Source organism: Meleagris gallopavo, chromosome 1 (assembly GCF_905368555.1).
Source record: "Meleagris gallopavo chromosome 1, MGAL_WU_HG_1.1, whole genome shotgun sequence".
In the NCBI taxonomy this organism is placed as follows: domain Eukaryota; kingdom Metazoa; phylum Chordata; class Aves; order Galliformes; family Phasianidae; genus Meleagris; species Meleagris gallopavo.
The window spans coordinates 67,424,106-67,553,053 of NC_139404.1; the positions used below are offsets into that span (position 1 = coordinate 67,424,106).

Consider the following 128,948-nt stretch of genomic DNA (forward strand, 5'->3'; position numbering starts at 1 on the left):
TTCTATTGCCTTCCAGGACAACTGTCTTGGAGATGTGAAGAGAGTGCAGGATTTGGAGTAGAAAAAAAGAAATGGAAGAGAAGAAAGATACCAGTCCCCACAGCATACATTCCTATAGGACATCTTTATTTGAAAGATAATAGCAAAGTCTGTCTTTTTTTATGAAGTAGAGGATGGCTGTGTCTATTCTGCGAGCAAGATAAAATCCTCCAAAAAGAAAACCACTTAACTTTTCTCTGTCTTTCTTTGCCCATTCCCACCAGTGTGCTGGAAGGCCTCAAACCCCAGGGAGAGGCTCCCATATAGCCTGGCATGCCTAGGTGCCTTGTTCCTAATTCCCAGCAGAACTGAGAGTAGCTGCTACTGTTTGATGGCTAAAAAAGGGCTTTCCTAAAATATCAAGTCCTTAGACCCCCAGGACCTCAGTGACTTGGCAAGTAATGTCTTATTTCCTTATCTCCTCCTTAAGAGGAGACACTTTCATGGAAGGTTTACACTGGCCTTATGTATAATGTGCTTTATACCCATTCTTTCAATTTGTTTACCTTGAGGAGGGCTGGTGTGAGCCTGAGCGGAACAACCCACCTGCACTAAAAGGAATCACCCTTCCAAAAAGCCATGCAAGCACACAACATCCCAGCATGCCAAAGACCATGGCATTGCTCAAAGGATGCAGACACCCAGACCCAAAGCAGAGTATCCAAATATAACTCTACCTGCTTTTAGTCCTCACTAATTAGAGCTTTGCACATCTACATTCATTTTATTTGAGACTCTGATTACTGTGCAATTACTGATTAACACATAAAACATACAGTTGAAATGGGTGATTGTTTCTCCATTGCTGTTATTGTAGTAACTTGCAAGCTGGCCTGTTTCCTGGTGAGATATAGTGTGAAGCCACAAAGTTCATGCACTACAGACATGAGATCTTCCTTCACGAAGGAACCAAAGCACCCTATGGAATAGAGGATGTTTTTGAACCTTATGTTCCTTATACGCCAAAGGATTATTTTCTCATTCTACATGGACAACCCTCTAAAATAGAAGGAATAGAAATAAATGTTTAAAGATACCAGCTGATATTATTACCAAAAACAAACAGAAGAAAATGGGTGTATTCAGCTGGCTTAAATACAACCAAGTGCTCCCTGTCTGACTCAGGGTGTTCTCGTGCTACGCTCCCCTTAAGGCTTTCTTATTTGCTCTCCAGAGACAGTGAACCCATTCCAGGCACAGACAGGTGGAATCTAAGTTGTCTGGAAATGTCTGTAGGGGATTAAAAAACATAATTTAAAAGAAAGAGAAATAAATGTTCTCTTTGCTCATTGATATTCCCTGCTCCTTGAAGACCTGATCTAGAGCAATTGAAACTGTTGGATTTAATGAAACAATCTTTTCCTGCAATTTTCATAAGGAATTTTTCTTGATCTGTTCTTTTTCATTTTGGGATCAGACCTTGGCAAAAGCATGAACAACTATCATATGACAGATGATGTATTTTCATTTTAGTGATAACTGAAACTCTCGTCAGCAGGGTTTTCACCCACAAAGCTACTCCCGAGAAAGGATCCTTTCTCCTTTTCTGTGCAATGAAGCAGGCTTTATAAATGCACCACTATTTCAAAAAGTATCCTGTGGTAGGAGAGAAAATATCTTCCTTCTCTGCCTTCACTCTTATCTAATTCAGCTTGAGGGAAACAAAGCCTGATGTATCTCCTGCTAGCAAAAAGGACTGCATGTTCTTGTGGGCCTACATACAAGCATACTGAGGGTAGCACAACATTTCCCAAGCAGTTCAGCTAGCTTTGCATCAAGCTCATCAAAGATAAACATATGCTGTCTGTGCAATGGGAATAAATGAGCATCTGGATTTTAAACCCCTGCCAGCCCATCCAGTGAAACTCAATGAGGCAGCTGCTGTCAGCTTCTTGCCTATGCCAAGCTAATAACACTATGGAGCAGGTGAGGAAATCAAGCTGTAGGTATGCGCTTCTTTTGAGTGGCATTAGAAGTTGGCAGGGAAGAACACCCTGATGCAAATGTGTGAGCTGAGACAGAATTAAACTGGTTCCATAACAAATCAGAGAGCTGCAGACTTGACAGAATCCTGCTTGAGAGGTACCGCCATTGGCATCCTGGTATTCAAGTGAATTATTAAAGCAACATTGCCACGTGAGTACATTGTGAAGGAGAATAATTCTTTAGAAGATGGCTTTGTATGGAAAATGGTTCTTCTGGACATTCAACAACAGAAATGCTTCATTCTAAGAAAAGCCCCGAGGCAGGAGAATGGCCAGGGTCCCAGTGTCTTATTTGAGGAAATTGTGGCACAGGAGGAGATCAGCTGTCTTTAGAAGATAAGTGCCAAGAAAACAGTTCCATGCTGAGCAAAGCAGCTGGGTAACTCATTAGCTGGTTCTCTTCCCTTCCAAATATGTACTGAGATAAATGCTCTGACTATGTCCTCCATCTCTGCACTGCTGCAGCACTCCTTCTTGGACAAAGATAGATGATGAAAAGTCCTGCTCACTTGCTGATGCGAACTGGCCATAAAAGATTCCCTGCTAACTTCAGCTAGAAGAGAAACATGGAATTCCAGCTGATGGTCGCCATGCTGGTGTGGCATCCTTTCTTACCATTCTGCTCAGTTTCCAAGGCATCTAGCAGTCCTTACCTTCCCATTTACACTATCCTGGGAAGAACTGTTACAGGCTACTAATTTTCTGTTATGTTCCATGGCAAAGAGAAATGCTTTTCATTAGCTTCCAATTTCTGTTGTAGAGAAGCGTAACATACATGCCCTCATTGATTGGGAAGAGATTTAAGACCCTCAAGCAAAATATCCATATGAAGTTCAAAAAACTTGGATTGTTAGTCCCATGTTTCTCATCCAAAATAGAGTAATTCCAAACATATTTATTTTATTTCTGTGCTTACTCTAGTAAGGACTAATGCCACATGCAGGAATTGTAGTGCTGATGTGAATTTGACCTGGCTAAAACTGCATGTAAGGGCCTCCATCACTAGCCTGCTTTCTGCCCCTTTTCTCCCTGTCCCAACCCTAGACTCTGTTGATAAAACTGGATTTGGAGAACTCTGTTCTCTCCCGGGTTAGCCCTAAGGTCTTTGACCAGCAGCATGAAGCACTGCCTTGGCGGAAGGTGTTTTGAATGGGTAATGCTAGAATTTTAATCTCAGCTGTTGTAACTCAGAAAATGTTTTGATTTGATCTACAACCTTAATAAAAGCTGCTTCCTATGTAGCTGAGCTGTGCAGAAGTGGCTGCTGTTACAGTAGGCTGTCTAATAAAACCTCCACAGTATTACAAGAGACCCTGAGCCTTCAGATGCACTCTCCAGCATTTGTTATCTTATTTGATATGTTAATGGCTGGTTATTCCCATTAGCTGTTCTCTGGAGTTGTACAAGCTGTTTTTCTGTACTTAAGCTGTGCAGCCTGCTGTGTAAAAGTAATTAGCAAGGGGCCAATGGATTAACTGGAGTCAGATGTCAGCTGTGCCTCTATTCTCTAGCACTAGCCTGAAGGAATGATGCTCCTGTTGGGCAGTTAGCTGTGTAACAGCGGGGGCCTCTGTCTGAGACAGAGGTGCAAGGATGTGCAGGCTGGAAAGCAGAGGCTACCTTTGCAAACCTGCTCAGGGAAAGACAACACAAAGGAGGAAGATGTGAAGCAGAGCCATAGAGATCAAGATGTTAGTTAAATGAGAATATGCCTAGTGGGAGACAGGACTCTGCAAACATGCTGCTTTTCAGAACAGGGCTGGTCTTTGAGCACCATTACCTGGTTGCATTCATCTTCCCCCTTGCTGTGACAGATCCCTGCATTGTGTTAAATAGAAACTGTCCACAGTGTTAAGGAATTCAATGCAAGTGTGATCCGTCACTCTGCACTAGAACCAATAAAAGATCAAACGAGAGAACTGTGGAAAGCTACACAAGCAATTACAGAGGAGCAGCACTTGTCTCATGAGGCCTGACATTCAAGCACACAGACATTCTTTTATATGTGTGAGGTAATGCTGTCCTCAAGGGCAAAATCACTCTAAATGATGTGACTGTGAGGAAGATAGTACTTCACCTTATTCTTAACACATCTGAGAACAGAAAGCCTTTTATTTTGTTCCTTTGGTTACAGAGAGTAGAAGCTGGAAGTTGAGAGCATGAGCCACACCTACGTCTGGTGCTAAAAAGAGATTGTCTTTACAGCTGGAACAAAGAGCTCACAGACACCAGCTCTCAAGGCGTTAAATCCTTGTGTACAATGCAGAAAGCATCTGTGTTTCACAGAATATTACAAAAGACAGGGCTGGAACAAACCTGGAAAGAGGCCACGTGAAGTATTTGCTGCCCAACATGATAGAACTGCTGACAGATGAAGTGGGGCTGCTAATAGCATGCATGTATCAAACCCAAATTAAGGAAAAAAACCAACACGGTGAAAAAGCAAAATGTGAATTTTCAGATAAGAGGAATTCTTTACGTGAAGGAAAGCATAAAGGAAGCATTGGAACATCCAAACCCAGTGGCTCAGCTCATCTTTTAAGTTCCTAGCATCTTAAAAAGAGCTCTTGATAATGAGGAAGGAAAGCAAGTGCACAGTGTTAGAGGGACTCAGTCACTTCTAGGTCCTTTTGAAAAGCCCACTTTGTTTCAACCCTATTTTGTTTGTATTTAAACTGAACTTGCTGAACTGAAACATGCCAAGAAAGCTATGAGCACTTGCCAAGTTCACAGTGAGGGACAGAGGCAAGAGAGGGACATCACTATTGATGAGCACTTGCACATCTGTGGTAGCCTTTGATGCTAGCCTAAGAAGCCAGTCAGCTCAGTACAAAGCTGAAGATCCATGGTGGTGGTAAGAACATAGTGAGCCACTTACCCACTGCCCCTGGCATCCCTATTGCCCCCTGCGTGGTCTAGCTGCCAAGTAACATGCTCCCAAAGCCACTGCTATTGCCCACAGCTCTTGCAGTAGGGTCCTAATGAGGTTACAGTAACATACTGTTCTGATGAGTTCACAAGCATAGCCCTTTTAACTGCTAAAAGTGTTTCTAACATGTCCTGGCTCTAAAACTAGTTCTAAAGCACATAATTGGAATTGCAGAGGTGTGGATGTGACCCCCTCTGCTCTGTACCTATATGAGGCTAAATCAAGACTCAATGACTTGTACCCATGGTTTATGGCGGTTAGTGTCTACCACAACTCTGCCTAAACAAGCTATGCAGACCTGCAATATGGATGTCTACCAGCCAACAAATGCTTCATTATCCTTACATAGCCTGTAACCCACTGTAACGGCCATGAGGTTCTTTAGGAACCACCTAAAGACACAAGACTTGTTAAAGTAGTACTGTTTAAAAATCTACTGTAAAAAAAACAAACTAGCAAATTTGGTCTGGGCGTGCCTAGGATAAAGAAGCTGGAAAGATGAACCTGACTCTCGTTCTGCAGCTGCAATACAAGGGCATTCTCATCAGCTGCAGAATAGTCAGAGAGAAGGCAAGTGAAATTACTATGATAAACTATGATAATAGCCATGAGGAGGGATAAACCCTAATCCTCCTGGGACAGAAACAGCATCGGGTATTAAAGCAGAGGTTGACAGTAATGATTAGGGAAAAATGCTAAGCAACCTAGCTGCACACTGACAATAACACAACACTCTGGGCAGTCACCAGCTCCAAGGCCTGGTAGCAAGCCAGCACTCGTGGGCAGCCAGAGGAGTACCATTACACTCACATTCCTACAAACCCAGGCCAGCAGCCCCAGCCTATGAGGAATAATAGTGATCCGGATGGGAGAAAAGCAATATTATGTGCTTGTTCCCATGAAACCGCCCACAGCCAGACGCAGGACTCGGTGGTGCGTCCTCAGAGGCTGTTTCATATGGGTAACTGGAAGATGTCAGCCCCAAGAAGCTGCAACAGCATTTTAGGCCAACCAAGTGTTAAATTGATGGCGTGTAGTGACGCGGATTGAGTTGGCTTCAGAACAGCTTGTCTGGGAGCAAGCCACACACTGCAGCAAGCCACGCACTGCTGTCAGCTGTGCCACAGAGCGTGGCAGCTGGGCCAGGCCTGCCAGCTGCTGGCCATATGGCCAGTGCAGTGCCTGCCGTTAGTCTGCATCCCCTCTGTGAGCTGACAATGGCAGCGTGGGGCCATGGGAACTCTGTAGGTTTTGCCTCATTTCACCGAGTGAAAGGGAAATCCCGTCTGCACGTCCCATGTATGCTTGCCTTTGTGCTAAGCAGGGAAATCGTGCACTGTGCCACTGACCTGCCTGTCAGGGAGTTACCAGGCACAGGGCTGGTGGGGCAGCAGGACCTGCTAGCCACACTGAAGCCTTCTGGCCATGTAGTCTAAGTCACCCAGCCACAGCAACATGCAGCCCCAGCTCTTGCCTTCCAGACACAATCTTCTCTGAAGGCTTAGGGAGCTATTGGCAATAACAATAACAGTAAACTTAAAATGGATTTAGCACTACGATTCAGGGGGATTTGAACTAGACACCAAGGCTGCAGAAAAGGAAGACCTTTTTACTCCAGGTAGCAGGCAGTAGGTGCAATTGCCCTTGTTGGTTTTTACAAATTGCAAATCTTGATCTTCTTTCAGTGCTAAGCTACAGAAACAGTGGATGCAGCACTTCAAATTCCGGATGCTGTAATAAAATGTGGAAATTGCATGCAAATTATTTACCGGCACCACAGTTTGATAATGAAAGCAGTAATTTTCAAATTACCTTTGCTCAGTATTTGCTGTCTTTTACAAGTGCTGAAATGCTTCCTGTTCTTAAGCAGAGAGGATTTCTTACACTTGTTCTATGCTGATAAACTGAAATAATTTGCAAATGATTACAGAGGCTAAATGAATTGAAGGCAGATTTTCAAGGGCACAAGTAGTAGCGAGCCATTGGTTCTTTATAAATAACAGGACATTCAACTAATGATTTGTCCAAGATTGCATGGGAAGCCTCATGTAAAAAATGCATTAAATTCATGGCTGCTAGTTCCCAGCTAGAGGGGAAAAAAACAAAAAGCCACTAAAGCAGCTTTTTTCTCCTGGTGTTTAGTTGCTCCTTGTGCACAAAGCTTGGCCGTAACTCTGCATCTGAAGAGCTTCCCTGTCCCAGAACCGAGAGCTGCAATGATAATCTGTACCTGATAAGCTGTACCCTGAGATATCAGCTCTGCATTAATTTGCCTAGGTCTAATTGTTGGCAAGGACACCTGGTTAAGCCAGGACATCAGATATGTACTGGAAGTAGCTGGAAGATCAGAAACATGATCCCGCAAGCCAGTATCTTGGCATACTGTATATCGAACCAAGCAATATTGTAAAGTTGATTATGAGCAGGAAATTTTCCTTTCCCAGGAAATCAATTCTCCATTAACAAATTAGCAAGAGCAACGCTAGGATAAAATAGGTCCAAGTGCTTCAGAATAGACACAGCTGGCAAGATGTCCTAGGTCTCAAAACTTCTTAGCGATGCTCAAAGAGAACAATTTCACTGAAGATTTCCTCCACCAAAATGAGCTGACTCCCATGGGGGGGCGGCACTGGAATATAATTATTGCATGGTGGTAGTGATCTCTTATCCGTGGTTTTCTGATATCCGTACACAGAGACAAAGGCAGACATGAATTACTTAACCAATGATGCACACAGCGTATATTTTTATTTCAGAGCCATCTACAAACAAAAGTACATTCCTAAGCTTAGTATGTATAAGCTTAAAAATAAAAACTGCAATAAAAAATTTAAAACAACAACAACAATAAAAAAAGCAAACTCAAAACAATGAATCACTTCCTTGATAGGGTTTTAGTTAATAACATACACAGTCATACCGACTGATGCTGTTGTGAGTATGCTGACACATCTTCAGTGTTGTTTAGTCACTGATTAAAAGAGAAATGTCTGTGAGATACTCATTCGCATTAGCAACTTACCATGTTGTCTTGTTTTTGTGTTTTTATTAGTTGAGGATGTTGTGTACTACAGGGCAAGAGAGCAGGCAGCAATCAGATATTAGCTGTGCTCCATACTGTGCAATATATCCAGCACAGATAAGCAGACCAAAAAAATCCCAGCGTGAAATATGAACCTGCTCTGCATGCTTCCTGAGGTTCCCTTTGAACATAATATGACTACAAGTCACTGGCCTTTTACACATAACTTAGGATTGTAAACTTTGTTGTTGTCACATGAGAATGAGATTTACCTCACGTGACTTTCCTGTCTGAAACACAGGTGTCTGGGCTGCTGCTGCCTGCCTTTCAGGTTGGTGGGGAGATTGAGACATTGCCCAACCACATTAAACTTTTAAGAATGGTCAAAGAGTGAATGCATAGTGAAGAAGAAGAGCAAGCAAAGTCCTCCCATACCTTTGTAGTCATCTAGGCTGGCAAGAACTACATGCATCTGAAAGAAGGAGAAACATCTCTGGAGAGACTTCTCAGTGGTGCTGGAAAACATTTGGCATTTACAGACCTATTTGAAGTATGAGGGCCAGATGCTCAGCTCATTTATGTGCACATCCACTTGCAAGGGCCATGGAGCCTTGCAGGTTCTCAGTTTTTTTAGGGATTAAGTAGTCAGCAGAGGCAGTGTGTCATCATAAAAACTAAGTTGGCATAGCTTTCTGGTAGCACCTTTATTCTACTGTTGCCATCCTTATTCTCACTGCAAAGCCAAATTTTCTCCATATTGTATCTATGGCATAAAATATATTAGTCTGCAGCATGCACAAGCTGCTGCTCTCTCAGACAAAACCTCACCTGGCATTTATTTGGCAATTGCATGTAGCTGTTGAAAACTGCCTGTTCTTCCTATGATGTGAAAGCACTGATGCTTTCAGTAACACAAACCAGCTGGGTATAGCAAAGTCCAAAGCTACTTATGCATTTCAGATTCACTATCATCTCCTGTTTCTGGAGCCAGTGCAGTTCACAGGAGGTTTATTACTCAGCCAGACTACCCTTTGCAGTATTACGATGCAGGCTTTTGCACACAAAGCAGAATAGATGTTTGTATTTTGCAATCTGCATTTATTTGACAAACTCACAGTGAGGGATTCTGTTCTACTCTAACCACAGATTGTCTTATTTACAGACAGGATAAAATTAATAATCAGCCTAGTGAGACAATCAGGCAAACACCATTAATTATCAAGTGGATAAGCAAAACAGATTTGTATTTGCAGAGCTGAACAGCTGACCTTTCCACCACAGCAAGCCCTCCCTTTTTCCTGTCTTTCTTCAACTAATGCTCAGACTGGGAGGTCCAAGCAGCCCAAAGATGCCAGGGCTGCCATCATCCAGCTGGTCACATTTTCAGACATCTCATAGGCAGGAGACCCTGTCTGGTAGCCTGACACATTCCGCAGGAATCTACCAGTGTCAGTGAGTTTCCTATGGAGCCCAGGCTGTCTTTGGGGGAGGCCTGCCTGCTGGACATATTTCCACAGCCTGCTGCATGCTTGGGCACCCTTTCCTGACCTGCTTCTCTGTAGCTTGCCTTTGATAACCGAGATGTCTGTCCCCAAGAGAAGCCAAGCCCATGGCACCACAAACCATTTGCTTCTCACCAAGCACATGTCAGCAGCTGCTCTAGTTGTCTCTTGGACATTCTAATCACCTGCTCTTCCTGGTATTTCTTGTGACTTTCATCACCTCTTGATCACCTGAGGAGTCACACAGTGTTCAATGTATAGTTTTCACCAGCAGAGTGTTTTTTCATTGCTGTCAGAAGAATTCGAGACATCTTCAAAGAACAGCATGGCGCTGTTCCCAACTGACTCCTTTTTGCTTTGAAGTCTTCCCTTTCTCTTGAGGCTGAAGAAGTCTTACCTGTATTCAGCTCTTCTCACAGACATCATGTATATCCACAATGACCCATATAAGCAAACTGACTCATGTACTGGGGCTGAAAAGCATGCTGGTTATACAAAAATCACCCATGAGTAGTGTGTCAGCAGTAAACTACAAAGGTTGGGGGAAGAATGTGGAGAAAACCTAAACATGAAAGAAAAGTGGAGAGATACTTGTATCTTTTAGGCGTGAACTGCATATGCTGAGCTTCCATCTTAGGTAGGGTTGCTTCTTCTGGTCCCTGGAACACAGAGACTGTCAAAAGCTGAGGCTTTCACGATGGGATACAGCTTCCAGGTGTTCATCACCAATCAGTGCATCTCGTCATGCTTACAACCAGATTTACAGCTGATCAGTGCTTGAATGTTGAGATCATCAGGATACTTGCAGGTGTAGAGTACTTGGTCACCCTGAAATATCTGCCAAGAAGAACTGAGTACATGGAAGCTACTTGTGTTGGTGATCAATAGCACTCTATAAACCAGAGTAAAGCAAAGAAAAGCATCTGCTGGGAATTCATACCCTTGCAGAACAGATATTAATTAGTTTGTCAAAGCTCCTGGAATCAGAACTGGAACTAGCCTGTCCATGAAACACCTGCTATAAAATGCCTTCTCAGCTATGAATGAACCTTAAACAGAATTACCCAACAGGAGCAAAGCTTCCTCAAGGCTTCTTGCAGGGACCAAGGCTACTTGCTTCTGCACTGGTAAATTTCTGAGACACCTGCACTTACCTGTTACAGTAAAGAAATACAGGAGTGGTCAAGCTACACATTAGCTCCAAGGCATCTGCAAGACAAAACTGGCTCTGGCTTGCTCATATCTGATTCCGGAAAAACAATTCTGAATCACCCACAGGATGATGAAAGATGTGTTTTACCTGCCTTTAATAAATATTTGATCACCAAAAATCTGCCGAGTATGGAAGGGCAGGCTCTGCTGCTCTCTCCATCCCTGATAGCTCCTCACTCCACTGCCTTCTTATATGGGGTGTAAATGGGAGCAACTACAGCAAGGAAAACCAGGAGAGGCTCAAGATAAAACACACACAAGCCTGGCACTCAGAGACTTTAACAGCCCCACCGCAAATGGGGAAACTTGCACTTTTAAAATATCTTACGCAACTCTCTGAAGTTTTAGCTGAAATATGATGTGGTTTCCCCTTGGTTCTGGGCTTTTTCCTTTTCCTTCACAAGGCAATGGCTCACTGGGATTAGGCACAAATTCAAAGAGTGAGTTCATGCAGAAAGAGAAGAACAAAGAGAATCATCTGCTTCTAGCTCTCCATGGACTCTGGGGATTAACACTGGGCATTAACCTTTCGACTGGCTTAGGGAGTTTCTTGCTCAACTCACTGCTTTCTCTGAATCTCATTTTCCAACATCATACTCTGTAAGGGCACCCAGATAGGGCGCCTCTGTGTCTCACTTGAATCCAATTACACTAGACAGCGTGATAGCAAAGGGTTGCATACTGCAATGCTAAAACCATTTTATGGATTGCCATCCCACAGGCTTTGTAAGGCAGACAAGAAAACTTGATCAATCCCACATTCATGGCTTCATCCTTTGTAACACCTGAAACAGAATGATGAACAGAGAGTCTGTGAGTATGAACAGGCAGTGTAAATGCCTTCTTCAGCTTACACACTGTAGTCACCACAGGATTGTTGTTGTAAATCTTCAGTCATGCTGCTTCCACCCCTCAGCACTGATAAAGCAGGAAGCATGGGGAGCTGATGGCTTATTACCATGGCCTCTGCACTTCATGAAGCAATTCCTGTGGTTCAGCCAGTGCCATCTTCCTGCTGTAAAATTCCACTCTGATACACTGAGAGCTTTGGTACGTGATGAGTGGCAGCTAAAAATAAATCAGTAAATACATACCCACTCCACTTCTTCCAGCTTTGGGCTCCTACCTCAAGACTACTCGAGAAGGAAAGAAGATAGAAGGCTGTTCCTTCCTCACATCTCTCCTGGCATAAAAGCAGATGGGAAATAGCTTGACTTTACGTTACAAATACTAGGACTTTCATTTCCTCACTGGAGATTTCTTCTGAGACAAATTCCACTGCTTTTTGCAGGGGATTTTAAGTCTTCTTGGGATGAGGCTAAGGGAAATTTGATTGTGGTTGCTAAATACTCAAAGGATAAAGAATGTGAGAAGTGTAACCTATAGCGAAGAACAAGGCTAAATGAAGAATTGTGGGAAAATATTAATTAAAGCAAAATGTAGGATGAATGCAGGGTGCTTTTTAAGAAGAATAACAAAAAGTAGAAATATCACTGTAAAGAGAAACAACCAGAACTACTGGCTGGCTACCCAGTCTTTAAAATTACATAAAGCAGTAAAACTGTGGACCAAAATCCTCTATTAGTGAGGTAATATTCAAAAAGATTGCAAAAAAAAAAAAGTCAAGCGATAGTAGAAAATTGAGAAATGGAGAGTATGCATGAGACCACAGGTATGTTGCTACTGCCTCAGTCCTATAATCTCCCACCTCTGTAACCTTGGTACTAAAGCCCTCTTCTGTCACAGAATTTTACAGTGTCTACCTTAACACAGAATGTTTACACAAGGCGGAGATTGGGAAATCATTTAAAATCCCTCCAAGTAAACACAGACCACATTATAAAATACAGTTGCTCAATCTTGAAAAGAGCTCAACTCAGTTAAACGACAGCATTTAGCATTTATACAGTTCTATTCCTTCCAAACGCTTTGTGAGTATTATCTAACTGAGGGCACGTTCCCAACTCCTTTGCTCTTTATTACAAGCTGGAGGATCCTGGCTATGCAATGAGCATTGCCTGTGGTCCTTACCCACTTCCTCAGAACTTCTTTTGCAGTACCGTTGAGGCCAGAAACATTTCCAGCCTGTTCTTTCTCCTTTTAAAGCTAGTGACAAGGTAAAATGATGATTTATTGGTGCTATGTTTCTGCAGCACGTAATTTTTGCAGTAATAAATCTCTGTCCAGAGAGATGATGTAATAATCCGAGCTTTCTACAAGCAATTTCTAAATTCAAGCAATTTAACATTTCTTTGTGATTCCTAGAACAGTTTGTATTCCCCAGTTGAATAGGGAGATGCATAGAATATTTTTCCTTTACCATGAATCAATTTCAGCAAAAAGGTTAGATATGTTTTAATTGCAGTATCCTGACTGGGATGGTAACGTTCCCTTTAGTTGGTATGGCTGGTCATAAAAAGAGAGTTGCAATTTTTTAACCCTTCCCATCTGCAAATTTTGAGGTAGCTTTGTAGCTCATACAAAGCATCCAAGTGAAGAAAGACATAAATCAAAGAGACAGATCTGAATCCTACCCTTCCAAAGGACTTTGAGGCAAGCATTATTTGAGCAATACTGTGGTTTTGTTGCAGAAACTTTTGTGGCAAAGGCTTATTCCTCCAAATATACATGCACACACACACACACACTACACACTGCGCAATTTGCTTCTCTCTGTGCACCTCTGTGATTGATTCCTGTAGTTCATGAAAATTTTCCAAGATGTAATTGGTTTACAGTTCTTTGATATAAAGCTTTAATTTGAATGCACTAATTCTGAAAAGTAGTGTCTGTATTTTAAGAAAAAGTGGCATGAAGCATTTTTCCTGTGGCTACCTAGGAATAAACTCTTCACACCATTATGTCCAATTTACTGCAATCACTGCTTTGCAGCTCTGCCTTTCCAAAAACTAACAACTGTCCTTTTTAGGTTTCACTCTTTTTTATTAAAAGCATACAGATTAATGTAGAGTAGCTTCTTCTTTCTCAGTGCTCATCATTGAGTAATCTCAAAGAAAGAGATGCTCGAACAGAAAAACACGGAGCCAAAAACCCTGGAAGTTCAGGGTCAGATAATAACTGGATGCTGTCCCTGCATTTTGTGACTCACACCTCTGTAGCATCGAGAAGCAAACTCAATAGCTTACCTCTGCCTCATATTGCCAAGACAGCAGGCAAGATAGCTAAGTTATTCTGTCTTCACATAAATGCCTTGCTGCAAGAAGCAAAGTAAAGTAATGCAGGTGAATCATCTTGGAAAAGTACCTGTTTGGCAGGGCCAAGCACTTCCCCATTAGGAAGAAGTGGGTGTAGGGAGAAAAGTACATATTGCTCTTCAACCCTCTCCCCCTCTTCCCCTGCCTATTTCCAGCTGGCGCAGCTGAGGAAATTGGACCAACACGTTGCTGATAGTAAGGCATCAATAAAACACTCTGTGATGAATTACTATAAGAAGTTCATAGTTCAATAAAATGATCCCTAGTTCCCTGTGCAAATTAGATTTACTGGAATCTTTCATTTCTTGCTTGCTGATTTCTGTAAAATTATATGAAGTGATGGGATTATCTAAGAAGCAGAGTTCTCCTTTTGTTTCCCCTGAAATACGTGTAGGATGCTTCCCTCCAAGGACCAGGATGCTGCTTTCTTGACCTAACAACACTGGCAGCTGCCAAATTTTGGTTAAAAGCCTCCCTGGCAAGACCAGATATTTAAATCTCTGTGCCCATTCTTAAAGACCACTGAAAATATTATATGGTCCTTGGAAGATGCCTTCTGCAAATGTAACCAGAAAGATATATACAACATTTTTAATGCCAAATTTATCCTTCTTTTGGATAAACAGGGGAGGGCTTCTGGGAGCTTCAACAGAGAGAACTATTTTTTTCTCTTATTAACTCACTAGGAGATCATGCACATGGCAAAAAGTGAATGAGTACCAGTGGCTGTGTGTTGATTAACCATCAGCATCAGAGCTTACACCATCCAACCTGGAAAGCCAGCTGTGTGCTCCATCCTCCACCAGCCCAGAGCCAGCCCTCACTGCACCTCCAGTAGCCCTGCAGGCAGCAGCAGGCAGCATCCACCATGAGTTAGGCACTGCAGGAACAAGCCCAGAGGTAGGTACACTACAGGGAAACCCATTCACTTGGAGGAAAATAGCTTACTCTAGCAATCTGCAACAAGGAGGCTGTCTTTTAGAAGACCTTCTGAGGACACGTGCAAATTTCCTTAGTGCTGATCACGCTTCTTCCCAACATCAGGTACATTTTAGGTGGCTCCTATTGTGAGGGTGTTCACAGAATTGGCATCCAGTACAATGCAAATTCCCTGCTCTTAGCCTCCTCCACCTAACATTTATCCTCAACTTTAAGCTTCTCAGGAAAGGGAAAATCTGGAAGGGTTTTCATCTGCAGTTCTATGAATAATGGTTAATTCAAGATAGTACCTACATTGTGTCATCTTCAAGCAGACGGAAGTGGGAGAGGGAACGACTAATGAAAAAGTGATCAGTAATATTTGTTACTGAGTTTCCTTCCTCATTCTGTCAGTTGTTGTTGCAGGAGGCCCGCTGCTCCATGACCTGCTTCCTCTACTTTCCTTCTAAAACTAGCTAAATCTACAGATTTCTTCTGCTTGTTCCCAGAAAACCCATTCCTAAGAGGAGTCATTCTTCTCTAGCAGATCTTTCCCTTCAGACAACAGCAGTGACACTGAGTGTTCAAGTCATCAGTTCCACAGTAATAACAGAAATTCTTAGATGCAGCCCTCATGTATTACGGTTTGATTTATACGTAAGTATTGAGCTAAATGGTTATAACAAGGTGAATATCTTCTCTACCTAATCAGTCTCTTTAGCACCTTACATACAGAGACAAAGCTTTTCAAATGATTCAACACATTGTTAATGTTTTGTCCTACATTTAGGACACAAAACGAAAAAGAAATTCTCTTAACTTTGATTAAACATTACCCTGTTGATCAGCATAGGCTTGCATGACCAGATTTGCTTTAAGCTTTCATTACACAGCCTTTTAGAAAGTAAAAATCACCAACAACTTATTGCGTTTCTAATTTCCTTTAATTTCAACTGTCTTAGTCCAACAAGACCTGCAACTTGTCCTGCTCTTTCCATCGCTTTTTATAGAAGTTCTAATAGTGACTTTCTTTATAACATAGTTCCTTCCCTGGTTTTTAATTAAAATATCATCATTAGAATACACAGAGGACAAGAGACATGAAAGGCATAGAGAGCGTCCTTCCCTTTCTAAATAATAACTTTGAAGAATAGAGACCATGGTGATAAAATACATAAAAAAGAAAGAAAATAGAATGTGTGAGTGGTATGGAGGCTGCCTTCAGCCTCATCACTAAAGCCCTAAGTTCACGTGTGCACAGAAGTCATGGGCTCTGCATCACACAAAGTGTGTGAGTGGACAAGAATAGGAAGAAGGGGTAACCACTGGTTGTAAGAATAACAGTACAGAGTAACCTGGACTGAACTCCAGCTGTAAGCTGTAAATTGGTAAGCATTTCCACATTCCTTCACTAGAGATGACTTGGATGGTGCCTGATTCTTTTAAAGCATTAACTGAAAAAGACTTTTTTTTTTTTTTTCCAGAAATGAGAAGTGTTTCTGAATGCTTTTTAAGAAAGCTTAAGAAATTGCGCTGAGTGCCAGTTTCAGATAATATACCTCTCGAGCTCTTGTAAATTGGTTTCACATTTCAGAAACTCTCTCTCTAATTACATCCTTTCCTCAAAACCAAAGGTGTCACGTTTGGAAAGCTGTGATGAAAATTTCACAAACACATGGGTGTAGCAGCTTACAATACACCTGAGTGAGATCCTTCCGTTGCTTTTATTTCTGATTGTCTCACTGATGTTACTGCATACCTGGGAAGATCATTATTACAGGAAAGAGCAAGAGAAATTTGTCAGCTGTTCCATGCCAATGTACCCATGCAGCCACCCACTTCCTGGGAATCCAGCATGCTTGCAGCTGATGGGTTTTATGATCAGCATGCTAATCTTGTAGATCTCAGACTGTTTGCTCCTTCTTCCCTGCGCTTGTGTCTGTCTGCTTCACAGAGTATATCCATTGCCAGAGTGGACATGCAGCTACAAAGTGGGTATGTAATAGGAAATTTATCAGCATTTTGTAATGAAATGGCACATTTAACTACCTGCTCTGGCTTTAATATGGCACTGAATGGTGTTTTAGAGACGAAGGGAGGATGTTAGGACAGTTTAAAACAAAATCAGAAAATTCCACCTGTAAACAGGTCAAAATCACTGGAGAAGATGAAGTGATGTTATACCACTGGGCTATACCACTGGGCTATACCAATGGGCTTTTCAAGAATTATTGCTTGAATCTCTTCTTGTTGAGAGAGCTCTGAAGTTTTCTTTTGCAGTTCTGTTCAGTTCAGACTAGTTTGTTGGCAGCATAATAGCACAGTGTCATAAACTCTGCCTTCTTGGATTTAGTTTTGCTGCATCATTATATTCTTCAAAATTCAGCTAGTGAAATGTGACTTTTATTGGAAACAGAAGTAGATTTTTATCTTTCTTTCATCTAATCAGAAATAATACAGAAATCTTGCACTAGACTGCAATTACTTGTAAGTAATGATAGTTTGTTCTTTGACAAGATTGGCTCTATTCATGTATCCAGTAAAATAAGAACTTCATGCTTAAAATACAGCATGTAAACTTGAAATCAGATGAAGAATGGATATTTAAAAAAGAGAGAGAGGGAGATGAACAAAGCACAAGTAGAGTGATTAGTTTGGCTAAAACTGCTGGCGCGGCTCAGTCTAACAAGCCAGGAGAGTAGTAGAATAAAAACTGCTTGAAATAGATTTTTTTCTTGAGTGAAGGGGAAGTAAAGATTTTCTAGAGGACTGTAAAGACTTCTTTTGACATCTATTTTGGTAAAAAAGGTAGGGCCTCCCAGAGAGCAGAGAGAGAAGCTGTGCACTCTGATTAGAATCTCTTGTGATGAAACTCGTGCTACAACGAATGTGAAGAGTCACAGTTTTGGGTTTCAGTCTTACCAAACCACTGTACAGCTCTGTGAACAGAACACAAATCACAGAAACACACTCTCTGCACTGAGGATGAATTTCACAGATATGCCACTCACCCAGCAATACAGCCCATGCCCCACTGGCACCTCTACCTGAGCACACACTGCCCTGGCTCCCATGAATTGGCACTGAAATAGAGCAGCCCAAGTTGCTATGAGGACATCCTGAGGTCCTAACGGTACTTTGGCAATTTACTGATCTCCATTATGTTCTGAATCATGGGACGTTACATCCAAAATCAGGCTGAAAAGTTGACTGATTACCCTGTAACCTCCAATCCGAACTGCAGACCCTCACCCACCATCATACAAGGTTTTCCCCCCCTCTCCACCATGAAACCATCCCTTCACCTTCCTCTCTCCCTCCCCAGTTAATGCTGAGAGCCAGGAAATGGTCTCTGCATTTCCACATAAAGACATAAAATAAGTGTTTCTAAATCTTAGCAACCTCGTATGTTTTTCTCTAGCAGGTAAGACTGGGAAGACCTCAATGAGTGAAAGAAGCTGGGGGAGGTTGAATCTCCTATCAGTTTTGAAAGAGTAAAAGATGTATGTTCACTTCTAAGCAAGAGTAGGAAATGGGACAGGGAACAGAACATGATGAGGAAACATCTCCACATCTGCTTGCACAGCTATCCAGAACTGGTGGCAGTGGGCTTTAGCTCGGGCTTGCGGTGGCAGAAGATTGAGTAGGTCAGGTTCAGACAAAGAAGCCTCAAAAAAACCCCAAAAAAGCCAGACACAAAACAAGCACCTTTGAGTGTATATCTTTATTTCTGTTCAATTCTCCATAGCAGACAATTAGAATGTCAAGTGGGAAAGGCCACTAACAAAAACATCTCACAAGTTTGTCTTCAACCAGGAAATATAACTCAATGAACCATCCAGTTCCCAAAGCTGTAGAAATCAGAGTCTTGGCTAATGTTGTGAGTGAAGTGCTCTGACTTTATTTGTTAGCTGATATGAACTGCTGAAATATGCGGAAAGTCATTCATAAGCTAGATAGCTACATGAAAAACTTCAGGGACTTAGAGATAGCAAAGAGGGAGTAATGCATGTGCAGCTGGCTATTCCTGACCTGTGGCTACACTAACAAGAACAATAACATGAAAAATGGCAGAAATGAGAAAGTACATGAGTAATTGAAGAGGGGTTCTGACAAAATGGAAATTATGACTTCCATAGAAATTAGCAATGCAGCCATATCATAAGCACTAGAAATGGTACCATGATAACAACAGCATGACAATAACATGAAGGCTGAAGGGACTGCAGTTAACCAGCATGGGCTGCTTATCTGGGAGGGATGGAGTGGAAGGGAAGGATCTGGGAGGGCAAAAGGGGAATATAAAGTAAAACAAACAATGTAACTAGGATTGGAGGCATCTGCAACAGTCCTGCACTTGATCTCTGCCATTTAGAGGAGGAAAACAAACATCTGGTTCATTCTTATTCATGTCTGAATTTCTTCCGTGGTGTAGGGACCATTTCTCTAGGTTCTCTGAACAATTTGGTTGGTGTTTGCTTTTCTTGCGCCTATCCTTTCTGCATATACTGCCATAATGTGTTCCTAGCATATAATACTTACGGTGCAGAAATAAAGGCTTCAATCCTGATTTTGAGTTTTGAGTAGCTCTGGGGTCATGTCACAGCCACTATATGAAAAAAAAAAGGAAGGATCCTCATTAAAGATTTGGATTTCTTAGTTATTTCAGCTGATGAAAAACTTCCAGCTAGTGAAATAACCCTAATGTATGCAGTCTTCCTGGAAACAGCCCTGGAACTATTGTTTTTACTAAGAAATACTAATGTCCCAGAGAGACAAGAGATATTAGTTAAAATCATAAGAAATCCAAGTGCATTTTCATCCATGCTTACTCTTTTTGTATGCACTCCCTATTACCAGGCTGCTTGCTTTATTGGACCCTCAGAAATCTAGGGTAGTTATTTGACCTTTGGTCATCTTTCTAAACCTATTCTTTTTGTCAGTAATCCTTCCAAGTGCACCATTTTTTTTTTCAAGACTTTTGAGTGAATTCAGGTAGTCAAGTTGTGGGCATGCATGACTAATTAGAGCGGAAGGAGAAAAATAAGTACACTGATTAACATTCTGCTCTTTTTGGAGAGACTAGGAAATTACTTTGGCAGCTCCAGATTTACTGACACCCTGCTGGCAGTTTATTGCCCATGTTTTCTGAATTGCAATCATTTTTGAAAAACATGGCTAATCCTTGACTGTGCACTGGGGAGGTGAGAACAGAGTTCTGGAGATCCAACGTTTGATGCTTCCTTAAAACGCTTTTCTTCATTCGGCCCCCCATGGTCTTTCTCCTTAGCAGACTCAAGCACTGCAGGCTTAATTACTCTCTCCTTTATCATTGCAGCAGCCTCTGTACAGAGCTCTGAACTCCTGAGGACTCCAGAAAAATTCCATTAGTTGTGAAGACAGTCACAGAGATAGAACTTTAGATGGTCTGGTCCTGCTGAACGTGCCTGGGCTGCTCTACCTCTCCCTGACACCGTAGTTGTTCAGAGAAAAGGCAAAGAAAGCTCTGTAATAAGTGCACGGAAACCATGAGATCTTTTGTTGGTTTATAGTAAGACTATAAGCATATATTTTTTCTTTAGTGTTCTGCCTTGTCTTTATCAGGCCCAGTAGTTTTCTTCATGCTGTGACAATTAATTGGATTGTTTTCACTTAAAGATCTAAGCCCACAAGATAACTGGAATTGAATTGAATTGTTTTCTTTTCTCTGCTCTCTCTCATAGGCAATTTAAGCAAGTGTGAGCCTGCATTAAGTTTTTAACTATTTTGTTTGCTTTTTTCTTCTCTCCTGCAGATGAAGACTGTGCTTAGATCATTTCATTTCAGCATGGGTGTGTGGTATATAAAAAGTGAAAAGGTTAGTTACATAATTTAAGTTCTCAATTGCTTTGACAGAAAAAGGACAATGAGGGAAAATCTCACAAAAAAAAGTAGTAAAAAAGGAAAGGAAATGGCAATATGCTTATATATTTTGTACTACAAAAGTAGTGTAAAAGGATATCTAATCAAATCTATGTGCTGAGAAGCTAAATTGGGAAGACAGCAGCATCGTTAGCAAGATCTGCCAGCAACACAGGTGGGACACCAAGAAAACTATCGTATTCCTTCACGGGGTGATTGTCTCAATTTCTTATGGGCTTTACCTACCCATGCAATGGTTGATCAATTTCTCTACTCAGCAAATTTTGAAAATTATTACTGCAGTGCTCACAGCAGTTAGCAGTTAGTTTGGGAACCCTCAACTTCAGTGCTGGCTGAGAGGCAACTTCACTCAAGAGAGGACCAGATTGCTGTCACAAACTTGGAGAAAAATTCCTGTGTTATCAAACAGGAAGGAATACAGGGAAAATCTACTAATAATATGCAGTCAAAATCAGGTACTGCCAAATGACTTATGGAACAAGGAGGGCATCTCAGAGTGTGTATTTAGGATGGAGTTTTCAGGCTTTCAGTTATTCCATGTAGGGTATTGGGGAAGGAGGCAGAGGAAGTTAAATAATTAAAGCACTTGATCAAACCTCAAGATTTCATCACCATTCTCTCCTTCTTCTTTTTCTGACTCACAGTTTTGCTACTGTTTGGGAGGGAAGAGATGACTTCAGATTTTTGATGCAGATTTTTGCAATGACATGAAGTGTGATGTTTCAAGTTACAGTGAAAGGAATATGGCTTGTTCAATTCCAGCCACGTTAGTCTCCATGCCGTCTGTGCCTGTTTTGTTGTCCTTGATTCTCCTACGACAGCTACACTATGCTCTGGTGACAGCCATCTTACAAGCAAGAATCTCCCCTCTGTAGGCTGCTCCAGAATCCTGCACTGAGATAGCTCCTGCAAGTCTAGAGGCTTCACCATCAGGCCCTAAAATAGACATACTAGGGTTGAAAAGCAGGGAACAGAATGTTACAGCAAGTTGCATCATTTCATTTACATCTTGTTCCAGTTTTTTCTCAACTTATTTTAAGAGCTTTACGTCAGACACAAAAACTGATCTAGACAGCTATATAGCAAAAACAAGCAGAAAACAAAGGGTAAGTAAGGAAACAGACCATAAGGTAAACTTGCAGTACACAAGTGGTCTTCCATGTACCAGGATAATGAGAAAAGATTCTATGTAGAGTCTTATCAAAGCAGAAAAAGCATATGCTCATTCCCAGAACAATGTAAGAAAAGATCAAGTATATAACTAAAAATAAAGTATCTGAAGAATAGGGGTATTTTTGTTAAACATATTATTTTATATTCAAGGGTCAGATACAAAAAACTGTCAACTTCACTTTTCTCTACTATTTAAAGAAAGGACAATGCTGACCATGCTAAGTGAGGAAGAACATTGAGCTTCTTTAATAATTAAGAATTGTAATTATTCGTTAGTAACTTTTTTTGTGCCAGACTTAAGTATTTGTTTATGGAAAAAGATCGTGTATTAAATATGTCTGTAGCAAATCCACAAGGCTTTTCTGCAGAGACAATCTAGAAAAAAAAACATTTTAAGAGATGACGTTGTTTAAATGAACTCGGCCATAAATATTTTAATTGCTTACAAAGCCAATCAAGTCTGTCACATATTTAACTCTTGAATGGGATATTTGGTACCTCTGTGCTAGAAGATATCACATACCAAGTCAAAGCCAAGCCAGAAGTCTATGCTAAAAAAAATACTAATACTTGCATAGCACATCATTCATATAAGCAACATGGAAAATTGGCAAAATACTGTTTTTGAAAGAACAGTCGTAATTCATTCAGACATTCAGGATACAAACTGACAGTCTGTAAGGGGACTTTCTTGATTTTGTTCAGCTCAATGAATTGTTTTGTTCCTTAGACTACACATGTGGAAACAAAAATAGTTTCTCAGTGACATAGCTGTTATTAATGTAAAGAAAATTATCTGGGCTTTCAGGGAAGTAGAAATTAGAATTTTCTAAGAAAGTGAGTGGAGACAGCAACAGCCTGTAGTTGGTTGTATTGAACAGAGCTGGATTGTCGCAAATGCCTCTGAAAAGTATTTCACTAAAAACATAACATGTCTGTTATGAGTTTTAACAGACATAGCGAAGAGTGCATTCTGCCTTCAAATTAAGATGGAAGGCAAGAAATTTTTGCCTGTGTATAAGTTCACCCGCACCACAAATAGTGAAATGCTGGTCTCTTCACTTTCCCGTAACATACCAGATAAGGAAATGTTTCAGAGAAGATAGAATCATAGAGTCACCAAGGTTGGAAAAGACCTTAAAGACCATCCAGTCCAATTATCCACCTAACACCAATATTTTCCCCAATATTTCTTAAACCACATCCCTTAGTACCACATCTAAACACTTCCTGAACACTTCCAGGGACAGTGACTCCACCACCTCCTTGGGCAGCCCATTCCTAACCAGTGTCTGACCGCTGTTTCAGAGAAGAAATTTTTCTTAATATCCAACCTGAACCTCCCCTAGCGCAACTTGAGACCTTTTCCTCTAGTCCTATCACTAGTTACAAGGGAGAAGAGGCTGACACCCACCTTGCCATAACTTCAGGTAGTTGAAGAGAGGGTTAAGGTCTCCCCTGAGCCTCCTCTTCTCCAGATTAAACAATTATTAAAAACTATCAAAAGTAGCTAAAAAAAGTATTACGGACACCAGAAAGTCAGTCTGAATGTTTCTGCATGATCTGCATTATGTTTACCTAGTAAAGCATTGTTTCTTGATCAGTCGCAAAATCTTTAGCATTGTTTTGCTTCTTTTGAAGAAATACAGACAAAATAGTAAGAAAGCAAGAAAGAAAAATCATAATTGATTCCTAAATGTTGCATTGATTGGCTATTTGCAAACTAAATGTAAATTAAATGTGTTTCTGATGCTGAGAAGGATTTTTCATAGTGAAGAACTTTCCTTCCGAGAGACACTGCAGCATGACTGATATAACAACTGGTTTTTGTTACACCAATTGATTGCAGAAGACAGCAATTTATGTCAAATCTCAAACAAAAGTCCATTCACAGATATGATATCCCTCTTTTGAATTACAATAATGAGAGCATTATACTGTTTTGTTACGGATCTTTCCTAGATTTTTTTTTTTTTTTTTTTTTTTTTTTTTTTTTTTTGTGGGCTGAGGAGCTGGAGGGGTTAAGGCTTCAGAGATTCGGTGGAATTTGACAAGCAGCATTTAAGCTTTTGTATTTGCCTTTAATTGCTGCACACCGGGGTGTATCTTCATCCTGCAGCCAGAATCAGCTGAGCAGAGGGCACAGAATCTCACACTGCTTGTTGTGGCATGCAGGACTTAGAAATCACGCAGCATGCAGAAGCACACAGTTAGAAGAAAGATTTTGTTTCAAAATGCCTACTAAATCCACTGCCTGGCAACTTTTAGAGATATTCTTCCACACAGTGAATAGGTTCTTATACCTCTAAATGAAGAGCTAACTTCACAAATATACACATACATAAATTATTGAGCAAGCACTGTTAGGTTGCATCACAGTTTTGGTGAAAACTTTCTGTATTTCTGTTATCTCTGCCCCATTCGTTTGGGGAAGAAATGCACAGTCATTTGCACAGTGGTTCTGCCATGGTTCACCTCATGATGAGTATTTGGTTGTTGCTTTCTTTAAGTGTGCAGACCATCAAGGGCTTTGGGTTTGCCTAACTGTATTCATGTTAGGTACCCCTTGACTTCAGCCACAACGGAGGTGATTCCACTGCAAGTGAAAGAAACTTCCATGTGGATAGCTACGTAAAAAAAATAATTAGAAAGTTAAAATAAACCTTGTCTGCTTTGCAATGGAAAATCCACTAACAAAAATATTTTCACAGGTAGGTAAAAATAGAAACGTGAAATACTTTGTTTTTCCATCAGTCTATTAAGTAACAAGGAGTGCTATTGTTACAATGCTGCTTCTTATTTTAATTGCTCTGCTACTTAGGAAAACACACAATGCTGACTTATGAGGAAAGTTATAAAGGAATAACAAGGAAAACTAATTTTGTAAATAGACATCTATCACTTGGCTAAAATAACTGACCAGTTTTTACATGCCAGTAATTTCAATGGTTCTAGGAACCATTTCTTTTCCTTTCCTCTCCTGAAAATATTTAAACAAACGGAAGCTCACCCCACTTTGCCCCTCACACACCCATACGCAGGACCAGCAAAACTCAGTAATTTTCCACTGGCAAAACAGTCCCTCAGTGTCTGCCATCTGCTGTGCTGGCAGGACCCACAGGAGGAGCAGCAGCATCGAGTCAGGAACTGTAACGTCACCCTGTGAATATTCATTCCACTTTCATTTCACAGCTGCTCCTTATTGTCTCCGGGACTGACCTTGTATCAGTCCGTCCCTCCCCCCCACCGCTCCCCTTCAACTGCTTTTGAAGAAGGGAGTAGGCAGTAATGAGATACTGACATCAAAACTCCCAAACACCAAAATTTCCACTTGAAATTGATCCTCATTCTTCCTGGCATGGTGGTAGTTCTGCTGCCTCCTTTTACTGCTCTTATTTACAAAGATTTGTAAAGACTTTTGCTCTGGGAAGAGTGTTTTAGACAAGTACAGCTTTCCTAGGCCTGTAACTAGTTTGTTTTCAGTTCCCTTATACTAATAGATAGCGTTTTTTCCACTCTTGCTAATTCTTTTTCTGGGCCAAATGTCTACGCTTTCAACCCTGTGACATGGCAAACAGGAGCGCATATAATTTCACTGCCATGATCTCCATACATGGAAGTGGAGACTGGTTATCACAACAGGCAGTCCTTCCAGAAAGCACTCCTGCATCACATCCAAATTAAAATGTGATAATTTTAGGCTTCCGTTATTTCAAACCCACCACATCAAATGCTTTTGGAAACTGAGCTCAGGTAGGGCCCGTGGTGAGTTTCCTGGCTCAGCCTGAAGGCAAAGGGAATGTGCAGATCCACTCACAGGACCATGTTCCTGAGGTGTCTGGTCAAGCAGCCTGCTTTAGCGCACAGAGCTAAGGTCCTGCTGCCTCTATTTAAAGACTAATGAGATGAAATAAATTAACTGTGGCTGCCAAATAAGTCTACTTCACGTGCAGCCGTTCTCAAATGTTGACACTGGGACATGACTAGCATCCACACACTGTGAGAGAAGCTGTGTTTTGACCGACATTCTTCTTAGCTGAGCTGAGATTTGCCTTCCACACAGCTGTTTTTATAAGCCATCTGCAGCATAGGGTAATAGTTCTATCCTCACGAGTGCTGCTGCTTCTCCCTTCTACTACTTGCTAGGAATAAACCCAAAGCAAGGCTTCATTAAGTTCCAGCTGTGGTGACATCCCCTGTCCTCACTCCTTGGCGGTAAGATAGAAGCAAACAGAATGGGCCAGTTTGCATACTGCAATCTCCAGCCAATTCTGCGGTCCTCCATGCTAGAGCACTGCCCCACAAGGTGACCAGCGCCCTACTAACGCTCCCATCTCCTCACGCTCACCCTCGGGAGACCTTGCCCCGCCTCACGGGAGTGCAGCCCGAAGCAAGGAGCCGAGGGCAGGAACCGGGCCGCCGCGCCCTGCTGGCACGACGGATCATTGATAGGAGCGGGCTGAGGGCGCAAGCCCGCCGGTCGCCCCGTCGCGGCGCACCTGCCCGCGGCAGTGCGGGGGCCCCGGGGCCGCGGCCAATCGCGGCTCGGTTCGGCGGCGCCGGGCTCTCGCGAGAGCCGCCGAGTAAACATCCATCCCTCCGCCGAGGCCCTCCCGCTGCCCTCCTACTCTTGCCATTAGCGCGGAGGAGGGGGCCGTGCCCGCACAGCGCCGGCGGCGGGCGGCGAGCGAGGAGTCGGCGGGCGAGCGAGCGGCGCGCGGAGGTGAGTGCGGCGGGCAGCACCGCGACTCAGGACTCCCCTCCGCTCGGCCCTCGGGAGCCGCCTCTCCGCGGAGCGGAGGGAGGTGAGACCGTGTCAGCGACGGCTGGAAATCTCCCGCTTCCTCCCCCCGCCGCGAGGCAGCCATCGCCGTAACGCCGTAGGGAGGACGGCTCCGCCGGCGGAGGAGGCGGAGGTGGCTCCGTGCCGTCTGCCGCCCTCGGAACCGGCGGCGTGGGGCCGGGCCGCGGGGGCTGCGGGCGTACCGGCGGCAGGCAGACGCTTTGGGGCGGGGGGGTGCCTTGCCCTCTTTAGCAACGGGCGGATAAAGAAAGGGACGCGTTTGTCTCTGCAATACGCTTACCGAGCAGTAATAACAAGCCCCTAGTAGTTTTGCTCTCTCCGTGAATGAATCCACAAGCCGGTTCCGTAACCTCCACCTGAGCTGTAGGAGTTTTGAATGGGGCCTGTGATTGGATATTTCGGCTCGTCCGACGCCTGCTCTGCCGTGACTTAGGTAAAAGTTAAGTGCGGAGAAGCGTGAGATGTCCCCTGCTGCTCGCTTCTGGTTTGTTTGCTTGTTTTTATCGGTGTTTTGGGTTAGGATAACAGAGCTCACGCGCTGCTAACAGGGTGCCCCGCTGCTGCTCTGTGCCCGATTTCCTGTTGCAAAATCTAGAGCAGATAAAAGAGCCTTGGTACAGCCCCTGGGTGAGCATCAGTGCTGGAGGCTGGCTTGGAAGAAAGGTAGAACGCATTTCTCCTCAGATAACTGTTGGGGTATAACTCGTGTTGTTTGGCTCTGAGTTGCTGTAGGACAGTGAAGCTTGCTCCGAGGACCACTGGTGTTGGCCTGCACCATACACACTCATTCGGTGTTTGATGAGTTTTCTGAAGTTGCTCAAAGTAGAGAGCTCTTGCCATCACTGTCCCTAATGTAATTGATGTAATCGAATGTTGGATAACTTTATTTTACTTTTCTTTTTCATCATTTGAACTGCCTTCTGTGGCTCAGGGTCTCTCCTGAGTTCTTTAGTGACCACAAGGAGCTTAGTCACTGTTTGAGAAGTGCTGTCTTTGCCTACTGTCCCTGAGGAAGCTGTGGGTTCGTAGTGTTTTTAAACCTCTTCTTCCCCCTCTAAACTCAGTTTTCACTCTATCCCCGTTTATTCTAATAAAAATCCTCTGCCACCAACAGTTTGGAGCAGGGCGTTAGCTGAAATGTAGTCAATTGATAAACTTTGATATTTATATTGTCAGAAGAGCTGCAGGGTAGGCATGTAAATTACAGTGGAAGGAATTGCTTCTCTGAATACGGTATTCATCAGCACAAAGACTAAGCTAATGTTACATGACAAATGATTTGCTCTTAGTCCCCCAGAAAGAGGCTTTATGTGTCTTAGATAATGACTGTGGACATAAATCAAGCATAGTATTGTCCACATAATCATGTAATCTTCTGTTGTTCCCAGCTCATTTCAACATATAGCTGCACTTAGGGCAGACAGGCCAGCATTAGTGATTACACTGCCATAGCATGAACGTGTGGCTTTGGAAAGTAATTGAGTCTTAATTCCTTGGGTAGGTTGATACAGGATTTTTCTAAGTCCAGTGTTGAAATAACAGTCACAAACACTTCTTTTTGTTGTATAAACTGTAAGAGTAACTAAATCTCACCCTGTGGGTGTGAATTCAGGGAGGAGTTATTTTGTGCATAGTGTGAATCAGTTATGGTGAAGTATATGCAAGGTGAGGGATCCTTTCTGGAAGAATAAACAGGTAGTCCTTCTCAAATGCATGAGAGTAGGCTGGATTGTTTGATTGGTACAAAAAGTTCTGCAGCTCTGCAGTCTGACACTACAGAGGAACTTTTGGCAGTGCTGCTGCTCCTGCGTCTGCATGTGGAAACAACAGAACAGGTTTTGTTTTTTTTTTTATTTGACTACAGTGAAACCAAAACAGGGACTGATAGGACAAATTTATTGGGAAGAATTTACTTTCCTTGTCACAAGTAATTTGATCAGCACAAAGATCATTGAGATAGGCAATTCTCATAGTAAGTACTGTTTTTACTTGTGAATTGGGGTCATTTTGTGAAGCTTGCATTAACATTTCACCTAATACTTTGTGTACAGGTTAAAAAAAAAAGTAAAACACCAAATTGGGGAAATATTAATCTATGCATCAGTTATCTGGTTTTCTGATTTCTTTGTGATTTTGTTGCTTAATTTTTGCATTCTGGCTTGTGTGGTAAATTTATAACTTAGTTTCTGATGTATATGGCTGATATACCTACAAACAAACTTTCAATTTTTTAGGTGAAATGCAGTTTAGTGTAAATTGTAACCGAGTAGAGTATGATTGCAAAAGCAAATACCTAGAACTTCAGTGTAATAATTAGGAGATTGCTTATGTTAGATTGTGGTTGTCGGAGGGTTAGTTGTCTTCTATATTTTTACTAGTAAAAGAGAACAGTGGTTGATGTAAAATGGTAGCCAATGGGATTTCATAACAGCAAAAATCATACAATCATAGAATGGCCTGGGTTGAAAAGGACCACAATGATCATCTAGTTTCCACTCCCCTGCTATGTGCAGGGTTGTCAACCAGCAGACCAGGCTGCCCAGAGCCACATCCAGCCTGGCCTTGAATGCCTCCAGGGATGGGGCATCCACAGCCTCCTTGGGCAACCTGTTCCACTGTGTCAGCACCCTCTGTGTGAAAAGCTTCCTCCTAATATCTAACCTAAACCTCCCCTGTATCTTGTTCTATCACTACCCACCCTCATAAAATCTCCTGAGGAAGTAAAACCAAAGACAACTATTCACCTTTCAGTACCAAAGAACAGGCAATATTAAGTAATAGTTTGGTACAAACAGGTTGAGCTGTAGTATGAGCAAGTACCCTAAAACTTAACTGTGAAGGAAGGCATGAGGAACCACCAAAAGAAAGATGGCTTGGCACAAGTGGGGATCTGAGTGTGCTTAGATGTGCTCTTCTGGGTATGCCAGGTTTGGGTCCTGTCTCCCTGTCCCCAGTGCAACAGATGAGCAACATATGTTTGTGCTGGGAATGCCAGTGAGAACAGGGATGTCCTCATCCTGCCTGACTGCTGTCTTTTGAAACTCTCAAGTCTGCTCCATAAGAAAAGGGTTCATCATCGCCAAGGTAGATTGCTTCTGCCATGTATGCAAGCTTAGAGTTTGCTGGCACTACTGATAATCAGTCCACGCTCTTAGTGGGGATTACTGGATAAAGAAGACATTCCCAAAGATCATTCTTTTCTACTTTTTTTTTTTTTCTATTAATCCTGGGAACAGAGCTGAATCTAATGTTGTGAGAGGCTTGACACACCTGCTCTGTGATGACAAAACAGCTATAGCTTCTCCTGGTGGAAAGCCTTGTTGTGTTCTGAGCACACTAGTAAAGGATGAACTTGCTCATAGCTGAACAGGTAGTTAAATTCCAAAAGATATTTTGTTGTCTACGGGAGAGATTTTTTTTTTTTTCCTACCAGCTAGCCAGCATGCAGATTACCTTGCCCCAGAAGCACTTCACTATTGTTTGGAGCTGAATTTATGATGAACCACCTAGGTTTCCATGTATCACAACTGAGGGAACAGGAGAAGCTGACAGGACACAGACATGGCCTTGTATCTCCACTTAAGTTCCCAGTGAAGAGCTATCCCCGGCTAACTGACTAGATCTAAACCAAAATGTGAGGGAGGCGGGAGCTGCCCTCAGGTGTGGCTGTTTCCTTCTTCAAATAGGAACTGAAAAAAATCTTTCCTTTTGGAAATCCACGTTTGCCAAATTAGCCAGGTAAAAATAGTAGTTCAATAGCATCAGGTTTCTTCTGTGTTGCTTTCTATGATGGGGGGAAAAAAAAGTTCAGCATTTCTCAAAATTTGTTTTATTATTATTTTATTTAACAAGGGATGGTTGCATAATGTGGTTCCTGCCCTTCCCTCTCACTGATGCCTTACAGGGGAGGTGACTGGAACACCAGCCAAATATCAGCCTGATGATGAAAGACGAAAGGATTGTTCCACTTAAAATGACACTAATTTTTAGCATGCTGAGTCCTATGTGGAGGGGTCAGTTTACATTAGTAACTCCACAGATAAAAGCATTGTACTGTATTGTTTTAAGGCAGCTCTTGTTTCTTGAAGTTAAAGATAAGGAGATTCTTCTGTTTTGTGGTATTTAGCATCTGGCAGAGCAGGAAAGGAGAACAAATTCAGTCACAAGGTACAAATTTAATGGGAGTGCCTGTTTTTACAAAGTACATCAATTGAATCCAGAGAACAAAGTCAGTGTTTAACAATGATTAAAATTATGATTTCACAAGTCCTAACATCTGGAACCATAAGGGAATTTTGTTCCGCTTTGGAGCTTCTCTGTGGGATGCTAGGCAGTCTTACAGCAATGAAAGATATGGCTGTTGCAAACGCAGCAGCCAGTTGTTGAAGGGCATTCCTATTTAGTGGAGTACTCAGCACTTGGTTAACAGTAGCAAACACAGTTAATAAGAATTAGTTTCTAAGTAAAACGTCCTTATGGTGAGGCTTGTAATGAGGTATCTCTTGGAAGGCATAACAGCAAATTCTGACATCCAGAATTAGCTGAAAGAAAGGAGTTTTATCACTGCTAGTGGGATTAATGTGCATCTTTGTGGCTGGATTTCATTGGATTTGTTTGTGCTTGGTTAGTCCAGTGCAACCATGAAGTATACTGGGTCAGCAGGCTGATATTCTTCATGACTAACTTGCCATATTTCACTTCTGTAAATTGAAAGCTTTGCTGTGCTAACGATAAATTTTCTTGCTGAATTTTGCCATCTGCTTATGGTTTAAAATAATTTATTTCCTTCATTTATTGAAGCTACAGCATGGATCTTGGTTTCTGCAAACCTTGTAGGAAAGACGTGAAGGTTTTTATTCTTTAAATACAGGATAGGAAATATTCAAATTTATGGAAGGAAGTAAAAGTTGAATATATTATAAATACAGCTTCTGGTAAAGTCTTACAGTTCAGTTCTGCCCCAGTCTTAACAGGCTCAGTTAATCATTGCATCACATTATACTAGTGATAGAGATGCAAGGTTTATTGTAACAATTCTTCATGCGTTCAACTCTCAGGTACGTCATGAGAAGGAATATAGATGACCATTTTATACTGAAATGCTTTAGGTGGGTTCTCTTCTGGTTCATTTCTCTATGGAGACTCTTACCCTATCTTGGCCTGTTCATCTTCTCATTTAACGGGGAAGGGGAGTTCATATAAAATATATATTATATGAGCATCTTGGCTCATTTGTTTGCTGGATTTGGTGACTTCACTGCTTGGTTGTAGAAGCAGCAATTAAAAACTTTAAAGTAATTATTATTAATTTTACATTATTAAAGATAATTATTATAAGAACACTTGGAATTACGTCCCATAAATTGTTTATGCTTTGAATTATTCCTGATAGAAACTGAGTCTGAAGTCAGAGGAAAAACATAAAGATGAACAAAAAATCTATGGAGTGGATAAGTGGGTACTATTTCTTTGAAGTACTTGAAAAGCACAGAGTGCAGAATATGTCTGTTACATCAAACAGATGTAGTGATGAGACAACAGGGAAATGTTCATGGACTAAATAAAAATGTGTACATAGTGTAAAACATGAGTATGATTGACCTTTAGTATCTGTTTAGAAGAGATATGTGTGAAACTGAAGTCAACTGAAGGTCCCCATGGTATTCTTCAGATGAATCTGACGGCTACGGCTGTTGCTGTGGTTGAGCTGTGCAAGCTGTGGTGCGGTTACACAGCAACAGAAGTTGAGGCTGTGGTTCTCAAGTTCAGTGAGCAACAGTCTGGTGGGAGCCCACAATATACTCTGAGGCCATTGTGTGTCTTTGATTGAAGGAAAAAAAAAAAAACCAACAACAAAACCCCGATTTCGTGTCCCACTGACCATCCACATGCTGCTGATGGTAAATGCGGACTGCAGTTTAGAAATATCAGTAATGATATAGGAGGGGGAATGACTGTTTACATGGGTGGATAGCGGTAGGACAGTGGGGGAATGGTTTTAAACTGAGATGAGCGGTTTAGCTTAGATATTACGAGGAAGTTTTTCACAGAGAAAAACACAGTGACACAGTGGAACAGGTTGCCCAGAGAGGTCATGGATGCCCCATCCCTGGAGGCATTCAAGGCCAGGCTGGATGTGGCTCTGGGCAGCCTGGTCTGGTGGTTGGCGACCCTGCACATAGCAGGGGGTGGAAACTAGATGATCTTTGAGGTCCTTTTCAACACAGGCCACTCTGCGATTCTATGATGAACAGTGGTAATTATCTGCTAGATAGTCTGAACTTGAGAGGTTCTGCATTGTCTTTTGTCCTTATACTCCTGTAGAACGTGTACTTTAATGTAAGTTCTTAAGGGCAAATGGTGGCATTTTAGTTAGAAATAGTTTATCTCAAACAAATAAAAGGGTAACTTGATTGAGGGGAGAGAGAAGGATATGGAAACACAACATCAGCCAGTTTGGATTAGAAGATGAAGAGAAATTAGTGAAGAAGATTCCTTCCTTCTTCTTTTAAGCCTTCTCTTTCTTTCTTTTCTTTTTTTCATGAGCCAATTATAAAGTTGGAGAGAGAAGAAAAAAGAAGTGTAATGCTTTAGATGTTCAGGCTTTGCTGGCAAGCCTTCACAGGTGCTGGAAATTCTCTTTTTGCTTCTTTCCAGTGTTGTAGCATGCACTATTTCTTGACAAGCTCTTTCTCAGTAGTTAGCAGTCCATCCCTTTCCACAGGAAGGAACACAGTGAAGTCACTGTGAGTCCCAGGTGCTCAAAAGTTTGAAGCCGTGTAAGTAAGCTAGTGTTACAGAAGAATGAAGCTGTGGGATTAAAATTTGGCTTTCAGCTGTGTTGGCATGGAGGTAATGTGAAAAGAAAGGAGCTGTCCAGGTGAGGATTTTAATGTGTTTCCCGGCTAATCAGTATGAGCATGTAAATCTGTGTTTCCAGAGGGCTGATTAGTACACCTGGGATGTAATTTACATGCAAGTGAGCTTACATCAAAGATGCCTGCAGTGATAATTCCTCTTTATCTTCCAAGACTCTACTGCTCTGGGCTGTGTCACAATGAGGAGTGGAAATGAGTACTGTACTGATATATTCAATCCCCCTGACGGTGCTGCAAGTCTCAGACTGGACATCCAGGTTGACTGAATGTCGTACTGCTCTACTTGCAATTCCCTCAATCAATATCAGCAGTGCAGATAATACTGTAGGATGACTTGATGAAACTTTGCACTTAATTTTTCAGAAGGTATCTGGGTACAGCCTGCGCATTCTGTGCTAGCGCAGAGCTGCTTGCTCCAAGTCTATGCTGAAAGCATCATCTGTTGTTCACTCATGACTCCACAGAGTTTTAGGCTCCACTTGGGTACCATTGAGCCTTATTTAATAACATGGGGCACCATATTAATGTTAATTCTTTACTTTTGCTCGCTGACATCTATGATTATATGTCAACAAGGGGGGAAATAGGGGAGAAAAACAACAAATTAATTTCTGTGTTTGGGAAAAACAGATGATACAGACCAGAGATGAGAGAATATACCATGTCTTGACATATCATGACCTACACCATGGACTTCAACTGCTGCTGGCAGCTCATTCTGCCAGCAGTAAGGCTGCTTTCCTGAATACCTTTTCATAGTGGTTCCTTGGAGCCTGGCAAAGTAACTGTTGCCTTGACTTTCACTCTCTGTTAGGAAGCAAGACTCTGAACATGGTGAAGATATAGTGAAGAAATATACTTGCACGTTATCTGTTTAAATAAGAAGAATAAGAGACTGCTTTGTGAAGTATTTTGTAAAATATTTGCAATTAAAACAGCTTTAAGAAAAAAATAACAACTAAGTAGATGCACATCCATTTTAATGCATATTGTAGATGATTGTATTTGAAAGCATTGGAAGAATAAAGTCAAAAAACAAAAAAGTAATCATAAGGTGATTGGAGTGGAAATGGTTATATTCTGATAAAGATAAGTAATTTTAGCTAACCTCCTCCCGCCCTTTTTATCAGACCAAAATGGAGAAAGATAGTTTAATGTTTTACCATCCCATCTCAGTCTCAGATTTTGACCCCCCCAAATGTGGGCTGAGCTTGTGTGGAGGAGTCAAGGCTGCAAGAGAAGAACTTGTACAACAGTTTCCATTAGACTATTATCTCTTTTTTAAAAATAACTGAAACCTGTTAGTGTTCTCTATTTATTTTTAATGTAGAAGCACATTTTTGAGGGTAGTTTTACTTGACAGTGTCCTTTATATTTCCATTTGACTGTAATTTCCTCAGTCTGAGAAACACAACTAAATGTCTTTTCTTGGTCGTTCTGCCAAAATGCTTTAAAGTAGTTGTGTCATCTTGAATGATCAGTGACTCCATATGTACCAAGAGTGTAAACTTACCTAAGGCTATATGAGAGCAGCAATGAATGTGCACTGTGTGCAGCTGAAGATTGTAGTTGCTTGATGAGATTTTCTTCTGTCCTTTTGGAATGTAAGTGCTTCCTTTCCCTCTCTTGGCTGCCAAGGCAAGGCTGCATTTTACTGCAAAGACAGTGAGGTCCACCCATCCCCCTTTTCGTTGAATTGTCAAGTAAATTTTCTCCAGATATTGCAAATAAACCACAGTAAGACCAGTGCAGAGTAAATCTCACATTTGTCTTAGCTGGAATGCCCGACTTCTGTCTGGAACATCTGAATATGTGCTTAGGGTGCAGCTTCCTTCTATTCAAGGGTGGTGATCATCTAGTCAACAAAGCACTGGATTTACAAGATTAAGTCACTTACAGGCGTAGACTACTGTCGTATATGGACATCCAGGGAGCAAAATAGGGGGTATTTTGCTTGTGGTGTGGCAAGTGCTGCACCTGCTCATGCTTTTTCCTCTTTTCTTTGCCTAGATCAGGAACGTAGCTTGTGCTTGACAAAGAGTGCAGGACTTCTAACAGAATTAAAAATTGGCTATCTTTGCTTCTCACAAGGACTGCACTAAATGCATGCTAATGACTTTCCAGATTAGTGGTGTCTAAATCAATGTTTGCTAGTCACAAATGCATCAATTAACACAAATTTCTTTGCAACTCTTGGCTTTCTGTGATATCTTAATGCTGCTTCTAAGCAGCAGCCCTCTCATATTGATGTCAGGCAAAAACCATTTCCCATATTGGATATGGTGGTGCAATTCTCATCTATTTCAAGAGAGAAGACTGACAAAGGATAATCCAGCCTCTGTTCTAGGTATTGGGGGTGTTTTTTGAAGTGCCAGGCAGAGAAAGAATACAGGAATGTACCAAGGTCTCTTTGTAAGTCCTTTTTTCAACACTGAAAGAGCCTGTGCTCTTTGAGGTTCTGGCCACGTTTGACCCTGCATGCTTCACAGGCATCATTCAGTTGGTTCAGCAGCTGTTTATGAAGCACCAAAATTTAGAAGGCTTTCATCTTTTCTGAGTGAAATACATTCTTTTTGTTCAGCTGGCATTCCTAAATTTGTGAAGCAGCACCAGTTCCCTAATATTAACTATTTTTATGTTCAATTGTGTCATTTAAATGTAACAGAGTTCAGATTAGTTAATACCACTGAATAGGTGTTGGTTTTTTGGTTTCTCTCTCTTTTTTTTTTTTCTTCTCAAAACAGCTGCTCTGAATTCCAGAAAGGTTAATTTGCTGAAATTCTGATTGTTTCTAGGGGGTTTTATTATGCAAAATTAAGTTTGTGATTTAAGCATTTGATCCTATACTATTTGTATCCTCTTAAAATGACTCTTTTTAGAAATTTAAGATGCTGTTATTTTTCTTTTAGTGTTCTAAGTTTCAGATACTTGCTTTGTGCCTCTTTTTTGGCAAGAGACTAGGCCGAAATTTGTGATGATACATATCCTTGGAATGGAGCGGTTTGCTCAAAGAGAGTCTATATTTGTATGCTAAACTTCCTTAAGGAAAAAATACTCAACTGGTAAGCTGTTCCTGGCTCTGGAAAGCAGACATGCAGATAGCATGTGAGACTGTTGACTGGCCTTCCTTTTGCTTAGCTGTGGCATGTTGAAAGTCAGCAGGTCTTGTTTTTTTCTACTGAGAAAGTGTGGGATTACGTGTATGAGGGCTGCTCTGAAAATAATGCCTCCTATTTTATGACGTTGACCTGTGATAGCAGAGGTGGCTGTTGGTGGTATGGCAGTAGAGGCTGCACCTCCCTGCCAATATCTCACTGCATTTTGTTGCTGTGTGACAGCAGAGGGGCAGTCTGACAAAATGGCGTCTGTCGTGGAAGAGCGTATGAAACAAAAGTGAGCCATTGAACTCCTCCATGCAGAAAAAAATGGCACCCACTGACACTTGTTAGTGCTTGCTGAACACTTACGGGGACCAAACAGTGGATGTGCGCCCAGTGAGGCGGTGTGTGCTGCATTTCACTCAGTGATGTGAAAAACAAGCCATGTTCTGTATGGCCATGCACAGCTGTCACACCATAAAATTAGGACATCTCAATCAGCTCATCCATGTAAATCGGCTAATGGTGATAACTATGATGAAAAACAGCGTTTTGTGCCTCAGAATCTAGTCTATCAGACAGTGTTGTAGTGCTCTTTGTATCTGTTGTTGTTTCTGGGAAAATAAATAGGAGGCATTACTTTTAGAGCGAACTATGTATTTTTTTTTACATAATCTCAACTAAGCTATGTATTTCTATAAAAGGCACTGGGATACTTCCACAAAAGATGCTTGGTAAAAACAACCCATGTTTTGAAGAAACATGCTATTTTGAGGGAGGATAATTCATTTTTTCCCACCTTATTCAGTCCTTGGCCTTTCAAATGGTATCAACAAAGGAAGTGACTATTGCAGATGCTTTTGTGGTTCCTAATTTATTGAGGGCTGGATGGAGATCCATTTACTCATTTCACGTAAGCCACCAAAGAGCTGCTTCCAGTTAGTGCTTGGACCAGGCTATTGAGCTGAAAGACGCCATCTCCAACTGCCAGCCACGTTTCACAAGAAACATAACAAACGCACATTACAAATATTTCAACAAATTCAGCCTTTGTTCTTTTGGTACTTACTTGGCAAAGGATGTCTCCAAAGAGATATTTTTAGCGAACGCTATAAAGAGAGCATCAAATCTTTCTTTCTTTCTTTGTGGAAGATATTTTTGCTGTCTGTGAGATGCCCAGAGTTAAAGGATGTAGAAATGACAAGATGCTCAAACCTCGCTCGTATTCTGATTCTCTGAAGGTTTTTGGGATCTGGATGTATCAATGTTAGAGACAGTTTCCCAGTTCTCCTCTGCTGGGCAAGGATGCCACCAAATTTGTTGACTTTATTTGGCGCTTAAAACATATTTAACTGAAAGTGAAATCCATGCCATAGGACTGCTGTTTGGTTTCGAGAAGTGCTTCTTAAAGAAGCATGCTATTGACTTGGCCAACAGTTATGGATTTTTGAGAAGATCAGGAGAAGCAAATTGCTAAATCTGAAGATGAATTCCAGGTACGCTCATCGTGCTGAGGGCTGGAATTGTATCAGCTGCCAGACAGGATTCATCTGTCCTTATTTGAATGTTTAGAAGCTGCATATCCAAGGCAGTTAGTCATCAGAACCTTCTTCTGTAGTCAACAGGGGTGAGAAAGCCCTTTCAGAAGGGGCTTCCTCTGAGCTGCCTTAGGAGGAGATGTTTGCTTCTACCTCACAAGGGTGACTTCATAGCACTGTACCACTGCAGCAGAAGAAAGGCTGGCTTGTTTTTCAGAAGAAGATGGCAGCAAGCAAGGCCCCTGTGACCCTGCAGTTGTGCAGGCCCGGTTGCCTGTAGCTGCTCCTGACTGCTGTGTCAGTATGAGTGGTTCATATGAAATTTCAGTAATAAAATCTACTGGCCTCAGCTTGGTAAAATGCGGATACATGCAAAAACTTGTGAATTCACAGGCTTCTATTTTTGCCAGCAGTGTAGTTGGAGTGTGTGTGTGTGTGTGTGTGTGTGTATAATTTTTTTTTTCCAGAAAAGCATGAGAATATACTTCCTCAATCAGAGGTGCAGAAGTGCCAGGGCACAGTGTAAGCATAAGCAGGCAGGCCTCTGAGGAGCCCAGGGCTCAGGTCATCTGAGCTTTGTTCTTGGCTTTTTTTTTTTCCCCCCATTTCCTTGTGTAGTTCTAGTTTTTCCCGTAGTTCATTATGCCATTTAGTGTTTGTTTAAAAACAGTTCCATAAAACATTTTTCTTAAGTGCACAAATAGTCTTTTACAAGCACATACCTGTGTGAAGGCTTGCCAGAGAAACCTCTCGCCTTTCCCCAGTGCTGACCTGATCTGACTGTAACACTAAACGGAAGACAAGAGTCAGGACTGATGCAATGATTTCATTTCTCAGCTCATCCTTTAGGTTATATAAGGTGCACTTTGTACTTTAGATTCTGCTGTGGACTTGGTTGTGGTATTTTTTTCTTTTTGTTTTTTTCTTTAAGTCTAAAGATTATCTTGTAGTGATGTTTGCTTCTTCGCTCAGAGCACTGAAAAATTTGTGGTATTTGTAGATGATCTTAGTGGTCTTTCCAACCTTAATGATCCTGGAAAATTGATGATTGTGTAGGTGTGAAAAGCAGAAGGAATTGTAGGCAGTAATACTTGTGCATACATCAGACAAGAGAATAATTGAGATGAGTGTTGAGGAATACTGAAGTTAGCTGTATTTTTTTTACTCTGATTTTTGTCTCCTCATTTTTAAAATCAGATTGATATTGCCCTGATATTTTGTAAGCTACATGTGAGGAGTGCTTTGTAAGCCTAAAGCTTATCTTGGATATATTAGCACTATTATTAATACCACTATAAATGGTTGGAGTAGGAAGGAATCTGTTCCTCAGTCTGCTGTAGGCACTATTACAAGGCAGGATTCTCTGGATAAGTTTGTCCTTGCTCTTACATCTCAAAGTCCTCCCAGGATTAAGCCTGGTTTCAATTACTTTCCTTCATAATCAGTGGTGATGCTTCTGATGACTTGCTTTACAAGATGACGTGCTTTTATTTCTTAGTTTTGCAAAGTACCTCAGGAGTTTGGTAGAAAATTATATGAAGGAGTGAAACATAATTTGCTTGAAAGCTGGGAGGCAGCTACATCACGCTGGGAACAGAATAAAGCTTGCAGCTCTAATTCATTGGAAGATTCATTCTGGTATTATTAGAAGGAGAAATTTCTTGAGGGAAAGGAAAGCAGCTTCAGGGTTGATAATAACCCCGAGAGATCTTTGCAGCTTCAGGCAAGCATGGAAGGACCCCTTCCCTTCTGGAGACTGCCAGCCCTGCACTTGCCTTGTGCAATCAGGATTTGCTGAAATTTCTATAGTTTACTTTATTATCTATTTATTTCATAAGATTTTACTCAAGGAAATTAAAAAACAACAACAGAGTAGCCTCCAGATCCTATTTCCATCCCAGTGTTATCATCTTAGACCTGGGGACAGTAATGAAATTTTTATTATTTATATATGCCCTAGGTAAGCTCAGTATCAACTGAGGAATGATCTTTGGAATAGAAAGTGCTAGGTTTTGCACAGACCTTTTCAGAGTGCCAGGGGTAATTCTAAAGAAAGGAATTTTATTTGATTTTATATTTTTTTACATAGCTGCAGGTGAAATGTGTCTTAAGACTCAATTGAAGCATTAATTAATCATCTGAGGAATCACAAATTTAAGTGATTTTGGTTTTGTACCAATGCTACATTACTACACTCTTTTTTTTAATGCCTTTTATATTTTCAGATGAAGTGAAGAGAATATAGCAAAGCATCTACTTCCTAGTTATTCATGAAATCAAGAGGCCCTCTGCCTTCCCCTGTGTGAAATCAACGTGACAAACCACATCCCTTATATTATGTTTTCCTGGTGCTTTACCAGGAAACTGGTAGGACTTCCCAAATATTGTGCGTTTGTCTTTCTTTAAAAGACAGTTGCAAATAACATTAATCATGTGAACAGCAGAGTGTGTAAACATGGACTGGGGACTCATTCAAATGAACACTTTCTGTTGGATTCACAACTACAACATTAAGTCAAGGGTGAGTGTAGCCCAGCTTGGAAATGCAGTCATGAAATTTGGAACTTATGGTGTGCTAGTATTGTCCTCTCTCAATTTCCTTTTCCCATGTATTTTCTGAAATCAGAATGAGACTTGTGCCTTGTCCTTGGAGCACTGAAGAACATCTGCCTTGCTTATTTTGCCATACGCCCTCCCAACCATGTTACACAGATCACTGCCCCTTCTACAGGCTGCAGAAGTTAGCTCTTTCTCCTGTCTGACGAGGTGGACAGCTCAGAGAAGTGTAATGATAAGGAAGGGGCATCAAATGTTTGAGGCCAGCTGAAATGAGTCCTTTAATAAATAGGTTTTCAATACTCCTTCAGCTTCTTTCCTTCCAAGAGCCCTGGTTCTTTGTGTGTATGAACTCATTAAACCTCCTGATGTGATCTGCAAGGTATCTGAGTAGTATATCTGCTCTCTTGTAGGATAACTGAGATACACTGTAGGTAGACTTCTTGCTTTTATTTTACTGCAGGATTTGTTTTTACTTTTGAGAAACGAAACAGAATCTAGATCATTTGTTATTTAATGCAGTTTCCAGTGCTATAACCATACAACCATTCTTCCTCCATACATATATAATCTACAAATGGAAGCAGAACTCTCAAATACTTAAACACTTGCATTACTGCTTACTGCCAGGATTTTAAGGTGTTTTTATTTTGTGGAAAGATTTGACCAGCTTAAGTCATTGCTGGGGCTGTGTTAGGAATGCCACAGCTGGTAACTCTGGTTGTAGAGCTGCTGAGTACAGCAGGATGAGTGAGAAATTAGAGAGGATCTCAAGGTGGGTATTCCCTTGTTTTACTGTGAATCAGGCATTGGGCCTTGCTCTTTGTGTTCTTTGGGTGGTCAGAAAATCATTCAAATTAAAACACAACGCATGTCTCTGTCTACTGCATGGCATAGACCTGTGATCCATGTTAATACTGCTATATAAACTTGCCTGTCCACACAGGCGTTTGACACGCCACCAGAACCAAGTGGCACCCAGGAGGAGCACCCGGTATGGCTTTTGGTGCAAGCTAAAGCAGCACATACTGCAAATCTTTCCTGATCTTTGTGAAAATAGGTAGGGTTATTTGTTAAGAGTGCAGCCTCTGAGACATCACCTAGGGAATAGGTGTTCAGTTGTTCATCATGATATGCCTCACCATAACCATTTTTGTCATACTCAAATGATTGTGTTATGTACTGATGCAGCTTGAATTAAAGGGGATATGAGAGTTTTTCAGTGCAGAGCTGACCCCTCCATCAGCCCTCTTCACAATGGAGCCAGCAAAAGCTAGCACGAGAAGAATGTGTCTCATTGGTGAGAGTTAATATTTGTTTACCAGTTGTCAGAGTTAGGGTATGACATAGAACTCACAGCTCATCTGATGTGCCTGGCCATTGGGGAAAAAGAATAATCCTGCCCTCCCATCAAAGCAAGTGTACCCAAGCCTTGCTTGAATGGGTTCCAAATCTTGTTGCCTGCCAAAGAGGCAGGGCCATTCCTCCTTGATCCGTGTGCTCCATCACTCCCCTTTTACTAAATTTTTCTGTTATATATTTGGAATTTTGTGGATTTGCAGCTCCCTGGTTTTAGGAAGGGGCGGTCTCCTTTTTCCAGAACATGGAGATGACTAGTACCTTAGCTTTGTCAGACAGCTGCATTTGTCTGACTCACCTTTTGGCTGCGTCACTGCAGACTGCTGCAGTGTCAGGAAAATAGTAGGAGTGCATGGCCAGGAGGGGAAGCATCAATAAAGAAGTAGAGAGAGAGACAAGGCAGGGCCCTCTTTCCTTTTCTCTCCAAGAAGCAATTCAGATACCTGCATTGACACTTCTGGAAACGGAACTTGGCAGTGATTTCTGTCCTTTCTGTGCAAGTGCCTCGTGCCCAGAACTTATTCCGCTAAGAAATATTCATGTTAAATATTTCAAAAGTAGAAATGATCTCATTCTTCCCACAGCTTATTTGGGTTTTCTGTCTTGGTTACTATTTATGGGAAATAGTTGGTTGTATCCAACTTGTCAAGCAATTGACATCACTGCCTGAAAGATGTCTGTATTTGTCTCTCCATTCATCTCCATTTTTACATTGGTTGGTACTGAATTGGTATTTGCATTTAGGCTTCCTGCAGGTAAGTCCACTTGTCCTCACCTCTGCTTGTAGGATGAAGTCATTATGACAGTTATTTGCCTTATAGGGCAATAGAGACTTGAATGTTGAAAAGCAACACTGAGAGCTGTTCTGCAGGAACTCAGGTGTTGGTTTTTTTCTGCCTTCCTGTAAAGCCTGCACCTTTGCATCTTAAGCAAGCTATGTTGCATGAAGTGTTCCTTACTGGTAAGTCTTGCTCCTTTTCTCAGCTGTTGAGAGCATTCTTAGCTCTCAGCACATGTTGCAAGACCTTTCTGAAGGTGTTATTGATAGGAAAGGCTTGCTCCTAGAAAGTTTGTTGTTTTCCTCTCTTATTCTTGTCATAATCAATTTAATCTTGAAAACATGAAATTGTGTTCTCTAAGCTTTTAAGTTTTTAAATCTCTCAATTTGTCTATTTTAACTTTATCATAGATACGCCAAAGCCTCCGTATCTTTTATAATCTTAGGCAAATAAGCCTATTTTTGACCCTTTTCCTTTTTACTTTTTCTTGCAGCTGGATATGGCCAGAGCTTGTCCTCACAGCCTGCTTTTACTTCTCTTATCCTTTAACTAAGAAACAGGATAATTGAATCAAATCTCTGAGATTAAATTAATGGAAAATACCACCCATTTTGAATGAGCTTTTCCAGTCCATGACAGTAGAATGACCTTTCACAGAACCTAATGCTTATCACAAACCTCATAGTCTTTCACCTAGCTACAAATCCTCTTTTCATTTTTTTTTTTTTTTCTTTATTCCTATCCCTTATCTTCCTGGAAGGGTGTATTTGTGTGTGTAGGAGATAGGAGGGGTTATGTATCTGTACACATCTGTAACAAAGCACTCCTGGATACACCTCAGCCCTAGAGGAGATGAGCAGCTGCGGCATTAAGCAATGGGCTGCGGGAAGGAGGCAAGAAGGATGGAGGTAAGGAGGCAGTTGGGAAGTCTGAACTGAAGTACCTGTTCAGTGCCACGTGTGATGAGTGGACTCCAATGGAGTAGCAAATAGAGAGGCCTTTCAGGTAGCAGTCTAGGTTGCTTAATGAGTTGGACACAGGAAGACTGTTCACATCTTCTTCTATATTCTGGGCCTCATCGTGATCATCTGCTTTATGTGCCAACAGCTTTCTCCTTCTCCAAAAACCACAGTTAGAGAAATTAACTGTTGTAGTGGGATTCAAATGGGCAAACATCTGCTCTCCAGCATTGCATGTACTAACAAGATTCGTTACCTGCTTTTGTGGCTTTGAAGGCCAGAGGGATCTGTTGTGCTCATTAACCCTGGCTGCAGGCATTGTGCAGGCCATCACCGGTCATTGATGTTCTGCATCTCATTTAGCAGCCAGCTCCTTTGCTGGCTTAGGCTGATCACGTCTAATTACTATATTTAATTTGATTGATGTGATTCAAAAAGAGCCTTGCAAAAGTCAGGGTTTTGAACATACACCAAACGAAAAAAATAAACTCAGTGCTCTTTATCTTGCCTATATCTTGTCAGTATAAAAATCCCTCCAAGTTCTCAAAGGTGAAGTCCCTCTGCTTCTCTCTCCCAAGGCTCCTTAGAAAATGGAAAGTCTTTTCCCTGAAATTAAAGTTGGTTTTCTTGTATCAAAGCTAAAAATGTATTATAATTTCAAGAAAACTTTATGCAGTTGTCTCATTAGAAACTCCTCCTCTTCTTTGCTATGAAAGAACCAGACTTAGAGATGTTGTCTGTGATTAGATCATACTTTTGTTATTTGGAAAAAACAGAACTAACAAAGGAGGAAACAAAGTTTTTGTTCAGTGACCTCTGAAATGTTGATCTTGCTCTGTCCACAGTTATTTAATGATCTGAAACATTGCAGCAAAATGTTGCGCTTCAGCTTCTATGTGCCAGTTGATTTAGCAGGTCTTAAAACAGTGTTTTCTTGAATCCACCTGGGTAGAAGTGCCAACTAAAAGCTGAGAAAATGCTTAGGTGCATGTGAATGCGTTTACTTCAGGAGGTAGAAGCATCTAAAACCAGGAAGCTCCTTTAAGAGGACAATGATTTGGATGGCCGTGAAACTTAGGGAAGGTCAAAAGAAAGGAAAGATGGAAGTAAGCTAAAGCAAACTTTGAAATGTAATTTCATTGCACAGCATTGTTAGAGCATTGTTAGCTTTTCAGCAAGCTACTCTTTCCTCTTTTTGCCAGTAAAGTGAAATACATCACTTTAAGTAGACCCCTGGGCTGTGTGGGGCTGCCAGTTGAGTTTGCCCATCACATGTTATGCTTTGAGCCCTCCAGGTGTGATGAAACTGGCCTCCATTTGGAGCACTGTCTGGAAGACATCACAGCATGTGGGTAGAATCTCAGAATGATTTGGGTTGGAAGGGACCTTTAAAACCCAGTCAATTCCAACTCCGTGCTGTGGTTGGGATGCAGAGCCCCATCCAACCTGACCTTGAGCCATGGATGGGGCATCCACAGCTTCTCTGGGCAGCCTGTGCCAGGGCTCTGAGTATACAACTTCCTCCTAATAACTGATCTGAATTTCTCCTCTTTTAGTTTATAACCATTCCCCCATGTCGTATCACTGTCAGACTGTGTAAAAAGTCATTCTCCATCTTGTTTATGAACTCCTGTCTGCTCTCTCTGTTCTCAGTACCAGCACTGCCCTCCAGACTTCTTGACTGAGCTAGCATACAGCTTCCTTATTTTCCCCCCTCTCTCTACATGAGATTAATGGGATCTGTGTGTTTGTCTATCTTATGGCCACCCACATAATAATTTTAATGGGTTTTGAAACCCAAGTGATTGCGTTGTCTGAAAAAGCCTTTCTGCAAATAAAATGGAATGGATTATTTGAAAGAGCTGAGCTCATGATTTTATTTTATTTTATTTTATTTTATTTTTATTTCCCTGTAAGTTGTTCAGTGCTAAGTGAATGTTCTAAGCGCAGGATGTCTCCAAATTGTGCTGCTAACTGCAGGACAATTTGGAGCAATTGATAAAGTAAACGTGTCCTTAAAAGTTGAGTAACGTGCAGCTGAAATGGAAGTGATTTGTTATCAGCAATCTTAAACTTTAATAGCAGTTCTCCTACTGTTAGTGAAAGTAGAAGTTAGAAGTGGCTGTTTTAAGTGTGCATATATATTTATGTTTATGCATAGCTTATGTAGACAGTCAGCTACAGGTGTCGTATATGTACCTATCTATTCACATCCATGCACAGTTTTACCCGCCCTGTATTGTTTCCTGTCAGGGAAAGGCATTTCCACTTGCTGGCTGCGCTGCTTGCTGGAAGCAGAGTGGGGCTGAATCTCGGCCTGGTGCTCTGGGAGCCTGCTGCTGCCCTCCTTGAATGGCAGGAAATCCTGGAGTGCAGAACAACTCCAATATTCAGTTTTTATTCCTTATTAGGAAATATTTCCTTATTATTACTGCGGGTGTGTTGTGACGATTTACAATTAATTTCTGTGAGCCAAATAGAAGAGACGAGGCCCAGTTGCTGAACTCTTGCTCCCTTTGTTCTCTTTGTGACCAACGCAAGCAGAGCTGGCCTCCCTAGAACACCTTAAAGGAAGAGATTTTTGCCCAGTGTAGTTGCTCTATGTCGCTTCCCGTGCTGGCACAAGGTATTGAGTGGCAGTGAAACAAGCAGATGACTGGGTGGAAAGCAGGACAGCTTCTTTCAGAACCAGCATCAGCTCGTGCCAGCTTGGAGTATACATACAACTATGGCTTTTGCTGATGTTGATTTGAAGGTCTTTTTGCCTCCCCAAAGCCCCTCCTTTACACTTTGGGGCCATCCCAGACCTTCCCCTGGACTTTCTCAGTGCCATCGCTCTCAAAGGGCAGTGCCTGCTGCAAGACGGCCCAGTGCTGTGCATCAGTGTGAACATCTCCTCACAGCTTTCTCACGGCCATGAGGTCAGGCCTGGGCAGCCTTTTCTCCTTTCGGTGTGGGAGCTGGAGCCAGGCCAGGCTCCTGCTTTTAGCTCTGTCCATAACGGGTGGCCCGTATGGGCCTTCCAGGGGAAAGCAAGAATGACTTAAAATGGCTAAAACATTCCAACATCTCTTGCTTTTAAATAGCAGAGCCTGTGTCAACAGGGCTAATTTTACTCTGTTTCTTGGTGCTGCTTTAAATAGAACAACTGTAGTTCATTCTCTAACTTTAAAGGAGCAAAACTTATGAGAACATAACTCACGTTGGGGAATGAATAACAAATGAAAGGCAACAAAGTATGTAAGTGAGATAAATGAGACACTAGCATGTTAGTGACAGCTTGTTGCAGCTTTGAATTTTATTTCCCTTCTCATAGGGAGACTAAAAGCGGGTATCAGAAAGATCTGGTTTGGGCAATAACGCAGAAGAAGAAAAATCTAGGTGTGAAGGATCTGTTTTGTTGTGTTTGGTAGGGAATGTTTCTTCCTTCAGGTAGTATATTAAATAAAATAGTAATTTGTGAATGGTGATACTACTGAAAACATGAATTATTTAGAAACGTAGTATTTATTTTTCTTTCTGAAACATATCACAGAGCAGTGTGTGACAAACACTCTGGTCTGATGACTGTGAGCTTCAGCAATGGCAGTAGTGGAGCTAGCATCATCTGGGTACCAGAATGGGAACATGACATTAAAACATACCAAGTTAAAGTTCATTTCTGTCAATAAAAAAATAAACAAAAGTCTTTGGACAAGGCTCTGTTTTGTACATGCAAATCTGTGTTTAGTAAATAAGTAAGTTTAGTTAATAAGTATTAAGAGAGTTGAAAAACACTGGCCCATAACTAATATAGGTGAGGATGATCAGGTTTTTCTTGTTTTCTTGCTATCCGAGAATGCAAGATTCTGCAGTTTTGTGTGTTCCTGGAGGTTTCTCAAAAGCCTTGAGAGTGGATTTGAAATGGGTTACAGAAAAAGAAAGCAGAGAACCTCTTTGGGAAGTGACTCAGTCTAAACAACTGGATGGTGAAAGCATGCACAACACAAGTGCCAAATTTGTGCTAGCAGAAATGGCAGCGCAGAAGATTATTTGCCTTTGAGGCTGGTAGCCTAGTATGACCACATTCTTCTTCTGTTTCATCTTTGGAGCTGCCAGCTGTTCCACAGCACCTCCATTTGTGCTGCATGTTCACATATCAGCTCACCGTGTGCCCGCTGTGTGCTTCATACTGCCCACAGAGCCTAGGCAACTCTGCTCCAGCTGCTGCTCCTTCCCTCTTGCTGCTGTGTCACACCACCCCATTCTGACGAGCCTTTGGTTGCTTATTCTATTTATCTGTCCCTGCCCACTGCTTTTTGGTGTGAATCATGCAGTTATTTGTGTGTGGTGGGTTGTTTTTCTTATACACATGTGTGTATATATATATATCCTGCCTCTCTTTTTAATGGAATCCAAACAATTTGGAGGCAGCAGGGCTCGTGCTAAGACATCCAGCCTTGCTGTATCTACGTCCTTTCCCAGACGGCACTTTATTCTTTAGATGCAATCCTGGTCACCACTGCTTTTCGTGCCCGGTTTTACTGGTTGCCTTGCTGTGTTATCTGTCCGGAGCCACACAGCATTACTAAGCGTACTCTGCCTTCTCACCCAGAAGAGCTCCAGTGCTACGTGCAGGGTTGATCTCTGGCATTTCTAAAGGTAACCAATGTATTGGGCTGTATGCATTTACTTTGGAACAGGTCTGACACCAAGAGTGGATCTCTCCTTTCTCTTTTAGTTTCTGATTCTTGAAAATGCCATTTGTCTGCTTTGTTTCAAGAGGAAGTTGAATGATGAAACACATTTTGCTAAGAAGACTAGGTCTTTTGAAGAGCAGAAATATATTTCAGCATCTTCCTTACCAGAGGCTTTCACTAAAGAGCCAAAATTACATTGTAAATGGAAACTTTCATAGACTTTGCAGTTTTACTCCTTTTACTGCAGTAGGGAACTGCCTCCATAGTTGCTAGGGTTTAGGCATGTGCTCGAGTATATAAATGAAAACAACTACTGGCCTTATCATGGAGTGACATAGCCATTTTCAGAGGAAGGACTGATGTTCACTGTCTGCTTATGTATACATAGCTTTGTGTTTAAAATTGGTGTCAGAGATCCAGAAGCATGAAGAAGGCACCATAGTTCTGTCATGTGGAGGAAAGCGTGCTTTTGTCTCTGAAAGAATTTTGTTTTTTGCTCCTTAACTTAAATATGCATTTAGTAATGAGCCCAGGGTAAGCTTACTCTAGGACTTGCATGGTTTCATGAAATATTTGGCAGTTTTCTCTGCCTGTAGCATGCTATCACGTATTCTTTGCTAAAGATGTGTATGTGGAAGGTCAGAAAAGTGTCAGAAGGATCTGAAATAGTGGATTTTAGTCTTGTTGGAGGCAGGGGGGCATTTCTTGTTGAGACGTTTGCCTATTCACCATCACTACAGTTCCAGTATTTGGTGATGTAAAAGTGATAAGCTTTTGCTGTCCACTCCACATTCCTGTCCTTCTGCTACATTTTTTGCAGGATGGGAAGTATGGCATGGGATAATAAAGTACATCTTGACATTTTGTAACACATCTGGATAAGTAAAAATAGGCTCTGAAATTACCAAGGGTGATAATGCATGTGCTTCCTTCCTGGCAGGTGATACCTTTATGCCTTCCCTCACCTCTGCATGCCCCAGGCCGGCTGAGAAAGCTAGAGGCTATGTGCAAGAAACTTGGACTTCGTGTTCTTGTCCTTCCTGATTAGAAGGTGACCCCAGTGAAGGGCCAAGTGTTTCTTTTTGGGGAGACTAGCTCTCCAGGTGCCTCAGTTTCTCCTGTTTTTTTTCTTTTCTGAGTTATTAAGTGGGAGTAGTTGCTTCCATTGTTTTGCTTTGATTAACCAGAACCTTAATCTACAAGTCTAATATGAAACCACTAATGATGGGCTGTGGGAGCTGCCAAGAAGTAACCTGGTGGGATCATGTGTTTTGAACCACCAGTCGTGCAGCAAGAGCTAGGCATAGAATTTTCAACAGTGGAGGCACTGCCAGAAGAATCCATTCAGGCTTTGATATAGAGCTGCCACGATAGATGGGAGGTATCTCATCTGGGAGCAATGAGCTTGGATTCTGGGCCAAACAGTACAGACGGTTCCTCTACTTTTGGCAGCTCAGGAGCCTTGTCCCAGGGACTATGCACTGTCTCCCACCCATGATGGTGGCTTTTTTTGACATCTCTCTCATCCAGAGCCTGTGGTGTGTCATTTTTTTCCAAAGTAACAGGCCCTTTGGAAAGAGAAGTCTTCAGCCAGAAGAGCTTCAGCCAAATGCTGAGTGGTTAGTGTGACCTTCTTGTGGTGGAGGGAGTTTACTGTGATGCTGGTGATGCAGCAGGAGGAGAATGCTGCCATTATGCAGATAGCATGAACTTGGTTTAATTAGTCTTTTTTTTTTTTTTTTTGAGAGTATTTCCAAGAACTATGGGTGGCACCTTTTCAAAATGTTCCCATTAATCTGGTGAGATCAGTAAAAGGTTCCATTTTGAAACTACTTCTTTCTGCCTCTATCCCCTCAGGTATCCTATGTTTAATAAAGCCCATATTTAGGGATTTTACTTGATTACTTTGTTTTGGGGTTTGTTAAGTGAAAGTAAGAGAGGTAGGAGGAAAAAGGATGAACAGATTTTCTCTGCTGCGCTGACACTGGATTTTGCGGACTACCTTGGGTCTCCCACCATCTCTGCACTCCTTTCCATTTAGTTTGGGGAATCTGGAGAGCTCAAGTGCTTTCTGCTTTTACAAAGCTTTTTTTTCCCATAGTGCTGGAGCAAACTGGTGGCCACTTTGGTACAGGCACCAACCGTAAAATGAGCAATAGTCTACTAGGTTCTTTCTCATGTAGCCCTTCTGCTCCGGTGGGCATGTAGCGTGATGTGACACTGAACTCAATATGAGGTCCTGATCTGTTAAATAGCTTTCTTTGAGTTAAGTTACTGGTTGGGCTCTCTTCTACGTTTTCCTTCTCTAGGACCACAGTCGAGTTCAGCCCTGCTATATATAGCATGGTGTGCTAGTGCCAGAAGTGTTATCTCCTTTTTACAGGCTAAATAAAATCAAGTGACTTAGGTTTGCTATGTGGTAACGTCTGCATTTGTGAGTATAGGAGCATGGGGAAAACAAATTAACAGGAAACGAAATTGCAGTGTTATTTTATCCTGCCAGGAATAGAAGCCACGCAAGTGGTAAATAGCCTGTTGCCTGCTGGTGATAGGTCCTGCTTTACCTTAAGGAAAGGTTAATCTGTTCCAAGCTTGGGTTGATGCTACACTAACCCGGATGCTCTAAAGCAATCAGGAGGTGAGATTTTGCTCTATCAGATTGCTTTTTGAGCACACACAGATGCCAGTGTGTGTTCAGCAGTTGTTGTGTTTGATTGGATGTTATCAACCTGCTGCTGGTTCTGCTCTCAAATACCTGCTTTCTATTTATCTTTCCCCACCTGTCAAGGAAGAAGGAAAGAAGGCTGCTACCCAGTTCTCTAACTTTTGGATTAGTGTCCAGTATGGGGTATGTGCTCATGTGGAAAATATAACCCCTGAATTTTTAGTAAAGATTACTGACAGCTGACAGCTTTCGTCTTTCTGTAGTAGAAAACTGCAGGGGACAAAAGAACGATTAAAAAAAAAAAAAAAGAAAGAAAGATCTGCATTGCCATAAACAGTTGTAATGCTCTTAAAACCTCTTTGTGTGTTTTTGTAGAGATACATTCTCATTCTCCAAACTCTGAAGTCTCTCACACTCGAATACCCGGCTAAAATAATGTCCAGCTAATGTTATAAAAAGCCTTTATGTGTAACACAACAGCTGCATGTCTGACAACAAATATCTTACTGTCACATCAAATTCAATTAAAAATCCACAAGTTTAAATGCTGGCTTCACAGTAGCTGTCAAATCCAAAACAAAACAGAAAAAGCAAGGCAGAATTAAACTGTTCCTGTGTGATGGAAAGATGCAAATCTGTTTCTTGTACGAAACTAAAATTCGAATTCTTTCACCTTAAGAGGTATTAAGCTCTTCCTGAAGATCATAAACCTAATTTAGGATTTATCTTCCTCAAATATCCTCTGATAAAATAGAAGGGTTACATAAACAACTAAAAGGAAGAGCATTTACTTCTTTGCAGTTTTCCATTAAAAAACAAACAAATAAACAGAAAAAGCCTCCCTATCTTGATCAAACCAACTCTGGGCTGAGATAATTGTGACTGCCCTTGCAGTGGGACAGCAACTGTCCTTGTGTGCATCAGCCCAAAGCCAGGTGAGGCACCAATCCTTCCAGGACAAACTGCGTTGTTTTTAACCTAGGTCACGTGCAGGGGGCTTGCGACTGCCCTACAATGCTTTGTCCCTTATTGCAAGGGTTGTTCTGGCACAATTTAGCTCCTCAGATTTCGGATGGAAAGGCTGGTGTCTTCAAGAGCTTTACATTTTCTTTTTTCCTCTGTCTTACTACTTTTTAAAGGCTTAGGAGCCAGGTGCCCTAACCAAGAAGTACTTATCTCCAGAGGTTATTTATTTGCGGCTGTGTTTCAAGTCTACTCTTCCAAGATTTCACCCAGAGTTGGAGAGCCCATACATGGGAATTCTGTAAAGCATGGAACCTCCAGGAACCCCCTGATGGGGTTATCAGCACAGGAGTTAAGCTGAAGTGCTTGCTACTTAAGTGCACTGCTGGTGGGGAAAGGATTCTGTTCTCCATGGCTGGCTGTTGCTTCGAAGATAGACCAAGAAACATAAGTTTTCCATTTAAAATATAGTGACTCCTTGCACCATGTCCAAAGAATGGCATGAAGCTGGTGAGGGATCTGGAGCACAAGTCTTATGAGGAATGGCTGAGGGAACTTTAGTCTGCAGAATTGGGGGCTCAGGGGAAACCTTGTTGCTCTTTACAACTCCCAGAAAGGAGGCTGTGGTGAGGTGGGGTTTGGCCTCTTCTCATAGGTAACAACAATGGGATGAGAGGTAATGGTCTTAATTTGTGCCAGGGGAGGTTCAGGTTGGATATTTGGAAGAATTTTTTCTCTGAAAGAGTGCTGATGCATTGGAACAGGCTGCCCAGGGAGCTGGTGGAGTCACTGTCCCTGGAGGTGTTCAAGAAATGTGTAGATGTGGCTCTGAGGATGCAATTTTGTGAGCTGCTAAGATATTTTAAGATATAAATTGGTTATTTTATATTCTTCGCTTCACCTCCCCTGTGGATAGGGTTAGGGGTTTTCTTCATTTACTTTTTCATTTTATCTTGTTGCCTTTTCCTCCCCTGGGCTGCGCTCAAGCCTACTGGACAAACATCTTCCTAATTTGTAGCTGGATGAGCTGCCCAGAGCCTGCACGGCTCTTTGCTATGATTCACCCTTTGTTTTGCCAACACGTTATTTGTTTTAGAGAGTGGGTAGTGAGTCTTGCTAGCTGAAAATACTTTTACAATGCTTTTTTATTTTTTTTTTTTAAATGTGTTTTCTTACATATAAAGAAAAGTGCTTTTCCTTGAAATCTATAGCACCTAAGAATTTGGAGATGGATGGTGGAAAAGAGGTGTGCGTGTATATGTTTTTCCAAGTGCGTAATGATTTGCCGTGCTCTTGTTTCAGTGTGTGTTACCATGGCGATGACTGCAGGGACCACAACATCCTTTCCCATGAGCAACCACACCCGCGAGAGAGTGACGGTGGCCAAGCTCACACTGGAGAACTTCTATAGCAACCTCATTATCCAGCATGAAGAGAGGGAAACCAGGTACCCACTCTGCTTTCACTGTTCCCCGGCACTACTTGGCTGGATGTTGGTGGTGGGGCACCTTCAGCTCCGTGAACAGAGCAGGTCTCAGGACTTTTTCATGGGTAGTAGCAAGGAGATGATCACCTGTGAACATCTCCTGCCACTGCACCAAGCAGTCCCCAAATGACTGAGAACCTCCACTCTTCAAATTCTCATATGATTTGCCACCACCTCTAATTATTACTACTTTGTAGAAACCAATAGGCACATGGTCTCACTTTGCAGCTCATGTGAGGTTTCCACTTGCGCGTGTGGTTTTGGCAGCCATTGATTCCTTCATGTGTGCCACAGGGAATAAACCCTACAGAGGCAGATGCTGCAGAGCTGCTGGTGCATAGTTACTTGTTTCCGTGCAGTGGCTTGTGGTGTCTAGTCATGCTCCGCGGCACTGAGCCCCTGCCAAGACTTGTGAAGTCTGCAGAAAGGAGCATGTGGGAAGTAGGGAAGAAAGAAATGGATGGGAAGTAAGAGTTTTAGGGATAACGTAATACCTACCCCTACGTTTCTCCTGTGTGGCACTGACTGATGCTCTGTGCAAGGGAGCACGTTAGTCATCCCTGCTTTAGCTCCTCTTACTGCTGCACAGTTCTGCCTCCACTGTGGTGAAGTGCTGCTTGAATTAAGTGTCAAAGCACTAAACACTTGATTATAATGAATGTTGTGTTTCAAATTGTCGTCACCATGTGAAATTATCGTTCTCTTGCTAATATGTTTTTAATTGAGGGGCTTTCAGTTAAGCAGCAGGGTTTCCCTCTTCATCACATTTACTCATTATCCCATGCAATTGGGTTGCCTCTAGTTAGGCAGATAGACTGTCTGCGGAGGGCCTTTAATTTAAGGGATCCTGCTGCACTTCCTGAAATGCAGATAAGCAGGAGCAGCCTGGCACCCAGCGTTGAAACTTGCACGTGCTACCAGTGGGTTACCAACTTCATGAAACCGCATCTTGAAGGCTATACAGAGGCATCTTGGGATGAGCAAAGAGAGCTCCTGGAGACATGCTGGCTCCCTTGCCACGTGCGCTGCCACCCCCATCTGTGGGGTGCCCCGGGCTTTGCTGTACACTTGGTACCACCCAGCATGGCCACGCACCATCTGCGGGAGCCCAGGAACAGTGAGCCCTAGTCCAGGCAGGGTGCTGGGAGGAGAGGAATTCTGCAAGCACATAAGTATGGGCTTAAATTTGCTTATACGTTTTCAACATATTTACAAGTGAGTAAATGTGTGGAGTTGGCAATAAGTTTTCATTATTTCCATTTGAATCAAATGCTTCTGTGTCTCAACTAAGTAAAGCAGTCTGTAGTGCTATGGTATGGGGTGTTTTTTTTTTAAATTAAAAATAAATAAATGTCTTGTTTCTCCCCTGTGCAGGCAGAAGAAGCTAGAAGTAGCTATGGATGAAGAAGGCCTAGCAGACGAGGAGGTAATACTACTTGAGTAACCTTTGAAGAGATTGCTTTGCTTTTTGTTCACGTTTCTGAAAGTTGGTGTTTGAGTTTATGGAAACATTAGCTGACGTCACATTAAGTTTATATTGTGAGAGCTGCTTTTGTAAATAACAAAGGAAGCTGTGCATATGCTTGAATACGAGGCTTTGAATGGCTAAGGTGTTCTTCATGCTGCTTTAATCATTATGAAATATATGACCACAGCAAGGTTATAACATGTTTTTCAAAGTTTAAAATTGTGAGACACGTAATTTGGCGTACAGATAAGGAAAGGATGAGATGCAGTTGGAAGAACTGGGTTGAAAGCAAAATGCTGAACCGTTTTTTTTTTCCTTGATTTAAACAATAAAGCAGGTGCTTCCTTGTTATGTTTGAATATGGGCATGTCTGCGTACTTTTCTGAGGTTGATCATTTCATTTCTGCCTGTACTGCATCCGGAATAGATACTGGAATAAATAGTGACAGCATCTTAGTCATTTCTGGTCATTTCTGAAGTTTGGGGGGTTGATGTAACCTCTGGAAAGAGAGGAAGGCTAATGTGGATATCTGATGCCATCTTGTGGTTTCTAGTGACACTGTCATTATACAAAATCTGTCAGGCTTGGTTTTTGAGTCACGTTAACAGCCTCTGAGATCTTGGCATCTTTGGGAGCATAGGCTGGCATTCATCTTTTCTCAAGGTAAAACCTTTTGTTTTTATAGGACAAAATATATGGCAGGACTGAGGTAGATCATTCTTTCAAATGCAAGTATTTCTCTGCCATAAAATAAATAGATTTTGTTATAGGATAGTGTAAGTTGGATTTCTGCTGCCTGCCTAGGTTTCTTGTTGTGTGTCATCACTGTGTCTGCTGAGGTGCAGGTTTTAGCTTTTACTGATGTTTTATGCTGCTCAAAAACAGTCCGTGCCTTAGCTGGTGACTTTGGCATTTGAACTGATGGACTTTGAACCAGTATGATTTTTTTTTTCATTGATTTTTATCACTGCTTCTCTATATCCAAACAACATCCAAAAATAAAACAAGATCTAGACCTGAGGCCTCTCTATGAAGTACTGTGTTTGTGGATCACACTTGAAGAAATTAAGAAAGTTTTTCCCTTTCACATTTTCCCTGTACCCATAATGAGAGAGAGTGCCTCACAGGAAGAGTGAACATATATCTTGACTTTCTGTAAGATGATTTGAATTCTCATTGTATGTATTTTCTCAGAAAAAACTGCGCAGGTCACAGCATGCTCGCAAAGAAACAGAGTTTCTGCGACTGAAGAGAACAAGACTCGGCTTGGATGACTTTGAATCTTTGAAAGTAATAGGAAGAGGAGCATTTGGGGAGGTTTGTGACTCTCTCCCTTGAACAGGATATTAAAATTGAATTGAAAAGGGTTTTAGTTTCTCACAGCTTCATGTTAGCCCCAGGTGATGGTGCTCGTGCAGCCCCCCTGAAATGGAGGATTTGCTGTAGCACAGCTCCACTCCATAAAAATCCTGCATTATGTGATGGTTGTTCCTGTTCTTGAACTGTATCATACACAAATCTCACAGCTACGCAGACTCCCGTGTGCCTGTTAACAACAATTGCTTCAACTATCTGTTCATCATTTGCGTTGGCTTTGTATATGATGTAGAAATACTCCTTTATCCATATGTTTTTCAATATTTAACAGAAGAACCTTTCCATGCCCCCCAGTTTAGAACCTTCTATATTTCATCTGGGGGTAGATGAAACTGATTGGGTTGTTTTTCTCATTAAAGGTACGTCTTGTTCAGAAGAAGGATACAGGTCATATTTATGCAATGAAGATACTAAGAAAAGCAGATATGCTGGAGAAAGAACAGGTTTGTGTTGTATAAGTCCCCTAGATTTCAAAGTTACGTGGCCTAGAAAATTTCCAGAGTTGTTTTGGTTGTATTTTCCTATTCTATAGCTCCCATAATCAAACTGCAGTCCAAGGCATTTATGGAGTTGCTATGTCAGTATAAAGTAGTAGCTAAGAAATAAGGTCATGTAACGGCATTTTGAAAATGTTTTATTTACAACTGCTTGGAACAGTGATCAAGATGGTATTTTTTTTTCTTCTAGTCTTTTCGTTTATCAATGCATGCCCTGTAGCACTTAATCTGTAAAATTACATTTCAAAGAAAATACTTCTTGAAAAGCCAAAGTGAAAACAGAATGCACAATGTTTTCTTTTGGTGGTCAGATACCAGCAGGTGTCGTGTTGTTCATTATTTGGCTTTGTTTTTCTTTTGTTTTGCTTTTTAGTTGGATTTTTGTTTGTTTTATTTGCTTTTGCTTTCTAATCAGGAATTTATTGTGAATTCCCCGATAGGACACAGCAAGCTCTTTAGCACCACAAAGAAAACAAATCAAGTGTAGATGTCTCAAGCAAAAGTGTAGCTGGAGAAAGCTGTGCTTATTTAGCCTTGAGAAGAGAAGGCTTCAGGAAGACCTCACTGTGACCTTTAGTACCTCAAATGAGCCTATGTGAAAGCTGGAAAGGGATTATATTCATCAGGGAATATAGTGACAGCGCAAGAGAGAATGAGGAGGAAATTCTTTATTCAGAGGGTGGTGTGAGGCAGGGACACAGGCTGCCCAGAGAAGCTGTGGGTGCCCAATCTCTGGAGGAGTTCAAGGACTGGTTGGATAGGGCCCTGAGCTGCTGGGTGGCAGCCCTGCCCACCGCAGAGGAGTTCGAATCATATGATCTTTATGGTCCCTTCAACCTAAGCCATTCTGTGATTCTTCCTTACCTGTCCAAACCCCACGATGAGTTCCTACTCCATATTCCCCTGTACTGGTGTTAGAACCTCTACTTCTTTTTTATCCTAATACAGGGGTTTTGTCTTGCAACCCTGAGCTCTAAATGTAGGAAACGAAAGCAGTATCATGTGCCCCAGAGGCAGGATGTGTGCGCCCCACAGGCTGAAGCCTTGCCCCCATTTCATAACCTGATGTGGCAAAGAGGCTCAGCTCACCACTGCATTTAGGCTGGAGCTGCAAGCTCCTCTGGGGAGTATTTATCTGCTCTAACTTCCATTGCCAGGTTTATTCAACGGGACGTATCACAGGATGCAAATACAAGAAAGTTACAACTTTCAAGAGTGGTGGCACTTGGACATTTTTCTGGCTGCTTTTTAAGCAAGTTTTTAATTGTACAGCTTGTAGCTACATTTGGAAATGGAAGGATGCCGGGTGGAAATATATATATGTGTGTGTGTGTGTGTGTATATATATATATTTATTTTTTTTTAATGATACTAAGAGAATAGATATGGCTAGATAAATTGGATTTGAGTATCTACTACTGAGAGGGAACCCACTGCCCTGTGAAAAAGATGCATCAGAAAGATGTTCAAACTGAGAAAGAGATGCAGAAGACTTTGATGCTTATTGGAAATATTTCTTGAACTGGAATAGTGGCACGTAGTACTTATTTTCTTTCCAGAAGTTGTTTCCTGTTATGTGAAATATAAAAAATTTTTCACTTATGTCAATAAATATTTTTCCATATATATGTTTTTCATTTTTCTCTGCCGTGAGGGAACACGGCATTCGCCCTTCTGTGGTCTTCATTACCATTAATTTCCAGGGAACTTATGGGGCAGCAGCTCTCAGCGTGTTTGTCCAATGCCCAGCTGGGACTGAAATATCCGAAGTGTGGTCAGTCATTCCCGAAGTCACTTGCGCAGGATCTGCCACAGCAGCAGTGGTGGCTGTATCAGTGCTGGGCCAGCTTTGTATATGTCACTTGAAGGAATGGTTCCATCTTCTCTTCCATTTTTCCCCCAGCTAAAAGAGCCCAAGCCCTTTAGTAGTGGCCATTCAGCTCTCACTGCTACTTATGGTCATCTCTATGGACCGAGACTCATCACAGCCCTTTTCCCCTTGGCTGAGGAACTTGCCGTACAGTTGGAGTAAGCTTCACCATGCACACAGATAGGAGCAGTCTCTGGGTACCATTAGAAAAGCAGTTCAAACACAATTAGTAATGTGTGGGTTTGGGAGCTGCATAATAGTTCTCTTCATGTCAGATGTTTCTCTCACAGTGATGAAGAAAGGAAGGTTTTACAAGAAGTAAAATGGAATAGCAGTTTTCTACCAGCTTTTACATTTCTGCCCAACAAACAGAATGCTTAACAAGCCATGTGTTGTGTTTCTAGAGCTTACTTCTGAGAAGTTATGGAAAGCTGATATTTTGCGAGGACTTCCTAGAATGTAGCAAAAAACTGTGAAAAATAGGAGTAGAAAAAGTATTAAAAAATAACTGATTTTTTTAAAAGATAATGAAAATGTATAGTAGTGGACTTGATGATCCCTGAGGTCCCTTCCAACCCAAGCCATTCTATGATTCTATGACTAGGAATATATATAGTATGGCATTTGGTGTTTAAGTATTTAAATTATTCTTTTATTAAACTTTGTTTGTTTTTTAATTCCAGGTGGCCCATATCCGAGCAGAAAGAGATATATTGGTTGAAGCAGACGGAGCATGGGTAGTGAAAATGTTTTACAGTTTTCAGGATAAAAGGAACCTTTACTTGATCATGGAATTTTTACCTGGAGGTAAGCTATGTGTTGTGTTGAAAAGTGATATAAAGACTTCCTTATCTTTTGTTGTGACCTTTCTAAAAATACAGAAGCAAGCATGCTGTCACTTGTGATGATGTTCTAAACAGGGTCCCATTAGTGTAACCCTTGCTGATTTGTAGGGGAAGGGAAAGAGTTACGAGATGTCAGATAGGCTTGGATTGAATAATAATTCTAGTCATACGTTCTGCTTTTTACTGGCAAAGCTAGAAACAGTAAAAAGTAGCTCTTGTTCAAACAATTTTTGTGTTATACGTATATTATGCATTAAAATTTGCTGTATCTTTCAAGGCTATCCATAAAAATTCTTATGTAGGATTTGCAACAATTCTACATCCAGTTTACTGAAAAAGTATGTTGAGTTTGTAGGTCCTTGCATTAACAGTTTTATAATTAGTAGCTATGAGGTTAAATTTAGAATCTAGTGGGTTTCATGTAGAATTAGCCTCATTCATACGCTGTTTTCTATCCTTTGATTAGGTGACATGATGACCTTGTTAATGAAGAAGGACACCTTATCAGAAGAGGAGACACAGTTTTACATTTCTGAAACTGTGTTGGCCATAGATGCTATTCACCAGCTGGGATTCATCCACAGAGATATTAAACCAGATAACCTTTTGCTGGATGCCAAGGCATGTAACGTGCATGTAAACTGCCTCTGCTTTAAACATCTCAGTCTGCAGATAATGCCACGTGCAGTAGTGCTAATCACTGGGTGCCAGTAGTGCCATACCTGATTTAAGCTAGCCACAGTAATGGCAGAATACGGCCACTGTGTTTTTCCTCTTCTTGAATTCTAATATACCTAAGCAAAACAAAACTATCCTTGTGTTGGTCGTTTGATTGACTGATTGATTGTTTTTGTATTTGGAAAGCCTCTTAGAGGTGAGAAGATCCACCTAGGGTGTTCAGATGCTCTTATTCATGTACATAAAAAACTGATGTATTTAGTTGCTTCAAGAAGAACGAAAGCATAAAACATTCAGACAGCACTAAATAATCAGTTCAGTTCCTGCAGTTGTCTCATTTCTTTTATTATCCACTCATAAGCAGGACCAGTCTGTCTGCTTGACTGACTGTAGTGAGCCTTTAAATGGTTCCACTAAGCATTGTGCATGGGCCTGGAGACTATCTAGAGTTGATCTCTGGCAACCTGCTTAAAACCAGATTGCCATCAAAATAAAAAAGAATTTTATCCTGGAGGCTTTCCCAGTCTCAGTAGAACTTGGTTCAAAACAAAGCCAGGCAAAGTAGCTGTCCTTGGCTGTTGCAGATGGTATCATTCTCGGGAACGATACCCTTTTTAGAGAAAACACTCTCCCAGTACATCAAGATTCAGTCACTGTTTCACTGTTTGTCCTGGATTAAATTTGTACTGTATAAGTCCATTGTTCACATTGCCTAAGAAGAAGGCAAGTGCAGTTATGAAAACAGCTTGCTCTTTTTTTGCTCTTTTTTTTTTTTTTTTTTTTTGAGAATTACCTTTCTAAATTATTTTTTTAATCATCTTTGGTGTTTTTTAGGGTCATGTAAAACTCTCTGATTTTGGGCTATGCACGGGTTTAAAAAAAGCTCACAGAACTGAGTTCTACAGGAACCTTACTCATAACCCACCAAGTGACTTCTGTAAGTATAAGATGTCCCAGATAAACATTTAAATGATTTTGAGCTGCAGCTATACCACATCATCTTCTATTTCGGCTGTGTTAAGTGTGATTAGTCATGCTCATAGCATGGAGTTGGAAGTCTGGAAATGCATGTTTCTCAGGATATGGAAGCATTTCATAGAAAAGAAATTACACTTTCTGCAGTGCTAATATGTTTTTGTACATTTGTGTATGAATGCATATGGGCATAGTGTGATGTATCTATATTGTAATGCAACCTGAATTTCTCAGATTGGACATGGGTTTCATGTGCTGGCTTACTGAGGTCAGCAGCAGTCATGTCAAACCTTAGAAGAGTGAAGTTGTTCATCCGTTTGCCATGACAACAATCATAAAATTCTTTGGCAGTACTTCTTGGATTCTCTCTTGTTGTCTACAAAATGTTGTTTACAAAACATTGCCAGTTTCTGTTACCATACCTTAATGCATTCTACCAGCTGCAGCAATAAGGGTGGCTGATCTCAGATCAATCTGTAAAATTCTTAGCAAATGCTAACGTAGAATGTCTGTTCGTGTGTCCTTTTCACGCGATTCTCAGCTGCGAATTGGGTGGTAGTTATTTGTGGTTCTTTTCCTGCCTCCAGTGACAATGAAGTTTTAATTCTAGAAAAAAGCATTCTAAAGATAGAAAATATTCTGTTTTCAAATAAGAACTGCTATTGGTCTTTTACTTTACAAATGCATTTAATATCTAATATCTATTTTCTGAACTAGCATTTCAGAATATGAACTCAAAGAGAAAAGCAGAAACATGGAAGAAAAACAGGCGACAGCTGGTAAGTTCATAAAAATCATGAAAATTTTTTTTCTTTTAAACTATTTATAGAAAACAATAAATAAAAAAACAAGCATTAACTCTACTGTTTTATGTTTTTTAAATCTGGAAAACCTTCATCTCTTATAGATGTAGCTCTCTTCAAGCTCTCAAAATTCTGTTTAAATCAAGGTGCTCTAATGGTTCAGGTTGTAGACCAGCAAGGAATAGGATGAGCACCAGCTGGATTGGTTCATCTGCTTGTTTTTAGAGCTGTGACTGTTTCAGGAAACGTAACGGAAAAGCACTGGAGAGTGGTGCACTGGAGTGGTGCCACCTGTATTTACAGTACAGGATGGCTGATAATAAAGGGCATTCCAGCATTAACTAAATCAGCCTGAAGGAACCATGGGATTTTCAGAGTTTCAGCCATTCTTGTGATTTTTATAGAACAGCAGTTTGCAAAAGTCTCAAAAACCTCCATTTTCAAGTTTTGGAACTCTTATTTTTCTTCATATTCAGAAGGATGACTTCCATTTACTTCCAAGGTTCAACATTCACTCTGCATCTGTGCTTACCCATGTAGAATAATGCTCTTGGGACTTTAGATATCTTGAACTCTCAAATTCAGCACACACATAGTAAGATACTATCTGTGAATCCCCAGAAAGAGATTTTTGCAAAGTGTAAAAATATAGTATTCATTTATTTAAGAGCTTATTCTATTTTCCAGGCATATTCTACTGTTGGGACCCCAGATTACATTGCACCAGAAGTATTTATGCAGACTGGGTACAACAAACTATGTGACTGGTGGTCTTTGGGAGTGATTATGTATGAAATGCTAATAGGTAAGTTAAAGAGCACAACTTAACAATCATTCAGAGGGTTCAGAGGTGACCGGGTCCATCAGTTCACCCAGTCTGATCTCCCAGCGTAGTGCAGGTGTATGCAGTTATAAACCTGTTTGTTTTGTTTTGTTTTGTTTTGTTTTTAAAATGTCCCGTTTTTGCAGGGTATCCGCCTTTCTGTTCAGAAACACCACAAGAAACTTACAGGAAAGTTATGAACTGGAAAGAAACTTTGGTATTTCCTCCAGAGGTGCCCATTTCAGAGAAAGCAAAGGATTTAATTCTAAGGTCAGTATCAAGAGCTCACTTCTGACCACTCACCCACATCCAATCATCTTCCATTAGGTTAACTTGCCCTGTATGAAGAAGCTGTAGGTTGGAGGGAAAGTTGGTTTCTTCTCTGTCACTTTTCTTGATGGATTTTTTTCAGTGTTTTCCCTTTTGCCATTTGGGTAACATGAAGGAATAAGGTATAACAATCTTGATTTGCACCACTGTATCAGGAGAAACAGAGCACGCTGGGGAAAAAAAATCAGTGATTATCAAACAATATTTTTGTCTTCTCAGGGACTAAGAAAAACAGCCACTCACCAACACTTAATGCACTGAAAGAAATTTCTGAATGTTGCTTTCCAAAAAGCTAGTTTTTCATCCATGCAGCTTGTGTTGAATTTTTGGGAGAGGTTTTGATGTCATTAAGGTCAGGCAGAAATGTTCTAGACCTGGCAGATTTGGAGGGGCAGATGCTTTTATGGCCTTGATTTATTTTATTTTTTCAAAGAAAATATTACAAGCTTACACAGTTATATTACTGGCAAAAAGAGGAATGCACTTTTATAGGTAGAGCCAAGAACTGGAATTTGTTATTAGTCCAAAACAGTGCTCCAGTTGCACGTAACTAACATAATAAATACAGCCAATAGTTATTCTTAATCCAGTTAGTGATACTAACACAGTTCAAATTATTTAATTATTGCTAATCCTTATTTATAACTTTATATATAACAATTTTATTATGTTTTTTGTATCAGTTTCTCTGTTGTTTTTGCTTAACCTCTCCTTCATGCTGTCAGCATCCTGAGTTCTATGCTATGAAGAGCAGAGTATTACTGCTGGGGATTTCTCCCTTCTTCTCTGGCTGTATTCAGGACAGTTTGAGATATTTTAGGAAGCCTATTTGTTAGCAGATTGGCTTCTGGATTTAGTTATGCCAAGACTATTCACGTTTTGGCTTTTTTTTCCTGTATGTGGAAGGGGCTAATGAAGTGTAAAATCACACAATTTCAAGAAGCTACACAAAGCTGAATTTAAAAACATCTTCAGTTACTGGGCAACTTACTGCAACAAGGTCAAAACAGTAAGTGAGGCACCAGAGACCTCAGTGTTCAATACAGCTTGGATGCATTAGACAGAGGTTATTTGAGCTTAAAGTAAGTTTTAAACAAAGTGAAATTCCTGTGTTGATAGAGATAAAACCAAACCAAGTAAGATCTGACAAAGCCTGAGACCTAGTCTGGCTGTTACTGCAAAGTTTGTCCTAGGGGCAATGGGTTGCTTTTACGTTAACCAGGAGATGCAACAGTTTTAAGCAGTTTGCTAAGACTCCTTGATATCATGACACTTTTATTTTCTTTTGCATCTGTCAGCATATATTGTAATGTTGTCTTTCTTTTTTTCCACCTTTTCAGGTTTTGTACTGATTCAGAAAACAGAATTGGTAGTAATGGAGTGGAGGAAATTAAAAGTCATCCGTTTTTTGAAGGAGTGGACTGGGGACATATCAGGTACACATGTGTGTATATATATATATATATATATATATATATATATATATATATATACACACCTTTTATAGAAAACATAGAAGTCATGACAGCAAGAATTTCATGTACTAAGATGGCAAATTCTCTTTCATTTTGAAATGCACCTACTGACAATCAAGGTTTTCAGGCTGTGCTGGCATTTGTAGATCTCATCAGATTTTTACTGTTGTGAGGAGCTTCAGAAATGCCCAGATTTCCTGGAATGGCTCTTACAGTAATGCTGTGTTTTTGTACATGACAATCCATACAGTAAGAACGTGGTTGTCCAGCTCTTTTCGTTTCCTCTGGTGTGGAAAGCTTCATTTATCTTTTCAGTGTGGGAGACATTAATAAGCAGCAAAAGCAGTGACGTATTTGTTCATGTCACGTTTGGCAATCTGGCAAAAAAAAGTTTCCTCATTCCACCCAGAAGTGGATTTAATGGTAATTGTAATAATTACAGCTAGAATAAGTTTACACTTATAAATTAATAACTCTCCCACAGTGCCGTTTTCCAGTTTTAATGTTTTTGTGGGATAGATCATCTCAGTAGCTTTAAAAGCTACCTTAAAAGTTCTGAGTGTCAAGCTAATAAAGCAGCAGCGTGCCAGTCAACTCATTTTGGATGAGAGATGCTGGCATCAGAAGTAAGAGCTACAGCTGAAAGGTATTTGGATGAGTTCCACGGAATTGTAAAGCAATGTGTCTAATGGCTTCAAATGCAAGTAAAATCCTGCTCAGCTGGGTAGGCTGGATCCATGCAATGAAGGTAACCAGAGTGGTTCTTGGTGACATCAAAGATCACACCGATAGCTGTATGGCAGATGAGGGTGGAATGCTGTTTCAGCCGATGGAAAAGTGTGTTTTCCTCAGATTTGCCAAGAGGATGCTGATGCTACGAAACCAGTAAACCTTCTTGTGATGTCAGAAAATAGGCATCTTTCAAGGACTCAATGGAACCTTTGCTTTTTAAATTGAAAGGATGTTGCAACTGTAAAAATCTAAATTAAACAAAGCTGGAACTTCACATATTTTTCCTAACATTCGCTATTCTGCCATTTGTTTGCTTACAGGGAAAGACCAGCTGCAATTCCAATAGAAATCAAAAGTATTGATGATACATCCAACTTTGATGAATTTCCTGAATCTGATATTTTACAGCCAGGTGAGGCTACCATTGTAAATTCCAGACTTCTGTCTACAGGATGCCAGAATACTCCTTGGGTTCATTTGTTCTTGTTAATGTTCATTTTTCTGATACCCTAACCAAGTTAATATACAGGCTTGATTTAGAGATTTTCTTTCAAAAATAGGTGTTGACCTATGATGTGTCATAGCTTCTACTGCCTTAAAACTTAGGGGAAAAAAAAGAGATTTTAACAAGTTTATTAGTAAATGGTTTGCATATCTAGTGAGCACTGAAAACTGTACAGTTTTCAACCATGTGATATAAACAAAGTCTGACCAAGAGCAGATGAGTGCAGATTTTTTTTACTTCAACTTATTTTTTCTTAATTTTATGCCAAACATAAAAACGAACGTATTTTTGGGCAAAAAAATTCAGACAGATGATTACTTAACATAATGATTTATAAGCCTGAATGGCTCTACAGATCATTTAGGTATTTTTTAAATTGTTAATTTCTATTGTGGAGTAGTAGAAAATTGTTATATATGAAAGGCCTGATTGGCTGACATGCCTAATTCTCTAGTTCCCACTTTTTCAATTAATTATTAATAGGTTAAAGATAGATATCTAAGAATGGTTGATTTCTGTCAAATAGGTGCAGATGTGCTAACATCCGTAAGAATTATGGAAGGCTATTTTTTTCTGAGATGGCTTTTATTTAATGGCATAGAAATTTGTCTTTTCAATGCAAAAACAGTTGATCTCCAGTTCCTGTTAGCTATTGAAATCCATATTTAGGTAATGTGAAGTATATTTGTATTGGTTTTGGCATCTCAGGCACATCGTGTTACTGAAAATGTTACTGTAGATCCAGATACCCAAATGCTCACTTGAGTATCAGCGTTTTTGGCACCCATGCTGAACATGCTGTGGTAGAACTCTAAGAGCAGCAATCTGAGTGCTAAATATAGGAGCCCACTGCAGTGAATGCCAGTGATCAGCACACCAGCTGTGTGGGCTGCTCACAGATAGAACGTGACCAGATCCCCTGCTGGCTGAACCTTGCGGGAGCTGTAAGCAAGGCAGACATCCTAAAATAGGAACATGTGCTCGATGTGCATTGTTCTTTTGGGAGAACTTGGATAGAATTTTTTCTTATGTTTCCAGGGGGGATAACACTATGTGTATACTTGCATTCGGTCTGCACAGGGAAGCCTGTTGATGAGGCCTTCTTGCTTCACCTGCAAGAACTGCTGTGCTTGCAGGCTCTCTTTCTCGTTACAACTTTCCAGTATTTAAAGGGAGATTTTAAACAGGAGGGAAATCAACTTTTTACACAGATAGATAGTGATAGGGCAAGGGGAAATGGTTTTCAACTAAAGGAGAGGAGATTTAGATTAGATGTCAGGAAGATTTTCACTGAGAGTGAGGTGAGGTGCTGGAGCAGTTGCCTGGAGAGGTTGTGGATGCTTATCACTGGAGGTTTTCAAGACCAAGTTGGATGGATGGGGCCCTGGGCAGCCTGGTCTAGTGGGTGGCAAGACTGTGGCAGGAGGTTTGGAGCTTGATAATCCTTGAGGTCCCTTCCAACCCAAGCCATTCTATGATTCTATGACTTTTTGGAAGCAACACTTCTTAATTTTGTTTTGTTTTTATTTTTGTATCTGAATTCTAGTGCCAAACACAACGGAACCTGACTACAAATCCAAAGACTGGGTTTTCCTCAATTATACCTACAAGAGGTTTGAAGGGCTCACTCAGCGTGGCTCGATCCCTACCTACATGAAAGCTGGGAAGTTGTGAAACTAAACACAAACCCACAAAAAACAAAAATTACAAACCTCAGGTAGCTGCATCACCAGACCTGCTTGGCATTAGTTATCAATATATTGACTCTGGTGCGCATCAGTTTCACAAGGAAATTCTACAGGATTAGGATTTCTAAGACTACTACTACAGGAATTAGTTGGCAGTGCCAGCTGGCTTTTTTTTTTTTTTTTTTAATATTTGAATATTTTTGTTAACTTTATTATACAAAGGTACTGGAATAAAAGGAACCATACATCCCTTTGTAACTGCACTGCCTATGTGTGTATAACAATTAATTATGCCTCTGTACCGTGGCTTTGTTTGTACTGTAACCCATTTAATCCACCCAGGAGTAAAACATATCATTTTATGCAGCATTGTCGTTACACTGCTCACCTGGTGGGTTTTAGGTATGCAGTATAAAAAACCATTGCCCACGTTTTCAAAATTCTCTGAGCAGTGGCTCTAAGGGTATTCCAGCTGTGGTCTGCAGTTGTCTCATGAGTGTGGCATATTTGAAATAGCAGTGTCCTGTGGGGCCTACTGGTACACTCTCTGGTGTCAGTCCTCCTCCCTGCTGGAGGGTTTCATGATCAGATCATCCTTGTTCTGTGGGATGTGGGCAGGGAGAGAGTCCTTTGATCTGCTTTAAATGATAGTTGGTGGGCCCTGTTATTGAAGATGATGTTAACTGTTTATGATGATTGTACATGTTGGCAAATGCAGAAGAGAAAAAGGAACAATAATAAAGACTCTTAACAGAGGAACTTTTTTCAGACATCAAGGCAGCCATTTCCAGGAGTGTGTTCTTGCCTCATTTTTGAGACAGGTCATCTTTTTGCTGCTGAGAATTTAAACATCCCCTTCTGTCTGAGAAAAACTTATCCTGTGATGAAATTGCTGTTTTTTTCTTTTTCATCTCCATAAGGAGTCCAAGGCAGAAGGGATATTGTTGTACCCTTCTCTTTCTGGAATACCTGTAGCAGCCTCTGCCAAGCCCGAGGAAGTGGAGTGCCCCGTTGGACTCTCTGTCCTGTAGGCTCTGTCGTCTTCTCGTGTCTCTCCCTAATGTGAACCATGAGGTTACAAGGGATCAGCTGGGTTTGAAGCCCAGTTACCTGAAAACACAACCAACCATGACTGAATCAGGTGGAGCATATACTACCATTACTCTCAGTCTGCAAACTGGTGATAAAACTGACAGCAGAGATGAGTCAAGGAAATGGAAGCAGAGCCTCTTGTGTACTGGCTGAGATTTTGCTCATCAACTTAGACATCATTCAGAGCCAAACAGCATTCCTTTAACAGCTTGCTGGTATCTAGTTGCTGGCAAATTTTACATCTCTGCCTATGCTAGCATATTAGCTGTAGTGCTTTGAATCTGTCTCAATACAGTAGAGATCTTTGATGTCATTTTCTGGTTACAGAAGGCTTACAGTGATGAACAATTGACCAGTGATTGAACAAGCAGAGTCACTATTGCTGCATTCTTCCCCTGGATGCAATGAAAAGCACTCTGGAGGCCTCGCAACACCCATCAGAATGAAGCACAGGATGTTTTGGCATGTGGCAGGGAGGACTCCAACAGACTGACTTTCACAGCAAAATGGAAGTGACTATTTATAAAGCTATCACAGAAACATTTATTGCTGTTAGGCATCATGGTGTCAGCTGTTCCAAATTATTTGTATGCTTCAAAAGCTTACTGTGTAGTGCTCATCTGTTGCATAAAATTCAATTTGCCAGAAAGGTTTCTGTGCATCAGTGGCTTACTGACCTGTGTGTACTCTTCCCCGATCCAACAGTTATTAAGTTCTTCAAGGGCTTCAGTGATCTGTACTCCAATATTTTATCTCCCATCAGGCATCTGACACTTATGCTGATTTTCTACAAAAAAATTTAGTCTGTTCATTGAAGAGGAGTATCTAGTGTGTTAAGGTCCACCCAATTTGCAAAGTATTGTGTTACGTTATGGCTAAGCTAAACTTTGTCTGAATGTTCAATTTAAGCCATCTCCCGCTTCTTTTCTTCCCAAAATTTAGAATAATTAACATCACTTTACTGCTACTGGGACAAGATCCTTCTGGAATTCTGCAGGGTTGTTCTTAGCCGTGTTAAGGTAGTGAGAGTCAACTCAAATCCATTCAGGGGCTGTCCAAAATCAGCAGCTTGCTTAAATCCACCTCTGTACTTTGGGTGTCTTTCTGCCAGTGCTCTTGTAGCTTCTGAGGCATCTAAGAAAAGGAAATTATTTGTCTGACATTTGATCTGTTCTATCAAGAAAGAGGATCTTGGCCAGAATATATACAAGGCACAAACTTGGCCCCAAAGGATACTGCTATTCCAGTGAGAATTTTTCTCCATTTTCATTTCCAGTCTCATTCGTGGGGCACTATGCACCAGAAGTGGAATTCCTGTGAGCACTGCATTTCAAAAGACCACAGTTACCCTATTTGCGTAACATAAAAAGAAGCCTTTGCTTGAGCTTGCTAAGACAAGATAAATTTCATGGGAACTGCAAATGCTCAGTAATACTGGTGATTTTTTTTTTTTTTTTTTCCTGTGGGGGTTTGAGGGAGGGCAAATAAATACACATTTAATTTAAAGCTATCTATGATACAACTGTCTGTACATATTCACTGGTTTACAAACTTGGGAAAAAGCTCAATCCTTGTACTAGTAACACTAAAGATAATAAGCATTTACAATGGAGGAAGGTTAATCATATCAGTGCTCACATAGAGTTACATCCTCCGGGAAAAAGCCTGCAGCCTATTTAGCATAAACTCCTGTATCGTGGTAGTTGAATTTATTTTTTTGAATACATAGTGTTATTTTAATCGATAAGTCGAGTTAAACAAAATATTAACTACTGCTTTTAGGAATATAGAATTTTTTTAAAGATAAAACTGTGACACTGTAATAGATTGAAGAGAACAGAAGGTTAATTTACACTGGCTTTCAAAAAATGGAAGTGCGACATATCTCTTGCTTTGTTCTTTTTGTCTTATTTGTTTGGATGGTTGTTTTTATTTTCTTCCTTTGGTGATGTTTGTCACTGTGCCATTTATTTTTTTATTCTTGGAGTACCAAAGATCCTGAAATGGCTTGATGATTGCAACCACGTCAAAATTTATTTTCTGGAAGTGAGCGTTGTTAACTTTGTTTAAATGTGGATTTATGTATGCAAATTGTTATCAGAGGTCTGCTGGGGAGATTGCAGCAGGGAAAACTCGAGTGCGTCAGTGGAAGTAGTGAGCCTGAATCCAAGTTCTGGATCCGAATACGCCAAAACGGAGGAGGAAGTTTGGATCGGAAAACACAGCTGAGCTTTTGCACTTTGTTCCATCTCTAATCGGCGTGAGTGTGTGGCCTTGGGTACAGAACGGCAGCGCAGGTTGTTTCATGTACAAAAGGAGTTTTTAAAAAATTGCCAGCATTCACAAATCAAATATTGTTGATACTGCATTTGCACTGTTAAATTTGCCTTGCTGGAGAGTTATGTAAGTGTTATTTTTATAGGTCAATTGTCAAACACCTGAGTTGTCGGATACAGTATGGAATAACAGCGTGATGTGGGTGAATTCACCTAAGTGCAAAGGGGCTTGCTGAAAGCTCTCCACTCTACCAAGAGGAATGGGCATAAGCAGTACAAGGGCGTTGTGTTGGCTCCTTGTAATGAGGTGACTTTCCTCTGCGACAGCAAGTAGGGAACACTGCTGTTTAGCCCAGTTATACTGTAATGCTTAGGAAGTGCTCTCACTTTTTCAATAACATGAGCAATTACAAGCATTGTAACATACTGTACTTTGTCATTTTAATGTTGATATATTACAGCAGCTTGTTCTTGGAGTCAAAATGGCAACTGCTATATTTTTCCTAGACTATTTCATTAGTTGTGGTTGGGAAAGTTACATAGAAGCATTATAAAAATTTATATGAGGCTTTTTACAGCATTTGAAAATAAAAGTAGCATTCTTTTTGTAGAGTTGCAGTTTTTATTTTTCTACACAAGTGCTGGGATTGTTTCTCTTCCAGAACAGGAGACTTCTAAGGAGTGGAGACTCTGCTTTGTGCATTCTCATCTTGAATCCCACTGGATTTTCCTACGGAAACCCCATGTCACCATTCTCAATCAGATGTTCGAGCAGCAAAAATTACCCAACTTGTACCAACTGCAGCCACATGAATCTGCTTCTAAAAGGGTTATTGTTCTTCCCTAGAGGCTTCTTATCTCCTTCCCTACAGACTGAAACTTAGCCAAGAAAGGCTTCCACAGACAGTTGTACTGCAGAAACATTCTTGTCCTACTGTTCCCAATTCTTTCCTGAGTTTAGAGCAATGACAGCGCATGCTGTTGTGACATGGTCACATAAAACACTTACGGGGCTGAGCAGTTGAAAGCAAATTGGAGCTGACACCTGATGAGTGGCCTTCTCTGCAGCCCTCCAGTGAGTGCCCTCCACTTGAAGAATGCTGCTCTCACCAAGTTAATGCAATTCAAACAGAACCTTACAAATTCTGTTTAATGAGATTACAGTCTTGCATTAACTGTTATCTTGCACTGAGGCTGCATTCTTTCTCTTCTTGCACTACCAAATCCACTATTTCTGAAAAATACAGCACTTCAGTAACAAATTAAAAGGCTATACCTTAGCATGTGCAAAAACACTTCTACAATTAACTACTTAAGAAAATATTATATAGTGTTTATAAAACAATACTGCAAATAGCTGATCTGCATATTTCATTTCATCTCGGATAAAGTGTGCCTTGTGAGTAAAACATTTATGATTTAGACAATAAAATGTCTTTCTGACAACCTTCCTATGAAGAGAGAAGGGAGGAATATCCTGACAGTTTGTGTTGCTGTGGGGTGTGATGGCAGCAGTGGTTCCCAGCTCTGGATTAAAAAGGATTCACTAATCAGGCGGTGCTTCATGTACTTATTTAAGGCTTTTATTATTATTATTCTGGATGTAACCTTGGGTTATCTCAGAGGTGCTAAAGTGTGCATCCAATACATGAATTTCACAAATGGAAGATGGTTTGAAATGTGCCTGCCAGTGCACTGTAACTGTCAGTTGTGCTGGGCTCTGCTAAGAACGAGTCTGTCTAAAAAGCTTGTGTCTGAGAGATACCTGCTCCATCAGCTACTGAGGCAGTTCAGTGCTGGAGAAGGGCACATTCAATTAATAGAACGAGCACAGTCTTTGTCAGTGGTAATGGCCCTGAAGTCTAAGTAGATTTTAAAGAATTCATTATATTCTAAATTCCCAGTTTAATTTTCTCCTCCCTTGTGCTTTTAGCCTGGTATTTTTTTCCTCTCTCATTTTTTCTTCAGAATTTTTTAAAAATATAGTTATTATCTCCAGTTATTGCAGTTTTAGTGACTGTCCCAAGTGCAGAACTATTCCACAGAGCAGGGCCTGCTACACAGGACCCTATGCTGGAACTGAGTACCTCCAACATGAAGCAAAACAGCCCCATTGCCTCCTACTTGCTGCTACTGCTCTTGGCCCTAGGATTTGTATGCTTTGTTGCACAGAACAACTACTGCAGTTACTATGAGGGGAATTGAATCTATATTCATCCACCACTACCTCCTCCTCCCATCACTTCTCCAGATGAGCTGATAGCACAGAGGTTGCTGTTTTCCAGAGAAATGGGGAGATAGGTTTGAAATTTCTCATGCTCAGGGAAATTAACCCAGGTTTCTCGTTTCTCAGTTGAGTCAGAGCTCACCTAGGGACAGCTTGTCTCTGATTGCAAGCAACTCTGGAAGCTCGTCTTGTTTCTGTATCAGCTGCTTTAATCTGTTTCTAGTTAACCACCATCTGCTGCAGCTTTGTTCTCCTGTAGGAACACGTATGTGGCATCTGCATTGTCCCCAGGCAGCCCTCCTTCCATTGGTAGCAGCCTCTTCCTCTCCACATCTCCTTCCCTGCCTTCCCTCTGGCAAAGACCAAATCTTTGCCGTTGCTTCTGCACCTCCCCTGAAACCAGATGATGTTGAAAGGGGAACTCGTCGCAGATGAGCTGTAATGTTGAGGCTGTTGTGTAAATGCAGGGTGTAACCACCGCCTCTGTTTTCATGTTTGGGAAAAAGAAACAGCAATTACAGACAGCAAGTGTTGCACACACACCAAGAGTGCCTAATACGTTGTTTCCTTCCAGGGATTTAGACAGAATCTGCACCCCGTTATGGATGTAGGAGCTGAGACTCATAGAGCTCAAAGGGAAGGCAGGTGCCCTGCTGCTGCCCTGTCCCCGCCCTCCCCCCCACAGAACATGTGGCCACTTGCAAAGCCAAGGGCCAAAAAGGTGGTGGCAATATGAACTTCTCCAGTGCCTTACCCAAAGGCTGCAGCAGCTCTGCTCATCTTGGGTGCTGATTTCCCTGCGTTGGTCTTGAATAATAAAGGATCAGATAAAACACCCCATGACTGTTTGGTCAGGTCAGAGTGAATCACCATTAAACTAGACAACACATCTCAAGGTTTTCAGTCCAGTAGGCTGCCTTTGAGCTCCTAACCAGTTCCCACTGATGTCAGCAAAAGATCCCTATCTAAAGCACAGAGAAATCAGGGAATAAGTAGCATTTCAAAAGCAAGCTGTTTGCTGATGCCATGCTTTAGAAAAGAGACAAAAAGATTTTGCTCTCTACAGATTTCAATCCGTTGAAAACCGGTACATCAAGAAGATGCCTTTTGGCTTCAAAGACAAACTTGAAAGACTTGCATGGTACTTTCACCATTAAAGAAGAAAATATTACCTATGTTGTTTGATAAACAATATTAAACTGATGCCTCAAGGAAGCTTCGCAGAATGTACAATCTCTTTAAATGCATTTTCCTGAGAAAGCATAGTGGATCACTGTTGGATTTGACCTAGGCTAAGCCCAAGCACTGGCTATGCACGTCTTAGGAAGCAGACAGTTCAGCACAACTCCTTGCTTTGTCAAGTTCAGTCAGTGAATGATGGATGTGTTCCACTCACTCAGTGTGCTCAGTAACACTGGACAAACAGGGCCAACAGCATTCAACAGTTGAGAGGCTCTGCTTTCAGTTAATTCTCTCTTGACTTAGTTGCCCACATTTAAGGGGGCTTACATTTTCAAATATTTGCATTGCTCTCTTACCAGATGTAGAGAACAATAAGGTCTCCCCTAAGCTTCCTCTTCTCCAGACTAAACAATCCCAGTTTCTTCAGCCATTCCTCGTAAGACTTGCGTTCCAGACCCCCAAAGGCTGTTAACTCTAGAAGAGCCCAGGAATCTGTACCACAGATAACAAACCTGCTTTACCAAGCAGATGACTTTCAGACAGTGCTCTGATAGATCATTTGAACCTTCTCTGTAGGCGAAGATGGATGAGATGATGCAGCTCAAATGCTCAAAGACTGATTGTACGCAAGCTGTGTGCTGCTCTCACAGCTGGATTTTGTTTCTTCTAGCCATAGCATAAACAGTGCTGGAGCTCAGGGATCCTATTGAACCAGAACTCAGCCCTGGGGCTGCCACTTGTACACTATGGGCACATTTTAATTTCATTTTCAATAGGCTCCCTAAGCAGATTTATTTGTCCTTGCACAGAGATTTGTAACAGTAATACTGTTTTTCAGATACATTAGACATCAGGTTCTTACTAGATATTCCAAAAATACCAATTTCTGCCACAAATGAAAAGATTCTTTAAGACGTGAAGTTTATTTTGTCTTTAAATTGAAAGTGGTGCCATCAGGTTGAGAGACTTTTAGGCAAGAGATTTACAAGCAAGTATATTACATTATACAAACCTTGCCAGACAGGACTCTGGAATAACACAGTCACTTTTGAAAATGCTCATCTGTTTGACTTGATTAATTTTGTTAGGAAGTCTCAAAGTAAATTGATGATTCTACTTGCTCCAATGCTTAGATTACAAGAGAGCACAAGTAGTAGCTGAAAGCTGTTCTCAAGTGAAGCTTGTTTCTTCATGCAAAGAATTTGTCAGTGATTTACAGATCTTTAAAGCCAGAATATATCACTATCACAATCTAACCTGACATCCTGCATACCATAAACCATGTATTTCACTCACTGCATTGTGTTAGCCCAGCTTGCATTCTTTTGTGCTACGTTTTTGCTTCTTTGAAGGGCTTTTGCAACAGTTACTGAGTGGAAATAATTTAAAGGGCATTTTTAAAATACGTTTTCTTAAATAGGCTGATTACAGTGTGACTATGCCATTTACAGAATTTTTGAAGCAAAAGTCTCCCCTGAGGTGGGGAAGAACTTCTGCTTTAACACGACCGCACATTTTACTGATGCATAGAATCTACAGCAAAAACAACAGATTGCTTGTGATGCCCTAAAAAGTAACCCAATGACCTCCAAGACCTCCAATGGCCACCAAGCATAAACGACAGACTAGAAAAGATAATGTTTTTAAATAGTTTTAATTCTTATTCTTCTAATTAGCTATCCTCTTCACAAATGCTCTAAAAAATTGCTTGTTTCAGGACTCAAGCATTGCTCTTTACATTACTCTAGTCTGAGAGGAAACCATAAACACCCGAGTTCCAGAAGAGAAGTGTATGAAAAATTTGTGATTGTATTTAAAGGTGTGCTGAGTAATTTCAATGTATTGGTTTTAAGGTCTGAGGAAAAAAAATGTTAACTAGGTAGCTTTCACCTAATAATCTTTTATGCGCAGCATTCGAAGTCACCGTGGTACTATATGGCCCAGCTCTTGGGGGTCCCTCAGAAGAGTTTTTTTTTCCATCTTATCTCTGAAACAGGTCTCCTAAGAGCAGTGTGTGCATGGGGTAAGGTTAGCCCCAGCAAATCCACCAAGAAATCAGCTCTTTGGGATGGTATCTCAGAGAAATGCTCATTTGATGGATGCTCTTCACATCCTGAAGACACATTATGCTTCAGATGCTATTAACCATTTACAGAACGTGAAAAAGGAAGGATACTGCAGACACCTCTCTGTAACTGCTCCCTCATTGCTCTGTCACAGGCTATTATTTAACAGTTTGATTGTTATTTTTACCCCCCCCTTAGCAAGTCGTTGTATAAGTTGTTTGGAAAAAAAGAGGTTATCTGTTACTTACATAAAGCATTCTGTTCCCTATTTTATAGCTAGAAGCTACTCAAGGGAAAGTGCTCACCTAAAAAGAGGCAAGTATATCAAGTGTGACCTTACATAAACTTGGATCCTACTCTTGCAAGACTCCAGGCTAACTATCTGCTAAAAAAAATCAGTTACTGTCATGTATGAAACATATGAAATATGCAATGAGAAGCCCACCCATCACCTCTGAATAAGAAACAGTCTAAGAAATGATGTTTAAAATCAGTAATACTTAACTGGCAATGTATTACATTTATAAAAGCTTTCTAAGCACTAGGAAATCAGACATTGACCAAGAAGGGGAAATACACAGGTTGTAAAGGTTCTATGAAAGCATGACAGGCAAAAATATTGCTGAAGGATTTTTCTGATTTTCTGGCCCAGATATATCATAAACTACAAAAAAAAAAAAAAAAAAAAAAAATCTGCATTCATTAAATTACAAGTATTTCTACTGTTGCACTAAAAACACTCAATAACATGCAAATAAGATACATTAGCTCTGTTTCTAGTGAGTCACTTAAAAAAAAAACCAACAGTGTACCGCATTCTGAATGTCCTCATTGAATGTTCCCATATGGAGGGAGTTTGTTTTTAATAGCCTAACGAACACTTTTCTGGAACCATTTAAATCTTTAACTCATTTTGTTTTATAGCACTGGCCATTCTCCATTTTCTGTGAAGCATTTTCAGTCAAGGCAGTTGACTCACTCTTCTGAAATCTTAACATTTTGTTGTCCATCAATTATGCAAACCCAGAAGAAGCTCCTAGCTTCAAAATTGGGGCAAAAGTATTTTGGCGGTGCCACATATGAAATTTAAGGTTCCTGTGAACAAATCCTTGGATTTTTTTTCCCCAGTATCAGTTGTACATTGAATAAATACGTCAATAAATTGTACTGGTTTTCTGAAAGACGACAATGCCGTATTACTAACTCCTGTCTTTTAGCTCTTTCCACTCCCTTTTCTTTCACATAGGATAGAATAGATTTGTAATTGCTTTCTCTGATCCAAATTCTGTAAGACCAACTGAACCAGCATGGAGGAATATATACAGCACTGCAATAGTGACTGCAGGATTATGTACTATCTAAAGGGGAGAAAAGTACCTTATACAAAAGCATACATACGTGGAGAATGTCCTAGTAGTGCAATTGCATTTGCTCATCAACATCCCCAGCTGGAAGCCACTGCTCCCCAGCCAGGTAAGCATATTCTGTTAGAGCAGTTCACTCTCTCTGTTCTTCCACACGCCTCATCTAGCAAGCATATTGTGCAGACACTAGAATATTAAAGCCAAATGACAGCAAATCTTGTTACAGAGCAACTAGTACAAGATGCACAATGCTGTACCCGTGCAGTACGGAGGCCTGAAGTAAGGCCAGCCCATGTAGTAGGAGTATGATTACAGCAAAAATAAACTTTTTCCTGTCAGTGTTATGCCAGAAAATGCTGACCAGTTATCCCATCCTAACTTCACACTGGATTGCATACGATATCTCCTGCAGACTGTCAGAAGCTGACAGCAGCCAGTAAGCTGGTAAGCACCATGCTGTTTTGGTTGGATGATTTCTGTCAGAACCACAGCTGTGTAATTGTATCTGCAGGCTGTCATGTCGAAGAGTATACAAGTCAGATATTGATGAACTGGAACCTAAGAGCTTCACGAGACCAAGGCAGAAGAAAACTCATTTGTAACACACCTTGGGCTTAGCTATGAGTGCACCAACAAAATGTAACGGAATATTGGTGGGAAGGTTCAACCCTTACTGCCATACCACCAACATCTACCTCTGATATTGTGGGCAAACATTATAAAATAGGAGGAATTACTTCCAGAGCTGTCGCCATAGAATTTGAAGTATCTTCAGACTGCAAAGGATAGGACAGAGCTCAGGACTGTAACCAAGTACTTGTCAAGATCATAGTTTGGAGTTTAGACAACTAAATTATGCATAAATCTCAGAAAACAATAAATAAAAGATATGTTTGTTTTCTGGTGTTTTTTGTTTGTTTGTTTTGTTGTTGTTTCTTTTAACTAGCTTTATCGTTACCTATGAAAATTAGTAATCTTCAATCACATTGCATTAAATTCATAGGTGGTCAAATGTATTTAGCCCACATCACTGTGAGGATCTTCTTTCTCAAGTTTTTAAAAGTATTTGGGCAAACATATATGTTTATACACAATGAAAGTAAGTACAGTACTGATCTGCTGTCTTGGGTGGGATGAGGGAAGCAGAGAAGCAAAGATCTGATGAGACTTCTGTTTCAAGGTACTGGCTTCTCCAAGATCAAATGTTAACTTTCCTACACAGATCAAACAAACATAGAAGGAGCTGTTGTACACATGTGTGTTTTTGTCTAGTCAGGTATGCCAAGCTTTAATATTTGTAAGGCTTCACCATTTTCTTATTTTGAAAAATACATACATTTTAAGCAAGTCAGCAGTGAACAATCTCCTGCGATTTGATAAATAGCCTAACCACCTGTAGTTTTACCACCAGTGAAATATTTACTACCATGAGAGTTCCTCTGCACTGTTGCTGTAGCTCTAGACTCATTGTTTGGCTGCACGTGACTATCTGTTTGAAGAAAATAGAAGTTCAGAAAACTACCCTTCAAGCAATTTACTTCTGCAAAAGCAATATTATTACTCACAGGTTTGTCTTAACCCTTTGCATGCTTGCGACTTCTGACCAGGACAGATAACTAGCTTTCATATATACTTATTTTCCCTCAGCATAATGCAATCAATTATGAAAAATACCTATAAGAACAACGTTTTCGCTGTTATTGAAACCAAGATGGTATTTTTTTGTGTGTATTGAGCCATATGTATTTTTTTCACTTTTAGCCAAGAAGGTTTCTACTGTACAGAGTAATTTGGTGGCTCGGGTAAGGATCTTGTTCTACCACACTTAGAGCTGGAACTGAGCAAGCAGAGGCAATATCACCACTAATGAGAGGGGCAGCACAGCAGGACCGGTTCTGCAGAGAAAAGCAAGTATTGCTGCTGTCCCAGCAGCCACACTGTGGGATTGCTTAGAGGTTAGCTGTAGAGGGGAGTCATGGAGCCAATGCCCACTGCAGCTGCAGCTCATTAAGTCCTTACAACTTGAAGTTCCCGTGCTAAAAGAACGCAATTTGCGTTCCACTTCGGGATGTGAGCCAAAACACAACAAGGATTACGGGTTAACTCACTTCAAAGGGAAGCGGTGGACGCGCACATAGGGCGCTGAGGGACGTGGTTCAGGGGGCACGGTGGCGATGGCTCGGCGGTTTGAATAGATAGATGGTCTTGTAGTTCTCTACCAACCTTAATGATACTATGGAAAGCGCACACCTGATACCAGCCTAAAACATAGTTACAGCCCCAGCAACTCGGGGAATCCTGGCTTTTAGCCACCTACTCCCGCCTGCCTGCGGACACGGCAGCCGTGAGGCGAACCACCCCCTCACCTCACCCCGCCGGCGACCAACCTCACCCCGCTCCCGCGCAGCCCCAAATCTCGCGAGATGCGAGTCGCCGGGCTGGCTAGGAGGGGGAGAGGGACGGCGGCGGTGTCGGCGCTGCTGAGGCGGCGCCAGGGAGGAGTCCGGCTAGGCGCCGGAGTGCCCGCCCCCGGTCCGGCAGGACGGGCCGTTCCTTCTCACCTTAGTTCACCTCCCGCATGCCACCGGGGCCGGGGGCGCTGTGGAGCGGGGCTCGGGCCGCCCGCCATGGCCGAGGCAGGAACGGGGAGCGCCGAAGGGGCTGAGGAGGAGCGGCGAGTCACTGGAGGTGGGTGCGCTCCGCTCTCGTTTCATTAACGCTGCGGATGTGGCAGCGCACGGACGGGGTTCGGGCTGGACGGTTTTATACGTTCGACTTAGTTCGTGGCATTCTGTTCCCGACACGCGATTAGCTGCGCTCTTAATATTCCTTTTTCTTTTTTTTTCTCTTTTTTTTTTTTTTTTTTTTTTTTTTTTTTTTGCGGCTAATGGTGCTTTAGTGTTTTAAGCGTAGCGATGTTGGCCGCTGTGTGCTCCAGCAAGTTGCTGTAACGCGGGCGGCTGTAAAGCAGCAGCAGCAGCTGTCCGTGCTCCTCCTGCTCGCTGCCTCGCTTCCTCTAGGCGGAAGGCTGAGCCCAGGAGAAAGAAGCGTAGTGCGCTGCTCTGAAAGGCAGAAGTCGCCGCTGCAGTTCTGCTCAGTTAGCGCCGGTTCTTGAGGTCTAGTTGCCGCCGTTTTAATGTGCTTTGGGTTGGGTTATGCGTGTTTTAACGTTTACGGGGATCCTGGCTGTCCGGCGGGAGGCGAAAAAGAGGCATTTTTCTATCTGTGTGTGCTTGCTTGGTGAAGTAGTGGTGTAATTCTTTATGATGTGCGTACCGTAAGGGGAGAAAATAATCATAATAAAGCTCGGTGAAGACGTTTGCATTAAGTGGGAAAGTGGGTGAACCGTAGGCTTTTACGTATTGGAGTGGAGGAATCCCTACTCCTTGTTTTCTTTTGTTAATCAATGTTTATAGCTGTTCTTCTAACAGCTTTTGAAGAGATGGAGTCTTGATTAATCGGTGTTTTAAAGATAAAATTATCTTCGTTAGCATGGAATAGATCCACGCTGATATTAGCTGTGGAGCTTTTTCACTTGAGGTGCACATTGCTGTTAGTACACCTGGGCATTACTGAAAACTAACTCTAAACTGGGCAGTTCGTATCAGCTAAGAATCATCTGCACTGTAAGAAAAATATCCTTGTGGGTGGCTGGAGGTGCTCTGTAAACTCCTTCCCCGGGGCTTGTTTAAACCATGGAAGTTCTGCTGCAGACTTACGAAGCCAATGTTTTACTTGCAATGCTTTGAATTAAAAACTTGCAAGAAAACAGCTGTCTTCTATTCCTTTAGCAGTATGTGATTGGAGAGTTACACTGGTGTTAGCTTTTTTCTGTTTGTTTTTCAGTGTTCTCCTCCCCCTCTCCTCCAGTAATAAATTGAGATATATGAGACGCTCAATTTCTGTCAGTGACCTGATTTGAGCCTGGAAGTGACGAGGAAAGCAGGGTAATCTTCCAAGGACTTTGGGTATCTTTACATTAGCTAGTTACAGTCATGCTTTTTAATACACTAATAGATTTGAGCAAATAATTAGTGTTTTAAGGTCTATTAAGTGAAAATATTACTTAATTAGTAAGTTATGATTCCTGATTATTTTCTTCTGAAATTAAAAATAGATACAAAAAATTGTCAGTTGTCGATATTAATATTTGGTTTACGTTTCTATAATATAGGATATTAAAATTTTTCTTTTAATCAACTCGTGGCATTAAAAACCAATCCAGTGTTCTTAAGCTAACCTAGAAGAGTTAATTCTCTATTTACTATTGTGCTTAAGATGGTTTTATCACTGCTGTGTGCATCTTTCTTCTGTTTCGTGCGTGCTTATAAAATGCAATGTGAAAAAAAAAAAATACGTTTTATGTAGCACATTTCTACTGTTTTCACAGTTTGATCCAGATGAAAATGGTTGCCCCAGCTTTAACTGTGTGTACATGGTGGGCTGTGGTCTAGATGATAAACTTGCTTTAAATAGTCTGAATATGGTTTTCATTGACTTCTTGTAAAGCTTTAAAAGCAGAAATATCTAATACAACCCTCACTCTTATTTAGAAAGTATGGCTGGTTGTTTTACATGTATTCAGACCTGGGGACCTGTCCAGTGATGCATGAACCTATAAACTTTCTTTCTCATACAGTAGTATATATATGGGTATTGGTATAGTTTTCTCATTCTTTAATAAAAATGTGCAGTAAGAATTCATTAGAATAATTTTAGAAGAAGAATTCTGTGGTAAAATAAATCAATCAATTAAGCTTTTGGAAATTGAGTCATCAGCTGTCTTGTGTGAGTGTGCTTATGTATAGGTACAGGTAGATATCCCTAATTGCTTAAGTAATCAGAGACAGCTGACATCTTCAAATAAAAAGTTTGAGTGTGTCGAGTGTTACAAAACTTGTGCATCTTGAGTAGTAACCCAGTTGAGAAAATCTAGATTATCATAGAATCACAGAATGGCCCAGGTTGGAAGGGACCTCAAGGATCATGAATCTCCAACCCCTGGCCCAGGTTGGAAGGGACCTCAAGGATCATGAATCTCCAACCCCCCTGCCACATGCAGGTCCACCAATCTCCATATGTAATACTAGATCAGGCTGCCCAGGGCCCCATCCAGTCTGGCCTTGAACACCTCCAGGGATGGGGCATCCACACCCTCTCTAGGCAGCCTGTTCCAGCACCTCACCACTCTCATAGTAAAGAACTTCCCCCTGACATCCAACCTAAATCTTCCCTCCCTCAACTTAAAACCATTTCCCCTTGTCCTGCTGTTATCTACCCTTTCAAGGAGTTGATTCCCCTCCTGTTTGTAGGCTCGCTTTAGGTACTGAAAGGCTGCAATGAGGTCACCTCACAGCCTTCTTTTCTCCAGGCTGAACAAGCCCAGCTCCCTCTTCGTAGTGGAGGTGCTCCAGCCCTCTGATCATCTTTGTGGCCCTCCTCTGGACCCTCTCCAATAGCTCCCTGTCTTTCTTGTCCTGGGGGCTCCAGACCTGGACACAGTACTCCAGCTGGGGCCTCACAAGAGCAGAGTGAGGGGAACAATCACCTCCCTGTCCCTGCTGGCCACCCCTCTTCTGGTGGAGTCCAGGATACCATTTGCCTTCCGAGCCACAAGGGCACACTGCTGGCTCACGTTAAGTTTTTCATCCCCCAGGTCCTTCTCCACAGGGCTGCTCTCAAGGACTGCTCCTTCCAGTCTGTATGGATGCCTGGGATTCCTCTGGCCCAAGTGCAAAACTTTGCACTTTGCTGTGTTGAACCTCATTAGATTCACCTTTCAAGTCTGTGGAAGTCCCTCTTCCGTGGGGACTTCCTTCTACCGTGTCAACTGCACCACTGAGCAGCACTTGCTGAGGGTGCACGTCGATTCCGTCATCGATGTCATTGATAAAGATGTTAAAGAGCACCAGTCCCAAGACAGACCCCTGGGGGACGCCACCCATTACCAGCCTCCACCTGGACACGGAACAGATCACCAGCTTTTGTTTGCAGCCTTTCAACCAATTCCTTATCCTCTGGGTGGTCCACCCATCAAATCCACATCTAATTTGCAAATTATTAGATTAGATTGTTTATATACCTAGATATTGGGGATGATGGGGGTGGGAGGCAGAATACCCCTGCTTCTCTGTGTGATTGCATTCATGAGGGCTTCAGGCTGAGACCCTTGCATCAAGTAAATACTCAGAGGCTGTGTGTGTGTTAGCATTCTGATTCAAAGCAGCAGCATTATTTTGATGCGATCAGCCATCCTTGTTCCATGCTCGCTGGTTTGGCTTGTAGTGCGTTTTTTATATAGATGAGTTGAACTCTTTTCAGAAGAATTTGAACTAGAACTTTATTGTAGGAAGGTGAGTGTTACTCCAGGCCAAATGTTCTCCAAGTCCAAACTTAAGGAATTGAACCAAGGGTTGGTTCTCAGACAGCTTTAGAACACGTGGATGGTAAGGATTTTTGCTTCACTGAACCAGACAATGGAATTTAACATAAGCTCATTGGACTACTTTAAAACTAGAAACAAGGACTTCTGCTGCAACCACCTGCTTCTGTCTATTAAACTGTTGTACTACAGCTTTTACTAACATAGATACAGCCTAATAGTTCCTGTGGATGGATTTCAATTTCAGTAAGTCATTTACATAGTCAGAGGAAGGACCACTTATGTGTCATCTTAACTACACCCACTTTCAGCACAATTTTGAGTTCTTTAAACTTGCCAAAGCCTGAATTTCTTGCAAATGGTTTTTGTGCATGCCAAGGAAACATACGTTTGCAAAATACACACTTTAACAGTTTGATTATTTAAAGCTTGTTATAGAATGTTTTTTGAAAGATTGGAAAAATGCATCTGTGGTCTTAGAAACTTCGATTCAGAGCAGCTTCTTTCATCTTCTGCCAGGAAGTGTTTCAAAATGGGAAGTTGGATTGTAAATGCATTCTTATTCTTAGAAAGATTTCTGTTAGTGTTACCACATTGATAACTTAAGCAGCTGCAGAGTAATTCTCAAAGTCTGTGGTGTACGTTTATCCTCAGAATGCGTAGTGCGCCACCCATAGCTGTTTGGGTTCTTCTGTTTGTTTTGTTGTTTGCTGAGGTAGTTGGAAAACATCAATGAATATGTTCTGCTGCAATATCCTGGTAGATGGATTTAGACATTCTTTTTAAAAAAAAAAACTGTCTAAATGAGAGCTGATGGCTTTTTTATTGGTGTATTAATATCACTCTGTTAATGTTTCAGGAAAACCTATGAGGAGTTAAACGTATGTTTAGCCAAAAACTAAACTTTCATTGAAGGGGGTGAGTAGGCATGGAGTAGTGACGTGTCATCAAGGCAATGATTTTGAAAGGCTGTTTGAATTTAAACCTGTATGTGAGGCAAACAGTGGCAGTCTGTGGCTGTTGTATTATAACAATTGTGTGATAATTTTATAGCTACCTTGAGTGGGATTCATCTAATTATCTTTAGATATCTGGGGCGTAGACGTTGGCATCTCAGCTAGTTACATTCTTCTTTGAGTAATTACTGAAGGGAAGGAGGTAGGCACTCTTGGACTGTACTTCATCTAAGTGTGCAAATTTATTTTAGATTGAGATGAATCACCCTAGAAATGTACTTCATCAAACTGATTGTAGGAATCTATTTTAAGTTGAGATGAATCACTCTCTTTTACTCTCCAAGAGAAACTAGAATGGCTAGTTCATATGTGGACATGATTATTTGCTCAGATCAATCTCACTATTTATGGCTGATGGAGTTTGGCCTTAACTCTTTTCTGATAGACAACATCGGTGGACAAAGGAAGGGCAACTGATGCTGTCTACCTGGACTTGTGCAAGGCCTTTGACATGGTCCCACGCCACAGCCTCATCTCTAAATTGGAGAGAGATGAATTTGAAGGATGAACTACTTGGTGAATATTGGTAGGAAGATTGCAAGTAGAGGGTAGTTGTCAATAGCTCTATGTCCAGGTGGAGGCTGATGATGAATGGTGACCTTCAGGGATCTGTCTTGTGACTGGTACATCTTTATCAGTGACATAGATGATGGGGTTGAGCACACCCTCTGCAAGTCTGCTGATTACACCAAGCTCTGTGTTGCAGTTGTTACAGCAGAAGGAAAGGATGTCACCCAGAGGGTCTTCTACAGGCTTGAAACACTTTAGTTGGTCACAAATATGTATACAGACTGGGATAAGAACTCCTTGAGAGTAGCCCTGTGGAAAAGGTATCCTGGGCTGCAACAAAAGAGATGTGGCGAGCAGGGAGATAAAGGTGATTGTCTCTCTCTACTCTGTGCTTATGGGGCCCTACGGAAGTCTGAGGCCCTCAGCGCAAGAAAGGCATGGAGCAGTTGGAACAGGGCCACAGGCGGCCACAAAGATGATCAGGGGACTGGAGCACCTCTCCTAAAATGAAAGGCTGAGGGAGCTGGACTTGAAGGGAGCTTAGAAATAGGAAGGAAATTAAACAAAAAAACAAACCAACACATGGGTGGATAGTGATAGGACAAGGGGGGATGTGTCTATCTAAAAGAGGGGAGATTTCTCACTAGGAGGGTGGTAAGGCACTGGAACTGGCTGCCCAGAGAAGTTGTGGATGTCTCATGTCTGGAAGTGTTCAAGGCCAGGCTGGATGGGGCCCTGGGCAAAATGATCTAGTTCTGGATTTAGTGGTTGGCAACCCTGCCCATGACAGAGGGGCAGGAACTTGATAATCTTTGAGGTCCCTTCCAACCACAGTATGGTTCTATGAAAAGCTCAGACCTGTTATTAGTGAAAATTTCAGAAACATGGCATGTATTTAGAAAATATTGTCAGTAATTAGAAAAATATAGAAGATCTCCCGAGTCTTTAAATGCATTTTTTGCAATACAGTTTTAATGCATTGCATGTGGTTTGCACAGAACAATTGCTGAACACAGGAGTATAGTGTTATATGTAGATTATCCTTACTTCGTATCCCAACCCTAGCAGTAGTTTTGTGTTGATAGATATATGTGGGGTTCATCTTGAGAACTAAACAGGAATCATATATGGACATATGTTTTCAAGGAACTATTAACCTAACTTCAAAGCTTAGTTATCTGTATACGAAGGCCTTAATAAAAATGTGAAATAAATAGTAATATTAGTGAATAGTGTCATTTCTCAGTTTGAATTTTGTTAGACTTGCAAACCAGGCTACTGTAAGTAATAGCATTTGGACTGGAAAAACAAAATGTCTCTAGTTGAATTATATTAGTAGTTTAGAAACTGGCTAATGATTTTAGTTATTTCAGTCACTCGAGAAAATAAACTTGGATATTATTGTTCTTGAAGCAAGGGTGCTATGAAAGTGGGAAATGTTTAGTTTTGCTTCCTATTTTCTTAGGGATGTTTGATTTTACTGTTAATGAAAGGTAGGAATGTAGCTGGGAACCTCCTGTCATAGATGCAGTTCCTGGTTATTGGACTACATCTTAGGTCATGCTCTTTCTGACCCAAATGATTTCTGAATGCTTTCTGCATCTCTTCTAAAGTGCTACAGGCAGAGAAATGAAGGAATCTTTCATTGCAGAGTGCAAGAGATTAAGTTATTCTTCAGGGAGAGGGCGAGCTACTTGGAATCACCTAGTCCATAGTCAGAACTATTGCAGAAAGCCCCAAGGGGTTATTTTAAAGCACTCTTGCTGACTTCTCAAAGCTGACCTTGCTTTATGAACTGCTTCAGTCTGCTGCTTGTTCAGTGAGTAGTAGGTACGAAAAATGCTCGCTCTTGTCTGTTGGATTCAGAACTGAATTCAGAATAATTACATCTATACTAATTTTGATAGTTCTAAAACTTCGGATTTTTTTCCTATTTATTTGTTGAGACTCTCAGCAAATACACGTAAAGAATATATGCTGCGTGCTCTACATGGCAGAAGTCAATACAGACTCGTATCTTCCTTAAGTTAAAGTTAGATGGCATTTAAGGTGGTGCTTGGTTTAAGGTGTCATAGTGATGTTGCTCAAGGATTCAGTCTGTCACCTAAACACTTTGATAGTCAAGTTCTTAGTGGGTCATTGTTGCTGAGATTAAACACTTAAATTTTTCTTAGTTAAGAAAAAAGGAAAAGGACGGCATTGGGAAATGCAGAGGAAATAGGTGCAAGTATTCAGAATTTATTGCCAGAATGCCAGGAAAAATGTTAGTTACTGTGATAAAATGACGCGTAGTTGGAAAGGCTGTAAATGATATATCATTTGAATTCATTTTGTTTCTTTAAGGGAAGTGGTTTAGAAAGCAGGCTGGCCATCTGTGTGCAAAGGAGTATTTAGGTCAGTGGGTCTGTTCTGTCCTGCTTTATTGAAGGCTGAAAGGATCTGTTGTGTTGAAAGCATTCTTGCCTTCGGTACATTTAGATTTCTATTTAGTAAGTACTCTTTGCTGAATATGTACAAAGTATGGTTGTGTTTCAAAAACGTGCCGTAGTGATATTGTATGCTGATGTTTGATAAGTGAACTAAAATTACTCTTTATAAAAAGAAGTTCCTTTAGAATTGTTGGAGTTTTTATTTGTTTTTATAATTGCAAGAATTTGTGATAGAAATATTAAATGAGACTATTATAGAGTGATAATGAATGAGAAGGATATTTGAAACATTTACCATTTGCGCCCTTTTATACATGATGTAATTTCTTTAAAAATCATTTTAATAACCTTAATTAGCATAAATCATGTATTTGAACTAACTGTGTTTTTGTTGCAGATGCCCAGAATCTGTTACTTACTTGACAAATGTTTCTTTATTCCTTGCATTTTTACCTCCATTTTCTTTGGAACTTCCACTGTGGCTTAACGAGTTAAAGAGATTTCTACAATAAAACAGGGGCTGACTCTGTGTAGTCTGACTTGGTAGAAAGAGGATTAGTGGCAGACCAGACAATGCTGTTCAAGTATTAGCCTATTTGGTTGAACCCTGCAAAGTAATATTCCTACAGAAAATGAGAACCTAGAAGTTCATTTTTCTGGTGTAAGATGTGCTTACGCAGGAAAAAAGCATACACCGTGTGTCATTATTTTTACAGATTTTTATCTGTCCTTTAAAGGCAGCACAGTTGCAAAAGATTAATATAATAATGATAAAATAAAGCTCTCAGTAATATTCCATTTTTCTTCCTGCTGGGTTTTCAAAGAGCCTGTCTTGGTTTTTGCCTGCAGCTAAAGTAGGAGATGTGCACTTCCTTAAGTGACCTTTGTTAATCCATCCTCTGCTGCTTCGTGGAATTAATCCTTTGTTGTTCCGAGACGTATGCCGTAATCATAGAATCTCTCAGGTTGGAAAAGACCTTAAAGATCATCGAGTCCAACCACTACCTAACCATACTACCCTAACTCTAACAACCCTCCGCTAAATCATGTCCCTGAGCACCACATCCAAATGGTTTTAAACACCATCCGGGAATGGTGACTCAACCACCTCCCTGGGGAGCCTATTCCAGTGCTTCACAACCCTTTCTGTAAAAACCCTTTCTGTATGTCTTTTGGTTACTTTCCCTGCTAGCTCAGGAAGTGTATGGAAGTGCCTATATTTGCTCAAACAGGGTCAGTCCTGTTTCTTTAAGCTGGGTAGTTCTTTGTGATGGTTTTACACTGAGACAGGAAAAAAAGGTTAGTAGTTAAATTCCTTGAGAGTATTTTTCTTCCCAGATAGTTGCTGGGGTTATTTTGGCTTGTGACTTTTTTTTTGTCCAACCCAGAAACAAAGTAGTTTACCTTGAGAGAAAGAGTTCAAAGGGAGCTCCGAGGCAGAACTTGACAAGTTTTCAAGGCTGTCTTGACTTACGTGGCTGATGTTACGAGTAATCATAGATTTATGTCAGAACTATGGCACGTTTTTTTTCTGGATGTTCAGCTTGTTTAAAAAACATAGTTTGCAGTATATATTTCTTAATTTGAATCTAGAGTTAGTACTTTGATCAGCTAGCTGAGGCTACATCGTGTGACTTTGCAGCAGGGGTCTGAAAGTGCTGGGAGATTTAAGCATAATCTGCTAGGACTGAGTGAAGAAAAAGAGAAGTGTATTTTATATTGTCTTGGTGAGCTGCATGAGTTGATGAGAGCTTTATAGGAGTGTGCGAAGACTGTGTTTTTTATGTACGTAGGTATTTGCTGTGCAACTTCTGTGGGCTTAGTATCTTAGATGTTCACTAAAGCATCCGTGCAGTTTTTTTTTTTTCCAGATGAAAACGAGAATGGATGCATGATGTTCTTATTGTACACTCTGCTCATATATTTTTCTCATTCACAGATAATTTCCCGGTAGATGGAAACTCGTGCACTGCTTCTGGAGTCCCCAGCCTCATGAATCCAATAACTAAGCCTGCTACCACTTCTTTCAACAATTCTATGGTTGAGATTCCAAGGAAGCGCAAAGGAAGTGATTCTGATAACCAGTAAGCAAATTAATTCTGTTTGTTCCCACAAAAATCTGAGATGTTTATTATTTCTGTGATATAACTTTTGAATCCTCTTTCCTGTATATATTACAATTATTTATTTTACTTTCTTCTATATGTGTTCTTTGACTCTTTGGAGCACTTGAAACTAGAAAAAATAATCCGTCTATCCAAGGGATAGGTTTGGGATTCTGATGTGGATGTAGATGTAAGTGAAATGTCTGGGGCATTTGTCTCATAAAATTTCAGTTCTGCCTCTCTGTTTCTTTCTGTGCACGTAAAGACAAGTTCTGTTTGCAACAAATTACCTAATTGCTTGAAGTGCTAGAATTTCATTTCTAAAGTCTTTAATGTAGAATCAGAACTACTTCTTCAGTGACCAGGGCAGCCATTCAAATATGCAGAAGAAACCGTGACCTAAAAATGAGTACTTTCCTGCAGTAGAACTGAGTCTTTTTAAGCAGGTCGTACTTTATTGCAGAGATGATACAGTCAACTATTTCCTCTTACTCTGTAACTGCCAGTTAACCAAATATGTATTTTCCTGTAAATTTCGAATAACTAATTTTAATAATCTAAGTTATATTTCTCAACCAGAAGTCAGGACGCAAGTCAGCATGCAGATCTTCTGTATGGCAGGCATCTCCAAACTAGTGTGGAAAATCCACCTTTAAAAAAAATTTGTGTGTGTGTGTGTAAGAAATTTATACCCATTTGTGATTATTAAAACAGTTATCTTTTTCTGTATGTAGTCCATGATCCACAGAACATAGCCATACTGTAGATGTTGATGTAATTGTCAACTCACAGCTTCAAGTCTATCTTCTAGATCTCTGAACACTTCAGAAGGACAATAACTTCTGGGAAAAAAAATGTTTCTTGGAAACACCAGTTGATTTTACCTGTTTAATAAAAATGCTGCTTCATCAATGCTGTTTCCTTAAAGTTTGGGTCTATCTCTGATTTAGTGAAACTTCTGTCTGAAAAAAAAATCACATCTAGTTGAAATATTCAGTTGATAAAGTAATAGTTTATAAGAATTCATAGTTTCTAAAAACGAATGTTCTGCTGAAAATACCTTGTGAAGTGGGGTTTCCACTGAACTTTTTCTGCAACAACTTTTTCCAGTGGGTATAGTGTGTCATAATTTTGTGCTTCAAAGTGTACATTCTGCTTACTTCATTACCTGTTTCTACAGGGATACAGTTGAAGTTGATGGGGATCCTCAGAAAAGGTACTTTTTATAAATGAACCCATTTCTATTTTCAGTATTGTAAGCATGTCACAGTTTTCTGTTTGGATAGCTAAAGTGTGTGGTTCACCTTAAGGAATGTTTGTCTAAGGACATGTGTTTGTACAGCAAAAAGTGAAGCTAATTAACGTGTATCTAATTAGTGGGGTGGATAGATCCATCCAGTATTAGTTTTCTATTGTTTCTTTCAGAGAAGATGTTATGACTTGCTCATAAGCCTACCAGACCTATTTGTGTTGAAATTAAGATAAGAATAGGAAAGAAAGAAGAATAACATATGAGAACACTGAAGAGGTGAAGGGAATGTCTCGTACTCTTCAGGAATAATGCATTTAAACATCTTTTTCATTTTTTCCCCAACCTCGTCAACCTGCTTTTTAAAACATAACTACTGCATCTAATGTTAAAATAATGTTATTACAAAGTGACAAGCTAAAATTAAGATTAGCTGTACCAATCTTTAAAAACAAAACAAAAAAACAAGCCTTTGGTGTATGTTTATATTATGGGACAGTTATTAATTACATGATTATCTTGCTGTGTTTTCTTTCTCTGCACCTCACTACCTTACTTAGATAAATATTTGTATGTAGCTATTCACTATTCTCTTTTATCTTTCTAGGCAGTGTTTGGTATGTGGCTTAGTGGGTAGCATTAAAATCTTTTCCTAAATATCATTCATTTCTTTGTGGATTTTTCCATTGTTCTTATTGTGGAAAGATGCGAAGGTAATCCTGTTTTGTGTTTAATATCCCTGCTTTTCTTTTAGAAGAAATACAGATGTGTGTTTAATAAAGGGGAAGATAGAGGAAAAGGTGGTATTCTTTGATTCTTTTTCTGAATAATACAACTCTTGTTCTTGCTAAATTAAATGTATCTACCTTTGAGTCATGAAGCAGACTGTCACTCTGTTTTCAAGGTGGCCTTAATCTAGCTATTTTAAACAGTAACAGCACAGCTGTTGGGACAGAGGCTATCTGTGATTGCTTGAGCAGCAGACTTGCTCTAGTTCCTTCCCTAAATGAAGGTCCTGAGGGAGGAGGAGATGTAATCAAGAGGCTCCATGCTGCACTGTGGTCTGGATCCCCTTTATCTCTTCACACCTTCTGGTCAGACAAGGTAGCATGCTGAATCATTGAGGTTGGAAGAGACCTTCAAGTACATCAAGTCCAACCACCAATTGGACCTACTGAGTTCCTTCATTAATCCATGTTCCTGAGAACCATAGATTTGCCAAGGTTGGAAAAGACCTCTAAGATCATCTAGTCTAACCATCCACCTACCACCAATGTTGCCCACTAAACCACGTTCCTTAGTATCACATCTAGATGTTTCTCAAATACCTCCTGGGGCGGTGACTCAACCACCTTCTGGAGCACCTGACCATTCTTCTGGAGAATTTTTTCCTAATATCCCTCCTCTAGTGCAACTTGAGTCCATTCCCTTTTGTCCTATAGCTGTTACCTGGAAAAGGAGGCCAACTCCCACCTTACCACACACTCCTTTGGGATATTTGTAGAGAGCAGTACCACATCCCCATATCTCTTAAATACCTCTAAGAATGGAGACTCCACTTCCCTGGTCATGCCATTCTAATGTATGATGAACTCTTTCTATGAAGAAATTCTTCCTCAAAGGCAATCAAAACTTCCCCTGATGCAGCTTGCATCTTATCACTTTGCATGTGGGGAAAGAGACTGACACCCACCTGATTGCATCGTTCCTTCAGGTACTGTTAGAGAGCAATGAGGTCTTCTCTTAGCCTCCTCTTTTTCAGACCAGATTAAATAGCTCCAGTTCTCTGATCCATTCCTCGTGTTAAACCATACTGGCCCCAGTACTGAGCCCTGGGGAACACCACTGGTTACTGGCCACCAGTTGGATTGAACGCTGCCTGCTAGGATTCTTTAAACCCAATCATCCAGCCACTTCTCTTCACCCAGCAAACTGTACACTTGGCCAGACTACTAGCAGACTTTCTTTCATGGGGAATACCTTGAGAAGCATTGTCAAATGCTTTACTAAAATCCAGGTAAACAACATCCAGTCTTCCTCATCTGCTCAGCAGGTCATCTTGTCCTAGAAGGAGATCAGGTTAGTCAGATAGGGCCTGCCTTTCCAAAACTTGTACAGGCTGCATCTGATCACTTGATTTTCCGTATATGCTTTGAGGTGATGTTCAAGGTGATCTGCTTCCTTGATACTGTGGTCAGACAGACAGGCCTTAATTCCCTGGATCCTCTTTCCTGCCCTTCTTGCAGATTGGAGTTGCATTTGCTAATCTCCAGTGAACTGGGACCTCCTCAATTAGCTGCGACTGCTGGTAAATTGTTAAAAGTACCTTGGTAAGCACCTCTGCCAGCTCTGTCAGTATCTGTGGATAAACCCTGTCCAGCCCAATGGAGTTGTAAATGTTCAAATGATGTACTAGGTCACCTGCAGATTCCTAGAGGATTTTAGGCACTTCACCTTGCTCCCTGTTACTGTTTTCCAACTCAGGGGTCTGGGTACCCTGGGAACAGTTGGCCTTGCTAGCAAAGACTGAAGCAAAAAAGGTATTAATTATCAGGGTTCGTACTATATGCGCATTTCTGGTAAAAGTTTATTTAAACACAAAAGAAAAAAAAGTTAGGTATTACTAACTTGTCTAAATCTGCGTTTGGGTTTATCAGACTGCCTAGAAGATGCATGGGATCTGGTAAAATCCTCAGTTGAAAAGCTGAAATCTCTGAGTCTCATGTTAATTTGGCTCTGGCAGCTTCATTCTTCCTGGGGTCAGTCTTGGTTGTAAGTGAAAGCAGCTTTTGAACTCTTTCCTAAAGCTCTAATCACCAACTGTCTTTCTGCTTCCTACTTCTGTTTTCTCATGAGAAACAGCTGCTGACTGATACACCTGTGTTCTTATAAGCCGCCTGGTACAACATATACCTCTTCTAAAATGATCCCAAGGCTAGCAGGCCTCATCTCTGAAATGGAACTGTGTGAAATGTCTCCACTGCTGAATTAAATAAAAAAAAGTTTAAGTGCTGCTATAAACATTAAAAAATTGTTATATCAGTTTATTTTAACAAAAACAGTTACCAATATTAGTATGAAAGCAACCTCTGTGCAAGTACTAAATCGCGCATGCTGAGTTGGCAGACATAGGCTATTTTCTGAAATTATTAAAGATGGTGGTGGAGATTCCAGTGGTCTTGGAGAAGAAAAAATATCATTGTCTTTGCTTGATTCATTTATTTTTTTCCCGCTGCTGAAGTATTTATCATGATACTAGCATTATGATTGTCTTTCATTTATAGTTTTCTCATATGGACTTCTTCCAGCCATTGCTGTGGTATGGGAAAATGCTTAATAGTTTTGCTTCTTTTTTTCAATCCTTGAGCAATTACATTGTATTTTAGGACCTGTCTAGGTTAGGGTTGCTTTTTTAATCTTTTGGCAGTAAAATTTTAGAGATAAGAAGATGAATAGAGAATCACAGTTGAAAAATTAAAATAAAATCAAGCCTAAACTTTGAACGTTTTTTGTTTTCTTTCAGATAGAAATAGACCTGTAATCATTAAATATCCCCATAATATGTTCACATAAATATGAATATTGGAAATTATGCCTTGGTATTTTGTAGTATGCATCATTTGTAGAGGGCAGGTAATTTTTGTATTAGGAATTTTTGTGGTTTTGGTTTTGTTGGAATTATAGTAAATTTATAGCATTTCCTACATCTTGAAGTGCCTAATACTAAATATGCAATATAAGATTCTATGTCTTGTTTTCTCTAGGAATGAAGATGAAGAACATCTTAAGATAAAAGATTTCAGGTACTAACTCCCAAGAGAAATATGTCTTGCCAGTAAATACTAGGATTGACAACAGCAGGGATTCACCATAGCAATTTTTGGTTACTGTCAAATGTCTAACAATAAACTTTGTCTTTTTTTCTCCTGATTTTGTATTAATTCTTAGAGCTTCCTAAGAATCTCATTTTCTACTAATTTTAATCAAAGTTATATTGCAGAATATCTCTCATTTAGGAAAAGCCTGAGATTAAAATTGTTAAGGTGAGAATCAAATGAAATACTTCCAAGTCACACATGAAGGAGCTGGCTCTCAGTCCGCATGACTTTAAGAATGGTTTCTTTTTGATTTGTCTGCACATGGGGTTATTTAAGAATTATCCCACACGGACGTGGGTTCAGCAAAAGGAAAACAAAGAATTCTTGTTGTGGATTGAGTGCTTGTATATGGAACTATTCAAGGATTGCCATTGTACTGTGAATTCACATCTTACTTAATCTAAATTGAAATTTGCAGAAAGCACTTGGCAGAAGCATTACTTGTACAATATGCTAACTAATAATTATGAAGTGTTGTTGTAATTTAAATTAAATGGAAGAAATGAAAGTGTTCCAAAATGTATTTACAATTTTTTTATTAAACTCAAAATTTCATTTTTCTTTAATGAGTACCCCAGATCACTATGCAAGAATCTGTTTTGTATATTGCTTTGATAACACTCCTGTTCTACTGTTAATTTCTTTTCCTTAAGTTTTGTTTCATAAATTTAAAAAAAAATATATATATATATATTGGAACACATCTTGAAGGTTTGCTCAACGGTTATCTCTGTCCAGTGTTTCTTTTTACAAGCCTATTGGGGGATGTGCTTTTTTTGCCTTCCTATTTGTAACTGGGGAGTATAACAGCCGGCTTTCTGAATTATCCAGTCATAACTACACCTATACATTTTTCTTGAATCTTAGAAATGTGAAAATTTGTTCTGTTTCCGCATGTGCTTGTATTCATTTTTCTGAGGTTCACAGTTCAAGGAGCATACACAATATGTTTCTTGACTGTTCCTACCTGATATGAAAGAAAATTTGTATGAATTGGTAAAGTCAAGTGCCAACTGCTAAATTTCATAAGAGGCTTTAGAGAGAAAAGCAAATTGGTTCTGTGAATGATCCAAAGTTATTTGCGTGGAAGGGGAATTTCTTTTTTGTGCTTTCAAAGAAAAATTAAAAAAAAATAATAGAAGACAAGATCTCTAAAATTCTTTTAATTCTTTCCATCGGGCCAGGGTTAGTTAACTTTATTATCTATAATGCTTTCTGTTACAGTATGTCTAAAAAGAAGAGTTTTGAAGATCAGTTAGCCAAAACAGGTTGTCAGTTTGATCAGTTTGATTTACTACCACCGTGTCTGGTCTCGGTGAGAAAGGAAAATAATCCTCATTTTAATTGAGTGGCTAGCTTGTCTTCTTGGGTAGGCTGGGAATAGAATGAATTAAACCTTCCTTGACCAGCTGAAGGATGTTAGAGGAGAGAAAGGTCAGGTAGAAAAACCAACATACTTCACTAGAAAGAACTAAAGAAAAGATGACCTGAGTTATAAATGTTTTGAAATGTACTGTCGTGTGCCCTGGAAGGAATATTATGATGAAAATGTATTTTAAGAGAAGCTCTTTCTCTGTGCTTGAATTCTTGGATTGAGGCTTGCCAAGAGATGAAAGTCTGAGACAGAGTACGAGCAGAGGCTAAACCCTTTTCTTGCCCACCTTCAAAGGTGGATAAAAGGGAAAGCCTTCTGATGTATCTCCAGTGAAAATAGGTGAGGTATAGCCTTTTCTTTCTGTTTCCACAGCAGGAAAAGATGTTGTCTGTTGCGCTATGCTATGAATAAATGCTTGTGTTTGTGACTATTCAATCTGAGTCATTTTCAAACTAATTAAATAGCAAGCAGACATCGCTTATCTCAGATTATTGAACTCAGAGATACTTCAGCAAGTGCTTAAAGCACTTAAAAAAAAAAAAAAAAACAACAACAAAAAAGCTGGATGAATATCCCATCTTACTTACACAGAGGATAATGTATTCTGGTGATTACTGTTGACATCAAATATCTGGTATATAGTAAACCTGGGGCCCCCAGTACAGGAAGGATGCCAAGCGCTTGGAACTGATCCAGAGGAGGGCCACTAAGATGATCAAAGGTCTAGAGCACCTCTCCTATGAAGAAAAGTTGAGGGAACTGGGCTTATTTAACATGGAGAAGAGAAGGCTCTGGGGAGACCTTGTATGTGGGACCTCATATAAACAAGTGAGGGTATGACTGTTTAAGAGGGTGGATAGTGATAGGACGAGGGGGGAATTATTTTAAACTGAGACAGGGGAGGTTTAGGTTAGATATTAGGAGAAAGTTTTTCACACAGAGTATGGTGACGCAGTGGAACAGGTTGCCCAAGGAGGTTGTGGATGCCCCATCCCTGGAGGCATTCAAGGCCAGGCTGGATGTGGCTCTGGGCAGCCTGGTCTGGTGGTTGGTGACCCTGCACATAGCAGGGGGGGTTGAAACTAGATGATCTTTGAAGTCCTTTTCAACCCAAACCATTCTGTGATCTGCTGAAGATGTGAAGGTATTCACTTGCTTAAAGGGTCACATGAAGAATTTCAGTTTTGTAATTTTTCATGGTGTCTTGTTTCTGCTACAAATGATCAGTTGCTGTGAAGTATGATTCTATGACTCTAAGTTGTTACTTAACAGATTTTTCTCAATATTTCACATGGATATTGTGATCATTGCTACTTTGATCAAATGAATCCAATTCAGTTGTCAAATACAGGTGGTGTATGATTTAAATGCAGGAATAGTTCATGTGATACATCACATTCCCAAAATGAAACTGATGAATATTATAGAGAAAATTGTGTATTCCACATCTTTCTTAAAATAATTTTTCTTCCTAGAGAGGCTCACAGTCAAACAGAGAAACGAAGAAGAGACAAAATGAATAATTTGATAGAGGAATTGTCTGCTATGATACCTCAGTGCAATCCTATGGCACGAAAACTAGACAAGCTTACAGTATTACGGATGGCAGTGCAACACTTAAAGTCTTTAAAAGGTAGGTTTTAGGAAACTACACTTAAAGTCCTTATTCTGTCAGGACTTATACAACGTATTTTCTTTGATGGCAAATACATCTAAGGTCATCTGTTATGTTTACTGTTTGCTGAATTCCGTTCTGAGTCTGTTTTAATTTAAGTTGATATGCTTGTAGTTTCTAGAATTTTGTTTCGTTTTGGCTTTTCTTTCTGGTATACTGAACAACACTTAAGTGTTTGATATCCTGTTTGCTAAGGCTATACCTTGCAATCAAGTTATCCTTGATTCTTTTCTGAAATCATAGAGGTCAAGCAATTCCATCTTCTGTTATTTTCTAACCCTCAAATTAAATGTTTTGTGATCTCTCCACTTCATACTTTCTGCGACGGTAATACATGTGGTGCTGTACTGACATCACTAGCTGAACTGCTAGTGAGAGGAAAATGTTCTTCACGCCCCTGTTTGTTACTGCAGTTTTTGGGATTGCATCAGCCTTTTGTCTCTGTATTGAAATTTCTTGTTTGTCAGTTGAGTTTAAAATGCACATCACTGAAAAAGACCGTTAGAAAAAAAAAAAAAACGAAATTCTGTAAAGGCATGGAGTTGAAGGTCAGGTAACTTATGAAATGCTTCATATTTCTGAGTTTTTGTCTAGTGTGAGTTCAAAAAAAAAAAAAGTCTTCTAAACAATGGGAAACTATGCTAATACTTACATAATCACTAACTACTTATCTAAGTAGATTCACTGGTAGGGGCGTAGGTTAGAGCTTCAGTGATCTTACTTTTTTTTATAGAGTAGTTTACTCTATAAACTTTCATGAAATAAAAAAAGGCATGAAACTAAAGAAAAAGATTAAAAAGATAAAATTTGTCAGTGGTCAAAAGGAACATCTTCAATTCATACTTTAAAAGAATAGTTGATAACTGCAATTACATTTGAGTCTTAATGTTAAAGAGTGCAAAAAAAGTGTTATTAAATGCTTGTATTCTCAGCCACCTTACAAAGCACTCACAGATTTCAGTGAACAATTTAGTGTGGATATCAGTGTTTAGCTTACGATATATTCTTTCATCTCCTTTTACTGTTACTAATAGCTTTGAGGGTTTTCTTTCTCTCCTAAGAAACATTATATACAAATACAAGTTACACATAAGATTTCAGGGTTTTTGGCAGTAGTATTTTAGAATAATTTAGTCAACTGTAAGCAAAGACTATGCTTTGCAAAAAATTTGATTTTGGATAAACATTTAATAAGAATCCCACTTGTCTTAATGAATTATGTGACTATCTTAACAGTAATTGACTTGGAATAATTTAGGTTGGAGGGAATTCTCAGTCATCACAGACTCTTTAGCGGATCATTTCAGACTAAAAGGGAGGTTCAGGTTGGATATAAGGAAAAAGTGAGGCACTGGAGCAGGTTGCCCAGAGAGGTGGTGGATGCCCTGTCCTTGGAGACATTCAAGATCAGGCTGGATGGCACACTGAACAACCTGATCTAGTGTGGATGTCCCTGTTCATTTCAGGGGAGTTGGACTGGATGGCCTTTAAAGGTCCCTTCCAACTCTACGGATTCTATGACTTTCTGGAAGTTGTCTTTTCCAAGTAGCTGAGAATTTTGCATAAATAATATCACAGATTAGCAGGGTAATCCTTGCAACTTGGAGTTTAAACATTCGTCTTCATCTTGACAGTGAAAACAGAAATCTTCAGCTTAAACAGCATTATTTTAACAATGGGTTATAAAAACTCTACTTCATCCAGTGCAGTTGTTACGTGTATCTTCAAAACAAATGCTTTAAGATCGTATAAGATAATATGTGGAATTATAGCAAATGCTCACAAAAAAAAAAAAAAAAAAAAAGCTAGAAAAATTGTGTAAATACTTAAAATGGCTAAGGAGGATTTTAGGATATTTGCCACAGACGCTAGGACAGTAAATGTAGTGAGTGAAATGTACAGTGCCTTTTGACTTTAACTACCTGGAGTGATTTGTTTGGATGGCTGAATACATTAGAGTGTTAATGAAGCTTTATTCATGCTGGAAGACAACTGATAACATAGGAATTATTCACATTCAGCAAATGTTAAGGATTCTGGAGCAGGTATACGAAGTGTTTCTAAGTAATGCAGATCTCATAATGCCATTTATTTAGCAGTATACTAAAGATATCTAATCAGAAGTTTCCTTGTTTTGTGCTAAGTAAAAGGCGGTATGTCCAAATTCAATATCCACATATGTTTAAGAGGTTTGGTTGGTTCTTTTAAAAACAAAATATCTTTTAAACTTTTATTCATCTGTTCTTATTGCAAGGAGAATTTACAAAATAAAGACCAAATAATAAATATAATTTTGTTAAAAATGAATTTTTAATGTATCTTTTGACATTCTATGTATGTCTACAAATAAGCTATTTTCCAGGTTCCACTAGCTCTTACACCGAAGTCCGGTATAAACCTTCGTTTTTAAAGGATGATGAGCTCAGACAGTTAATCCTTAGGGTAAGTAGAAGGCAACTCTCGGTGAAATTATGTCCTCTTTAGAGCTTGTCGTTAACTTCAATTTTTAGTTTGAGAGAACTTCCCACCCCCGCCTCCCCTACATCTTTTTCTTCAAGGAAGTGCTTTGATGTGCTTAGTCGTTTGGATTTACAACCTCTGTACAGGAAACAGGATTTTTCATGAAGAGATACAGAAGATGATAGCAGATGGCAACCCTTTGGGGGATAATAAATCTCTGTACACTCTGCATATTTAATACTTAAAACGTTTTTTAATACTGATACTGAAATCTACATGCAAGTATATATAATAACCTTAGTTATGTATAAATACAGTTGTTTGCTGTGCTTCGTTTAAAATCTTAGCAATGTAATTTGGAAAAGATGCAGAAATAATACCTGAAAGACAATCTTTCTTCCTGTTTTTGCATGCAGTCATACACCCACACCACTTTACCCTTTCTTTTTTGCAGCTATTTTCTTTCTCTTTTGCTGCAATAACGCAACTTGGCAAGATCTGTAAGATGACTCCATGTTAAGCTGTTTTGCAGCTGGCCTTCTTTTTCCCAAAGCTATGTTTAGGAAACTCTAGCTGTCTGTATTTAAATGATTTGGTGATGATTTGTATTTAAGTGATTAAATGTCTGTATTTAAATTGATTTGGTCCTTGCAATCTTTTAAATTGCTTTTTTCTGTGACTTTTAACTTATTTAATAAAAAGCATACAAATGTACTTCCTTCTATCCATTGATATTAATTGTATATTTTAATGGTAAGTTTTTAAAGATGCTGTCTTTATATTTTCAGGCTGCAGATGGATTCCTGTTTGTGGTTGGATGTAACAGAGGAAAAATTCTGTTTGTCTCAGAATCAGTTTGCAAAATACTTAATTATGATCAGGTGGTTATAATTGAGTTTCTTGGTTTGTGTTTATCTTAGAGTTTGTTTTACTTAGAAGTTTTTAAAAGTTGTTGGTTTATTGTATCCTTTTCTATAATTTCTTAGAATATCTTTGGTTTGACCTCTTTCAAATTAAGGCTAAATTTCCCGGAATAAAAATTTCAAAGTGCAATCAGTGTTCATGGCCTGAGTAATAACTGGGTTTCAGTTGATCATACTGTAGAATTGCTACTCTGAGGGAAAAGGATAACTTGGAAATGTCCTAATTTTATCCCTAAGAGATTTCCTTTAAATGGTGATTTTCTTTTTTTTCTTTTTTTTCTTTTTTTTTTTTAAGCCTGAGGAAAATCGGTTATAAAGCAGTGTGCCCAGGTGGCCAAGAAAGCCAATGGCATCCTGGCCTATATCATAACTAGTATAGCCAGCAGGAGCAGGGACGTGATCATCCCCCATACTCAGCTCTGGTGAGGCTGCACCTCGAGTACGGTGTTCACTTTTGGGCCCCTCACTACAAGAAAGACATCGAGGCCCTGGAGTGTGTCCAGAGAAGGGCAACCTTTACAATAGGCTTAGATAGAGACTGGGTAAATGAAAGAGGTTGAATGTTTATCCTGCTTTCTTAGAAGCTTTGCAGTATGTCCATTTCTGACTCTAGTTTATTGAAGAAGTGTTCCCCTTTTATGTACTGATCACATAGAAAGTGGCAAGATCCAAAATGGGTTGCAGTTTCAGTCTACAATACTGATCATTAACACAGCTCCTTTCTACCCTTTGATTTGACCTGCTGTGTAGAAGGTAGGGAATCAGAAAGAAAAGAAAAAAAGGTTGCCGACTTCTTTGAGAGTTCCTTCCTCTTTCAAAAGATGGTAGTGGTGCTTACAGTAGTGCAGCAGACCAGCTTTGAACCAGCAGAATCAGCAGGTTGAAAGGATCCCAGCTAAGGAGATCCCTGTAAATATCTTCAACTAAGAAGCGCAGAGGTGAAAGCTCTGTGCAGCTTTCAGACAACTCCTGATTAGCAATGCTCTTTTGTCCTACTAACTGAGAGTTCACAGTCATAGGTAGCATTAATTTCTTCCTATTTCTTCCCTTATCCCCCCACCCTCAAAATAATCTGTGCACATAACCTTTCTAAAGGATCGGGAATCGTGTTAAGTAAACAAACGAAAAAAAACATTCTGTTTTACAACACTCAATCTTTTTGAATATGCAACTAAATTGAGTACTTTTTTTCAAAGGGAAGTTACAGATTATATATCTTGCTACCCAGCTTGATAAAAATAATAATAAATAATGAAAAAATAAATGCAAATTGATCTATAAAAGTTCAGAATAACTGTGGTGTTTTACAAGGTGGGTTTTTCCATAGTGCAGAATGTTGCTTTTCTGAGGTCTGTAATATGTAGTGTCCTGTTCTAAAACAGTGTTGTTTTTGTTTTTTTTTTTAAATAGGCCAGTTTAATTGGACAAAGTTTGTTTGATTACTTGCATCCAAAAGATGTTGCCAAAGTTAAGGAGCAACTTTCATCTTCAGATATCTCTCCCAGAGAAAAGCTTGTAGATGGCAAAAGTAAGTCGTATTTGAACTCACTCAAATTCCTTTTTTATTTTTTAAAAGATGTTAATGAGGTCAGTTCTTATGTAGGAAATAATTGTGTGCATGGATGTACAAGCTTGAAATACAATTTCTATGAAAAAACATGTTTCAGTGCTCATCTGCTGCTTATAATTCACTTGCAGTTTAAAAATTAGCACAGAAAAGAACTTACTTGTAGGTAGTAAGAGTGATTGAATTTAGCGTTGTTGAACATTTACCAAGTTGTAGTCTGACATTCTTCCTACCAGGCATACTACTTTTTTTTCTTGTATTTGATAGGTCTTGTCAATACAAAAGACCTGATGTAGTCGAACATGGAATAAAATACTTCAGTATCAAGAATCACTGTCTTCTCTGAAAATGCTAAGTGTCGATTCTAATTTAACCAAATCTATTTACAGTTATTTCTGATATGAAAAGCATTATGTACTCTGCAGCTAATAACTATTTTATAGCTGGCTTTTATAGGCATCTTTGCACTTCCTCTGTGTACAAATAGGAGTTGAAAGTTGATAAAGTGTATTTATTACAGTATGATTCAAAATGTTAAGTATAGCTTAAATTCAGTTTTGTAGTTCTTTTTAAATTTGGAATCTGTGTGGCAGCCCACATTTTCTTTGCCTTGTTTAAAGTTATTAGACATTTTTTCTTTTGTAATTGTAAGGACAAAATTTAGGTAACTAAACAGTAAGGAGAACATATGAGAAACCGAAGGCCTTGGACTCAGCAGTTTTATTCTTGGATTTTTTGTTTTCTTTAACTATTTTACTAAATTTTTGTAAGCTGGCTTGCAAGTACATACAGATTTTCAAGCTGGACCAGCTCGACTGAATTCTGGTGCTCGACGTTCCTTCTTCTGTCGGATAAAATGTAGTAGGACCACAGTCAAAGAAGAGAAGGAGTGCTTACCCAACCCAAAGAAGAAAGGTATTCAAACAGTGTAGCTGAAATGGGGGCTTTCGGTCTTGAAATTCAGTATGTTTAAGTTCCAAGCCAGTAGTGTGACCTTTCTAATTATCACTGATTTCACATAGTAGCTGTAGAGAAGTGTGTACTGCAGATATGTTCTGAAAAACAGTCTAATTGTCCTCTTTGTCCTCCCTATTCACTCCTGAGAAGAGGAAGGGAGGAAGGAACCTGGGTTGCATTGTTGGTTTAGGAGACACGATCTGTTCTAGTCAAATTTTTGAAAGCACTGGAGCAGATCAGAAGAGTTAAACTAAGTAACATATGTCTTGAAGATAACTATATGAATAAGGCCTGCAAAATCTGCTGTTTTGGAGGAAAAAAAGCAAGTAAAAACTTTATCTGATTTACATTTTGTATTGTGTGTACTTACAGATTATTTTTTTAATAGTAAAGTTAATTTATCAGTGTGATTCCAGTGTTTTTCCAATATCTTTAATTTAGTTCATAGTTTTAATTGAGTTTGTATGCCTGTAGAGCAATATATTCTTGTCACGTTTTCAGTGAATGAATCTTTTTACAAATGTAATTTCCAGCTTTTGGTTAATATCTTGGCATTGATTTTTGCAAAAAAAAAAAAAAAAACCTGCAGAAATTATTATTATTGATCTCGAAGGAATCTTCCTATTTCTTCTATTTCAATGTAACCTGCTGCTGTTGAGATATATCATACAAGAATACATTCTAAAATGGATCTGTCATTGTAAGTCAGAGGAATTCTGTCTCCCTTGATGTGTCAACTAACTTGGTGAGATAAGAATTTAGCTCTTACAAACATGCTTTCGGGCAAGCAGTATTCAGAGAGATCACATTAAAAATTTGGAAAACTGACAGTCACAGTAGGATTACTCAATTTTTCATTTTACAAAGTTGATTGATGTTCATGTTCTCCATAGCTGAGAGTTAATGCTGTCAAATCTGTGTAAATCATAATTTGGTAAAATACAAATGTTAAGATTACTTTGCCAATTTTGGGGGAAGATAGGGACTATAGGATACATCATCTCTGTGGATGTTGACGTTATTGGGATATTGTAGAGGTCAAAAAGTTTCTACCAGTCATAGAAATGAATGATAGTGTATGCTTAACTTAAATGTTCTTTAATATTTATGTTCCTGTGAAAATTGAGGACTTCAGAAGTCTGAGATAAATAGAAAGTAATCTGGGTTATTTTGGTTTGCTCTCTTTGTTGATTCTTTTAGTAATGGCAGTAAAAATGTTAAAATTCTAGTGTTCATACAAGATAAATCGATTTGGAAGCTACAGAATGCTCATTTAGTTTATTATGATGTACAGCACATAAAATGTGAAGGAGAAACAGTGGGTTACTAAGCTGTTGTTTTGTTGTTTTTTTTTCCTGTGATACTGCACTGTCAACACCTATACTTTATCTTCCTAAATCTTGCATAGGGTTAGAAGCACTCTATTCAGGTAAGCCAAAATTAAGTAGTAAAAAATTGATTTAGAAACACGCTGTCACATTATCTATAGCCTTCTACAGTTGTTGTAAGAATGCATAAAATATGATTGTTGGTCTTACGGTGAAAGATTTTTTTAAATTACATTTTGAACCATAGCTGCTTAATTTCTTTCTTTCTATTAGATCACAGAAAGTATTGTACCATTCACTGTACTGGATATATGAAGAACTGGCCTCCTAGTGAGGTGGGAGTAGAAGAGGAAAATGATGTAGAAAAGAACAGTAGTAACTTTAACTGTCTTGTTGCAATTGGGAGGTTACACCCTTACATCGTTCCACAAAAGAGTGGAGAGATAAAAGTCAAAGCAACAGAATTTGTTACACGATTTGCCATGGATGGAAAATTTGTTTATGTAGATCAGCGGTAAGAGTTTTCTTCTTTAATGAAAAGAAAATGGCATGACTTGGTTAGGTTTTGTAAACTTTTCTGTCAAAAAGGGCTGCAATTTCTTAAGCAGGTTAGAATTTCCAGATGCTGTACACGTGAAGAGCCTTGTCATGAATCTGAGTCCTTGGACTTCAGTTTGCTAAACATAAAATATAATGTAGCAAAATAAGTGTTTTGTCCTTTAGGGAAGTGTAGGCTCGCAAGATGAAAATGCATTATAACGTACTCTTATATACTTATATATTCATAATAAAAAATTTCAAGTTAGAGTATCATACCCATACACAAGTTACATTTGTTTGTAAGTTGCACTAATAGAGAAGTAATAAGCCCTTCACTGAAAATGACTGCTTATTTATATCATAATGTTTGGAGCAAGTACATTATATTAAATGAGTTCCAAAGTTATTTCACTAGAATTGTAAGCCAAGTTCCTATTTTCTGAACTTTTCTAATAGAGATTTTTGTTCGTCATGCAGTCTGTTACCACTTCACATTTTGAATTTCATTATTGTCACCGGAAGACTGTTATTGCTTTCAGCCATCTCATCTTATATCTAGAAGTGTTAGTTCAAACTAATTCCTTAATATAGCAGAGCAAAATTTAACTATTAATTTTTTAAATGACTCATCATGTGGGTTTGGTACTTTGAATGCCTAATTGGAAGAGCTAATAGTCATATATACTTTGTGTTCATTTAAATTGTGCATGCAAGTGATTTGCATATTTAAACACTTATTTTGTCTTTGAATTGATACTCTTACACAATCTTGTTATCCTGTATTATTCATTGCAAACAGATTCAAGGTAAACTGCAGTCGATATATGCTATTGTTTTAGAGCTATCCTAATGCCATATCTTTTCCCAGACATGAACGTAAGCATCTATTTCTTTAAATATTCATTTTCTGCTTTATCTGATACTTAAGAAAGCAAGCATTGCAATTGTTTGAGTCCACCGCAGTTCATTTTTTTTATTTCTAACAGTGCAACAGCAATTTTAGGGTATCTGCCACAAGAACTTCTAGGAACTTCTTGTTACGAGTACTGCCATCAAGATGATCACAATCATCTAGCTGAAAAACATAAAGAAGGTACAAAATGATTGGTTCTCCCAGGCTATGTACAACTACATTAATTGCTGTGTGAAAACAGTGCAAATAAAAAAATCAGAAGCTGAGAATTAATGAAGTTAGACAATCTAAGCATTGTCCCTTTCTGTGTCTGTGTTAAGACATGCCTTTGTAAAGTGCATAAGAAAACCAGGGAGTTTCCTTCTCTGTTGTCAAGGGTCTTGTCAAGACAATCTTCTGTTGTCTTGGATCTTGGTGCAGTGCTTTAATTGCTGGGCAATAATGCCTCTTTCAACCCTGTGCTTCAATTTTTCTTTATAAGAATAAAGGAGTCCTGAAGACCAAATTGCCTAATAGTGTAATTAAAGACACCATTGGTGAAAGTTCACCAAATCAGGAGTCTTCCTATTAGTTGTCTGCAGAAACTTAGTACGTGGACTCTCATTTAAGATTAGTAGCATTGTTAAAACAGTAGTTTAATTTCATAAAGGTCTTATCTTAAACATTTTTCTGGCATTTAATTTGAATTTCTGGTCATCAAAAACATTTTGTTTTTATGGTACCACAAAACAGATTTTTTTTAGCTCAACTCTGTCCTTGGGAGTATGAATATAGTGATTGGAATTCCTCTTTCTTATCTAGTGTTGCAGAATAAAGAAAAAGTATTTACAAATTCCTACAAATTTAGAGCAAAAGATGGAAGTTTTATTACTTTAAAGAGTCAATGGTTTAGTTTCATGAATCCGTGGACCAAAGAACTGGAGTACATTGTATCAAACAACACTGTAGTATTGTAAGTAATTCATTGTATGATTCCCTATGTTAGTTTTTGTCTTAATTACAGTTGGCATTAATAGAAAACAAGCTCTTCAAGAAGCAGAACAGGATTAGAAAATACCAACGGTTCATAAAGAGGTTGATTAACGTGAAAGAACATTTGGCATTTGATTTGCACCAGTTGATTTTTATTTCAGTCTCAGGTCATGGATTTGACTATGAAACTGTGCAATTTGCCAGTTGAAAAATTAGAGGAAAGAGTTTCTTATTAAAGGAAGAAATATTTTTAGGAAAATAGGTACAAATAAATGGAAAAGTGGCATTATTATTTTTTTTCCTTCAGAGCTTTTAAGTCTGTGTGTGTTAGAATAAGGAGAAGCATAACTGATAGATCGTAGGAAATGTAAGGCAGGACAAAAAGATATTCTCCAAATAGATTGCAAGGCAGCTGCCCACAGGACATTAAATGAACTGTTGGAGTGTGTGTTACATTCTTATTTTGTTACATTTTATTCCTTGTGCCTTGCAATGGAATGATAATTTGGATTGTTCCAAAGATACTGAGCATCTTTCTCAACAACTTTGGTTTTTGGAGGGGGAGGAAGGTGATTTTATTTCCATCAGAGTGGTCTGGGGGCCTTTTACCCACTCTGTAGTTGGTTCGAATCTTAAGCCAACATTACCTATCTATTTTGCCCTTGTCCTTTTTCCCCAACAAGACAAAGAAGAGCAGTTAAAGCAGTCTGTGCTGCCAACAGCCAAAGGCCACTTTTGCCTGCCCTGGAGATCCAGGCATCTGCAGCTAGAGGAGGGGAGGTAGGCAGCAGCTGCCAGCAGAACGTAGTTGCTGATCTGTTCTATTAGCAGCTGTTTCTGATTAATAGCTCTCCCTCCTATAAGTAGAAAGGACAGTCTTATTCTTGTCATGTAACATAAACAACTGTGTTGGCCTTAGTTACTGATTTTGGGAGTGAGTGTAAATGAGTATTTAATTCAGTGCTTCAGAGATCAAAGTAGAAAGAATTTAACATTGAAATATGTAAGGAATATCTCATTTTATTACTAGATTCAGCATGTTAGATCTTCTTTGTAAAGCACTGATTGTAATAAAATAGAAATACAATGGATTTTACCATTGAAAATGTTTCTGATTTGCTTGATGCTTTTTTATTTAAATCTTAGAGGTCACAATGAGTCTGCTGAAGAACAGGTCTCCTACGGTTCCCAGCCTGCAGAAGGCAAGTGTTGTTTCTTACAGTTATTATAGGTGCATCTCCTGATCAATCCATGAAACTTTAGGTTTATTCAATCCAGGATTTTTTTTTCGTGCTAAGTTATTGTGCAAGGGAAAATAATTTTAAAGGTAATTCTAAAGAGGTAATTTTAAAAGTAATTCCATTTAGTCACGGCATTCTAATTCATGTAATTCATGTAACTGTGATCAGAAAGGCTTGCAGCATATCTTTTTTCTCTAGTAACTCCTGATACGACTTGGTTTTTGCTTGATAGGACACAATGCTTCTATCACAGTCTCTTCATGCTTTTTCTGGTTTTCTGCAGAAATACAGGTGCACTGAGTTTAGCTACAGAATAAAGGGTAACATATATATATATATTGTTAACAATTCTCTGCTGTGCATAAGTTCTGATGTCTATGTGGTTTTCTTTTATCTTGCTATAAAGTTCTTTTTAATATTTGCTTTTGAAGTATAAAGTTTGTGAAAATACAGCATTTTTTTTCCTCATTCTTTTTGAATTGTCTGAGTATAGAGGTGATAATGATTAAAGCTAGTGATTACATTGCTGAAGATCATCAGTTTTCAAATTAATTTTATTCACTTTTCTTTGTATTTCAAATAAGATAACAATTCCTGTAGGGTTACTGTTCTATAGAATTTTATTTCTGGCAATAAGAGAGTAGAACAAAAATAGCTTTAAAATGAATCCTCAAGGTGATTGTTCCTTGCTGAATAACGAAACTGCTACAAACTTAAGATTTTATTTTATTAACTGTAGGTGCTGTAAAACAGTCTTTAGTGAGTGTACCTGGAATGTCCTCTGGAACAGTTCTTGGTGCTGGAAGTATAGGAACTGAAATTGCAAATGAAATATTAGAATTACAAAGGTAATAAACACTTAATATCATATGGTAGGGTTTTAAGTAAAGATGGAGAAGGGGGATATGTGTTTATGTGGGGATTGTTCAAGTTTCATTTTTATTGCATACATTAAATATGTTTTGGTTGAACAGTGGCATTGTATGGTACAAATTATAAGCTAATGTAGATCTCGTGTGGCCATACACATCACTGGTCTTGATAAATAGTTTTGTTCTAGAGATGCAATAATGGAAGAATTATGTAACTACATCTTCAGAAGTATTACTGTAATGCTCCTTTGTTTGAAATTAAAGTGTGTAGATAAAACGTTAGGGAATGGAAATTTATTTGCCTGTGAGTGGTGGTTATATTTTTCTGATAGCTTCACTCTGCAAACAGAGATTTCCTTGAAACAGTACCCAGTAGAGTGCTTTTATAGCCTGTTTTGTCCCTTCCTGATTGTCCTGAACACAGACTAAAGTAATAGCTCAATTGCTCCCCTGTACCCAGCTGTAGATTTAAAAAAATATGACTCCACCATTCGAAATGGAAATCCATGCCAGATTCAAGCTGTGAATTAAAGACTCAGCCTTTTAAAACTAACTTGTTTCACAGCGTACCAAATGAATTCCAAAGGAAGAAACATAATTTTAATGTGAATATATTCTGTATCTTTTGTATTTTGCATCCACTTTGGTGCCTGGTTTTGCTTATAGACAAAGAGGTTTTAATATCAATTTGCACTATGTCAGCATTTGTTATTTAAGAACATTTTTAGAAAGTCTTTGAGCCAGCTAATTCCAGGGCTTTGGGGAACCACATGCACAGCTCTTTCAGGAATCAAGGCTTCATCAGAAGTTCCAACCGCTTTTGTTAAGGTCAGATCTAGCATAACAGTACTATCATCTTATCAAGATAGGACCAATCATCTAAATGGTAGCTTTGGCTAATGAAGCCATCCCTCTGACTTTAGGTCATTTATTTCCAGGTCTAGGTAAAGAAACACCGAGAAGTTGTTTATATTTTCAAATGCCATGTATTCCAAGATCCCATGTAATTTTTTCCAGCAGCACATTTGCAACCATGCCTAAGGACTGCAGTGATATTAAAACTTCCAGTAAGAAATACACCAGCTTTGTAAACTGTGGTAGAGCTGTAAGGAATAGTTTAATAGGCCACTGTTTGCAAAATAGCAAGCCAAGCCATCTTAGACTTTAGTAGATGACCACCTTGTCAGCTTGTCTGTGAGAATGTTATGGGAGACTGTTAAAAATTCACTGAAATCAAATCTTCCACTAGTAATGCCTTTATTCCACCAAGCTAGTCGCCTTACTGCAAAAGGCTGTCAGATTGTTAAAGCGTAGTTGGCTCTTCTGCACACTGAATTGCATGATTACATATTATCTCCTCGTAACGTGATTCTCTTCTCAGCTGTCTTTTCATCAGAACACAGTATTTTATTGTCTGAAACAGTAAAAGCCATGGCCAGAGCTTGAAAATGTGATGAGTCACAGTGGTAGATTTTTCTGACTCTGTTTCCCGTAGTTTGGAATCCCTTTCCAGCAGTGAAGTCATGTCTCTTTTCTAAAATAGCCAAATTGCACGGGGACTTGTTCCTTTTGAATGAAATGAAGGAAGGAATAATTGCATGAGAAGTGATAGAATGAAAAGGTTGCTATTAAAAAAAAAAATAAATCCATCTGCAGCGTGTTGACAGGTTACTGACATTATCCATAAAGGAGAAGGAAAAGCACTGACAAAAAATTCCTGTTGGTACCTTTGGCATGGAAGAGATAATGTTACACTTCAGTAATCCCATTCTTAAGGTCTTCCCATGAGAGCCATCAAATTTTTTGAAGACCAAAGTAAGTTGGCAGAAGCTTTCATCCCTGATGGTAAATGTCCAGGCCTGAGCATAGAGCTTATCTTGATACTTACTTTAGAGTTTCTAACATTAGTGTTATATTCTTGATTTAGATCCCCTGACTTTTGTTGAAAATGCTCAATCAGATGAGCAAAGTTAGACAAAAGAAGTTAACACCAGCTCTTTTTTATTAAGTAATTATGTGACTACAGACATAATCCAATAGAATGCATATAATATCTGAACTTCCTCTCTTGTTTTTTAATATCCATGAGACACAGGTGACTTTAGAACTGTGCATTAAGCATGACCAAGTTAAAAAGAACATCAGAGCCATATCTACACCTCTGTTTATGAGCACATTTGAATTGGTTTAGCATCTGAGGAATGATCACTTCAGTTACAGCAATGCTCAAAGTTATTCAATCTGGTCTTCCTGTCTCAGCATTTAGAGACAGCAGTGCAGCTTACCAGATTGCATGCTGGATTTTGGAATGCAGGGAACTAATAGATATTCTGCTCAAGCAACTACACTTACAGGCTGTTTATTCACACGTTTCCCACCCTTCCTCCTTTACCACATTTTGCATCTGAGGATGTGATGTAAACTGGAGCATTCAGAGTGCCCCACTTCTACAGCCTTGTCCCTTGGGAGTCAGGAAGAGCAAGTGGAGGTGGGAACAAAGATCCTGGTACATTTCCAATGTTATTTTCATATCTGGCATGTTTGGTAAGGGAGGGTGAGAGAATGTGTTGTTAGTTTTCCCTCCACCATTTAGCAGAACTTGCTTACATTGTCTGTATTTGGTACTTATTTAAAAAATACTTATTTATTCCAGTACGCATAAATGAAACCTTGTACTCTTTGGTCTGCCAGTGTTGATGACTGAAGAAAAAAGAAACGTGCTCAAGTAATTAAGACCAATGGACTTTAACGATCTCTCATGCTTTTTGCATTATCAAAACTAGAGCAAGAGAATTCAGAATCTTCAGGAGAATTTAGGACAACGTCTCGGTTTAGCTGGCTCATGCTTCATCACTGGCGAGGACAGATCTAGCGGGTTCTGCAGCAGGCTGTTTTTCATTTCATAATCAGTGTGACTTGGTAAATGGGTAAATCAACTGTACATATCATTTTAGGTTGCATTCTTCACCACCTGGGGAGTTAAGTCCATCACATCTCTTGAGAAAGTCACCGTCTCCAGCTTTAACTGTAAACTGCAGCAATGTGAGTATATCACAGTCTGTAAAAAACTGAGAAGTTACTGTCAAAAAAAGCCCATGTTTAAGCCAGTTACTCTGGCACATTTTTGTGAGAGAATGTGTTAGGTATTGCCAGCTTCATGGCAGCTATTAAAATTTATATTGCAAGACACGTGACAGCAGCAGAAATGCCAACCTTAGTTACTGGGACATCACTTCAAGCCTCAAGGGGCCATTCTCTGAAGCTAAGAGGACTGCAGTCACTATTCAGTTACAAGGATCTTTGCTGGAACTGTCCATATGCTTAATTTGATGAATGTGATTTACATAATAAGGACTTTTCTGAACTTTGTATTGCCCTAAAACTTTTGCTAAGTGGTTGTCAAAGAGTAAAAGTGTTTCTTACCTGCTTGAATTTAGATTGACAGCCCACGTTAAACACCAGTTCTTGCTTTTTCTCAAATGTTTTTTCTGTACTTTAACCTTGATGTTCCTGAAGACCCCTTTAAAAAAGCATGCTGCATGTTCCCAGTTCTTGAATGTTTAAAAATTTTACTTAGAAGGTACTCCAGTAGTCTTCTGGAAAAATAGATAGAATGCATTGTTTTGTTAATCTATTAGAGTTACTGGCTAAAGCTATGAATGAAATATTTTTTTACCTAAGTGTATTGTGTATCACTGTTAGTATATTGTGCACTGTATGAACAAACATCTACACTTCTTTGAATGTAAATTTCTTTCCATTTAAAGCCAGTCTATCCTTCCATTGCTCTTTCAGTGCATAACAATACTGTTCTGCACTGGGGATTGTTTGGGTTTTTTTTTTTATGATGCTCAGTTTACCCCTTCCCTACTTAAGGTGTGTCTTCCTAAGAGTTAGTTGACATACATGTACTGAACTTTCTCTGGCATGCAGCATCTCATGAGAAGGATAACTTAGTTGTATTTATTGAAGATGTTCCTTTGTTCTGTGCTGTTTGTTTTAAAATGCTTTGGTAAAGCATTTCAACTTCATTATAATTTTCTAACAGACTATACACAAGACAGGCAACCCAAGAAATCTGTTCTGCTAAATTGTATATATGTCCTATGTGAAACAAATAGAAGGATATTTTTTTGCTGGTATATTTGTATTTGGATGACTTCCACCATCCCTATGGTAACAAGATTCAAATTAATAATAGAAAATACTCGAATTCATGATTCATGTAGCATAATGCATATAACATATAGAAGGTATGTGGGTTTTTATCTTTTAGCAAGAATGTGTCAATATTGACATAGATTGATGTCACTGGGAATTTATAGTTTACAGTACTAGACATGGAAATTGTATACTAGAGCATCTTGTTGTGCTGGATTTATTTACTGATTGTTCAGTTAAGCGCTCAATAGGGCAGATGCCAAAACTGTGAAGTACCTTTCACAGATATGTAAGTAACACCTTTTATTTTTGCAAAGGCCGAGGCACTGTGTACTCTAGTTAATAAATAAATAAACAAATTTAAATAAAAAAAGAAATAAAAGATTTTTATATGCAATAGGTCTGCCTTGATGCATATCTTTTATTAGCTCTTATTTAGTTCTTTACGCTTTGACAGCTATTTACATTATTTAATAATAGTATTTTAATTTTAATAATACATAACTACTGCTTCAGTAATTTAATAATTATGGTTAAATTTAAAATTTATTTCTTCTACTTCTGTTCTTTCAGGTGCCGAATAAAGAGTTGATTCAGTTATGTCCTTCAGAAGCAGAAGTTCTGGAGACTTCAGAACAAAACCAAGGTGCTATTCCATTTCCCAGTAATGAGCCCCTCCTCGGTAAGATTTACTTCTCTTTGGCTGCAGAAGAAGACATTTATAATAATTCCATATTTTTCAGTGCACTAGTATACAACCATGTAGAAATTATAAAGTTTCAAGAGATTTGTCAGTATCTGTCTTACGATGAGGGGACTCTTAATAGAGATCCCCTTGTATTACAGCTCTCCTCCAGTTGAGCTATGATCTTCAAGTAAGGATTTGAAAGAGCATTCATTTAAGATAGGCAAGGCAACGTAGTAGGAAACACTTTTCTGCTTCAGTGGTACAAACTTCACTGCATGGATAAAGAGTTTCAGTAGCTAGCCTTTGACTGTCTGCATACAGCCATTATTTCTATTATTTCTTTTTTTTTTTTTTAACAATTACTGTACACTTTTGCCTGAACTTCAGAGAAAGATGCTGTTTAAAAACAAATCTGTTGGGAGAGTTGCCATATTATTCATGCTTTGTATCGCATACATAAATGTTTCAATAATTTTTAGGTGGTAATTCTCAGCTGGACTTTGCAATATGTGAAAATGATGACACTGCCATGACTGCTCTTATGAATTACTTGGAGGCCGATGGAGGACTTGGGGATCCAGCTGAACTCAGTGATATACAATGGGCTCTCTAGTTCTGATTTTTGGAATGAGACGGAATTTAAAATCCTTAATGCACAACAACCGAACATCCTCAGTACTGTATTTTTTTTTTAATGTTTCATTTGAATTCCTATGTACTATCAATATATTTTTAAAAACTGAAGCCTTGTTCACAGAGAGACAGTTTCTGCTGCAACTATGGAAAAATGCAATATTTTTTTCATGATGGGAACTTTGAAATTTTAATACTGAGCTATCTGTAACTGGAATGCTTATATTTTTTCTAAGAAGCTTTAACTAAAAGGTACTGTACAATATACAGAAATATTTTTCTTAGTTTTAACACTTAAACTTTTATTTATTTTTCGCTTCAAACGGGACAACATTGATTATCTATGTCGCTTTCTCTAGAACCTAATGTACTTCGAGTCTATAAATATTTATAACTATTACATTATTACGTCGTAACTCTGATATGCACACACTACAGTTTTAAAATCAGGTATCGTAATTCCTACATGATGCAGTTTTTGATTCCTTGTTCTTTTCAAAAATGCAATTTTTGTAGTCAAAAGTGAAAGCGAAGCATACACTTCTGGGATCATGGATTATAAATAGATCGTCATACCAATACATAAACCTGATAAGGGTATGAGGAAAGAGAAACAGAATCATAACTGTTAGGTTGTATTATTTCTGATGTATTATTAGAGGGACAGCATGTAGAACCTAAGAAAAGTAACGCTATACCTGTAATAAAGCATTTTGTTTTTTTCGCAGATTATTTACTAACTAGAGAAGTTTGGGTAGATTGTCTTAGTTCCAGAATGAGGATAGCACCATTAATGAAAAATGTTAAAATTCTGTTGTATCCTTTGTAGTATTTTTGTTTTGGGAGATTAGGGTGATTTTCTATTTCTGGAGTCTGTGACTTTTTAAAAGACTTGTGTAATGTAGTGCTATATAAAATGGTCTTCTTTTGAGAGACAGCTTTTCTAAGACTGTATCCCAGTTACAGCAGATTACTCAAGAACATGGCATTTAATAGATTGCATTAAAACAATATAGCATAAATATATAAAATTGATTTTTTATTTCTAATATTAAATGTATAGACAAGTTTGTGTGTGAATTATATATCATAAAAACATAGATTTTCTTAAAGTTTTTGTTTAAGTTCACGTAATGAAAGGAAAGCACTGAAAGGCATTTGATATTTGTGCATCTTTGTTTAATACAAATACGAAAACTTAACCGTCAGCACCAACCGTAAGCACTGTCACATCTGTTTGAAGTTTAAAGGTGGGTGGCAGGTAGCCCTTTCAGATCTTACAGAGGCAGAATGAAGTGTGAACAAATAGATGGCTTCTCTCTAAGCAGCCACCAGATGTCATGCTTCTACTGTAGGAAGCCACCTTTCCGTGAATGAATACACAATTTGTCAGCACTGACTTGCTATGCTTTGACAGAGCAGCTTTATATCTTATAGATATGAATTCTTTCAGAAATGATGAATTTTTGGTGACATCTTGTCCGTGTTTTCTAGAATGGTTTGTTGGTTTAATTTTTTTTTTTCTTTTTTCTTGTCTGTAAGTATTTTGCACTGACCCTGCATGTGATTTCCTGCATTCACAGGTTTTTGAAGACCTGGGGCCAAAATTACCTGTTCTTTAGCTTTATTGGAATAAACTGTTTGGTTTCTTCACAGAAAAATAATTTGGGGCTGTATCATGCAGCAAAGTGGGGAAAAAAGAACAACAACACAGGCGTTTTCTAATAATTGTTAGACTTGTATTTGTACTAATAGTAAACTCAGAATTTAAAGTTCTGCCATTGTGAAATGTTTTTTTTTTTTTTTTTTTATGATTTTGACCATTAAGGTAAAAATAAATTCTAAATAAAACAAGAAGTACTGCGGCTGAGACAGAGAAATAAGAAAATGACTTACAGCTATACAGAGTCTCTTCAGCATAGTTTTTTTCTTAACTGATTAGTTCAAAAATGGTGCAGATGTTGTTACTGAAGGAACATATTAATTCTTTCACAAGATTTATATGATCTTCCGGAGTTAAGCCACTGTTTTGGAACCTTATTGCGTTTCCCTGGAATTCCAGGAAGTAATCAACTGGAAAGTTTTGTGTCACATAAGATTTTTCTGAAGGCAACCATTTTGTTCTCCATCCAAGATGAGAATAATTGGATTCTGCACAAATATGGAGCTCGTGGGGATATTTGTGGACCTTGATTCTTGCAGCTTAAAAGCTGCAAAGCCATATTTCAGAACAGTGCTGTTAATAGATCCAAGAAAAGGTAAGTGGAGAGGTGAATGAACTGCTGAGGGACAGCTGGTGCTGCTGCACTACACTGTGTGTTCTAGAAGATTCATCTCGATAGCTCTTCTTTTCTGTGGCAGAGGGCTGTCATAACTAAGTTAAAAAAACTTCCTATCTTCCTTGGGAGGAAGAGGTAGGCTTCCTGAGGCGTGTCATGAGTTCTCGTGTCCCTTGGAAGCAAAAAAGCAGTTTCACTAATACAGTTCATGTCTGTACAGCACTTTTTATACGAGGTCCTGGCGAACTGCTGCCAAGCTCTGTCAGTCCACTATTTTTTTCTTTTAAATGATGTTTAAGGACCTAAGAGAGGTGCGTGTATGTGTCAGCTTCTATTTTACTTCATTAAATGAGGGAAAGGGAAATGAAGTAGCTTGGAATGTCTGATTTATTGAAGGATACGTTTGCATGTATGAGCAGTTACTACATACAACTTTTCCTTCAGCTGTTCTTACGCCAAAAATTCTAGAAATAAAGGCACAATCTTTGGCAATCATAAAGAAGGTTTGTAGAAAATATCCTGCTTGTTGTTTGTTGCTGTGATAGAGCTGGCCCTATTTGGGAGGTAGGTGTTTGCTTCCGCAGCATTTGCCAGATCTCAGGAGTGCATGACCTGACATCGGTGGTCTGTCCTGCAGCATCTAGAGAACTTTGGCACAACTGGGAGAAAATTAAGGAATCAGTGGGCTCTTCTGTAACTATAAAGTGTATCAATGTGTTTCTAAAAAAAAAGACTGAAGAGAACAGCAGAACTTTGAATACTACAGCATTTCAGCTAATTTGTAGTGATTTTAAACAAATCTAACTTCAAAGACTGCTTCTTTCATAAATCTTACAGGTGAGGCTAAACTGTAGAAGACTGGGGCTTTAATATTTACAAAAAAGACTTAGAGTGAACCGATGTAAATTCTTCAACCAGAGTGGTTCCATGCTTAGATTTTGTGTTGTCAAAATGGGATAATAAGCAAATTGGTTTCTTAATTGCTCATACTTTGAGCACATCTGATTTGCCAGGCCTTTAAGAATACCTCTTTCCTGGGGACAGATAGTGCTGTTGTTATTATTATTAAAGGGGTGCTAAATCTCTTGTTTTTCAAAAAAAAACAAACAACAAAAACAAAAAGCCCATGCCAAACCAGGCAGGTTAACTTAGCATTGTGTCAGCAAGATGCAGTCACATGCTGAATACTTGTGCTGAACAAATGAGTTCTGTAGGGCGTAGGGCTGGCTGGACTTCGTCCTGTGTGGGGCGTGAGAGAAGCTGTGATGGTTAGGCCTGCCCTGTTCTGGGAGCAGCCGTAGGCACGAGCCAACTCCTAAAGAAAATGAAAAATAGAAGAAAAGCACAGCGACAGTTTTAAGTACTTTGAGCTTGGAGGATTTCCTCAGCTTCCCTTGGTGTCTGTTTGGCAAACCCCAAGGGATGCATTTCAAGTGTGTCTATTTGAACTACCTGCACTGAGCCTGTGAAGCATCCTTGTTATTGCAGGAAGAGCTGCTCGTATCTGTTTTGGCTCCTGTTAGCTTCATTTTTGGATACTAGTTCATTTTTGGGTCATTTCCTCTTCTTCTGGAAATGACAGCAAACAGTTGTGTCTCCTCTCCTGTCTCTGTGCTGTGTCTCTCATGACTTAGGGTTTTATGACAGTACCCCTTTATGAACCAACAGCTTTTAATCTTAAATCACAGTTCTTTGGAGCTGTCTTGCTGGTGGTTTATTACAATAATTACAAGCAAGTTCATAGGTTGTCTTTGCAAAAAAAAAGTGTATTTAGTTTGTTATAACCTTTGGGGCATTTTATATCCTAGTTCTGGAAGGAACATTGAGTTTCCAGTACAAAAACATGTGTTGTGTATCTCAGAAATCAGAGGTCATTATTTCAGAGTTCTTACAGTTGCTTTGGTGGAAAGCCATGGGAAAGAGTCCAACGTCGAGAGTGTATGTAGATAAACAAAAAGATCGAATGAAGTGAAGATTCACATAGAGTTGCAGGGGGGGGGAAAAAAAAAGCAGCAGACAGGACAACTACTTCCATAAATAATCTGAAATGTAATTTTCTGCATGCTGCAGGCAAGGGACGTGTATGGCTGGGGCTGTGGAATGGGATCTCAATGGCTGCGATAAAGCAGAGGAGGCTGGGTTGTTGGTTCTTCTGTCTCCATCTTGGTTATATTTAACCTTTATTTACTGATTCCAGTAAGCTTTCATATCAGAATCACTTTAATGTTATTTCAGCTTTTGTTGATAAGCGTAAGGGGTAGTAACTTTAAAAATGCTGAAGAGGATTATTGGTAGCAGTCTGAGGGGAAAATGTTCTGAAGTACCAGGCTGGACTTTTTTCTCCAGTAGGAGTAAAAGGCAGCAGCTTCTGCCTTTTCACGCAATCAGTTTCACTGAGTACTCAAACCTATTGCACTCATCCATCCTCAGTCGCATTTTTGTAATTATTGATTTGGGGTTTCTGTGATTATCTGATAACAGAAACAGTGCCTTATCAGTCTGAGAAGAGCCAGGAGGTGGGCTGGTTGAAACTTGTGCTCCTGGAGCAGTTTGTTAGTGTTACAAAGAGGACCCTTTTAGAAGGGGTGGGAAGTTACTGCTTCTGGTTCCCCGTCTTGCTGTCCTCAGCCTGGTGCTGGTGCCTTGCTTAGGAGAGCCTTAACTCAGGGGTATAGGGAACAAGGTGCGCAGAACTGAGATTTGCTGAGACATTTGCTAATCCTGATAACTCACTGTAACATATACAGAGTCTCAGTTGTTCAGAGCTTGGAAGATAGAACTTCCAGTCTCTGAAATCACCCAGTAATGGGATTTTCATGGGGAGTTTTTCATCATCACAGAACTTCTAACCTGAACTTGGTACTGCTAGCTCAATCTGCTTACGTGTCATGAAGTAACACGTCACTGCTGCAGGGATTGGGCACGTGCTGTAGTGGATGATGGGATTGTACTTTCCTCCTCAGTGATCAGATGTTAACAGCAAATTTTAATTTGGGCACTGCTATGCAAGAAAATTTGCGGGCACTTCTGTCTGTAATTCAGTGAAATACGGTGCAATCTTGTGTATGCCACTGGGTGGTAAAGCTGATCCTTGCAGTGAAACAACCTGGGAGACTTCATACAACTCTTGAAAGCTGTAATGAGCAGAGAGTTATCTGTTCTTTGTGACTTTGTTTCTTCTGAAAGTTGAGTTTCACTGAGAATGGAGACCCAAGCTTGTAGGATTTTTACTTTGTCCAAAGTGGACTTCAGCATTTTCACTGATTTATACTAGTAGCATCTGAGTGCAAACTTGACTCTGAAACAGTCAGTGAGTTTCTTTGCCTTTGGCTTCAGCATGACCAGGATCAATATTAAAACTAATTGCAGTATGACTGTTAAAACTGAAGTTCTAAGAAGAGGAATTGGCAGGGCCTAAATCCTCTCTACAACCAGGTTTCTATTCTTTTGCTGCAGTTAATGTTGGATAGATATATGGACCTTGTATGTATAAATAGATATATAAGATATATAAATAGACATATACGTATTTAATTCACGTATGCTGCAGATGAGCTCATCATAGCAGAACTTTATCACTTGTAGATAAGATGGTCTATCTTTTCATGAGAGCAAACTTGGTAAATGTTGCTGTGTTTCAGGAATTGGTAGAATGAAGCCTTGTCCGCTGTTCATAGCTAAGAAGGGAAAATATATGCAGTAATGTTCATGTCATGCACTCAACGTTAGTGCCACAGTTAATCATCTGGAGAGCAAGTTCTGTCTAAAGGCAGGTAGAATATTTATGCCAAAACAACAAAACAAGCTCACGTTTCACAAAACTTAGTTAATAGCAAAAAGGTTCTTCGATATTTCTGCAGAGGATGCAGTGTGTTTCAGCTCTCTTGGGGTTGCATGTCTCTTTATGGATACTTTTTAAATTGCATTTCAGCATCTCGCTGCAAGTTCAGGTCCAAATCTAGTTAAAATATGCCAATACCAACTGTCCATTTTCAAATTAAAGGTTTTTAAAATCTCAGGCACAAATTATTATGCAGTCTAAATCGTATTTATTATCACCACTCCCCCATGATCTCAAGATGGTTGAACTTAATCATCAGCTGAAAAACTGCAGTCCTTGGCAGCTTTTCAGGAGCTGTAGATAATAAGAGGTTCATTTTATGAGCTTTACGTTTGGGACAGTAGCCTAAAATTGACTGCATGTTTGATTTTCAGCTAGGAAAAGCGTAACCCCTATTTTTATGCAAGTGTTTTAGAAATAGCTGCAGAGCGTGAAGAAATGCCGGGTCTTGTTGCTGTTGGCAGTTTGCAGGCTTTTAGTTTTGAAGAAGGTTTAGTTATTTCCTGCAGAAGGATCCCTGCTTTAACAGTAATGCCAATTGTGTGATAGCACCGTGCTCTCTTAAGAGATTGCAGTGCTGGTCCTGAGCAGGCTGCTTTGTACAGGGTACAGCACAGAGTGAATCCTGGATGTCTCTAATTATGAAGATAGTGGAGCTTGTAGGACTGACGTAATTGGCTTGTCTTCCTCCACCTCACTCCAGGGCCAGCCTGGGCACTGCTGCACACCATTATTCAGATGAGTCTAAACCTTGCCCCGAAGCTTCGTCTCACACGCATTTCTATGTAAGTAGCTTTCTTCACAGGCCTAGCTCTGTTCTGAATTAGCCATGTGTTTAAATAACTGTTTGCACTTGGAGCGTATAAGGTAGAATTAAACTCCACAGATTAAATTGCCTCTTTGGTTGGTGGCTGGGTGGAAGTTATAACAGCCAGAAGAAAAAAAAAAAAAAAAAAGAAAAAAAAAAAAAAAAAGAGAGAGAGAAAAAAATAATAAATAATGTTTTAGCAAAGGCTGGACAGCATCAAAATTGCATTGAGATATTGGTAAAATTGAATTTTAAACCTCGCTAGATTTTCAGTGCAACATTAGTTAAATTTTAGTTAAATTTGTTTTAAAGAAATGCTTACATTCATTAACATTAGAAAAGGTATGAATAGTGTTTTCTTGTGACCATGTTTCAGTAAACTGACAGATGACCACGTTCTTTGTGCATCACAACCTAGCTCAGAAGGCATTTGCTGAAACTTCAGAGCAAATGCAAACAGTAAGGAGTGGTTGAGCAGAGCCTCTAGTATGGAAATAGGAAACTTGGCAGAAGAACAAAACCAGGACAAACGTGAATTCAGCCGTGGTTTAGCTTAAGCAAAGCCATACATAAATAGCTGCGAACTTTACCAGGCAGATGTGACTTCCCTTTTGTATACTCAGAATCCCACTTTGAGAGTTTTTAATTTTGCCTCTTAGTTCTCAATGTTCTAGTTGTTATTGCTGTGTATTTTTAGCAATTAAATTAACTTTCTTTCCTACAGTCTATAAATGGAAATGAAAACACTTTCCAGTCCTGCCCGTTGCAACTCATACCACTAGAAGAAAGATCCATAAGGCCAAAATGGGAATAGAGAGCACAATTCTCTGCTTTGCTGTTACAAATAGGAGTTTCCTGACATGACCGCAGGACCCTTAATCAAGCTGAAGGTAAAGGCTGACCAGTCAGTGCTGAAGTTGCTCTTTTTTAAGTAGATGAGATCAATACTCCTAAATTGTAATGAAAATCAAGAATAATTATGAGTTGGGGTTTGCATCACCTTCATTGTGTATGCTTCTCCCCTTCACCTTTGTTCAAAAGAGGAGCGAGTTTGGTTCCCCACTTGTATTGATTTGGTTGATCAGTACTCTGGCAGAATTACACTGTTTAAGTGCTGAGAAGACTAATTAGAACATCAAGTCTGAAACCCTGTGAGGATATCACAGACGTTGCTGCTGGGAGGAGCTCAGTGACTCCTATAGTTTTGGAAGGGGGGTGGTATCTCATATAATAATCCTTTACTAATGCTAAAATGATGTGGGTTAATAATGTCACCAATTAAACTTCACTGCTTCAAGGACTGGCAAAACATAAAGTAAAAAATACAGGTTTGTGTGCCTTTAGACCGCTGGTGTCCTATCTTTTTGCCTGCCTGGGCCACATTGAGCAAACAGGAAATCCAGTGAAAGTGGAGACACAAATATACAAAAAAAATTGATGGTTTTTTTTTTGAACTCTTGAACATTATCCTCAATCGCTTTATGAAAAGGAAAAGCTGAGCTGCATATTTTTTTTTTTTTTTGCTATTCACAGGACTGTTCTTAGTCAATGTAGCAAAATGCATCCACAACTTGAGCTTGCTATAATTTATGTTTCTTTTCAAACATTATTATGGTTGGAAACAGCGCAGATAAATTCATTTAAATGAGTTGTCAAATCTACCAAAAGTGCTAAATCTGTGAGCCATTTTTCATCCACATGTTCTGGCACAAATATTCCTTTGGATTCTATAAATGACTTGATTTCATTTTGCATATCATAAAATCTTTTTAGCATTTTGCTCAAACTTAGCCATCAGCTTCTGTCTTCAGAAAAGTGAAAGTTATGTCCACATGGTCAGTATCTATACTTTTAAGGAACTGCTGGAATTGACAATGACTCACTCCCTTGGATTTTATGAAATTCACAGCTTTATCAATTTATCATAGCATCATTAAGGCTGGAAAAGACCCCTAAGATCACCTAGTCTAATTGTCCACCAATGTTGCCCATTAAACCATGCTCCTTAATACTGCCTCTCTTCTCCGGACTCAACAATCCCAGCTCCCTCAGCCACTCCCCATAAGATTTATGCTCCCGACCCCTCACCAGCTTAGTTGTCCTTCTCTGGAGACTCTCCAGGGCCTCAGTGTCATTCTTGTAGTGAGGGTCCCAAAACTGAACACAGTACATGAGGTGCGGCCTCACCAGTGCTGAGTACAGGGGGATGATCGCCTCCCTGCTCCTGCTGGCAGCGCTATTTCTAGTACAAGCCAGGATGCCGTTGGCTTCTTGGCCACCTGGGCACACTGCTGGCTCATGTTCAGCTGAGTGTTGACCAACACCCCCAGGTCCTTTTCATCTGCATGGTCTGTAGCGTTGCCTGGGGTTGTTGCAATCAAAGTGCAGGACCTGGCACTTGGTCTCATTGAACTTCATCCTGTTGGCAGCTATCCAGCCTGTCCAGATCCCTCTGAAGGGCCTTTCTACTCTTAGGCAGATCAACACCTCCTTCTATCTTGGGTTCACCTAGGAACTTACTGAGGGTGGACTCAGTCCTCTTGTCCAGATCAACAATGAAGATGTTAAATAGGACAGGCCCCAGTACCGATCCCTGGGGAATGTGATGGTAGTGGGAAGGTGGTGGCCACACTGCGAGCTGTGCCAGGCTGCGGATTGGGCATGCTTGCTTTAGCTATTACCTCACAGAAGTAGAAACTTGGCTTTGGACGTCAAATGACCTTGTGCTAAGGCCATGCTAAAAGCTTCTAGACCACAGTGTTTCCCACTGTACTGCTTCCCCATACACCTCAATTTGGAGGCAGAGATATTTCCTCAGCTGGGGAGGATGCATCAGATTCACCCCTGGTTTCCTTGGTTGCTTCACCAAGCTTGCAGATCTGGGTTATGCTGTAGCACCTGTTGTGATCAAGCTTGTTCTGTAGGATGTATCTACACCTCAGATACTGGGTGACAGTACTCACTAGTTATAGTCCTTGCAAATTTAGAAGGCTTGCAGTTTGTTATCAAAGGGTGATGTGCAGATGAAAGAAGATGTTTGTAATGCTTAGTCCAGCCTCCAGATGGAGAGCAGTTTATAATGGCAAGCAGGCAGCAGAAAATGCTGGGCTAAGATGAAAGAAACTAGGGAAACTGTTGGGACCACATTTCTTCTAATTCTTATTTCAAAGCCAGACAGAATCTAAAGCCAAAGTCAAGAACCTGCTTGCTATTTTCATTGGCTTAATAAGGCTGAGACCATCAGCCACAAGAAACTGTACTGCTCACAAAGTTCTGTGCTTTTGCCAAAGGGAGCCAGTGGGGTGTATCCTGCATGCAGTAGCTTTATTTCTTGGCAGTTGTTGGTCAGGTCACCACTACACACCATCACTTCACTATCAGTGTCTAGAACTTCATTTGCCCTCACTTCTTTGTCCTCAGTCTCACAAGACCTAGAGCAGGCTTCTTTAGAAACAGTAATGAATGTACTCGAAGATGTGCACTGAGGCAGAAGTTATTGTAAACCCATAAAAAAGAAGGAAAATAGCAGAAAGTGCTTCCATCGCTCTATTTTTATCCTACCTTACATTGCATATAGAAGGATACTGAATTCAGCAAACATCAATTTTAAACACCTAGCTAATGCCTGGGATAGCTGTATAGACTTGTGCTGCTTTGCTGCAGGCAGCCTATGTGACCTTTGGAATTCACTGCTACTGGTGAAATCAAGGCTCAAAGTACTCTACATTTCAAAGGCCTTTTTTGGAGAGTAATTGCTTGGCTGTTACGGTATGAGGATTCATAAAGTGCAAAATGAATAGGGGCACTAGATGTTTGTGATACTCTGCTGGTTTTCCAAGGGAAGCAGTGTATATGGAGACAGTAATTGCCAAAAATGTAATTATTGTCAAGCTAGAGGCTACATTTATAAGCAATGTATAGAGTATTTAGCTAATGCCATATCAATGTAAAAAAATTGATTTCATAGCCAGGGATGAGATGGAAAGTTCTTGCTAATTTGTTAATGAATTATACCACATGTTATACAACGTGTTAAAGCCACAAAAAGAAACATAGGATAACGCTGGAGTGGCTGGACTTCAAGTTGAAGCTGCTGGTTCTTGTTACCTGATGAGGAACATTGCAACCTTAAAGTAATTGTACAAGCATAGAATCACAGAATGGCTTGGGTTGGATGGGACCTTAAAACCCACCTGTTTCCAACTCTCTGCTGTGGGCAGAGCTGCCACCCAGCAGCTCAGGCTGCCCAGAGCCCCATCCAACCTGGCTCTGAACATCTCCAGGGATGGGGCACCCACAGTTCCTCTGAGCAGCCTATGCCAGGGCCTCACTGCCCTCTGAGTGAAAAACTTCTTCCTTGCATCTAATCTAAATCTCCCTTCCTGATGATTTGCTTAGTAATTCTTCTGTAACTATAGCAGAATAAGCATGATGAACCAAACCTGAGCTGCGTATCAGAAACTGCACTTGCAAGCAGAAACAGAGTTTTTCAGCTTGATTAATTAAAGTATAATCAATAGTTGGGACACAGCTGTTGACTAGGAAGCAAGCATATGGAGTTGGCCCGTGACTGTCTGAAGAAAATATGAAGTTGTGTGCACATTAGCCGTACGCTTCTGTTACAGCAATTGCTGTTTATATTTAAAACTTGTCAGATTGACTGTAAGCCTAATTGTGACTTGATGTTTTTAATTGTTTGGAAAAATGGCAAGTTAAGATGCGCTTTGTGCTAAAAGTGAGCACAGTGCAGTGCTGCTATCTATAGTATTTCCTGTCTCACAATAGTCCACCCAGCTGCCTTCTATATAGCTGCATGCTCAGTCCTGAATAATGATGCACAGAAGACGTAATTCTGCAGTGCAGCACAGTGCTGATGACAGCTGTGGATTCACTATCCCTGCACATTAAAGGAGGCTACAGAGGTCTCTCAGATCCATCAGAGATGCACACAAGCCAGTTGCCGAGCTGAGCAGTGCTGTCGCTGATAGTCACCCCAGAGTATTCAGAAGACAAAGACAGCACTCACATTGAGCCAGAAGAAAGTGTTTTGGTTTCTCTGAAATTCTGCAAAACATTGGTCCCAGTTACTAGACAGCCTATGTCATAGAATCATAGAATCCTAGAATGGCCTGGGTTGAAAAGGACCACAATGATCATCCCCCTGTTTCAACCCCCCTGCTATGTGCAGGGTCACCAACCACCAGACCAGGCTGCCCAGAGCCACATCCAGCCTGGCCTTGAATGCCTCCACAACCTCCTTGGGCAACCTGTTCCAGTGCATCACTATACTCTGTGTGAAAAACATCCTCTTAATATCTGACCTAAACCTCCCCTGTCTCAGTTTTAAACCATTCCCCCTTGTCCTATCACAATCCAAAAGCTATGGGAGCAGCTATGGCAGAATTCGCTCATTTGCTTCTTTGTCTTGTGCAAGTAACAGGCAGGGAATTCACAAGGAACCCCCCTGGTTTGAGGACAGCTCCAGCCTCAGAAGAGGAGGTGCAGCAGGAGGCAACCTGAAACCAACATCCACTCCTTCTCTAAGCCTCTCCCACTGCTTCCCACCTTTTTTCTTTTAAATTAGATATGTTCTTTGTTCTTTCTGACTTTCTGAAAGGTTGGTTATGGCACAGAGCAGCCCCCACTAGGGTCCTCTATTCTGGTCAAAAATCAATGTACCGTGAAGAGGAGGGCTTGCCACTGCTCGTCTTATCCAAAGTCCCTCTTCTCCCTGTGTAGCAACATCTCTCAGCAAGCAGTGAGCATCCCAAAATAAATACCTCTTGAGGATCAGGTTATTCCATCTACTATTTCATCAGAAAGTTTTCAAACTTTGTCTTGGCCTTATGATAAATATTTACCAGACCAAATACGTCAGGAAACTCCTGCCTGATTACATACCTCCCACGACTGAGGCCAGTCCTGTCCCCACACATGACCATAGCTAGTCCAGCTAACTTGCCAGTGGTGCCTTGCTGCACCGTTTGGTGGGCAGTGTGCACAGCGTGAAGTGCTGAGATGTTGTATTATGATAGATGAAAAAATACACCGTAGTTTGCCATCTTACAAAATCCAGATTATTTACACCACGAGTAGATGTGTAGAAGCTTGCTTGCCAGGCTTCGTTTTCTTGCTACAGCTCATTTCCTTTGTTCTGGCTCTTTCTGACATGAATTGGAAACAAAAGAAAA

General features: G+C 39.9%; 2 protein-coding genes across 7 annotated transcripts; both read left to right on the plus strand.

Annotated features, from left to right (window-relative positions):
* Positions 1-26,324: 26,324 nt before the first annotated feature.
* STK38L (serine/threonine kinase 38 like) lies at positions 26,325-71,726 on the plus strand. 2 transcript variants are annotated; one of them, XM_085232079.1, is made up of 14 exons: positions 26,325-26,722; positions 53,498-53,642; positions 55,056-55,107; positions 56,345-56,467; positions 56,887-56,970; positions 59,578-59,701; positions 60,206-60,360; positions 61,252-61,354; positions 62,110-62,171; positions 62,883-63,000; positions 63,165-63,288; positions 64,689-64,784; positions 65,876-65,967; positions 67,607-71,726. In XM_085232079.1, exons 2-14 carry the CDS (start codon positions 53,509-53,511, stop codon positions 67,732-67,734), a joined length of 1,395 nt encoding a protein of 464 aa, XP_085088205.1. In that variant the 5' UTR covers positions 26,325-26,722; positions 53,498-53,508; the 3' UTR covers positions 67,735-71,726. The 2 variants fall into 2 exon arrangements, with proteins under 2 accessions (XP_085088205.1, XP_085088199.1); XM_085232073.1 differs by having other exon boundaries at positions 26,507-26,640.
* Positions 71,727-80,358: 8,632 nt separating this feature from the next.
* BMAL2 (basic helix-loop-helix ARNT like 2) lies at positions 80,359-117,605 on the plus strand. 5 transcript variants are annotated; one of them, XM_085232085.1, is made up of 17 exons: positions 80,361-80,643; positions 90,232-90,376; positions 91,578-91,613; positions 95,411-95,449; positions 98,375-98,532; positions 100,937-101,016; positions 101,823-101,915; positions 103,368-103,485; positions 104,296-104,439; positions 106,083-106,323; positions 107,336-107,442; positions 108,064-108,214; positions 109,381-109,436; positions 110,215-110,323; positions 113,302-113,389; positions 115,082-115,190; positions 115,676-117,605. In XM_085232085.1, the coding sequence occupies exons 1-17, from the start codon at positions 80,379-80,381 to the stop codon at positions 115,807-115,809; spliced, it is 2,073 nt and encodes a 690-aa protein (XP_085088211.1). In that variant the 5' UTR covers positions 80,361-80,378; the 3' UTR covers positions 115,810-117,605. The 5 variants fall into 5 exon arrangements, 4 of the variants coding, with proteins under 4 accessions (XP_085088211.1, XP_085088217.1, XP_085088227.1 ...); XM_085232091.1 differs by having other exon boundaries at positions 104,308-104,439; XM_085232101.1 differs by lacking the exon at positions 80,361-80,643 and adding an exon at positions 81,048-81,071.
* Positions 117,606-128,948: the final 11,343 nt, after the last annotated feature.

Bases quoted from the DNA above. Each gene is read 5' to 3' on its own strand.
- STK38L (XM_085232079.1), top strand. From the start codon at position 53,509: ATGGCGATGACTGCAGGGACCACAACATCCTTTCCCATGAGCAACCAC. The intron at 59,702-60,205 runs GTAAGCTATGTG...TCCTTTGATTAG, and splicing joins CATGGAATTTTTACCTGGAG to GTGACATGATGACCTTGTTA. The intron at 63,001-63,164 runs GTAAGTTAAAGA...CCGTTTTTGCAG, and splicing joins TATGTATGAAATGCTAATAG to GGTATCCGCCTTTCTGTTCA.
- BMAL2 (XM_085232085.1), top strand. From the start codon at position 80,379: ATGCGAGTCGCCGGGCTGGCTAGGAGGGGGAGAGGGACGGCGGCGGTG. The intron at 80,644-90,231 runs GTGGGTGCGCTC...TCTCATTCACAG, and splicing joins GGAGCGGCGAGTCACTGGAG to ATAATTTCCCGGTAGATGGA. The intron at 107,443-108,063 runs GTACAAAATGAT...TTTCTTATCTAG, and splicing joins AGCTGAAAAACATAAAGAAG to TGTTGCAGAATAAAGAAAAA.